Here is a 144,179-nt window from a genome sequence, read left to right as displayed (position 1 = left end):
TAACTACTAGGCCACCATGGAGGTCCACATTTAATTTTCTTTAGTTGGAAAAAATAAAAAAGCATAAGCAGTAATAACTTTATGGAAGAACTGGACTATCATTCTTCCTATTACCCTAATAACAAAAACAAAAACTTACTTATCTCCTAGTTCTAATAAAACAAAAAATTTTCTTGTACTGGAAGCACACAGTTTCTAGAATGGAGTAAAGACAGGCAAGTCACAACCCGCAAAATAACAGAAACCAGAGAGAAATAAGAAATAAATTTAGAAGCCCTTAAAATAGTGATGGGTTGTGAGTCATCAGATATTTCTGGAAACCAATTTGAACGATGCATACATATTCAACAACAGCAAATCATTAAATCGTCGACGGAAAAATACTACGCTAGTATTTAAAACAGACTATGTAGACCATTCATTCACTCCATAAGAGGGTATTAGAGCAATGTTCTATGCCTAGAGAGACTAGGAAGAATTAGACCCAATCTCTGGTCTCAAAGGGCTCACAGTGCAGTGGGAAATGAGACAGGTAAACAGTTAAATTACAATGGGATAAAGGCTTCCCTAGAAATTAGGTGCATATCTCCTGGGAACTACTGTCTGGGGGCCAAGGCTTATCCAGAGCAAGGTGGCTTTTGGAGTTCAGGAGCTACACAGAATTCAGTGAATCACAAGCTGCTTGTAATGGGGGAGCTCAGGTAATGAAAGATGAGGATGAAATTGGAAACATAAGTGTGTTTTTAAGACACTGTGATAAATTATGAAAATAGCACATGTATCATATGTAAGAATCGAGATTTTTACAATTACATGAAAACATGGCTACATAGACTAACAATGATTATATTTTCGAAAATCGTTGATTCAATATCTAAATGAATGATATGAATTAAATTTAATTGATGTAGTATTGTCCACACCATTTCAGTGTAATGTTCATTATATGCCCATTTAGATAATAGGTTATTAAAAATCTCACAGAAAACAAAGACTGTAGATTAATCCCCGACACTTACACATGCATGAATATGAATGAAAGAGAAGTGAGTTGGGCCTCCCTGGTGGCACAGGGGTGAAAGACAGCACTATCAAGCTATAGCCAGCTTCTGCAGCAGGGGTTTTGATTTCCCGGCCAAGGGGATGACCCACATGGCTTAGCAGACCTCTCCTGTCTCACCTGCTGCTCCCCTCAGCAGTGTATTTCAGTCAATCTGCCTATTCTGCTCCCCACTCTGTCTCTAGTGAATCCTCTTACCACCCCCTATCCCCGGCCCCGCACCTTTGGCATGCATCCCAGCTCTTGTATGCATAAATAAATAAATCTTAAAAATAAATAAATAAAATTCTGGAGCTGGCCTAGACAATAACTGTGAAGAATTCACCTTCCAGCGGAGTTACTCTTGACTGCCAAGCATGGGTCACAATAGCACCCTGGGCGGCACAAATACCTTTCCATTGGCATTATGTGCTTTAGCTTAAATGACCACGGAGCTTAGCAAAGAACGAAATACAGGCCTATTACCTCCCTCTAAACATCTTTTATCCTTAGCTCTTATCATGTAGAAAAAAATTCTGGGAAATGAATTTTCAGTAAGGTTGAGCTAGTTCTCTTGGCAACCTCCCCAGTCTTTCTACCCACATCATGGAAATGCGTACAGCAGTCTTGCCAAGAAAAGGAAAAGAGAAACAGCTGGAGGAAATTACAAGCTACAAAAGCTGAAAAGCATTGCCACCCCCTTTTAGAAATGACTATTTCTGCTAAATTTAATGATTTCTCCTCAGCATCTTGCAAGGTAAAGGTGATGGTTATTGAAGGGGAGGGGTTTCTAAAGCAAACCAGGATGCTGGTTCCCATCTGGGAACAGTAGAAAGAATTGCTGAGGCTGGGGGAGCAGGGCTGCTGCCAGGACAGAGAATCCATCTTACAGGTGACTCACGTAAGACTTATCTCAAAACCAATCCTTGCATGCCTGAGACAATTTCCATGATTCACCTGACATGGCACTCTGAAATTTGGTAAGGCCCTTTCCGAGAGGACAAGGGTCAGGACTTTCAGGTGAGCTACTTCCTTCATCAACATCAACTGCTCCGCGCTGGGAGTCTCCTTCCTAACAGGGAACTGCAGGTGTCTCCCGTGGGGGAATTCACAAAGGCGAAGTCTGAACAGCCCTAGTCTGCTAGGTTCCAGCAAGATGAGTTTTCAAAGAATTTTTCTCACCTCGGATGAAACTCCTCTACCTTCTTGCAAGTCTTTTTTTTTTTTTTTTTAAAGATTTATTTATGCAGGCACTGGGTACAGTCAGAAGCTCGGGAGGGTGAGAGAATTCACCAGAGCGGGGAATAGAACAGGCAGACTGATGAAACACACTGCTGAGAGGAGCAGCAGGCACAGCAGGAGAGGTCTGCACGCCATGTGGGACCCTCGCCCACAGCCGGGGATCGAACCAGCGCTGCAGAGGCGGTGGGCAGCTTTGCAGCCCAGTGCTCAACCGCTGAGCCACCGGGGAGGCCCTTCTTGCAAGTCTTTTTAAAAAGCAATTTCAGTCCTTAAAATTGCAACTAATTCTCCCACTTTTAATCTCCCCTTGCTCTGTTTATTAATTACTTTATTGTTTAATGTTCAAATCTTATGTGCACAGGTTAATGAGTTCTTAGATCGGTGTACACTCACAACCACCACCCAGACCAAGATAAAAACTTTAACAGCACTCTAGAAGATTCCCTCAGGGACTTTCCCCCACCTCACACACACTCTCTTTCAGTAATTCCTGTTCTATTTTTTCAATAACATTTGTTACTTTAAAAGAAAAGATTTATTTATTTATGCATACAAGACCTGGGGTGTAGACCAGAGGTGCACAAGAGGATTCACCAGAGACAGAGTAGGGAGCAGAACAGGTAGATTGACTGAATTACACTGCTGAGGGGAGCAGCAGGTGAAACAGGAGCGGTCTGCTGTGCCATGTGGGTCAGCTCCCTGGCCAGGGATGGAACTGGCGCTGTAGTGGCTGCAAAGAGCTTGATAGAATTGTCTTTAACCCCAGTGCCAACAAGGAGGCCCCCAGGCCCGGTTTTTCTCTGTACCTTTGCTCTGTTGTTGGATTCCAGGATATAGAATGAAACATTAGAGATCATCTAGTCTAATTTCATTTTACTTGAGGGCCCAAGAGATTCAGGGACAGACCAGCACCACCTGGTCAAAGATCAAGTGTGGCAAATGAAAAGAAACCCAGACCACCTGGAGTTGAGGGCGAGCAGCTGAATGTTTCATGTACCCAAAGACTAGAAGGGTGGGCCATGCTTCCCAGACTCTGTGCACAACTCCCGTCAGGTGTGGGGCTTTGAATCAGGCCCGGCCTCCTCCATGAAGCCTCTGTAAGCCCCCTGGCTGGAAATGAGCCCTCAGGCCAATGACTTGAGCCTCTCTGGCCTGCAGGTAATTCCATGTTTGTCTACAAGTCCTACCTGCCCGTTACATTTTAAGCAAACTTTTGATCATTTTTGCCTTTCCATCATTCTTAGCGCAGTGGCTTGTCCACTGCAGATGAGCAGCAAGTCTGCGGAAAGAATTCCTAGTGTCAGGAGTGTAACATGGCTGGGGAGGCGTGATTCACGCGTTCAGACACCATCTAACAACCTTGCAAGCGAGTTTAAATTTTCCAGGTGCACCTCGCCATCCACACATCGCACTTGAGCTGCTTTTGAGTCCAAATCCGTAAAGGGGAAGGAGTTTGATCTGGGCATTATGCCTGCTGGCTGCAATTATAGGATAAGTTTCTCGAAGTCGTTTGGCGCCCTCTTTTTCCCCACCCTCAGCGCATTAGGTGATCTGTCCGGGAAAGCGACTTGGCTTTGTGAGAGCAGAGCTCCCCTTACAGAGGAGGGAGTTCGGGTCCCCTGGCGAGCCTCTGCGCCGCCGGCTTTCCGGGCCGACTCGGTCACCGACCCGGAGCGGCGGGAAAGTGACGCGAAGCCGGTGGGGCGGGGTGGCGGGAGCGGTCCCCCGAGATCGCGGGGGGAGCCGAGAGCCATCGCCGCTGCCGGAATCGGGGGGCTGGGCGAGCTGGGGGCCCCGCTCTGGGCACCGCCAGGGTGCCCACCTATACGCGGCACACGCGCAGGGCGCAGGGGCTCCACCTGGGCGGCTTCTGCCCGCCCCGGGGTTCGCGTCCAGCCCCTCTCCGCCCTCGAGAGCCTCGGAGGGGAGGGCAGACGGCCGAGCCCGCCCCCAGCCTCAGCCCCTGCTGCGCGCCGCGGTCCCGGCGGCCGGAGAGAGACGGGAGGCACCTCCTCGAGCGGAGAAACCAGTTCGGCCGGTCCTGGGGAGCGGAGAGAAAAGGGCGGCCGCAGGAAGGGCGCGCGGCGCGGGGCGGGGAGGCTTGGGAGCCATTGGCGAGCCGCGAGAGCTGGAGGAGCCGCCGCCGACTGGACGCGCTGCCCGGGGCCCGGGGCCAGTCCCCGTGCGCCATGAAGCGCTAGCGCGCGGCGGGGCTGGGGCCGGCGGACGGCGGCGGCGGCCAGGTGCGCAGCGAGCGCGCGGAGCGGCGCGCCCCCGGCGGATGCCCCTGCCGGGGCCCTGCGGACGCCAGGTAAGAAGGGGCGCGGCTCAGGGACTGGCGAACCCCGATTGTCCGGCCCCGGAGGTCCCCTGACAGCCCCAGGCTCCGGGGACCTGGGATGCCGGGGCAGCAGCTGTCCGCGTCCCCGAGTTCCTGAGCCCGCACGGATGGGATTTAGGCGGGGGTGCCTCGAGCCTGCCCGGCCTCCGGGAGCGGGAGACACAGCTGGCGGGACTGTGAAGAGGCGTGTGGGGTTTTCACCTGCCGGGAGCAGGGCGCGCTCGTGGCCGGCGTTTGGGGTCTAAGCTGGTTTGCACGCACATGCCCGGGTTAAGTTCCGAGAGTCAAGCCCGGGAAGGTTTGCGGGTCCGGAGTGCCGCTGGCTTCCCTTCAGGGCCTCCCCCTTCCCGGGAGTCCCCCCTGGCCGAGTTCTGCCGAGGCCCCCCTTTGGGAGTCGATGCCAGCGCTTCTGAAAAGTCCTCAGGGTCGAAAGTCCCGCACCTGCGGGAAGGGATGGATGGTCCCGCGACAGGCGCGGGGCCAGGCGCTCTCCAGGGCCGGAGGTGATGGGGAAGAGAAACACTTTTGGAAGCGTGTAGGCTGGTGTCCGCCGGCTCCTATGGCGCTGCCACAGGCCGTGTCCTTCCCTCCTCGATTTGATGCCCAGCGCTGTTAGCGCGCTGTGTGCGTGCCAAGGAGCAACCTGTTGGAATGGTTTCTGCAGAGACTCGCGAACGTTTTACACCCATACACTACTCCGCATCTCCCCAAGGGAAGGAAAAGCCTTAGTTGCGCGCCCTGTTATTAGGGGGTGTTCGCCCCAGGTCCCTGCCAGTGGAGGTTCAGAACCCTTAATCCTGCCAGCCGTGGGGGGCGGGAGAGGTGGAGGGTTTTGAAGGGATGAAGAACAGGGCAAAGGCTTGACTCCTGCAAGTTAGGAAGCTGGGCCATGTTTCCACCTTGTGCACCCCCCTCAACTCTCCATCTCTTTTGGCCTGGCGGCCCCCTCCGGACCTGGGAGATCTTTTCCCTGGGAACTGCCCTCCCTGTTGGCTTGAGAAAAGATTCTTTTCCCATCTTCTGTGCCCTCAAATTTCGAGCCACTGCTTGAGAATTAAATGAGACAGCACAGGTGAAGTGTTTAAAGATCAGTCAGCGCACAGTACGTTGTGATGAAGGGTAACTGTTCTCAGGAACCAACATTAAAAAAGTTGTGTGATAAGGTCTCCAGGGATAGTAAATAGTAGCACAAATAAAGAGGAAACAACACTAAAGGGAAAATACAAATTCTAATTTTTCATGTGTCGGGAATACTTTGGTGTTTGACCTAAAATGTCATTCATTCATTGTGGGCCTGTTGTCAGGCCTTATTAAGACCTGCGAAAAGATGACTAATGGTTATTAGCTGATTAGTTCTGGGGGAGAAGTCTGCCTGCCTGCAATTATCCTTTGAATTCCCTTAATGGTTTTCATTGTGTGTGTAAGTTTCCTTGTTCTAATTTTAGGTAAGAAACTTTAACATTTATTTGCATTTTCTAGTGGCTGAGCTTTGCTGATTTTTAGTTATACTATTTTTTTTTTTAAGATTTATTTATGCATACAAGAACTGGGGTACAGGCCAGAGGCCAGAGGTGTGGGGGGTGAGACAATTCACCAGAGACAGAGTGGGGAACAGAACAGGCAGACTGACTGAAATACACTGCTGAGGGGAGCAGTGGGCTCTACAAGAGAGATCTGCTGGGTCATATGGGTCAGCTCCCTAGAGGGAAATGGGGATGGGGGATTACACTGTTCTGCAGTGACTGTGGATGGCTTCCTTGTGCTGAGACTTAACCCTTTGCGCCACCAGGGAGGCCCTCCTTCCAGTTCTTATGGTGAGCAAGATGCATGTGCCAGGATGCACTTACACTCTTTGTCTTAGAACTAGGAGGTGTTTTTCTTATTAAGCAAGACTTTGAAATACTGGGTCAGTAAAGCCAATCAAAAGAGGTCTGCAGGTGTGTAAGGTGAGTTTAGGGCTGGCTCCATGTTTCATGTGGATTTCAGTATCTCTGGGGTCTTGGAGCACTTTCGGTGCTGGCCCACCTATGAAATGTTTCTTTCCTTGTCTACCTGCTTTCCTGTCTTTCTTTTTTCCCCTTTCTAAAGCAGAGCCATGGACAACGTGGATTTAGAGTTCCATACTTTTCAGTTCTTTTACTACTTTTTGTATTTGTTTTGAATGTGTTTATTATATTTCAAATTGTATAACCTTAGATGTATTCCTCAATTTTCTGAACCTCCGTTTATTCGCATTGTGGGGCATAGGTTACCAACTGCCTTGGGTTGTTGAGAATTAAATGAGAGAACAGGTGAGCGTGCCTTAAATAGGTGCTCAGATGTTTGATTTTTTTTTTAAATTTTGTTTATTAAACTGATTTTAAGTTAGTTTGATGCCAGGTATTTGGTATATTTTTCATCTTTTATTACCTTATTCAAATTCCATTTTAGTTTATCGCAAACAGTCATAGAATACAGGTGATCCTTATAACTAGCTCTACAGATATTTTAATCAACTAGTTACCTTTGCTCTTTGGTTTCAGTCATTGTACGAGAAACTTAGGCTCTTATAAATGCAGAGGAATTTGCTTTTTAGGTACCAGGTAAGTTTAAGGACATCCATTCAGACCCACAGTCTCTAAAGAGAAGTGCTTTTAAAGTGTCTTAAGCACTTGATGTTAGAATTTGTGAGGATGTTTGCTTGTAGATATTTAGTCTCCTGGGAAGGTTTTCTTTGTGATGTCTTTAGAATATCTGAAATTGCAGGTGTTTGTTAGCATCAATCAGTTAGATTAATTGTATTCATGCCTGCAGGTGTTTTGTTACCCATTAAGTAAAAATTAATTTGTTGCCAGAAAAAATTTAATAACACAAAAGAAGTTAGCTTATCCTCTTTTATTCAATTAACCAAGTTATACCTGAATCCCCACCCTGTGCCCAGTTAACAATAAATCCCCATCTAAGATCTTCAGAGGTCCCCTAGCATTTTGGAGAAAGAGTCCAGAAAGCATGAGTGTGCATGCAGGCCTACATATACACATATGAAATGTGAACATGTAATATACATATATAAAGCAGCCTTGTTTCTCATTTTTATTTGCAGAAATCAAAGGACTTTAACCACCTGATCAGTTAGGGACATATTAGTACTTTTCCTATTTCTTCTAAATGCACTGCATTTTAAAGTAAATACTTGCTGAAACCACGCACAATGAGAACTATATTTGATAACTTGTCTCAGTGAGCACTGGGCCCAGAGGCAGCAGTAAAATAGAGGTTTGTAGCACATGTGTCCAGTCTTTGCACAAGCCAGGAATGCAGTCCACCCAACTTCTAGCTGATCACCTCGGGCGAGTTCTGTAATCCCTCGAAGCTTCCGTTTCCTTGTCTGCGAAATGGGATAATAGTACTAGTTCACTCGTTTGTATGATGTGTTCTAAATGAGAATTTAGGTAAAAGGCTTAGCTCGGCACAAAAACAGTCATTAACATCACTGCCGTGTGGTTGTTGGTGCCCCTTGGTAAGTGTTGCTCATTCGGCAGTTGCCTTTCTCCTGGGCTCTGTGGGAAACGAGAGTCCCTCTGGATGTTAGCATTTATTTAGCCAACACAGTGCCTGTTTGTACCAGGCACTGCCATGAAAGGGTCCTTTGGAACAGGGGTGAGGTTCTCAACCTCCAAATCCAGGGGCGGCGCAGATGATCAGGTGCTCTGTGGCCTGGGATGTGTCCTGTCAGTCTGGCAAGGAGGCCGTGAGGGGCCTGACTGCTGCTCACAACTGGGTGCTCCCTCCTCCCACCCAGGGGAGGCCCTTGGGACATACTGTGTCCCCTTTACTCCCACTTCCACTTGACTTTACTCCCCCAGGAGTCTCTGCACTCAAAATTACCAAACCCTCTTTAAAACTCAGGTTCTGAACCTCAAGTCTTCTTTAAAGGTTCGGTGTTCTCTGTGTGGCATTCTTAGTTGTGGGGCCTGGTAAGTGTCACTCCTGATAGAGACCTTGCAGATCGATGCATCCGTGTATTCATTCATTCTTTTATTCATTCTGAAAACAGTGTCTTCTCCAGAAATATGCACTTCCCTGCTTGGGGAAGCCTGGGAGGCTCTCGAGGGCCTAGGTTGTGTTTTCCTTCTTTGGTCAGAAAGTCTGTCTGGTGCTGTCTCTCCTCCCGTCTGGACTTTGTCCCTCTCTACATGGAGAGATGGCTGCTTGAGTCCCTGGAAGATATCCCAGGCCGCTTCCAGCTCTGCGTTCATGGTCAGTGTCCAAGTGCAGTGAACTTGCTTGGATTAGGGGAGCGATGGGCCTGGAAGCTGGGTTGGGTCTATGGTGAAAAGCCCTCTCCCTGTCTGGGAAAGGCAGGACTCCAAAGGTCGGAGGTCACCCTCACTCCCCATGGCCCTTCAGTGTGATGGCCGCCTCCCCCAGCATGAGAGAGGAGCCTGGCGTTCCGGCCTGGAGTGTGTGTGGAGCCTGACCTTTGGCTCGTAGCTTTGGTCTTTATTTACAGGGTTGTTGTTTATGGCTTTGTCTCTTTGCTCATGGCTTTTGTTTCTCTGCCAGAGTTGAGGTGTGTTTGATTTAGAGCAGGTAGTGTTTGCAGTCAGTATTCTAACCTTTATTCAAGTGAATTGGGTTGGGATCACCTCATTGGAAACCCATGCCCCACGATTTATCTCCTCCACACGTCCCTTGGTGCTATCTGGGGACACTCTGGAGCTTAATCCCCATTTATTTTACAAAGTGGAATATGACTGGTACACAAATCCTTACTGTGTTCTTGGGATGCAGTTGCCTAATAAGATGGGCCATTTTGTGAGATGCCTCTATGTAATCTGTGAATCCAAAAGATGTGTTTATTATTCTGCATTTAAAAAAAAAAACAAAACAGAAAAGCATTTGCCTTGGTGGTTTAAAGTCTGACCAACCTGGTGAGGTGGGTCAGGTTTTATAGTTTCACGCTGGAAATATTGACCTTGCTGCCATACTGGAAAATCAGTGTGGGCCCCCTGAGTTCAAGAACAGCAGCTGCTGTAGAAACCCTCAAAATTTTGATAAAGCAAAGAACTGGGTGTGTGGGGTTCCTGAGACTGTTGATAAAGGAGAATGAACTGAATTCCTTACTATTTTTTTTTTTTATAGAGGCATGTTTATTTATTTATTTGTTTTGTTTGTTTGTTCTGTTTACACATACACTGGGTACAGTCAGAAGCGCGGGAGGGTGAGAGAATTCACCAGAGCCAGAGCGGGGAGCAGAGCAGGCAGAAGGACCGAAGTACACTGCTGCGGGGAGCAGCGGGCGGCAGGAGAGGTCTGCGCGCCATGTGGGACCCTCCTCCAGTGGCCGGGGAGCAGCCGGGAATCGAACCGGCGCCGCAGAGGCCGCAGGCAGCTTCTTAAACCAGCGCTCAACCGCTGCGCCACCGGGGAGGCCCACCTTACTATTTTTTTTTTAAAGATTGATTTATTTACGCATAAAAGAGCTGGGGTACATATAGGCCAGAAGTGTGGGGGGGTGAGAGCATTCACCAAGAGACAGAGCTGGGAACAGAACAGGCAGACTGACTGAGATACACTGCTGAGGGGAGCAGCGGGCGGCAGGAGAGGTCTGCGCGCCATGTGGGACCCTCCTCCGGTGGCCGGGGAGCAGCCGGGAATCGAACCGGCGCCGCAGAGGCCGCAGGCAGCTTCTTAAACCAGCGCTCAACCGCTGCGCCACCGGGGAGGCCCACCTTACTATTTTTTTTTTAAAGATTGATTTATTTACGCATAAAAGAGCTGGGGTACATATAGGCCAGAAGTGTGGGGGGGTGAGAGCATTCACCAAGAGACAGAGCTGGGAACAGAACAGGCAGACTGACTGAGATACACTGCTGAGGGGAGCAGCGGGTGAGACAGGAGAGGTCTGCTGCGCCATGTGGGTAGCTCCCTGGCCCGGGATCGAGCTCTTGCTGCAGTGGCTGTGGACAGCTTCATAGGTTGCATCTTAACCCCTTGCGCCACCAGGGAGGCCCCCAGCACCTTTGCTATTATCAGCTCCAGGTGGAATCAGTCTGCCTCATTCTGCCTCATCCGTACCCATCCTGCAGCCCCTGATCTCCCCTCTTGCATGAACTTGGTTATTCCAAGGCACCACATGCAAGTGGAATCACACTGTAAGTATTTGTCCTTTTGTAACTGACTTAAATCGCTTGATACAATGCCCTCCAGGCTCATCCATATTGTCTCAAGTGGCAGAATTTCTCCTTTTTCAGGCTGAATAATCCGTGTTTTGCTGACCATTCATCTGTTGATGGACACTTGGGTTGTGCCCACTTTGGCTATGCTGAATCATGCTGCTGTGAGCATGGGCATGCAAGTGTCTGTCAGTGGAAGTTTTGAGATTTAATTCACCTTGGTGAAATTGATTTTTCCTAGAAAGTGGCTAAGATGGGCAGGAACATGTAGTTCTTAACCCCATGCTTTACTCCGAAATGGCTTGAAGATGAGATAATGCAGGGAGCTGGGTAAGGATGGCTGCATTGAAGACGCATGCTCCTTGTCACCTGCAGCTGCCTGATGAAGCTGGAGGTCCCGTGGCATCTGTCACCCATTTAGCCGGTGCTGACACTGCTCTGTGCCAGGGCAGTGTGGAAACTGGGGACACCTGGTCCCACAATTGGAGGTCTCTGCAGATCACAGGTGCCTTCTAGGGAGTACATTGCTAGTGGAGGAAAAAATGGTAACTGTCCTCCAGGATTGACTTGTATTAAAAAAAAAATTTGCTTTTAGTGGGAGGAGGGTTAGAATGTGAGAAAAACTCTTATTTAAATATTTAAAAAATGGAATGCTAAAAAAAAGTCAGATCGTGTCCACTTTAGCATAAAATGCATGATTTTCCAGGGCCTCCCTGGTGGTGCAAAGGGTTCACTTTTAGCACTATCAAGCTGTCACCAGCCACTGCAGTAGGAGTTTAATCCCCAGCCAGGGAGCTGACCCACATGGCACAGCAGACCTCTCCTGTCTCACCCACTGCTCCCCTCAAGCAGTGTATTTCAGTCAATCCACCTGTTATGTTCTGCACTCTGTCTCTGGTGAATACTCTCAACAACCCCCTACCCCTGCACCTCTGGCCTACACCCCAGCTCTTGTATGCTTAAATAAATAAAATAAATCCTTAAAAAAAAAATGCATGGTTTTCCAAATAAGCTTTGAGTCTTGTTCTGGACAGTAGGGTGGAGGACTTGTCAGTTACATCTTTAGTCATGTGCTTATCTGTGTGGCATAAAAAACAAACCTTTGTGGTAGACACAGAGTCTGCCCTTAAGGAACTCACATTCTAGAGAGGACAGAGATAATAGATAGGTAAATTATATGGTAGATTCAAAGAGCAGTGCTGGGCTGAGCAAGGTAAAGGGAGATGGGGAATAGGAGAAGGGAGCAGGTTGCAGTGGTGATGTGCAGAAGGTGACATCTGAGCAAAAACCTAGTGGGGAGAGAATAAATTGGGGAAAGTGTCTCAGGCAGGGAGTCGGAGACCTTGTTTGATGAAGAGGTGGTCGAATCTGAGTGGGAGGGGTGAGGAAGGGAGAAGGTGAGAGCAGTGAGGAGGGCAGCCAGATCTGGCTGGGCTTCCTAGACCACGTGTCATCTTTGGCTTTGAGTCTGTGTGACATGGAGGGTGGGGGAGGTCAGTGCAAGAAGCTGCCATGGGAATGGGGTGAGCTGTGATCTGAGTCAAGTTTTAAAGAATTTCTGTGTGCAGACCAGGCCAGGAGGGAGGGCTCCATGGTGGAGTCCAGTTAGGAGGCTAAACATGGCTAGTGATGATGGAGGCTTGCCTCAGTGTGGTCGCCGTGGGTGAGATGGCCGAGAGAAGATGTGGGTATATTTATTATTATTTTTTTAATATTTTTATTTTATTTTATTTATTTATTTATTTAGATTTATTTATTTATACAAGCACTGGGTACAGTCAGAAGCATGGGAGGGTGAGAGAATTCACCAGAGCCAGAGCGGGGAGCAGAGCAGGCAGAAGGACCGAAGCACACTGCTGAGGGGAGCAGCGGGCGGCAGGAGAGGTCTGCGCGCCATGTGGGACCCTCCTCCCGTGGCCGGGGAGCAGCCGGGGATCGAACCTGCACTGCAGAGGCTGCAGGCAGCTTTGCAATCCAGTGCTCAGCTGCTGCGCCACGGGGGATGCCCAATGTGGGTACATTTAATGGTCATGCCAACAGGATTTCCAGATAGATGGATATGATGGGGAAGGGGATGGGAGGGGTGAGAGAAAGAGGAGTCAGAGGCAATGTGGGAGAAGCTGAATTGCAAGGGGAATTCTGAGTTTAAGAAGCGGCACATTCAGTGGACTTCAGATCACTCATGACAGGTTATAGAGGGGTCTGCAGACATACGCATGTTTGGATAAGGTTTTGGGTCAGAGAACTTTAGCTGTTTATCATCAGAGCTTGTTTTCCCACTTGGGTCGAGGGAGAAGGGTGGTAGTAGGAAAAGCTGACTGGCACGGAGCAGAGGCCTTAGCTTGTTCTGCGAGGACGGCTTGTGAGCCTCTGGGTGGAGAGGGCGAGGAGGCTGCCACTGCTGCAAGAAAAAACCCACTGCCCCTCCAGGCTTGAGCCCAGGAGCTTGCAAGTCCTTGCTCCTCACTCTGCCCCCAGGCGTGTGATACCCAATGGGGAAGACCCCTCAAATACAGGCAGGCAGCCCCTCAGTTCTGCATACATGTTACTTTTTAGAAATAGCTTTATTGCAATAAAATTCAGGGGCCACACCATCCTTTTAAAGCGGACAGTGGTTTGAGTGTATTTACAGAGTTGCAAAACCATCACCTTCTGTTATGCAGTTGCCTGAACAATCTGTTTCAGAACTTTTCGTCACCCCCAAAAGAAATCCTGTGCCCTTCAGCTGTCACTTGTGTTCCCTCCTCCCTCAGCTGCTGGCCGCCTCCTCGACTGTGTGCTTTTGCCCCTTCTGGACATTCTTTATCAATGGACTCACACAACATACAACGTGTGGTCTTTTGTGACTAAATTAGCATGTTTTTAAGATCCAACCACCTTGTTGCACTAACCAACGCTTATTCTGTCTGTGCTGAATCTGCCCATTGCTTTTGCACCTGGTACAGTCTTCCTAAGAACCCAGGAAATAGTCCTAGTCACAGACTGAATTCCCTGGTATAAAGAGAATTGTTTGTACCCAGAACATGCCTACGTTAGTTTGTTCTCTTTCACAACTGAATACAAAGTCCATGAAATTTTGGGTGGCCTAATGATTTTCTTTCGTTCAATAATTTTTCATGATAACTTATTAAATACCCACTGTACTCCGGGCCCCATGCCAGCATACAGGTGATTTTTTTTTAAAGATTTATTTTATTTATGCATACAAGAGCTGGGGTTCAGGGCAGAGGTGCAGGGAATGAGAGGATCTACCAGAGACAGAGTTGGGAGCAGAACAGGCTGATCCACTGAAATACGTTGCTGCAGGGAGCAGCGGGTGAGACAGGCAAGGTCTGCTACACCATGTGGGTTAGTTCTCTGGTCAGGGATTGAACTCATGTCACAGTAGTTGGTGATAGCTTGATAGCACTAAGACTTTAACCCCTGCACCACTAGGGAGCCCCAACAGGAAAATAATACAGGAATGAACAAAGCAGACATGATCCTCCTCCTTGGGAGCTTTGGGGCTGTTGGCGTGGGAGCAGTAGATAGCAGATTGTAAACAAAATGTTGAGTAGTAACAATATGAAGTAGGCCATTATTAGAGTTACAGTCTATGATAAGTGCTTAATGGAAAATAGGACATTACTAAGAATTATGAGAATTTACTTTAAAATGGCCGAAGAGGAACCAGAATGGCCACTGACAGATGAGCAGATAAACCAAATGTGTAGGAGCCTTAGACTGGAGGGTCACTCAGCCGGACAAAGGGAGGAAATTCTGACACAGGCTACACTTGAATCTGGAAGATGTTATGCAAGTGAAATGAGCCAGGCGCAAAAGAACAACCCAAGGTCCCTAGATGGTGTTGGCAAATTCAGAGACAAGGTAGAACAGTGGTTTCCAGGCGCTGGGGGGAGGATTAGGAAATTTTTGTTTCATGGGTATAGAGCTTTAGTTGGGATGATAAAAAGTTCTGGAGATGGGGGTGATGTTTGCACAGCAATGTGAATGTAGTTAATGTCCTAGACTAGACACTTAAAAGTGGTTAGAATGATCAACTTTGTGTTAGGTATATTTTACTACAAGAAAGTGACCTTGGCCTGGAAGGATGTTTTGGAGGTCATACTTGTGGTGGAGTCTGAAGACGGAGAGGGCCCCATTCAGGGCTTCCTCTGGTCCAGCCATCATCATCATCATGTGCAAAGATCCTGTGGCGAGAGCTGTGCTGTGTTCCATGAATTGAGAACATAAAGGTTGGTGGTCTTTGCAGGAACTAAAGTGCATTTTATTTGCGAGTGAAATTTCGTTTATTACATTGTCTTCAGCATTCTGCAATGATTCCAGTCTAAAATATCCTTAGCATTGAACATTACTAGCACAAAGTCTACTGTGTGGATCCTTCTCATCTATTACACATGTCTATGCTAGCATCTTTCTTGTGTAGTCTTTGTGCTTTTAAGGATTTGTCTGGTGAAGTTCCACATTGCTAGGGGTCATATTTCTGTCCCAGTGTGTTCTCAGTCAGTGGTATCTTCCATATCTGCCTGTATTATATCCCTCTTACTAGACAAAGATAATACCTAGTGTCTCTCCTTTGTATTCAAACAAACCTTGAATGTTTTAAATTCCTTTTCTCTGTTCTGGTTTGGGTTTATGTTCCAGTGAAAGAGACAAAGACTGAGGCGTTTATGAGATCTTGAGTCTTGGTTTGGGTGTGACGTCAATTGTTTCCTGTTAGATACAATCACATCGCCCTTACTACTAGCTCTGGTTCTATTCATTCCATTTTAGGTGCTTGTCCACAGAGCCAGAACATGAGAAAGATGAAATGATTTGTGGTGCTCTTACCTGGGTTGATTCTGAACTTTTGGAGACAGAGGACAGGCATTAGATTTATTAAAAACTTTTCAGGGGTCTCCCCGGTGGTGCAGCGTGTTGAGTGCAGCGCTGTGAAGCTGTCAGCAACCTCTACAGAGCGGGTTCAATTCCAGCTGACCAGGGAGATTCCCTCATGAGGTGGCAGACCTCTCCTGTCTTGCCCGCTGCTCCCTTCAGCAGTGCTTTAGGTCCGTCTGCCTGTTCTGTCCCCCCCTATGTCTATGGTGAATTCTCTCACCCTCCCACGCAATTGACCTGTACCCCAGTTCTTGTATAAATAGATAAATCTTAAAAAAAAACTTTACAAAAACTAATTAACTTTGGCCCCTGGGGGGCATTTTATAGTGTCACAACTCAGCAAGTGCTACTAGCATTGAGCGGTAGAGGCCAGGGATGCTGCAGAATATCCCATAACAGAGTATCCCACCCAAAAGGTCATCCGTGTCGAGGGGGACAAATGTTGCCTTAACCTGTGGATAGGAATCGACTCCACATGCTGGGGTTCCTCAGGACTCATTCCCAGGCAACTTCTCACTCCATGAGGTGATGTCCATTTCTGTGGTTTTAAATACCATTCAGATGCCAAATCCTACTGATTTATGCATACAAGAACTGGGGTGTAGGCTAGAGTGTGGGGGGCTGAGAGGATGCACCAGGGACAGAGTGGGGAGCAGAACAGGTGGATCTATTGAAATACGCTGCTGAGGGGAGCACCAGGCAAGAAGGGAGAGGTCTATGGGCCTCCCCTGGTGGCGCAGCGGTTGAGCACTGGACTGCGAGGCTTCCTGCAGCCTCTGCAGCGCCGGTTGGTTCCCTGGCCACTGGTGAGGGTCCCACAAAAAAAAAACAAACAAAAAAGAAGAAGGGAGAGGTCTGCTGCACCATGTAGGTCAGCTCCTTGGCCAGGGATCAAACTCCTGCAGTGGTTGCCAATTGCTTGATAGTGCTGAGATTTAATTTAACCCCTGAGCCACCAGGGAGCCCTCCCCCACCACCCCCCACTGGCTTTTTACCTTGCAGCCAGCTTTCATCACTGCCAGCCTGTTATTTCCCTTGTGTGTCTCCAGAGCACCCCTAACATCCAACACTGAGCCCCAAACCATGATAGATGGTGTTCCTCCTCTCTACTAGGTGCACTAGCCACTAACCTGGGCTTGAACTGTGACCCCTTTCTGTCTCGGCCTGCACCCCCTCCCACATCATTTCCAACCCATCTCCAAGATCTGTTGCTTCTACCTCAGAAATAGCTTAAATTTACCTGATGGTGTCCCATGCCTGCCTGTTAGTCCAAGCTACTGCCTTCCCAACCCTCTTTTGCCACCCTGCCCCCCTCCCACGTAGGGCAGCCATCAGATCCCGGAGCTTGCCCACACCCAGCTGAGAAACCTCATTGCTCAGCACTGAGGTGTAACACTTACCTTTCCCTGCTCCCCAGGCCCAGTGTGTTCTGACCCCCTGCTTCCTCCCACAGGTCCCACACTTGTCCTACTTTGGCTTCTGAAGTGTGGGGAGCCCCTTCCTGTCCCAGGACCCACACACTTACTGCTTTCTTGCCTTCCTCTGGAAGACTCCTCCCTATCTTTTGCGTTTCCGCTCAAGTGTCATTTCCTCATTCTTCTGGCAGTCCCAGTTAAAGTAGGTCTCTCTGCAAGGATGTCCTCTGCTTTTCTCCTGTACCCATCAGGATGTAACTCTGATTTATTGGCGACATTAGTGGTGTGCTGGCTCTTGATGGCAGCTTCCTGGGGAGGGGCCACATCTGTTCTGCTCACATCATCAGGGGTTGACAGACTGGCTGAAGCTTGTTGTCTGAGTACAGAATATCAGTGGGAGAGGTGGGGGCCTGGGGGGATAAGGGAAGCATGAAATTCACAGCTATGAGAGCCCAGAGAAGGGGAGTGGCTAACTCAGCTTGGGGTACTCAAGAAGCTTCCCAAGAAGTGGTTATACAATTGTGGGCAATTGTGAAGGATGATTTCAAGGTCCCGGGCTTGAGAAATAATGAAGTGTTCCAGCTGGGGAGGGGAAAATACTTGACCTTAAACAGATCCTGAGGAAACACTGGTCTTTGATCATGCCCACACGTGGGTGGGAAGGGACGTTCTAAAAAAATGGCTACTTCCGCAGTGTAGACCAGCGGCTTCTCAAATTGTATTCTGTGTGAATATCCTGACAATCTTAGTAAAATGTGGAGTCTGAGTTTGGTTGATGGTGAAATTCTGCAGCTCTCAAGCTTAGAGGATGCAGGTGCTGTTGGCCTGTGGGTATCACTCCGAGTAGCAAGGACACAGGGCTGGGAAGAGCAGGGATGAGGTTGGAAGGAACAACAGCAGCTCTGCTACCTGGTGCCCTCTGATACATGGGCGAGGAGATGGTTTCCGTGTTTCCTGCAGTACTTCATTTTCTTTCAGACTTTGTGAATCACAGAAAGAAACATTTCATGGCTATGCTTTAGGAGGCATCTACCAGGTCTATTTGATATCTTTAAAGTTTGATTTTGTACCTGCCTTCCTGCATCACTAAAAGAAATAGAAACAAAGAGTTGTTTTGAGCCACATGTGTTCACGCTACTACGATCCTGTCATCAGTTTCAAAGCATCACGGTGTGCACGTTTGTGCTGTTGTTAAATGTAAATCCACCTAACTATCTAATCCTGTCTGTGTGCCTACAATGCCCCAGGTAATCTGCACAATATCCATTTATGGTTTCTCTCTAGAACATTTTTAACCAGATCCGTGTTCTGTCCCATCCATCATACTTCTTTCTGGGTACTCCCCCATCAGCCTGTGTATCTTCAGAAAAGACAGACTGGAATTAATCCAGACCAGTCATCATTTAGAGGACTTAACTGTTTTCCTAAAAGCACCACACTATAGCCCAGACTCAAACACATCTCACATTAGCTACAGCTTTCCCTGAGCTGTGTAAACCGGAGGTGACTGGGGAGCTGCCTGTGTGAGGCTGTGCGGTCCATTCTTGGCTTTGCAGTAGGTAAGGTTCTCAAAAATGACTGCGCCCTTGACTCATCTGGGGAACATCAATGTACTGATGTCCGATGTCACACTCGGAGACCCTGATGACCCAACCAGGCTACCTCTGGGTTGGTCCTGACCCATGCTCAAGGCAGTGACTACTGTTTGGAAGGAGCCTGGCCTCTATGGGATGTCTTTTGGTAAATCAATCCACTTAGGTTTGCAGAAGTGTTTACATATATTAAAAAAAAAAATTTGTATATAGAAGATGTAGGGGGATGTAGGCCAGAGGTGTGGGAGGGGGGCATTGAGAGGATTCACCAGAGACAGTGGGGAGAAGAACAGGCAGATCTATTGAAAAACTCTGCTGAGGGGAGCAGCTGGCAAGACAGGAGAGGTCTTCTGTGCCATGTGGGTTGCTCCCTGGTCAGGGATCCAACTCATGTTGCAGTGGCTGGCGATAGCTTGATAGTGCTGAGACTTTAACCCCTCCGCCACCAGGGAGGCCTGGCATTCACTAACCTTTTGATGATTTCATGAATCCATTTATTTCCACTTTTACAGATGGGGACACTGAGGCACAGGCAGACTAAACACAGGGCCAACACCGGCACCTCTCTCACCTTTCTGGAGCTCTGGATTCCTCTTGTAAAAGTGATGAGTTTGAAAACTTTCTCTAATGACCCTTTTAGCTCTAAAATAGGTGATTCTGTTTCATGATTTTAACTGGTTGGTCATGTTGCAAAAACTCAACAGAACTCTCCAGATGGGTATGAAACCACCTCAAGAATAGAGAGTAAAGCATATGATCAGAGGTGCTCACCTGCTAGCAGGAACGGACACTGGTGTTTACACTGCAGCTGAGACCATAACCCACCAGCCATCTCTTCCCCTGGAGAGTTTGAGAAAATATTAGCTCCGGATCCTGTCCCTTTGAGGTTTTCAAGTTCCCCATGTGATTTTGACGCAGGCCAATTGACAGTCAAAGTTCCTTTCTAGTCTTCTAGAGCTTGCTCAGACCTCACCGTTGCTGGTTCAGTGAGTGGTCTTTAGGTCTGTTTTTGTGACTTTGGAAGAGCTGGTGACAGACCAGGTGCCCCGTGACGCCACCGTGAGGGCTGGCCTCACAGGTCACCCACACATTGCTGAGACAAGAAAGTTGTCTAGTGTCCAGATCATGATAGAATCAGGGACGTGGCTGTTGAGACTGGACTCTTGACCACTTAGAAATCATCTAATCAGTTAGGGTGAGGAGGAGGGGTGGGTGGAAAAAGGAAGAGTAAAGGAAATGAGAAACCACATCTCAGGGTAAAACTTTATAGAAAAAATAAGTTTTTTCACATGGTGGGTGCAGCATTAGCCCTTCAGGCAACCAACCCCTTGGCCTAAAGCCAGTTGAGAGACTTTGAGGGTTAGAGAATGTAAGGAAGAGACAAGCATATCTGAGAGTAAAATAATTTCTCTGACACACTATTGAGAACCTCATTGCCAATGTCATTGTGACACGCCCCTGACACATGTCTTCCGAGAAGTTTTCTTTTTCTTGGTCTCCCCCAACCCAGCCCTGAATTGGAAACTTGCCTACCATAGTTTAGCAATCTGATAAGATCTGGCTCTGCTGATTGTTAAATTCCCGAAGCTGTTAATATATGTAAACATATACAGGATGTTCCTTACAGCTGCACATAATGACTTGGGAGCCCGGCCAGAGGGCCTGTCTCTCCACCACGAGTGAATCCCGAGTGAATCCAGTAAAACCTTCAGTACATCTTTAAAGTGGTTGTAAATTTATTCATTTTTATCTGAAGGGATTTTTAAAAATTTTAAAAAAGATTTTATTCTTGTGCAGTAGAGCTGGGGTACAGGCCAGAGGTGAGGGGGTGAGAGGATTCACCAGAGACAGAGTGGGGAGCAGAACAGGCAGACTGACTGAAATACACTGCCGAGGGGAGCAGCGGGTGAGATGGAAGAGGTCTGCTGCACCATGTTGGTTAGCTCCCTGGCCAGGGATAGAACTCGTGCTGGCATGGTGATAGTGCTGAGACTTAACCCTTAGTCCACCAGAGAGGCCTTGGAAGAACTTTTTGAAGAAACTGGCAAGTTGACTCTTTTTTTTCTTCAAGGATTTTCTTCTCTTCCTTTCTGGATTCTGGTAACTGTAGTTAACTGTGTGGGTGGTGCCAGGCCGCCAGGTCAGGAGAGCATTCCTTCCCTCAAACTGGCCCTAAGACCTTTGCCACACATCTCAACCTGTTTGTGTCTTGGTTTCCTTTCTGAAGGTGATTAAACCAGATGATTAAACCATAACTTTCATGAATGGTGGAAGCCTAATTAACATGGGAGATGGAGACTAATAAATGCCTCAGAAGAAAGGCGCCTTATGAATGCGAGGTGGTGTTATTATTGCAGTCATTACCTTTAAAATTACAGGCGCCATGCCAGACAAGTTGCAGTGGAGGTGAGAGAGTAATTGGACAGAACACAGTTGAACATGGATATTCATTTTGTTTCCTTTGTGTGGCGTCTTGGCTCTGAAATGCATGGAATCATGAAGTGTGTGCACCTGGCTTGTTTTGCCACATGACGTGTTGGCCAACCCTTTGCATTTATGGTTCAGAGCCATGTTAGAAAGCAGCCTACAAAGAATGATGGGAATTGCTTTTCAATGACGTGTGATTCCTTTGATTGGGATCCAGTGTATTGTGTATTCCTTGTCTTGGCATCATTACTAGATATTTATTTTATTTTGACTAAAAGCAATAAACATGAATGGAGATATTTCAAATGAGGCTGAATTATTTCCCTGCTTCCTGACAGAGTCTTTCTTTGTGTCAGACAATCTGTGTGCTCATCTAAGATTCTGGTGATAGGGAGGGAGAATTCATTCATTCATTTTCCACTCCCTTCTCCCTTTTCATTCATTCACTCCCTTACCAAGTGTTGAGCACCTAATTTGTGCCAGGAACTGTTCTAGATATTCTGGATACAGCAGGGAGAAGGAGACAGTTCTCGCCCCCTACCTGCTAAGTGATGTAGTTGGTAATAAATACAATGGAAAAAATAAATAGGAGGAAGGAGTAAAAAGTATATAGGTACATTTTATTTATTTATTTATTTGTTTATTTAAGATTTATTTATGCATAGAAAAACTGGGGTACAGGCCAGAGGTGAGGGGGTGAGAGAATTCACCAGAGACAGAGTGGGGAACAGAACAGGCAGACTGATGAAATACACTGCTGAGGGGAGCAGCGGGCAAGACAGGAGAGGTCTGCCGTGCCATGTGGGTATCTCCTTGGCCGGGGATCGAACTTATGCCGCAGTGGCTGCGGAAAGCTTCATAGGTTGCGTCTTAACCCCTTGTGCCACCAGGGAGGCCCTACATAAGTACATTTTAGAGACTGTTAGAAGGGGGGATGTGACAGGAACAGAAGTGCAAAGGAAGACACAGGGTAGCTTGGGGCTGCACTGTTTAAGGTGGAAATTGGGCAGGTGACTTTAAGCAAAGATGTCATGAGGGGCAGAATCTCATACTTACGTTACAGGGAGGCTCATTCCTGGCCAAAACTGATGCAAAAACAAAGGGTACCCAGGGATCCCAAATAGGAAAGGGGGGAAACTCAGGTTGCCCATTTTAGGGATCCAGGCCAGATGCAAAAAGGCAAAGTCATGAGACTCTGGTGTTCTCAAAGAATTTCAATCGATGAGAAGCTCAAAGGGCAGAGAGAGAAAAGAAAGGATTTCAAAATACAGATTGCTGATCAGATTCCAAAACTACCCACCCACTCAGGGGCCTCAGTTCAGCCAAACAGGCAGGGTCCAGAGCTGAGCGGCCCAGACCCAGAAGCAAAGTCACCAGGACAACAAGTCCATGGCTTGTACTGTCAGGAAGGCTAGGCCAGGCCCCAAAGCTTGGAAGGGAGATGAGAGCTGGAGTTCCAAGTGGATCAGACAGTCTGGATCCACCTGTGTCTCTGTAGGGAGCTGGATCCAAAGCCCTGAAGTCCCAAAGAGCAAAGACCAGTCCTGCCCCTCATTTCTCTCCCTGTTCCAGTCTCAACGGCCACCTCACTCCTTCCTCCTTCCCAGCAGCCCCCTCAGGAGCTCCCATTCACAGTGTGCTGGGATTTGTAGTCAGGTGTCAGAGGCATAAAGACAGGGGGCATGTTTGCAGCATCGCTCGCTGCCTGAGATTGCTAGTGCCGCCTCCCCTATCCGTCAGAGATCCGTCGGAAGATCCAGGCACAGAGCACAAACCCCAGAACCCAGAAGATTCCAGGACCACGATGGACCGGTGTGGCGGCAGCAGAGAGGGAGTGAGTATGGCGGATTTGGTCAAGAGAGTGAATAGACCAGGTTTTGCTTGGAGAGAAATGAGTATCCATCCCAGGGTTTGAGGAGAGAAGTCCCACTATCTGAATACTCTTCCGGAAAGAATTAGTTTGCCTCCTGTGTGTTGATATTGGACTGAAGGGGTGAGCATGAGGGTAGTCTGGGTGAGTGAGTGGAGCATAAGTCTAGCCAAGGTGGGTAGCATGGAAGTGGTGAGAGGTTTTAGATTCTGGAAATATCTGTAGGGCACAGGGTTTACTGGTGGACCAGGAACTGGCCCAGCGTGAGGAAGGAGCAGAGAGGAGCAGGACTCCAGGATCCACGTTTGAGCACCTGGGAGGATGGTGTCTCTTACTGACATGAAGAAGGGGGCAGAGTGGGTTTGAGAAGGAAAGCGAGAGTTTCGACTTTAAGTTTCACTAGAGACCTGAAGTCTTCAATTGGGCTCCCTTTGGTAGCTACAAACTTTCAGGAGAACCACCTGCCTCTTTGAACAAAACGCAAAGTCCATGTAAAATGCCCTTGTCAGTGTCAGTGACAAGGTAAAGCTGATGTCCCCTGGGTAATGGCTGCACTGCTGCAGGGGAGAGCAGAGTTCTCAGAATTGGAGGCCAGCTGCCTTTCCCTGTGCTATTCCTCCCAGACCCCTTCCCCCCCCCCCCCCCCCCCCCGTCAGATGAGCTGTGAAATGAGAAGAAGCTGTTGCTTCTCCCCCTGAAAGATCTTCCGTCAGCCGCCCGCTCTCCCACAGCTCTGCCTTCACCTCTGGCTTCGTCAGCCGCAGACCAGACAGTGGAACCGTCTCAATCCTGTCTTGGCCAGAGATTAACACCATCTTCTCTCCCTGGAGTCCCTGGCCAGAGTTATTTCAAAAATGCAGATCTGATGAGGAGATTCCTCATGAAGAAGCCCCAGGCTTTTGCACAGACAGTTCCTTGAACAGTCCTCCCTCACCTCTGCTCAGGCAGAGACTCCAGAGCTGACCTGCCTTTTCCAGGGATGTCTCCCCTGTCTCTCTTCCATTTCCATGTCCTCGTCTTGTCACTTCTCTGTCACAGGGTAGCTACTTCCGTGGCCCCACTCCCGTCTGTCTCTCACTAGACTTGTGCTTCAGAAGGACAGGACTCACGACCCACCTTCCAGTGGTTGACTTAACGCTTATTTATTACATGTTCAGAGACCTTCATTCAAAGCATGAGAAGCTTTCATGGCCTCCGTTGGCCCAGCCCACAAGTTCCAAATGCCTCTAACAGCAAGTCCTTCACACACTGTCTCTGCCCACCTTTCCAGCCAGCTTTTCCAACTGTCTTCTTTCTGCACCTATACTTTAGTAACTTTACCTATACTTTAGCAACTGAACTTTACCTATACTTCAGTAACTAAACTCACCCTGTGCACTTAAAGCTCTGGAAACTTTGTGCACAGATTTCCTCTCCTCTTACTTCCCATCTCAGCCTGAACATGGACCAACTCGACCTTCAATGACCAACTCAAAGAGCATCTCTCCCTCCTCCTTCTCTCCTACCCTGACATCCCTCCTCAAGTGTGACTGGCTCATCTCGTGGAGTCTCCTAGCGCATTGCATTGTGGTGAGGTGTGGATTTGCTACTGTTGCTGCATAGAATGCAAGTGGATGAGGACAAGGCCCGCATTTATGTTTGTACATATTTTGTATACTTGGATTTATAGACTTCATATCTTTATTATATATTTATTTTTATGTGCTTTATATATAAGTAAAAATCTGGTTTTTGTATTGATTTGTGGGTTAATATAGGAAATGTTAGATTTTTATGTTTTGAAAAGTACTTTATGATTATCGTAGTCCCTCACCTTTATCCTCATTGGAACCTGAAGTCACTTGTAGTACATGCCTTATGTACACCATGTTTGTTCAAAACCTACGATAGTTTAACTTGTAAATTAGCATAGTGAGAGATTAACAACAATCATTAATAATACAATAGAACAATATGCTGTCATAAAAGTTAAGTGATTCTGGTCTCTTTCAAAAATATCTTATTGTGTGTAATATTTTAGGGGCAGTGGTTGACCACGGGGTAATTGACACCACAGAAAGCAAGGGACCCCTGTAATTGTAACACTTCGGTGAAGCACTGAGGTAAGGACCAAAATTACAGGTTTGACCTCAGAGAGCAGGAAGGTTTTGTGGGAACCTGGAACTCTTTTTTTTTTTTTTTTTTTTTTTTTTTTTGGTCTTAAACCTACCGGGGAGAATGAACCTGTTTCCTCCAGGTTCTGTTGTGTTTCCAGGCCTCAGGCCTTGCTCCCTTCTGAATGCGGTTTTTCTGGTCGCTCCAAGAAAAATAATTGAGTACGCAAGTCTCTTGATACTACTAAAAAACTAATCTTGTAGATACTGCTCAAATCTTTGGAAACCGGATGTGTTCTGTTCAGCTCATTGGTCTCTACCGCAGTAACATTTACAGTAACATTTGCACGGCAGGGCCTCCCCCGCCACTCCACTCCCCACCCCCAGCCGTGTCCTGTGTGTGGCCTGAGCGAGTCATTAGGTACCCAACAGCTCCTCACGAATCTAAAAGGAAACTACAGTCAACTTACAAAGCACAGATGCCTCAAAATGGCCATTCAGCCTGAATTCTGGAAGCTGAGGTCAGGGAAACCTGGTCATCCTGATCATTTAGGAATTATAAAGAAGGTAAATTAGAGGGCCAGAAGGGAAATGTTTTAACATACGAAATGCACAAAGCCTGCTGCTGAAGGCTGCATCAGATCCTGCTCGAGGAAACCAACTGAACTTGTGAAGGACAGTCTCATCAATGGAGGTAGTTTGTCTCCAAAAGAAATAGCTCTGTTTTGATTTTATGAGGTAGTTGTGACAAAAGATTTACTGGGCCTCCCCTGGTGGCGCAGTGGTTGAGCACTGGGTTGCGAGGCTGCCCGCAGCCTCTGCAGCACCAGTTTGATCCCGGGCCACCCGCAAGGGTCCCACAAAAACAAAACAAAACAAAAACCCACAAAAGATTTACCACCTTCATTCTCCCAACAGTTATGCCAGCACTAAATCTGAATCTCCTTCTGAGAAATATTAAAAGTCTGTATGCCTCATAGAGGACAGGCTCTGAATACCCATCCAAGTGTCCCTTTTCTGTCCTTCTGTCTCTCTTTAACAGCAGAGCATGTCCAGATGTTCTCAGCTGTAAGTGGCTTTGTACTTGAGATCTGCAGAAGGGAGGCCGGGACATCTGTGCCTTACGCGTGGCTTGTCCTCGTTGGCTTACTGTTAAACTTGAACTTCCCATCCCAGTTTCTCCCATACTCCCATGCCCACCTGTGAAACTTGTCTCCTTGTCCTGGCTCTGGGGATGCCCTGTTCTAACAGTGGGGGCTGGAGATGGGAGCGGAGCAGGTCTGAAATGAGGAAGAGGAGGATTTGAGATGAGGCAGTGTCTGGCGTCTGAGCTGAGTGGAAGGGTGATGGCACTCGGGGACTGAGCTCTGTTACAGCATCTTGCACAAAGCACAGTCTTGTCCAGGCAAAAGAGCTTTTTGTGAACAACTCTGGGAAAGCTCGAATCCCTTGTCCACACAGCAAACCAAAATCTTGGAATGCAATTCCTTTTGGCAGCCGGGGTGGGTGGGGTGACTGGAGAGGCTGCTTGAGAGAAAAAGAAAAGAGTACCAGACTTTCTGAGCAGGATGCTGGAACCAAATGGACAGGATTTGAATCCAGGCTCGACTGCATTCTAGCTGTGGATATCCTGGGCAGGTTTCCTGACCTCAGCGTCTTCATCTGTAAAATGGGGATAATGGCATCTGCCTCACTGGATGCTTATGAACTTTAAGGACATTGGTATGAGTTGAGCGCTTGCCCCAGTACCTGGCATGAAGTATGAGTACAATAAAGTCGGCTAGAGTTGTCATTAATACATGACTAATCAGAAACGTAAGTAACTTGGATGATGCATGTCATTTGCGGTCTTCCTGGATGTCCCGGGTTCTGTGCTTCTGCTGGGTTAGTTTTCTTCTCTCATTTCCATCTTGACTGGGGTCCTCTGAAATCACCCACACACTGACTGCCTCTTGCTTGAGCCTGCACCTCATTTTAACCAAACCATTTCAACTTCAGCCTGAAAAAGGCTAAAGAGAGACAGGTTTGAAGAACTGCTCTAATAATGGAGCTTGGATGGAGGAAGGGATTAGATCTTGATTCCATGTCCCTGCAGGGCAGAAACAGGCAGACATGGAGCACTGTGAAGCAGAGTGGCTGTGCAGGTGACAGAAAGCAGGGCTCGGGATGCTGGTGGCTGCTCACTGGTTTTGAGCGATGCAGGTCTACGACCACGGCCTATTGTTTCTGACCCGCCCCTCCCCTTAACATGCCTGGGTGGGGAGACTGAGCAGAGAGACTACCTTCCAGCCAGTCTTTCTGGCTTCCCAAAGTCATCTGTCCCTTGGTTTCAGGTCCAGAGTGTTGGGACAGATTAGGGGGGAGTCATCTGCTCATGGAGGACTGGCCCACCGGAGTCTTCAGGGGGACCTGGGGGTGAGGGGCCTGGGTGTTGTTGTCTCTACGCAGGCGTGCCAATTTACTTCCTGAGCAGCTGGAAAAAATAAAATCTCTGGATTTTTCTGTGCAGATTTCCTCACCCACCTCTGACTCTGGGCTTTTCACAGGCTAAAAATAAAAGTGATGGCTGTCATGGTCAGCCCAGGGGTTAAACCTTTCTCCTGGGTGTGGGTTTCATTTTACAGCACAACTCATTTCCTCTCTACATCATTTTCCAATTCTGTCCTTGGCTTGGGGTTCGTTCCAGACTTGGCATGCAATCTCCCTTGCTTTTATTTTTAGAACTTTGAGTAAGGATTAAAATGTGATATTATGAATCCTGCTTTTTTCATTAGGTAGGTAATATACAATAGAGAAAAAGCTGTAAAAACTTAGCTTTGAGCACAAAAAGCAGTGAAAATGACCTTTTGTCATTTTAATCTAGCATGCATTACCCTCTCAATTCCCTTAGTCACTTATTTTGAATATTTAGAAATGGTTTTGGGGGGGTGTGATTCTAGGATTCTTCTTAATGCTTAAGAAAATGACTCCTTATATTGCTTTATATAAGTGATATCTATGACTGGGTTGCCAGTTGTGAAGGTTTATATTGTGATTTTTAAAAAATCAATTTAGAGGGGTGTATGTGTTTGTGAATGAAGGTCCAGACTACTTGTGTGCTGGTTTAATGTAAAATCAAGATGCCTGGCAAGCCTTAGATTCAACTCAACTTTTGTTTCCCGAGCCAGGACTGCAATAGAATTTTCTGCAGTGATAAAAATGTCCTCTATTCAGCCACTAGCCACATATTACCATACTGGCACAACTGATAAATTATATTTTAATTAACTAAAGATTTACTTTTAGTTGAACTTAAACAGCCTCATCTGGTGACTTATCTGGACTCTCGCACTGGGCCTGGACTACTGTTACCTGAAAGAGCCTGTACCTCAGGTAGCTATTGGCTTTCTGAGGAACTAAAGCTTTGATTGGTTGAAATGAATCTAGAATCAGAGGGACACATGTCACTGTCCTCACCCCTAAGCCCTCAGACACCTCTGCTTCATGGGGAGGTGATGATCTGGGCTTGGTTCTTAAAGTCTAAATCCTAAAGATTAAAATCTGAAGTCTAGAAAAGAGACTTTGTTCCTTAGGGCTTTTAGTCTTTTTTTTATTTTTTAAGATTTATTTATTTATACAAGCACTGGGTACAGTCAGAAGCTCGGCAGGGTGAGAGAATCCACCAGAGCCAGAGCAGGGAGCAGAGCAGGCAGACTGATGAAATACACTGCTGAGGGGAGCAGCAGGCACAGCAGGAGAGGTCTGTGTGCCATGTGGGACCTTTGCCTGTGGCCGGGGATCGAACCGGGGCTGCAGAGGCTGCAGGCAGCTTCGTAGCCCAGCACTCAACAGCTGCGCCACCGGGGAGGCCCTAGGACTTTTAGTCTTAAGGAATGTACTCCTGGGCCTCCCTGGTGGCTCAAGGGGTTAAGCACCGCACTATGAAGCAGTCTGCAGCCTCTGTGGCATGAGTTTGATCCCCAGCCAGCCAGGGAGAGGCCCACATGGTGCAGCAGACCTCTCCTGTCTTGCCTGCTGCTCCCCTCAGCAGTGTATATCAACCAGTCTGCCTGTTCTGTTCCCCACTCTGTCTCTGGTGAATCTTTTCACCCCCTGCATCTCTGGCCTGTACCCCAGCTCTTGTATGCATAAATAAATTTTTTTTTTTTTTTAAAAAAAGGGATGTATTCCTTAAGGTTCCCTGTCACCCTGAGAATAAACTCTAGGCTCCTTAACCCCCTTGATGATCCGCTCACCTCTCACTTCCTGGCTCATCACTTTCCCTGTCCACCTGCCACTTCCCATCACACGGAAGACTCACCTTCCCAGAACCAGCGTGTGCTTCTCACCTCTAGACCTTTGCTAACATGGTGCCCTCTGCCTGGAATGCGCTCCCTGTCCGTTTCCTGGCTCGCTCCTACTAGTGCAATGGGTCTCTGTTGACGTGTCCGTTCCTGCCACGTTACCTTGGGAAAGCCTTTCTTCACACCTCCCAGGACAGATAGGTGCTCCTGTCGGCTATATGTCCCATCTCAGCACCTGCCACACTCGACTTAATTGCTTATTTACCCTCATGCCATAACCCTCTCTCTCCTCACACCAGAGCTTCTCAAAGTGTGGTCCCTGGAGCGGTAGCATCAGCATCACGTGGGAGCTGGCTAGAAACACAATCTCCTGGGCCCAGCATGTGTGCTAGATGAGCCCTGCAGGGCAGTCTGACGCCTAATAAAGTGGGGGGACCCTCCCTACAACTCTGTCATCTCAGGGACCTTCTGAGAGGCCACTGCATTTTATTTTATTTTTTTAAAAGATTGATTTTTTAATTGTTTGATTTATGCATACAAGAACTGGGGTGTAGGCCAGAGGTGTGGGGGCTGAGAGGATTCACCAGAGACAGCGGGGAACAGGAAAGGCAGACTGACTGAAATACACTGCGGAGGGGAGCAACAGGGGCAAGACAGGAGAGGTCTGCTGCGCCATGTGGGTAGCTCCCTGGCCGGGGCTCGAACTCATGTTGCAGTGGCTGCGGATAGCTTTATAAGTTGTATCTTAACCCCTTACACCACCAGAGAGTCCCCAAGGCCACTGCATTTTAACTTCTTGAGGCACGGATGGCACTATTGCCCCTATTTCTTAAAAAAAAAAAAAAAAAAGGGCTGAGTCAGCCCATTCTTTTGGCTGGCTAGTCAGTCCTCTGTTTTCTTTTGAGAAATTTCTTTTCATCAAGCTTCCCATACGGGAGGTGAAGGAAGATATTTTTTCTAACTTCTTCCATTCTTAGTAATGAAAGTGCTCAGTAATTACTGATTCTAGAACATGTTATTCCAGTTAGACATCCTGATCCTTTTAAATGTTTTCTCTGGAATAGAAGCCAGTTTAGTTGTAGAGGAGAAATTGTGTTAGAATCACTAAATACAGATCCTGAGGTGTGTGAATTTCACCTGTTTCTGTAAGGTGTATTTCCTTTTTTGAGGAACAACTGATGGGGTTTAAATTTTGGTTTTACATGTAGAATTCTTTGCTTTTTGTTTTTAAAAGAGATTACAGTGTGGCCATATTCCTGTCAGACTTTTCCAGAAAAAGGAAAGATGTTGCAAGAGGTTGAGGGTGAAACTGCAGGATGTGTGTTACTCATGGACTGTTACTGGGGAGGCCCTGGCTCCTCCTGCCTCAAGGGAGCGGTGGTCAGTTCTGGGAAAGAGAGAGAGACAGAAGGTGATGGTGGTGGGAGGGCTTCGTGAGAGGGGGCTCTGGCGTCGCTGCGGATACCCCTTCCCTGCAATTCTGCTCCTCAGGGCAAGACTCAGGACAAGACTTTTTACTCAGCCGGACCAAGGCTAGGACTGAGACAGAGGGCTTATCTACGCAGGCTTTACCCCCTCCTCCTGGATGCTGTTTTGAAATAATAATCTTCTAAGACTATGCTGTTATTTAATCTGAATTCATCTGTGGTTTTCTTCCTTTTATGTGTCTGTGTACACAGTAAAAGTCACTCTGGGAGTGTCACATTTAGCTTTTGTTCCTCCAGACCATTGTGTGTTGAAGAGGTTGGTGGAAGCGGAAAAGCCCAGTACCACAGCACAACCCCCTTTCCTGGGGTGGAGCGAGAGTTCTCTCACTGCCTTTGAGTTTGGATGCTGGTGATTGAGTGAGAGAAACCCCTAGCAGCTCTCCCAGGGTGGGGAGGGCCAGAGGGTGGTAGCTGGTCAGAGAAACGAAGCCTGGTACTGGGGCCAGCTTACCACAGGCAGGACTGAGAGAGGGGTTCCCAGTGGCAGGGGCTGGGGTGTGGGGGCTTGTTTTCGGTCATGCCAATACCTTTTCCTCCCCTTGGGTGCTTTTATGGCCACTTGACATGAGTCCCCAGGTACCTGTCAGGGATTAGAGGTTGACAAAGTGGTATTTCTTTTTTATTCCCTGAGAGGATTTATTTAGCTGCTGCCATTGGGATCACACATTGAAATTTTGTCTGGGAAAGTCGCTGGTAAGTCGTGAGTGTCATACCAGGATGTTAATAAATGCCCTGTAGAATTATCCCCACCCCGGTACAGCTGAATTCCTAAAGGCAAGCTAGATGTTAGCGCACTTGAGGGGTAGATGGGGATTTCTGTTTTGAAGGAAAAAAGAAAAAAGGATGGAGGCAAGCATGTGAGGGCTACAGATTTCTTTTTTAAGTTTTCCAAGGAAATTGTTTACATACATTTTTCACTTTCTTATTTTATAAACAGATGCTTGAAAAGTGACCTCTTCTCGTGATTTCCAGGATATATTAGGGCAAAAAAAAAAAACAAAGCGCAAATACATTTTAGTACTCTGCTGGGTTTGATTCCCTAAGTTTATACCATCAGTTTACAAGAAAATATTATTTTAAATGTATTTTCCTTAAGATTTCCTTAATAACATTTTCTTTAACTTTACATACAACACGTGTTCGTTGACAGCTTATGTTATTGGTAAGGCTTCCAGTCAACAGAAGGCTATGTCAATACCCTAATCCCCACTCTATTTAAGGGTCATCGACATATTCCTTAATTGAGGAAAAAAATAATGTCCAGCAAAAGACCAAGAAGCAAAGGCATCCACTAGCAATCAGCACACCTAGTGCTCAGTTTCCAGTTTTTTAATAATGTTCCCCACTAAAAGGAGCAGGGCTAAGGCCAGTCGGCACTATGAACCAGGAACATCTTACTGCCACAAAATATGGAAATCCCTAGAGTACTGGGAACATGTGTGCCAGCTCGCAGGGACTCTCAGTGGCCAAACTTGGTACAATGTGGACCCTAAAATAATAATGGGCAGGGCACTTCCCTGGCCTAGGGATTAAGTCTCAGCTCTATTACAACTGCAGTCCAAGTTTGATTCCTGGCTAGGGAGCTACCCACATGGCACAGCAGACGTCTCCTGTCTTGCCCACTGTTCTCCTTAACAATGTATTTCAGTAAATCTGCTTGTTCTGCTCCCCATTCTGTCTCTGATGAATCTTCTTACCCCCTGCACAACTGGCCTGCACCCCAGTTCTTATACACACAAAAAAAAATTATGGACGAAAAGGAATTCTAAATAATTGGGAAAATAGAATTTATGCACATATATGGGTAACCAGTCTATCTACAGACACCTAATGGGGGAAGGGAGAGTGTGCCTGGTGGATGCTGGGGAGCTTGTCATAGCCATCTAGTGAAGATTGGCTGGGGCAAGAGTCATCTGTGGATCACACATCTGGGAGGAAAGTTTGATCACTAGCATGATGTTTGCCTTGTCTTATTAAAGTGTCTGCCTACAGATTGCAGGTTAAAAATATATACAACCGATAAACCAGACACCACCTTAACAGAGTGATGAAATGAAATCACAGGGACAGTGGAGAACATAGGTACCTCCCGTTGTGATGTCCTGAAGGGCAGAGTCCCCTGCACAGTGCTGCAGCAGGATCAATTTGTGAGAGCTTCAAGACCAAATGAGGAATGTTCTGCTTCTACAAAGGGGGCTGGGGACTGTGTTCTTCAAAACTATCCTTGTCATCTGTCACAAAAAATAGGTTGAGAGGAGTGTATTTCGTTGGTCTGCCTGTTCTGTTTCCTACTCTGGCTCTGGTGAATTCTCTCACTCTCCTGCGTTTCTGACTGTACCCAGTGCTTGTATAAACAAATAAATAAATCTTAAAAAAAATATGTTGAGAGAATGGTCCAGATTCAAAGACAGCCACTTAAAGTAATACATCATATGATTTTAGACTGCATCCTGTCCTGGGGGAAAAAAAACAATATTGTAAAAGACATTATTAGGTCAATGACAAAATAGCAATTAGATAATCTATCAGTGTTATTGCTACATTGTCTACAGTTGACACTGTCTGCATAATTATATTATGGCTTTGTGAGGAAACATGGACTCCTCCTGAGCAAGTACGGGTAAAAGGATATGATGTGTTTATCCTCAAAAGTTCAGAGGCACACACACCAGAAAGAGAATCAGCGAGAATGTTAACAAGTGAATCTGGGTAAACAATACTTTAAAAAGATTTCCTAATGTGGAAATGGTCCGAGATTAGACAGATCTTTCTTTTACCTTTCTGAGAAGCTTCTGGCAAGTTTGTGGCTATTGTACATTCTAATTTAGAACAGCCTGTATTGGTTCACTTTATTTTTTTATTTTATTATTTTTTTAAGATTTATTTTCATTTATACAAGAACCAGGCCACATGTGTGAGAGGGTGAGAGGATTCACCAGAGACAGAGTGGGGAACAGAAAAGGCAGACCGACTGAAATACACTGCTGAGGGGAGCAGCGGGTGAAACAGAAGAGGCCTGCTGCACCATGTGGGTATCTCCCCAGCTGGCTGGGATCAAACCCACGCTGCAGAGACTGCAGACTGCTTCTCAGCACGGCGTTCAACCGCCTGCGCCAACAGGGAGGCCCTATATTGGGTCACTTTAGACTGGGCTTTCTCCAGATGTGGCTATCCTGCCCATTGACTTGATAATTCCTTGCTAAAAAGGGACAAATGAGCAGCAGTGTGGTAGTTAAAAACACCAATTTGGTGATGAAACAAACCCCAGTTGCAATTTCAGCTGGCCGTATTCTCATTACGTGACATTGAGGAAATCACAACTTTCTCAAAGCCTGTTTTCTTATCTATAAAATAAGCATAGTAATAATATTTGGCCTAGAAGTCTCAAATTCATGGTTCCACAAGGGCTGAGGACATGAGGCAGCCCAGAAAGAGTGCAGCCTCATGGGGTGGGGAGGGGGGATTGCCATCCCATGACGATTGTCTTGCCAATTTCAGAAAATGGGGAAAGCTAGATTTTATGTGAAGATCAACTGACATTTCAATGCATTTAATTAAATAAGACCCCCCCTCAGTGAGCCAGACAGCTCCCACTTATGGCATCATCCAGCAGCCAGGTCAGGGTTTCTGCGCTATGTCCTTTGGGCTGGTGATGCCGGGAACCCAGAGCTGGGGCCTCTGGGGCGTGACAACCACAATAGTCTGTTCCCACAGAGCTGAGGAAGTCAGGAGGATTAGATCATTCTAGAGAGAAGGTAAGAAAATATAGGAAGATTCTGCTTTTAAAGCCTGGAAGTGATTGAGATATGGTCCATTTCTGCTCACTCTTTAGACAGTTGAAGGTTAAAAGCTCCCTTTGGAAACTCACTTAGCTGTATAACTAGGTGAGGCCGAGCAGCTGATCAGAGGGGGATCCCTGACTTGGGATCCACAGATAGTGAAGAAATCAATCATTAAACACGCTGATAATCCAGGATTAACGTGATTAAGTAGTCGGTGTGAAATTGGCCAAGGCCAAAACCATAGGAATTATTTTTATGAGGGTAGGAAAAAACAGAGACGGTTTCGTCTGTTGTAATGCTTCCTTTCCACGCCGTTGAGGTGGTTATAAGATGCTTGCATCTCACTATTTCCATGGGATGCTAGCACAGGAACAGTTCAATAAAGCAAGTCCAGGGGAGAGTGCAATACACGCGTATGGGAATACATCCTGCCCGGGGTTCTCCCATGTACAATTACACATTGTTGATAAACAACCCGAGACTAAATTGGGCTGGCAGGTGTAGCATGTCTGCTGTTGGCGAGATTAACCCCATATATTGTGGTGGAGGTGTCGGATGTAAAGACAGTTTCTGCTTCTGAAAAATAACACTTTCTCATTCTGAAAAATCCCACTTTTACCCATCATGCAAAGAGACAGATAGTGTAAGATATTCTGTTTGTATTTTATTTTAAAATTCACAGTTGGGGATTTGGACGGGTTTCCCCGGACTCCAGGGACCCACCTGCACAGGAGGTAATGGATACACCCCAGGCTTTGTGTCAGCACCTGGGAGAGTGAAATATTTAATGTCCCTCGCACTACTAGAGTGACATTTTCCTGCAGCCTGAGCACAGCAGGGTACAGGTTAGGTATTCCCCTCGCTATCAATGATTCAACACATGAAGGTGAATTTGAGCCTCCGACCTAGGCCGTAGTAACTTCTCCGCTGTTCCTGAAGTGTCACTTGGCCACACGTTTCTTCTGGTTTCATCCTCTCACATAGGAATAACAAGGACTGATGTTCATTGTGTCCTCTCTCTGGTACTCCAATTCCAGAAATTTCTCTATCTCAGCTCATTTCGCCCTCACAGCAACCGTAAGTGGCAATCACTATTATTTTACCCATTTTGCAGGTGAGCAGATAGAGGTGCAGCCACGTCACCTAAGGTTATGTAGCCTGAGGTTATGTAGCCCACAGGACATGTGGCCCACTGTGCCAGGGTGACCTCTGGGCACCAAGATGCTGCATTGGGGTACAGTGATGTGACCTTGACAACCCGGGAGTTTCCATTGCAATCCCTTGACAACCAGCTGTGAGACCTTGACCTCAGCCTCAGTTTGCTTAACATGGGCATCAAAACAATGTTTTCCTTCCACGTTGGGAGAAGAAATGATTAAAAAATGGGAAGATCATTAAAGTAAAAATAATTCTTAAAGAGAAAAAAAATGTATAGGAACAGGGAAATGCTATTGAATAGAAGCTCCTGATCAGCCAAGGAGCAGATGCCCCTACACGGCACCCTACAAAGGGGGCCTACCTACCTGACTTTTAAAATGGTGCCGTTTTCTGTGATTTTTCACACTGTAAGATATTGAAGTTGAATTTGTTCACTTTTGTAAGATACTGAAGTTGACTTTGTTCACTTTATGAAACATGAAACATTCAGTTTTATGAAAAATAGTCTTCTTTAAACTGTAGAAAGTCTTTTGATTTCATATCTAGTTTTCAAGATGGGCACTTATATGTGCCTTATGGTGTGCCCTCGAGTTGATCCATCAGTTTAAGACAGGATTTTTGTTTCTTTGTTTTATTTGAGGAACATTTCAAACATACATAAAAATGGGAACAATAGTATAATGAGCCCTGCTGTTTACGCCCATAATCGGTGCCCTCTCGCCCAACTTCCTTTTACTTCTCCTTCCTCCATATTGTTTTAGAGCAACTCAGCCAAGACATTACCAGAGGTTTGGGGGGTCTGGGTACTCGCTGCTCGTAAGCTGAAGGAAATCAGGCTTACTCAGGTGCTGGTAAACCTGAGGATAAGGCAGACTTAGAGCATCCCCTGAACGGAGGGGGAAGCAGGGACCTCTATGGGGGAGGACTAAGCAAGGGAAGAGACTAAAGGGTCTGTCAGGGGGCCTCCAGAGAACAGGTGGGATTTTTCTAGGCCCTGCCTCATGCCCCTTTTCTTCCAAGTTGGGTTGTGACAGGATCTGTCTTAGCACCGATGGGCATGCCTTTTATCAAGGTAATGAGTTTGTGGCTTAACCCTTGTCTTTTATCTCCATCTTGGTTGCAGCTGTTTTTGCTGGTTTTCAGGATTTGTTAGCAAGAAAAGATAAACAAGAGCTAGGTGAGGACAAGGAACTTACGGTCACCGGGCAGATGACAACTCCCTCCTCTGTCTATATCCTGTTCCTTATTCTTTTTTTTTTTTTTTTTAAAGATTTTATTTATGCATACAAGAATTGGGATACAGGCCAGAGATGTGGGGGGTGAGAGGATCCACCAGAGACATTCTTTTTTTTAAAGGGCAGGTTTATTACAGAAGGGGGAAACAGTCAAAGACACTTGCATAGACACAAGTGGGCAGGAAGAGCTGCCCAGAAGGGACAGGTTTTCTAAGAGAGGCCTGCATGGTTGCAGGCAGGAGACCTCAACAGGACACAGGCAGGCAGGAAGGCCGCCTGCCCTGCAGAGAGAGAGAGTTGGTGAAAAGAGGCACCTGCAGAGTCACAGGTGGGCAGTGGGAGTGCTGCCCTGTTCCTCATTCTTGAGGGGCACTGGGCAGGAATCTGCCTTCTGGAACTATTTCCTGCTCAGTAGGGTAGGGGTTTTTATGGGCCTATAGAAGAGCAGAATCTTTTTTTTTTAAGATATATTTATTCATGCATACAAGAGCTGGGGTTTAGACCAGAGATGAGGGGGTGAGAAGATTCATCAGAGACAGAGCAGGGAACAGAACAGGCAGACTGACTGAAACACACTGCTAAGGGAAGCAGTGGGCGAGTCAGGAGAGGTCTGCTGTGCCATGTGCGTTGATCCCCTGGCCGGCTGGGGATAGAACTCATGCTGCAGAGGTTGCAGATTGCTTCATAGTGTGGTGCTTAACTCCTTGCGCCACCAGGGAGGCCCGAAGAGCAGAATCTTTCCCTAGCTAATGTGACATATGGCTGTCACAGGATAATAATAATACCAGTTGTTTATACCCTTGAGTTACAAATATTAGCAAATCTTAATGTCTCTAGTCTCTTGGCAACAAAGGGAACTAAGTAATTCAAGAGACGAGGGCTGAAGATCAAAAGAAGTAAGCACATCATAGTGACAGTTACCCAGGATCAAGTGAGGGTCCCCTCCATCCACATTAATTAGAAAAAACTGTTTATATTAGGAGTCCAGGGCCAGAATGCAATTTTTTACAAGGTGCCCTGCCTCTGGGTGATCAGTCCTTTGCCTGCATTTTCTGTTTCCAGCTGGCCCTGGAGCTTAGCTCAAGGTTGTGGCTGTTACTCAGCTGTAAATGCAGCCTCCAGAAAATCAGATTCATGTTTCCTTTTGTGCCCTTCAGGGTCTGAGAGCTATGTAGGCTTTTAGCCTTGGTTCCATTAAACCTGTTTTTGGTTTTTTTTTTTAAGATTTCTTTATTTATGCATACAAGAGCTGGGCACAGGCCAGAGATGCTGGGGTGTGAGAGGATTCACCAGAGACAGAGTGGGGAACAGAACATGCAGATTGACTGAAATACACTGCTGAGGGGAGCAGCGGGCAAGACAGGAGAGGTCTGCCTCACCATGTGGTTTGCTCCCTGTCCAGCCAGGCATCGAACTCGTGCTGCAGAGGCTGAGGATTGCTTCATAGTGCAGTGCTTAACCCCTTATGCCACCAGGAAGGCCCTAAACCTGGTTGTAAAATTTAAGTTCGTTTCACTTGTTTATGATAAAGAATAAAGTTGAGTTTGTTTTAACTTTTTTATACCTTAATAAAGATCGAAATTTTTTTATTTTATGTATTTATTTTTTTAAAAGTATTTTGAAATTCCATCTTTATTTATACATACATACATACATACATACATACATACATACAAGCACTGGGTACAGTCAGAAGCGCGGGAGGGTGAGAGAATTCACCAGAGCCAGAGCGGGGAGCAGAGCAGGCAGAAGGACCGAAGTACACTGCTGAGGGGAGCAGCGGGCGGCAGGAGAGGTCTGCGCGCCAATAAAGATCGAAATTTAAGTTCATTCCACTTGTTCATACCTTGATAAAGATTAAAAAATAAGTTTGGTTTGTTTCTTCCTACTACAATAAGGGTTATTTGCTTTGCAGGCTTTGAGGAAAGCAAAAGTCTGCATTTAAGTGGTTAGATAGCTGGCTATGACTCTTCTTCAGATGACACAGGAGTGAGAGTCGTATTTTTGTAATTGCGTGCACTTTTAGGTGCTCTTGGAAAAAAACATGGGACCTTAACTGAGCCTCAGTCTCTGAATGTTTCTCCTGGGGCTGCAAGTCACAAGGACAGAGGGTTTGGACACAGGGTTTGCACTCACATAAGACCTGGTGCTGGCCTTTTGCCTGTCGTGAGCCAGGAGAACCTGGCCGTGTTGTTGACTCTAAGCTGGGATCTTTATTTATGAAGCACATTCCTTTGTAGCTCTTTATTAAAGGCCCACTGTGTGTCAGTCATTGTTCTGGATGATTGAGATATCACCAGGAATAAAATCAAACTGTCTACTTTTCAGTGATGCTGTATAGATCAAGCACATCGATGGTATGTGGAAACCTTGTGCAAACTCTGGTGTAAAATATGAAGGTTACTATTATTTTTTTAAACTCTGCTTTTCACTTGAAAACTTAAGTTCCTAAGTATTCCAAGATTAAAAGTTTATTTAATACATAATTTAAATTTTATTGAGGGGAACAAAAACACACATACACACACACTTCATTCTGTCACATTTCTGCTGGTTTTTTTTTTTTAAAGATTTATTTATGCATACAAGAGCTGGGGTACAGGCCAGAGGTGCAGGGGGTGAGAGGATTCACTAGAGACCAAGTGGGGAACAGAACAGGCAGATTGACTGAAATACACTGCTGAAGGGAGCAGCGGGGGAGACAGGAGAGGTCTGCTGAACCATGTGGGTAACCCCCTGGCTGGCCAGGGATCGAACTCATGCTGCAGATGCTGTGGGTTGCTTCATAGTGCTGTGTTTAATCCCTTGTGCCACCTGGGAGGCCCTGCTGTCTTTCTGATGAAATGGCTCAGTGAAGTTGCTCCATTAGTCTCCCTTAATGGATACTTGAGACCCAGGAGCTGCTCCCTGCTAAGAGTTTCACATCAAGGCTTTGTCTTCATTTTATAAATAAGGATGCTTACTTAGTCCCTGAGTGGTAAGGGGTAGAGTTGGGACTTTAGCTCCTGTCTGTCTTGTCTTCACATTGGAATTCTTTGTTGTTTCTTGCTTCTGCCTCACTTGGAAAATAAAAGAGCTTAATCCAAAGCCATTGGGACCTAAGGCTCTGGAAGAGGAACAGGAGTGTCTGTTTGCCTTTCTGAGTATGCTCCTGTGTGCAGGCAGAGAACTGGGTGGGCAGGCTCAGGGAAGAGCCAGCAATGGGTGGGGCCAGAGCAGATGGACTCAGTCACTCCAATTTGTCATGCAGATGGGAAGTTCTAATAATTTCCATTAAGGAACACAGCAAAAGCCATCAGCAATAGCTTTTGAAGACAACCTGAAGAATCTCACAGGTTCTCTGTCTGTCCTACCAGAGCCTTTTCTTTGAATCATTGATTCAGAATTTAGAATATGCTGAGCACTCATTGTATTTTGCATTTGGTCTTGACAGCAAAATTTAAATCTCATTGAAATGATCCCTTTGCATGGATAGCCTGTGTTGAATCTGTGATACATGCTTCTTCTGGAGACCCTTGTGTGGTGTGTGCAGGCACACATGAGGTAGCTGCATCAGCTCAGGACAGTGTTGCTCTCTGGGCCTGGGGTTTTGACTTCCAGAAAGCCACAATTCAAATTCATTAGAGCCAGTTCTGTAAGGTGAAGGAGGAAAAGAGGGTGAGGCCTCTGAGAAAGGGTGGGGTGGTAACCAGCCATGAACCCAGGGACCAACCTGCTAGGCAGGTCTGCCAAGGAGTGCTCAGGGATTTGTGCCTGAAATGCTGTGACTTTGGGTCTAGCGTGTAGCTTCCCTTGTCATTGACTATGATGACAGTGCATGCCACAACTATGAAATGTTGAAGGATGCCGTTGAGTGTCTTTAGCGTGCTCTTAAACTGTGCTTTGGAAAGATAACTACTAGTTACAGATACCTCAGTTCAAATCCATGTGACATTTAAAGTCTTTTAAGTTGTTTTCTCTTGGAGTCACACACATACTTATGGATTCAATCCCTCGTTTATTCTTGATCCTTTCCTCTTTATTTTCACACTATTTCCCCCCCTTTTTTAAAAAAGCCTCAGAAACCAAGAGGATCAATGTATTGACATATCTAGTTCAGGACAGATTGGCTCTCAACTGGGAATTTACCCTGGGCGTTAAGGTATGACGGGTGCTTGACAGGGTTTGCTCTTGAGAACAGAGGGTGAGAGGGAGGCAGACAGGTTGTGGGTGGGGGAAGTCCTCTGGACCATTCACACAGAGCTTGCTTCTTCCAAAGTATAGTTGATCCCCAACTATACTATAGTATGATTCACCTAAATCAGGTGAAGTCACGTGGTAGATACTGCAGAAGTTTACTAGCATTAGCAATGGTGTGATAAATGTTATAAATAGCATTATGACAACAGTGGAACTGAAGAAGTAATTCTCTTTTTTTTTAAGATTTATTTTTATTTATTTATGCATTCAAGAACTGGGATGTAGGCCAGAGATACAGGGGGTGAGAGGATTCACCAGAGACAGAGTAGTGGGAGCAGAACAGGTGAATCCACCAAAATACACTGCTGAGGGGAGCAGCAGCCGCAGTTGAGACAGGAGAGGTCTTTTGCACCTTGTGGGTCAGCTCCCTGGCCTAATCAAACACTGGCTGCAGTGGCTGCAGTGGCCAGTGATAGCTTGATAGAGCTGAGACTTTAACCCTTGCACCACCAGACTCCACTGAAGAAGACGAATTCTTGTTTGTCATTAGCGTTTGTGTTCAGGAAGATTGTTTTCACTTTGCAGGTGATGAGGGTTGAAGTCTAGAACTATAAACAAAAGGGAATGTGGAAGAGCCAAAACTATACCCATGAATTTTGGTTGGCTGATTTACACTTTCTTTCACTTCAGAGTTTAAAAAAGATGTTCTCTCTATATCACATGCCATTGTGTAAGGGGAGTGGAGTGGAATGGGAATAGTTGTTCTTAAATCAAACCCAAGCCCACATCACCCTGTTCTCTGCTCCCAAAAAGACACACAGAGATTTTTAAGGGGAAGAAAATATTGACTGAGAAGAGAAAGTATAACTACAGAAGAAAGTTCTGGAATGAGTTGGCATTTTTCCTGGGGCCGTGTTTAAAAGATTTTTTTTTTTTTAAATTTAAGCTTAGTTAGTTAAGAAAGCATGTTTTTAAAGAAAGTTTAGTTAACTGGCATTTATTTAAAACCTCAAAGCATTTTGAGGATGTTTTAATACATGTCAGACTTCTATGGGTTTATGTTTTCTCTTAAAATGCAAATCAGAATAGATGTTTGCACAAGGCTGCATTAGTCATCCTTATTTGAGCAGCCTGTCCTTATTTGCATTAAATACTAGTTGTTTCTTCCGGTTAGTCCTTGCAAATAACTCTTATAATCAAGTTACATGGCAACAAAATAACATGTTTTATGTTCGGGTAATTAGAAGAAAGGAAAGAAAACATGTTCATTTACCTCTTAATTAGATGATTTGTTATAAAAACTAGCCACAGCTTTCACTTTTAATAAAAAGTCCAGCCTGGGATGTGGATGCTGAATTTGGAGAGAGTGACAAATTTGCAGTGATTGTAACAACCTTTTGGAGGAATTAAGGAATTTGAAAGACCCCTCACATTTTAAAGCTACACATTGAGACAGCATTTTGGTTTGCTGGGAGTGCTGTAACAAAGAATACCCCACACCCAACAACTCAAACAACAAAAATATCTTATCACAGTTCTGGAGCCTAGGAGTCCAAGAGCAAGGTCATATTCTCCCTGAAGGTTCTAGGGAGGGAGCTGGCTATTCCAGGCCCTCTCCCAGCTTCTGCTGCTTTGCTTGGCTGTCTTTGCTTGGTGTTCTGCCTCTGTGTGTGTGTGTGTGTGTGTGTGTCTCCATCCAAATATCCACATTTTATAAGGACACAGTCACATTGGATTCAGGCTCATCCTAATGACCTCATGTTGCCTAAATTACATCTGCAATAGCTCCATTTCCATATAAGGACACACTCTGAGGTTCTAGGGAGATAGAACTTCAACATTTGAATTGGGAGGGGAACAGCAGGCAGGATAATAGGGGGAACAGATCTAAAAGTCTGGGAGTTGGAGACCCAGTGGCAGTGGCTCACCCCAAATACTTGACACCCAGGGAAGATCCTCTGATGGACACCCCCTCCGCTATAGTACAAAATTATTCTCAGTTAACAACCCTGAAATGAAGTGAATAATAAAGGCTGGGAAGGAAACCTAGGCTGTGATCTTTCTTTTATTGAAATTGAATTCATTTTGAATTCTTGGGGATGAGTTAGATAGAAGTCCCTGTTTCAAATTTTGAAGACAAAAACGTCCAGTGGTCATGGACGGTGACAGAATTAAAGGAAAGTTTCTGGGTTTTGGGTTTAAATTATGTTTTACTCTAATCATTTGTCTTTATAATTGTTTATTTTAAATCTGCTGTGTAAGCTCGGGGAAAGGTAATACCAGGGGTGGGAGAGAGCTAACTGCGAGAAGCAAGCACCAGCCCCACACACACCTCCCGAGCAGCGGGTGGTCCGCGTGCCTGGTGGGTTGTGTGGCCAAATCTCAGAATTCACTTCCGCAGAATCCAGTGTTTACTATAGGATATGAGTTTGTTTTTTTTTTAAAGTGCTTACTTGAAGCTGACTTGTATATTATTAAAACTGTGCAGCACCTACCACATAAAGGTTTGAGAGGAATCATATTTTATCACTAACAGCCATGAGCAGTGATGATACAGTAATAAAAATGAAGGTTTTTTAAAAAGATTTATTTATGCGTAGAAGAACTGGGGTGTAGGCCAGAGGTGCAGGGGGTGGGGGTGAGATGATTTACTAGAGACAGAGTGGGGAACAGGCCAGGCAGACTGACTGAAATACACTGCTGAGGGGGAGCATTGGGGGACACAGGAGAGGTCTGCTGCACCATGTGAATCAGCTCCTTGGCTGGGGATCGAACTCATGCCATGATCAAACACGTGCTGCAGTGGCTGGTGAGAGTTTGGTAGTGCTGAGACTTAACCGCTACACCACTAGGGAGGCCCAGCAGCCCAGTCCTTTGTAACCACTGACAAGTCCTATGTCTCCATTTCCTGCTGGGCTTGAGTTTTCATTTCAATAGCTGGCTTAGGATGATGGTAATCATTTCTACCTCCACTTCCAGTTTCTGGTCTTGTGATGTCTCCATCCCAAATTTTCTCCTCTGATCCTCCATCAGTGGGCATGGTTGATGGAAGGGGCATCTGTTCACTAGAAAGTGAACAGAAAGAACCAGGAAACTCAAAGGAATGCTTCCCCCCTAGTATGCAGAGGGGGGAAAAAGGTACTTGGAATAAAGTCAGAGGTCTGGATTCTAGTTGCTAGAGGAGAAAGCTCTTTTTTTTTAAAAAAAAAAAAAAAAAGATTTATTTATTTATTTATACAAGCACTGGGTACAGTTAGAAGCGCGGGAGGGTGAGAGAATTCACCAGAGCCAGAGCAGGGAGCAGAGCAGGCAGAAGGACCGAAGTACACTGCTGAGGGGAGCAGCGGGTGGCAGGAGAGGTCTGCGCGCCTTGTGGGACCCTCCTCCGGTGGCCGGGAAGCAGCCGGGGATCGAACCAGCGCTGCAGAGGCTGCGGGCAGCTTCGCAACCCAGCGCTCAACCGCTGCACCACCCGGGAGGCCCAAGAGGAGAAAGCTCTTGAAGGGTGAACACATGCTTTCTAGTAGTGACCTCCCTGCTATGGCCACCCCCCTTTCTCCATTGCCAAGTGGTCAAGCCCTGTGTGGAGAGAACAGAGGCTGGTCAGGCACCGACTCATTCTGGCTCCAATGTAGATGTAACTGTATGTCTCTTAGTTGTTTGTCTCCTCAGATGTAAATTGGGTTAATTATCTCTCTTCCAGCTTACCCCACAATGATATTATTAAATGCAATTAAAGCTCTGAATGTTATGACAAAGAGCATAGACTTTGACAAGGAATTTTATTCCAGCTACCTGCATGTCCTTTGGCAAAGAACCTATCCTCTCAGTGCCAGTTTCCTCATCTGAAAAATGAGGATAATAATTTGACTTCAATGAATGAAATAAGATACTGCATGTCAAGCTCTTAGCTCAGTGCCTGATACACAGAATGTGTCTGAAGCCTTCAGGTAAATGCACACTGCATCCTTCCGGGAAAATGGTGGGAGCTCCAGAAGCTTGTATTTTCAGTATTAGCATAAGTCCTTACATGTATTTGATATCGACTCAGGAAAAAAGAAATATATTTGATATGTAGACTCAGACCTTTCCAAAATCTGAAAGCCAGAACAGATGGTGAGAATTGCCGACAGTCTGTATGAAATTCTGGAGATCATTCCAGCCCAATGCAAATGTTTCCAAGAAACATATAAAATATTAACCACGGGTTTGCAGTGTGATCTTGGTCCAAAACTTCGGGTGTGAAGTCAGCTGTCTGGGAAGAGTTTGTAATCTGTCCGCTAGCAGACCTTAAATACAACAGAGGAGACGGTGATTAAATATCAGATGTGGCACTCGTCCCTTAGACTTCTGGAACTTGTGACACCTAGAATTTGCAAAGGTGTTCACTTTTTTTTTTTTAAGATTTTTTTATTTATTTATACAAGCACTGGGTACAGTTAGAAGCACGGGAGGGTGAGAGAATTCACCAGAACCAGAGCAGGGAGCAGAACAGGCAGATGGACGAAGCACACTGCTGAGGGGAGCAGCGGGCGGCAGGAGAGGTCTGCGCGCCATGTGGGACCCTCGCCTAGAGGCGGGGGATCGAACTGGCGCTGCAGAGGCTGCAGGTAGCTTTGCAACCCAGCACTCATCCGCTGTGCCACCAGGGAGGCCCCAAAGGTGTTCACTTTCAAATGGAACAGCAAGGATGGCTCCTTTGACCAGTCCTAGACATGAAGCCATGGCAGTGTCTAGAAAAGTATCAAGAAAGCATCTAATAATGCTTGATACATCCATCATGCACTGTATCCATTTAAGCCTTGAAAGCTTTACATAGGAATATTTGGAAAACTTAAAACTTTCACAGATAAAAAAGGAACCATAGGAGAGTTTTAAGAGATGTTGATCGTATTTTCAGTTAAAATTACAGACCCTGAGAATTAACATGGGATGAAGTGCGACTTTCCAAATCTTTGTCACTGGGCCCCTGCTGAATGTCTTGTACTCAGTGTACACAGCACGGAAGTTTAGGGGAGCTCGGTGGTTTGGGGGTCTCCCTAGGCACATTGTGTAGGTCACATATCAGCAAGAGCTCTTCGAGAAAAAGGTGGACACAAAATAGTTCGTGATATCTCCTGATTGTTAGGAAAGAGCTGGAATCTGAGGTTTGCTAATGACCTGGGAGGGTCTGATGATACCAAGGATGAAAAGCTGGAGGTTTCAGTGCTCCTGCCCTGACATGCAGAACGTCCCTTTCTGCTCTGAGGCTGCTTTTGAATGACACCAATCTGCTTTCACACTACCCATTTGGGTTTTGTAGTCATTGCAAAGAGATAAAATTATAATTGAGCAAGTGTGGGTGGCTAATCATAATGCCCCAATGTAACTTTTCTGCCTCTTTGAGTAGCACCGTGACAAATCTTAACACATGTGGGTCAAACATGTGGTTTGAAACCTTACCTGACCATTCTAAAGCCTAGAAAATGAGGATTATGCCTTCCTTTGGGGAGTGTTGTGAGATTTTGTGAAATGTATGTCTAGCATGTAAATAACTGGATGCCAAGAAAGAGCCAAAATCCAAGCTATCCCTAAGCCAGATGGGTAGGTATTGTCAATTGTTCATGATTCTGGAAAGAGCAAACACACGGTGGGTCTCTTCTCTCTGAACAGAAATTCTTTTCAAATACCTGTGTATGTGTTACTAAAAATGTTGGGGGGAAAGGATACCCTGAAAAAACTCCACAAACACAGGTTTTATGGACTCCACCCCCCACTGCAGACCAAAGAGATTTAAGACACCAAGGGCTACAAATCCCATAATGTCATCACCACCCAAGGGAGGATTGCTGGGGACTGAGGGTGGAGTTAAGCAGCCAGGTCTGGTGTATAACCAGTTATGTGGGCCTCGCGGGGGGTGGGGGATTCTCTTGGCTCTCGACTTTAAGCCAGCTCTCAGTGTGCCATTGGGATTCCAGATCAAGGAACTGGTAGGACGTATTCAACAATTTATCTCCCTCCCTTTCCCCCTGAGTTACTCATTTCTTCATTTCCCCTTTTGTAAATAAGCCCTTTAGTAACCTTTTTGTGTGTACCTGCAGTTGAGTCTCATTATAAGTGCCTTTTAAGTACACAGGTGAGGACCCACAGTCGGTCAACTCATTTTATATCGGGATTGCCCTGTAACAGTTTGGCACCCAACATGGTCAACCACTTTACACACCTGTGATTGACCAGCCCAAAGTAACTTTCCTTGTGTTGGCCACTGTAAGTACATTAGGTCTGTAGGACACGTGGCAAATCTTTCTGTCTCAAGTTGGGCAACCCATTTTATATTGGTGTACCCCAATAACAAAAGTAGCAGTAATAAGACCCAGTTCTGATTTGTCTTTCCCCTTTTAAAATATTATATTTAAAACATTTCCTATGTTTCCATGTCATTTTTAATGACTACACAAGAATCATAATTAATAAAACCATTGTCCTGGACTTTCAAGTAGTGTCAATCAGAAATTTTATGTAAATAGTTACTTTACTTGATTATTCCTACTAAAGAAGTTGCTATCAATGAGATCATTGAGTCAAGTGTTTTGAATATCTTTAGTGTTTTGGTATATAAGTGTTACTCTATTGTTTCCTTTAAGAAATGTGCCAATTGCTGGAAGCTTCCATAGAGAGAAGGGTGGGTTGAAGGAGAAGGGAGGGACTCATTCAGCTTTACACAGTGAGCATTACATGGAGGCATTGAATATTGTTAAGTTAGTAGGCATAAAATGGTCTTATATTTTCATCATTTGCCTCTCTTTGATTGCTAATAAGAGTAATCTTTCCCTTGTGTTTATTGTTCTCATTTCCTTATCGTATCTACACTTTCTACTAACCTTTTATTCCAACAAGCAGGCCTGATTGAATCTGAATGGGGAATTTAAGTCATCTCTTTGTAAATGGAAAATGTTAAGATTTATGTTTACCTCTGAGAAGCTCTGCTGATTCTTTGGTCTTTCTATGTAGTGTTATCTTTTTGTTAAACATATCCATTCAGGGCCTCCCTGGTGGCCTAGGGGTTAAGTCTCAGGGCTAGGACTGATGGCCTGAGTTGGATCCCCAGCCAGGCAGCTGACCCACATGGCACAGCAGACCTGTCCTGTCTCTCCCACTGCTCCCATCAGCAGTGTATTTCAGTAGATCTGCCTGTTCTGCTTCTCACTTTGTCCTTGGTGAATCCTCTCACCCCTCTGTCCCCTGGCCCTCTGGCCTACACACCAGTTCTCTCCCTCTCTCTCTCTCTCTCTCTCTTTCTTCGTTCATCACCAGATGAATGGGGCTCTTCGAACATTAAATTTAATGCAATTCGGCCTCCCCAGTGGCACAGCGGTTGAGTGCTGGGTTGAGAAGCTGCCTGCAGCCTCTGCAGCGCCAGTTCAATCCCCAGCCACCGGGCGAGGGTCCCACATGGCGCGCAGACCTCTCCTGCCTCTCCTGCTGCCCGCTACTCCCCTCAGCAGTGTACTTCGTCAGTCTGCCTGTTCTTCTCTCCACTCTGGCTCTGGTGAATTCTCTCACCCTCTCGAGCTTCTGACTGTACCTGTTAGGGGGAAAAGGATGTCCCAAAGCTAATTCCATATAGGCTTTGTGGACTCCACCCCCACCCCAGGTCAAAGCCAAAGACACTGGGAACTCCAAATTTCATCACCACCAAAGGGAAGGTGGCTGGGACCTGAGGGTGGGGTTAAGCAGCCAGGTGGATATAAAAGGCAGACACGTGGGCTTTGGGGATCCCCCATTTTTGGCTCTCCGCCAGCTCGCAGCTCTGAGAGTGACTTTGGGTTTCCAGGTCGTTGGATCGGGTAGGACGCATTAAAAACTTTATTTCCCTATTTTCCCCCTGAGTTGTACATTTTCCTTATTTCCTTTTCTCTTGTAAATAAACCTTTTATTAACCTTTTGTGTGTGTCTGTAGTAAAGTATTCATAAGTCCCTTTAAAGCTTGCGGGTGAGGACCCACAGCCAGGAACTCATTTAATATCGGGGTTGCTCTATAACACTATCTACAGATGTACCTCCTCGGCCTGGCTTCACCTGGTCTAGAGATTGGCATACCCAGTGCTTATCTAAATAAATAAATAAAATCTTTAAAAAAAAGTTAATGCAACTCAACAGACTTATTTTACCTTGGAGGTTTTGTTTTCAGGCAGCTGTCATTTGTCAAGCCCCTACAGCTATCTGTTATTTAAGCACAAATACAATTTAAAAACCTAATCACAGAGGCTATGGTAATGAAGTAAAAACAGCACCATTGTCCCTAACAAGTAAGGATGAAACATAAAAGTAAAAGCCACAATGCTTTTTTTCCCTTCTGGTAGCTTTCAGTATTTATTATAAAAATACATGGTGGATTGAGGTTGAGTCTCCAAAACAAATATTTGGGGAATTCTGGCATTACTAAATCCTATGGGAACCAGTTCTAGTATTTTGTTTCTTTTTTTTCCTTAGTTTTACACACAAAAGGATGGCAGCCCCACCCTGTCTTAATTTTAAAAACATTTTCTAGCTGCCACCACCCTAATTCAGGCCTATATTCCTTCTGGCTTTGGCTATGTTAACACTGAGCGTTGTTGTTACAGGGATAATGTGACTGAGCTGCTGGGGTTTGCAGATGACAACAGTGTCCCTGGGAGGTGCTGTGTCTTCTGTGGCCTCTGGCCACTCTCCTTGCCTGGTTCAGACCTTCTGGGTACCCAGCCTCCCTCCTCTGTCAGGTTCTCCTGTCCGAGGCTCCATGCAGATCATATTCCTGTCCAGCTCCTGCACGGCTTCCTCCCACTCCCTGGAATGAAGCCTTATCAGGGCCTCGAGGCCAGAGAAGATGACTCCAGCCCCCTTTCCACCAGCTGCTGCCTGTCCTGCCTGCCTGCCTCTGAGTCTTCATTCCAGCTGTTCTGCCTGAAAATCTTTCACCTTCCACCCCCAAGTCCTTGCTCACCTCCTGGTCTCTTGTCTTGCCCACCTCAAAACATCTGGGGTGACACTGATGTGGTATAAATTGGGAAGTGGCCACATTATACCACTCAGCACAGGAGGGACACGTATGTGTAGGCCACAGCACTTGCTTGATTTTGCTGGTCAATTTCTCCATTTCCATTGCTTAGCTTTTCCTTGTGATTATTAGTGAGGCTCTTGGTTGATGGGGAGGAAAGTGGTTAACACTTGCAGGAGGGGCAGGCTCTGACGCTCCCTGGACAGAAACTGAATTCCAATCTGATTCACGATGTGCTCTGGCACCTCTTTCAGCACAGACCCCCGCTGTGCGGCCTGAGGCCTGAACCCATCCTGTCCTCACCCCTATGGTCTGAATAAGCCTGGGCAATGTCCTCAGACACCTCAGGGTTTTCATCAGTGAAATGGCGATGACAATGTCCAGCAGCATCCAAATAATTCCATGACTATTGTGTGAGCCAATGAGTGTGTGGAAAATACTTCACTGTAGGGGCCGCTTGGCAGGAGCAAGGCATCAGCATCTTGGCTATGTTGGGCGCATATGACGGAGTGGGACTATGTCACTGGGAAATGCTTCAAGTAGGATCCAGGAAAATGAAGGAAAAAATACCGCCCTTCCCTGAAAGCTCAAAGTTTCTAATTTCCCTGCACATTTTCTTTCTTTCTTTCTTTTTATTTTTTAAAAGATTGATTTATTTATGCTTACAAGAACTGGGGTATAGGCCAGAGGCACAGGGGGCAGGGGGTGGGGTGCTAAGACATTCACCAGAGACAGAGCGGGGAACAGAACAGGCAGACTGACTGAAATACACTGCTGAGGGGAGCAGCAGGCGAGACAGGAGAGGTCTGCTGCATCATGTGGGTTGCTCCCTGGCCGGCCAGGGATCGAACTCTTGCTGCAGAGGCTGCAGATAGCTTCACACTGCTGTGCTCAACCCCTTGTGCCACCAGGGAGGCCCACCCTGCACCTTTTCTTGTTGGTAGCCACTGTTGTGCAGTATGAAGTATGCGTCAAGTCTGCCTTTTGGGCAGACTTTCTGAAACTCAATTGATGACCAAGAGAAGCCTTTCACTCTTGAGTTGAAGTCCTGAGCGAATGTCCCCTCCAGGGTGCTGCTGATAGTACCTTAGCTTCACCTTTGTTAACCCTGACTCCTCAGGTTTCTAGGCTTCCTCTTCTTGGAAAGAAATAAAAATATATAACTCTGTCTCTAGAAGGAACAGTAACTATGTTGTTTTTCTAACAGTATAAAGTTTAAATTTAATCTAGATTTAGATATGCTTTATTACTGTTGCTCCATGAGATTCATGTATAATTATAGCTGTCATCAGGCTTGTCAGATTTTACTCTCTGGAGTCCTGGGCTCCTTCCAAACAGGGCGTGGCTTGTGCCTGCAAACTAGGATAAGAGAAGATTTCTGCGGCCCCTCCCATGGGGCTCTCCTTCAGGAGAGCTTGGAGTGACAGCGGCCATATTAGGATGACTGTTGTTTCTAACTGATGATACATGTATGTGTTATCAATAGATGACAATTCCAAAATGTAGCAAGTTGAAAACACCTATTTGTTGAGTCACAGTTTCTATAGATCAGGAATTTGAGTTCCCTGCAGGGAATTTGACTCTGGTCCTCCACTCTAGAGTCTTTTGGAGGTGGGGAGGGGTGGACCAGACCAGGGTCTCATCTGAAGGCTGGACCAAGGAAGGCCCAACTTCCAGGTTCATGTGATTATGGGTAAAACTCATATCCTTGACTGTTACTCAGCTGAAGGCCCAGTACTTTGTTTGCCAGCTCTTGGACAGATGCCCACACCATTTCTTGCTGTGTGCGCCTCTCCATAGGTAGTTGCTTTATCAAAGCCAGGAAGGCAGTCGAGAGAGCTGGCTGGCAAGAAGGAAGGCAGAATCCCTGTGGCCCACCCATGAGTGGGGTCACACTGTTAGCTGTGCCATGTTCTCTTGGTTAGGGGCAAGATGCTGTCCAGCATCTCAAGGGCGTGAATGCCACATGGTGGCGTCACCTTAGATTCTACCTATGAGAGTCATGATTTACTATATTTAGTATGGAATATATGCTAAAACATACATCATACAGAACACCTAGAATTACCCATTTATTGCATCAGGATATAAAGCCAACATTTTACATTCTCTTTAGTAACAATAAAAAGCCAATGAATTAAGGACAAGAGACATTTTAAATGCCCTTTCCTATTTGAGAACTTTAAAAGCTCTAAAGATAAGAAAGAATGAGCAAAAATGAATAGTATGAATCTTACTCCCTGGCTAATCTTGGGTCACCCTGGCCCTGAATCAAATCCTATAACAAAGATATCATTGATCCAGGACTCTGGGCCTTTCCCAGCATTTGAGTTCCTGTTGTGTGTGCAGATCATGCCCCAGCAGTGGCAAAGCTCAACATTTTTTGTTTACTACTTTACTTTCATTTGTATCTAGAAACCTCAGTACAAGTTTGGGCTTTCGTAACTTCAGGATTTAATTGCACAGGTAGAAAAGTAATTCTCTCCTGCCTGGGTTCCAGCTCACTCTCTCCTTCCCTCTCTACTCCCCCCCCACCCCCCTTCACTTCACAGGTAGTTAGTAGCCAAGTATTCAGAGGTAACTATAATGGGTGTTAGGAGCTCACGCTTAGGAATCCTGCCATGGAACCCCCCACCCCCCACCCCACCTCCGCTCCTGAGGTTTATGATCAAAGGATGGAATAGAGTAGGAAGAGGGTGGTAAGTGAAGCACCACTTTGTTAAAAGCTGGGCAAGCCCTCAATGGAGCTCTGTGACGGAGTCCCCTGGTTCCTGCTCTTCTCCCAACCCTAGACTCTTATCTTCTTTTTTTTGGCATAGAACTGGGGTACAGGCCAGAGGAGCAGGGACGTGAGAGGATCCACCAGAGACAGAGCGGGGAGCAGAACAGGCAGATTGACTGAAATACACTGCTGAGGGGAGCAGCGGGCAAGACAGGAGAGGTCTGCTGTGCCATGTGGGTAGCTCCCTGACCGGGGATTGAACTCAGGCCTTAGCTGTGATAGTGCTGAGAGTTAACCTCTAGGCCACCAGGGAGGCCCCAGCCTTGGACTCTTGAGGTAGACTGGAGGAAAGGTCTAGAGTCCACTGAACAGCTGACTGGCAGGGGATGTGATAGTAATTGATGCTGGGCCTGCTGCTAGAAGGCAGATCCCATCCTGGTCTTGACCACATGGAGATGGGAAGGGAGGGAGTCACTCAGGCCTTGGGTAGTGTAATAACTTGTCTCCTCAGTGTTGCAGGCTCTGACCCTACATTTATCAAGGCCCCTCTCTTGGGGAGAATCTAATAAAGGGTGGAAGGGAGGGGGCAGAGGTATTGTCTTCTTCCATGAAGGGTATTGTCCTTCAGTTTTTGTCTTGATTATGTTTTTCTTTTAAGAACGTGCGCTGTAGTTACTGTCAGTTGGTTATGGCCGGGGGCTTTCACACCTATTAATTAGCTAAACCAATCCTCACCATATTTGAAAGATCAATACCAAACCCCCTCCTCCCCTTTTTTTAACATCTGGGAAAAATAGACTTTCAAAATGTTACATGAGATAATTCTCAGTCCATATGACTTTGCTGAGTCTTTATTTGCTCTGCCCCCCAATTGCCAGCTGCATGGCAATTCATAGACAGGGCTCTGTTCTTGCAGAGCTTGTGGTTCAGAAGGAAAAGCAGATGATAAGTAAGAGCAAATGTGCATCTACAAAGCATGGTCAGTGCCAGGAAAGAAACAGAAATGTAAGCATTCGGTCGTAGCAGGGAGAGGAGGGCAGGTTCCTGCTCAACACCATCAGTCAAAGAGGATATTGAAGTTGACATCAAAAGAGTGAGAAATAGCAGCCTTGCAAGGAGCTGGGAGTAGAGCATTTTGGACAGTAATAGCAGGTGCAAAGGCCCTGAGGACAGGATAGGCTTTCCTTGCCATAAGGGACTGAAATCAGGGTCTTAGGGATGAAGAACATTGAGCAAGAAGAAGGTTGTAGGAATGTGTAGAACTCTCAGAGTGGGGAAATGGTTGGATTTACCTTAACGGATAGTGGGAAACCATAGTCTGCTTAGGCTGCCATAGCAAAATACCAGACTTTGGTGGTTGTGGATGGGTTAGACCGCAGTCATTTATTTTGTCACAGTCCAGGAGGCTGAAGTCCAAGGTTGAGGTGCTAGCAGGGCTGGTTTCTAGTGAGCCTCTCCTCTTGACTTGTAGATGGCTGCCATCTTTCTGTGTTCTTATGTGGCCTTGCCTTTGTGCTGGCACAGAAGAAGAGAGAGCTCCTGTCTTTTCATTTTCTTATAAGGAACCTCCTTGAGACCCTGTCTCTAAATACAGTCATATCAGTGGGTAGGATTTCATACTCTGAATTTAAGGAGGACGCATCTCAGTTTATAACACAGAGGAAGGGTCAAAGTAGGAGAATGGCGTGACTGTGATGGCCATGTGAACTTGATGGAGGAAGCCCAGTGAATTCATTTGCAGCATTTTTGGGGAGAGATGATGGTGGCCTGATTGGGGGGGTGGGTAGCCATGGAGATGATGAAGTTGGAATGGACTGGTGGTGATGGTGGTGGGGGAGGGAGCAGAATGACTGGCCTTGCCATGTCTCATGGCTCTCATGCACAGTTTGCCTATTTGTCTCAATAACCCAAAGTTCTTAAGTGGTTCCGTCTCTGGTGTGTGTCTGGTGTGGTCATGGCACTGGATGTGGACTACGTGCACACACGTGCTGCATATGCTGGGATGGTGGGATTTCCAGCTCATATTCTGTGTTGTGTCTGCCTTAATTGGCAACCATTACTTAGGGCTTCAAAGGAATTATTTCTTCCTAATTTTGCTTTGGTAGTTCCAAAGTGACAGAGCTAATCTAGTGCCATGTGTGTTTGCATTATATGCACAGATACACAGCAGAAAACTTGCCTCTCAACTTAGTGATCCCTACCCTGGCTTTCCAAGTCAGCTGGCATAGACCTGGTACATGGTGGGTGTTCAGGTGATGCATTGGTGGCTTATGCAGTGCTTGCTTACTTTGGATCACATACATGTGGCTACTGAACATATTTCTTTTTCTGTTTGTATCTTTCCTCTACACTGAAGCAATGGATATAGTCTTGACACAGAAAATAAGCAAGTTGACACTTGATGTACTGAAGATACATAAAACTTGGACTGTTCTGGATATGTGGAATGTTAACTCACCTTTCCATTGAATGTGAGTGGACTTCCCCAGTCATTAAAAGCTCTTCTGGTCTAAGTCATCTGCCTGGTCTCCTAGTGTTAGGATGCTACATTTCATTTACAGAGTTGCCAGTCATTGGATATCCAGGTTGCTTCTGGATTTTCCAGCTTAAATAATATAGGACAATATCCTCGGGTAAATGTATGAACATTTTTTGGATGTATTCTCCTGTCTATAAAAATTGAGGTGTCCAGGACACTAGGTTGATACAAAGCTTACAATCAGCTCAATGTTGAACTCAAGGCAACTTAGACTCGATTGAAATAACAAACTGTAACACAAGAGTAGATCTTCTATATAAAGATCACTCCTGGGAAAGCAGTTGTTTTTGATGCAAAATCTTAATTAATGTGCAAATTTTTCAGTTTGCCAGAGTTTAGTTTTTCTCCTCTGTTAAATAGGAATAGCAGTAATACCCTCTCTGTGATGGAGTTTCAAAGCACCAATTTTGTATAAGGCATTTCCTGCAGGACCTGGCGCACCATTAACACTAAATAAATGTGAACTGCAGCTATTAACAGTATTGAGTATATTGGCTGTGTGATGCTTATGTACATAATTTCAAGGTCTGTCCTCACTTAACCTGAGGTGTTTGTGTAAATATTTTCTTAATATAACTCAGGCTGTGCTTGTCATCCATGCAGAGTCACTTCATATAGTGGGGGGCCTACACAGAGTGTGTGGTAGCAGTTAGGAAAATAGAAGTTTAGGGGGTACACCCTACCCAAGAAAAAAGTAAAGTTTGAGGAGGAAAGCTTGTAATTTGAAATTTCGCAGAAGGCTCAGAATATTAGCATTCGTAGAAACCAGATATGTTAGGGCAGTGGTTTTTAAACTTTGCTAGCAGTCCATAATAAGAAACTCAATCCTGGGCTCCATGGTGGCACAAAGGGTTAAGCACAGCACTGTGAAGCTATCTGCAACCTCTGCAGCAAAAGTTTGATCCCTGGCCAGGGAGCTACCCACATGGCACAGCAGACCTCTCCTGTCTCTCCCGCTGCTCCCCTCAGCAGTGCATTTCAGTCAGTCTGCCTGTTCTGCTCATCACTCTGTCTCTGGTAAATCCTCTCACACACACCCCCCACCTCTGGCCTCTACCCCAGTTCTTGTATGTATAAATAAATCTTTTAAAAAAAAATTCAGTCCCACTAAGACCCACAATACAAATAAGCATGTGTCTGTTTCAATTTTGTGAAACTGCTGCACCAAATAGTACCTACTATGATGCCATACTTTGATAATTTATGGTTTTCCTTTTGCTTTAATGTTAATAATGACCCACTGCATTGACATTGTTGGGTAGAGGCCCACAATCTGATAGACTGCTCAATAGTGTGTACACTTTTCTGTAATAAAGGGAAAGAAATTGTACCTACCTTTTTTACTATAAATTCTCACCCAGCATTTAATCGATAATGAATGGTTTTGCTCTTCCTTGCAGGATAACTTGAACTTTGGGGTTATTGTTCAGACATACTCACATATGCATAAGATAATGTTCTCTTGAAAGGGCTTTGTAACTGGATACAACCCACAAATGGCAAGAGTCAGTACTTGCTCTGATGTCCTTTTTTTTTTTTTTTTTTTAAACCAGGTAGTTCCTATTTGTCAGCAGAATGAGTACAGAAAGAGACTCCGAAACAACATTTGAGGAGGATTCTCAACCTAACGATGAAGTGGTTCCCTACAGTGACGATGAAACAGAAGATGAACTTGACGACCACGAGCCTCCGGTTGAGCCGGAACAGAACCGGGTCAACAGAGAAGCAGAGGAAAACCAGGAACCGGTCAGAAAAGGTACCGGGTGGGACCTCTAAATCACATGTGGAGGATGCAGGGGCAGCGCTGAGCCAGCCAGGTTCCATAGTCCAGAACACAGCTTCCTTCTCTTATCTAGGGATGCATCAGGGAGAAAGGTTGACAGGCTCGGCCAAGGACATGCTGTTATCAGTGTGCTGGGCTTGTCGACCTTTTCTGACAAATTCTGAAAAAGTAAAAGCTCTCGGTTAGTATCTCTAGTTTTAAGATGGCTTTGCATGTGGAGGGATTGCTTATTACTGCACCCAGAAACTGAGAGTATCCACATCAACCACATAACTTTGGATATAAATTATTTTTTGTGTTCATTTGTTGATATGAGTTATATAAACAACCACCTACACATATATATTGACTGATCTGAAGCCATCATTTTATTACATGTGTGCCTGTCCACAAATGGATCAGAGTAATAGACTAAGATAATTCCTAAGTCACGCTCAAAGAAATAAATGGATTTGAGCAAATCAAGCCATCACTAAGTGCTACTTTTCTCTGTCAGTTCTCTTTGACCACCGGAAACTTGGGCTAGCCTTTCCCAAGGTCAGCTTCCCAAAGGGACCTCAGGGGCACAGGCCCTTGGGGGAAGCAATGCTGGACTAGCCCCATTAGGAACTGTATGTGTTCTGTGATCTGGGCACAGTTTTTTTGTTTTTTTTTAAAGATTTGTTTATTTATGCATACAAGAGCTGGGGTACAGGCTAGAGATGCAGGGGGGCAAGAGGATTCACCAGAGACAGAGGGGGAAACAGAACAGGCAGACTGACTGAAATACACTGCTGAGGGGAGCAGTGGGTGAGACAGGAGAGGTCTGCTGCTCCATGTGAGTTAGCTCACTGCCCGGGGATCGACTCAGGCCATTGAGGTAGTAGCACTGAGACTTAACCCTAAGGCCACTAGGGAGGCCCCTTGGGCACAGTTTGGAGCCTCTGAGGCTCTCTCCTTGTTCTTCCAGTGCTTTCTGCCCCTTTAGAGTAACCTTGGCATTGCCATACCTTTTGTTCAGTCACTTGTGAATCTAACGTGGTTTCGGCTTTCCAGTAAGAAATTGGTCGTGGGTCTCTCTGCTTGCCATGCGGGCATGTTACCTAGCAGGCTGCCGTCTGATCAGATTGAGGGCAGCTTTTCAAGGCCTGGTCTAGACCAGGACTCGGCAAACTTGTATTAAGGGCCAGACAATAAATATTTTCAGTTCTGTATGCCCACAGTCTCTGTCACAGTTACTCAACTTTCCTGATGGTTCTAGAAAATAGCCATACACTTCTGACATTTAGGAGAATGGATGGTAGCTTCCCTTCATGATTATGCTTGCCATCTTGGCCTTTGTATTTCATTTCTTTTATTTAATAAATTTGTATTGATGACAATACGATATAATTTGGGGGTACATTTTCACAGCTGTGTGCGAATGAGCCTCACTTCATCCACCACAGAAGACCTAGTGCCCCTCCCATTAGTGGGCCAACCCCCACCCCACTGGTGACCACTCCTTTTTCCCCAGTGGTTTTTTATATTCCATACACAAGAGACTTGATTTCTTTCTTTCTTTCTTTTTCTTTTTTTTTAAAAGATTTATTTATTTATGCATACAAGCGTTGAGGTACAGGCCAGAGATGCAGGGGGTGAGAGGATGCACCAGAGACAGAGTGGGGAACAGAACAGGCAGACTGACTGAAATACACTCTGAGGGGAGCAGTGGGCAAGACAGGAGAGGTCTGCTGTGCCATGTGGGTTGCTCCCTGGCCGGCTGGGGATTGAACTCTTGCTGCAGAGGCTGCAGATTGCTTCATAGTGCTATGCTTAACCCTTTGTGCCACCAGGGAAGCCCAAGACTTGATTTCTTTCTGACTTGTTTAGCGAGTTATTATTACCAGTTCCATCCATATTGCCCCAAAAGGCAAAATTTTGTCTTTTTCATAATCTGTTTTAATTCTTATCAGTCTTCCTGCCCTGGCTAACAGGTGTCTTTTCCTGGTAACTCTTCTGCTCCAGAAGAAAGAAGCATGGTGTTTATTTGGACCCTAGATTTGTTCCAGATTTCAGAAACTCAAAAATGCTTCCTCCATGGTCCCTATTATTCTAGTTAAGTAAGTTCAGTTTCCCATTTACAGAAGTTCTCTGTAATTGATCTGTTTCCCACCCTCCAGATGTGCCTCTCTATAGTCTCAGAATAACATCTGGTTTCCCAAAGTCTCCATCACTGCTGGTCTCTCCTCCCTCTCCAGTCTTACATGCGTCCTCTCTGCTCACATCTCTCACTTACTGGCCCAATCTCTCCTTTTGGGTTCTGCTGCTGGGTCAGCTGAGGGGTTTCAAACAGTTTTCACAAGCCATGAAATCCCTTATGTACTGCCGCCTCCTCCTGTCACATGGGGCCTCTTTAGCTACTCTGTGTGGGGAGATGCTCACTGGGGAGTGTCATACAACCATACAAGCCCCCTCCCACCACTGAAACTTGGGGAGGTCACCAGTTCCTGTCTATATCATCTGCCTTTTCACTCAGCTTTCTGCATCAGACATTTAGATTTACTCGACCTTTCTGTGGGTTTCTGCCTATAATTTTTTTAAGATTTATTTATTGATGCATGAAAGAATAGGGGTACAGGCCAGAGGTGTGGGGGGTAAGAGGATTCACCAGAGACAGAGTGGGGAGCAGAACAGGTGGATCTACTGAAACACACTGCTGAGGGGAGCAGCGGGCGAGACAGGAGAGGTCTGCTGCACCATGTGGGTTGCTTAAGTGCTTTTTACCTTTAACTAGAAGGTACTAAAATCACAATTAAGCTAAATTAAAATGGAATCACTGCCAGTCTCAGCAGAAATGTGATCTGTGTCGTGCAGGTCCAGACTGGATAGTGTTCAAATGGGGGAAAAGTCGAAGTTGCCTGGCACAGTCGAGAGGGAGTTCTAGCTCATTGCCCAAATGGCAGATAACGTGCTTCTTCCTCGTTCCTGCCCTCACCGTACTTCTGGGTTTCATATCATGATCTGGGGTCTCGACCATGTCTGGATATCTGAGGAGCTGGCAGAGAATGGCTCTGTGGGTGGAGGTGACTTTGCTGCTGTTGTGGTGCCCCGCTCGCAGATGTGCGCTGAGGTCACAGCAAAGGGACTGGGGCTGGGTGCCTGCGGAAATGCCAGAGAAGCACGTAGTGGGTAGAAACTCTCACCTCTGTTTTTTTCCAATGCCGTCTTCACATCCTGGTGCTCCTGACCCTTCCCTCTGCAGGTCCCTTCTTGTCCATTGCAGTCCTTAGAATTCAGGCACTGAGGGAGCTCAGACTTCATCTTGGCTCTGTGTAGTCCTTTCTGAAGGTGGCTGGTCTTCCCAGGGGTTCAGGTGATCCTCATTTCTCAAAACCCCTGTCAAGGGACCTCAGCTATGACTCAAAAAAAAAATTTTTTTTTAAATAGATCAAACTAGCAGGCAACTGTAAATCAGAGACATACAGCAGGGGAGGGGGAGGGGCAAGGGTTAAAACAGGGGCAGGAAGAGCACAAGGGACTATGGTGATGGTTCATGGGTGACTTGGTGGCAGGAATTTTATGGGGACTACAATACCTGCGAGGACAAAGCAAACTGTACAAATATGAACAATGATATAAAAATTATATCTATATACACACACAAATTTTTTTTCTAGCACATCTCTCCCTCCCAAGCACACAGAGGACGTGCACTAAGTACTAACCGCTCCCCCTTCATTGCTGCTTTACCCTGCATCCCCCACAGCCAATCTGCTTCCTCTTTTCCCTCCCCCCTGCTTCCCTCCCCCCCAATTGTTTTCCATATTCTAACTTGGACATTTTCCTAATGAAGATTGGTGTTACTCTGACTTCCTTTTAAACCACGGCAGTCTTGCCATGTGCCATCAAGGATCATTTCCTTCAAAGAATTCCATTTGTTTTCAAGCACTCTGGGGTTCAGTGACTCCAGTTCCCCTCACAGCAGAGCCATAAATCACATCATTTCTTAGTGGATCATCTTAGTGTAGAAAGTTGCTTTTCTTCTTCTTCTTCTTCTTCTTTTTTTTTTTTTTTTGAGATGCCCTCACCCCAATGAGCTTTGGAGCTAAGTGAGTATTTTTGAGAGACTCACTGCAAGGGCTTTTCAGTTGAAGGACTTTCATTGTGTGAGAATCAAGAACAAGTGTCAACATGCTGCTAGAATGTGCCAGGGAAAAATGATAAGGCCACAGATTTTACTCAAGTGATTTTACCCTTGGTTTCCCCGGAGCAAGGACTGACCCAAACAGTGCATGTTTCCCAGGTGATGGGGTGAACTTCCTTCCCAATGAACATACTAGAGCAGTATTCCCCATGTGTGTTCTCGGAACCCCAATTCTGCAGATCCTTCAGGATTCACGTTGCTTTGCCCCATCTCAAGGATATCCAGAAAAGGATCGAAGAAGCTTGGACTTTAAAGAAATAAGTTGAATTGCATTCAGCCTGCATTTAGGCTCCTTAAATTCCTTGGCTTTGAAATGCTGGATTGGTTGGTGTGTGCTGTGTTGTTCATGTGTTTTAGCTTGCCCTTCCAGTCTCCTCGTAGTTCAACTCCTTGGGTAAGTCTGCATCATTCAGGAACCTGCTTGGGGTAAAGGATTTAGTGTTCTGAAAAGGGTCCCCAGATTGGTGCAAACTGGGTTGCTCTTCTGAGCCGCAAGATGAAGTGAGGAAACTGTCTCCTGTCTCCTTGGTGACATTGCTCTATGGATGAACTCAGGCTGCCAGGCAAACACATGGCTTCCTTGTCTGACAGCCGAATCCCACTTAACTACCTTGGGCCAGTGTCTGAGCTCTTGCTCTTATGACCAAGGTTCTGGAAACAGTTCCTCTTTCCACCCGGTCCTCTTGTCCCACTGGGTTTCCCCTCCCTGGGCGCTCCTACCCCCTGGGAATCCCGATGCTTTTGTAAAGGTCACCAAGAAGCCTGGTGCCAAATCCAGGGAGCTTTTTCTCAACCATCTTCCTCCCTTTTTTCTCTGAAGTGCTTGACCTTTTTTTTTCTTTTTAAGATTTATTTATTTATGCATTCAAGAACTGGGGTACAGGCCAGAGGTGTGGGGAGTGAGAGAATTCACCAGAGACAGAGTGCGGAACAGAACAGGTAGATCTACTGAAGTACACTGCTGAGGGGAGCAGCGGGCGAGTCAGGAGAGGTCTGCTGTGCCATGTGGGTATCTCCCTGGCTGGCTGGGGATCGAATTCGTGCTGCAGAGTGCGGACAGCTTCAGAGGTTGTGTCTTAACCCCGTGCGCCACCAGGGAGGCCCTGCTTGACCTTTTTAACCACTTCAGGAAATGCTGGCCTCTCCGTCCCAGCTCCTGCTTCTCCTTACTCCTGGCTTCTTTTCCTTCCACAATTTAAATGTTCACATTCCCATCAGCACCACACAGGCCGCTGTTGGCAAGCATATCCCCTTTAATCTGCTTCCCGAACCTCATCTCTGGGTGACTCAGGCAGAGCGTGGTGGTGGAAAGGGAGAAGGATGGGTATTGACCTGTGGTTTTCAGCCCTGGTGCCTCCATTTCTAGCTGTGTGATGTTAAGGGACTTCCTGATTCTGCCTCAATATCCCCACTTGTAAAATGGGCTTAATGTTAGTACCTACTTCACTGGGTGCTTGTGAGGGTTAATCAGGCCACCTTCACCCTCACCTGAGAGCAGTTTCAGGCGGGCAATAAATGCCCCATAAATATTCAAGGTCATTACCTGCTCCCCATAGTTCTTCCCTTAATAGCTTCCACATCAAATGTACCTTCATCCCTACTCGCATCACTCCATCATCAGATCTTCTTCACCCCTCCACTTCTCTCTGGAGTATTCAGATTCTCCTGGTCTCCAAAGCTGAGGCTGCAGTGTCACCGCCTCTTCTACCCCAAAGCCAGCGACCACAGCTGGGTAGAGAGATGAATGGGTAAAGCACAGTTGGTTTTCCCAGCAATGCATTTGTCCACATACTGAGGAGGTTTTTGGTGACTCAGTGTCATCCCTACCTCTGCCTCCTTGTCAGTCTTTCCTACTCACGCAGTCTTTTCCCGTCTTCTCTTTTTTTGCATACCTGTGAACACTTGTGCTTTCCTGTGCCTCAGTGGTTTCTCAGGTAGAACCTTACACTGGGTCTCAGATAGTTCTGCACACCTACAGGAAGTCAAGCCATAAGTCCTTTCTGATACAGAAGTTAGAAAATTGTATTATGAGGGCCTCCCTGGTGGCGCAAGGGGTTAAGAACAGCACTATGGGGCAGTCTGCAGCCTCTGCTGCATGAGTTCGATCCCTGGCCGGCCAGGGAGTAGCCCACATGGCGCAGCAGATCTCTCCTGACTCGCCCACTGCTCCCCTCAGCAGTGAACTTCAGTAGATATGCCTATTCTGTTCCCCATTCTGTCTTTGGTGGATCCTCTCACCCCCCCCCCACATCTCTGGCCTGTACCTCAGCTCTTGTATGCATAAATAAATAGATATTTAAAAAAAAGAAAAGAAAACTGTATTATGAAAAAGTTCCCCCATGCACCGATAAAACCCAGGGAAAAAGCAGAGCTGTCCCCAAACAGCTTGGTCTTTTACTGGATGGTCTGTAGTTTTGGTCCAAGAGCCCTGAAGGAGTCTGCCCAGGACAGGGCCTGGGAAGGCTTCCCGTGAGCTGCCAATGACAGGTGAGGAGGAGGAAATCTGGAGAGAGGAGAAGCAGGAGGGTCCGAGGAGGGGCCCCACACTCAGGTTCTGTGGCCGGAGGGCAGGTGGCATTCCTCATGAGATTAAGCCTGGAGGATGAAGATGTGAGAAGGTAGGATTAGTGTGTGCTCTGCTTACCTCCTTCCAACCTCTCACAGTATAATTTAAAAACTGAGCAATTAACATATCTTGTCATCTTCCAGCTAATCTGTAGTTCCTCAAGGTCCCCGGGGTCCAATCTGCCTTATTCCAGCTGGTGTTGGGTACCAGGTTCTGTCCCTGGCCTGTTGTGGAGGCTCGGTGGGCATTTGTGACTGAACACATGGGAGTGCTTCAACAGATCGGTCAGTGGGGGGGCAGGGAGAGTGACTCAGTGACCTGCCCAGGTCAAGGAAGGCTTCCTGGAGGGAATGACACTTGAGCTGAGTCATGAGTAAGGATGAGAGGTAACTTAACCCAGGTGGTTTCGGGAGCCCACATTGCAGGTGACACGGAATGGAGGAAAACTCCAAGAAGCTGAGGGTTCAGGTAACTGCAGGTCCTTCTTGGAGATGAGGAGGTGGAGGCTTTGGCCACTCTGGCAAGCATGGATGCTCTCCTGAAGGCTTCTGGGAGAAATGAAAGCATTTAGGTTGACGACAACCTGGCCAGGTGTGTAGCGGGCTCCTCCCACTTCAGCCTCTGTGGCCAGGCGTGCACCTTTCATCCTGTTGTCGTTGTAAGCTGTCCTGCACGGGGGTCTGATTCCAGCTTCTCTGGGCTCTCAGGCCCAGGTGGTCAGAACTTTCCCTCCTCTCCTGGTTGGCTGCTGTGGCTCGAAGCCTTTCCTTGCACCATCGACCCTGTCCTGCTGTTGCTCCTAGTCCCGAAAGCCTTTCCCTCCCCCACAGCTTTTCAGCTATTCCCACTCCCTGGAGCAGCCAGCCCCTTCCCTGTGGCTGGCTCCTTTCTACCCTCCTTAGAGAAGCCTCTTCTGCTCCTGGCTTATGAGTATAGGTGGAGATTGGGTCTAATCTAGGAAAACTGGAATCCACGACACCAGCAGATGATGATATGGTTGCTAAATCTTGCCTAGTGTCCAACTCCTTATAAGGTTGTTGAATTTCTGGGCCCAGGTTAGAGCAGGAGGGCCCTGGACACATGACTTAGTGACCAATATGTACCGATATGTGCAGACTCCTCCTAACAGCAGGGGTGACAGCCATAAGGCACTTCTGCTCGTTGTATACCTGCTGCTCCCACTGACTCCCTTCCAGGCCACTTCCAACCAGAGCCCCAAAGAAGAACTTGGCTTGGAAGATCTCTGCTTCTCATTCACTTAAGCAGAATTTTTCTGTGGTCATTAGCATCCTGAACTATTAACCTTTTATTACTACTTTTTTTTTTGAAGATTCACCCATTTATGCATACAAGAGTTGGGGTACAGGTCAGAGATGCGTGTGTGTGTGTGTGTGAGAGAGAGAGAGAGAGAGAGAGAGAGAAAGAGGATTCACCAGAGACAGAGTGGGGAACAGAATAGGCAGACCGACTGAAATACACTGCTGAGGGGAGCAGCAGGTGAGATAGGAGAGGTCTGCTGCGCCATGTGGGCTGCTTCCTGGCCAGGGATGGAACTCATGCTGCAGAGGCTGCAGATTGCTTCATAGTGCGGTGCTCAACCCCTTGCGTCATCAGGGAGGCCCTATTACTACATTATTAAAAAAAATTCTTGCTCCTTTTTGATTTACTAATATTGCTGTATTTAAAAATGCAAAAGTGCATGGTGCCAAGTACATAACTCAACACAGAGTTGTCACGTGAACACACATGGAGCTCCTCCCCACCCCCAGGCCAGCCAGTGTCCCAGCTCATCCCTCCATAGTCATTATCCACCTTTTTTCTCTCCCTCCTCCAAGGTAACCTCATCCTCATTTTTATGATAATGACACCCTTGACTTATTTTTTTATAGTTTTAGCACCTAAATATATATTCCTAAATACTGTAGTTTAGTTTTACATGTTTTCAAACAATGTGTATAAATGGAGTTGTGCATTTGGAATAATTTGGATTGGAATGAACTGGTGTTTGACTTTATTCAAAGGCATTTTTTTTAAAGATTTATTTATGCATACAAGAGCTGGGGTGCAGGCCAGAGATGCGGGGGGTGAGAGGATTCACCAGAGACAGTAGGGAACAGAACAGGCAGACTGATTGAAACCACTGCTGAGGGGAGCAGCAGGCGAGACAGGAGAGTTCTGCTGTGCCATGTGGGTAGCTCCCTGGCCAGCCGGGGATGGAACTTGTGCTGCAGAGTCTTTCTATCACTTCATGGTGCACTGCTTAACCCCTTGCGCCACCAGGGAGGCCTTCAAAGGCATTTTTAAAACTTACTCATATTGGTGCAGGCAGGTGTGCTTCCCTGCTATGCTTTGTAGATTAACATCTTTACCTGTCTTCTCTGTCTTCCCCTGCTTTAGAATAATTATTTTTTAGAATAATATTTTTAAAAATACTAAATATAATGGTACAATGATGAGAAGAAAATCAATCAACATATCTATTTTATGTATAAACTTGTAAAGGGGAGGAATTGAATTGCAAGTATTTTTTAAATAACATGCAAATAGATCTAATTATTAAAGACTATAGAGGAAAATGAAGTCTTTCCCTGCCTCTTCTGCCCCTCAGATCTGTTGCTGCTTGTTTCTCAAAAATATCCGTGCACTCCTGTGTGTAAAGAACACTTGCAAACTGTTGACTTATGTGCCTTAGATACACAAACACACGCGCAAGTGCGTGCACACCGAGGTGCGCTCACTCTGTCTCTCCCAGCTGACAGCCCCGCAAGGGAGACACCCTCTGCTTTTGCTCCTTGGTGGAGCTAGGAGATCTCCTCATTCTTCTGGTGGCCTGTGTGGCTTTCTTTGTGTGGATATTTAACCAGCTGCTCAGGGGCATTTAGGTGTTTTCTAATCTTTCTGATAAACAGGGCTGCATTGAATAACCCTGAGGAAGGTCATTTCTTCTGTGAGTGACTATACACAAGGGGTAGGTAAGTTCCTAGACGTAGGTAGGATTGCCCCTTCTGTGTGTCCGTTTGACAAAAGTAATCCAATTGCTCTCTGCAGAGACCACAAAAGAAGGCCTGTTCCTCTTCCAACCTGGCCTGTCATCAAATTCTTTACTTCCTGCCCATATGTCACAATCAGGATAAAATCAGCACCTCACTGAAGAATTGAACTTCTTTGTGTATGAACTTGAATATCCGTACACATATTTAAGTGACATTTGAATTCCCTCAGCTTGCTTCCTGTTCTTTACTCATCTCTCTCTGGTTGTTTTTTCTGTTGGATGTTATGCTTTTGATCTTTTTACTCCAGTGGTTTGCAGCAGTTTGTACCAAACCAGTGCAGCTTGAGGGTGTCTGGGGTGTCAGTAAGGAAGAGCTCAGATCCAGCCACCAGGGGATGAGGGACTTGCGAAACTGACCTTTCCCAGATGGTGCTGGTGATGGGAACCCTGGGAGATATATTAAAAAAAAAAAAAAAAAGGTTTTATTTATGCATACAAGAACTGGGGTACAGGCCAGAGGTGCAGGGGGTGAGAGGTTTAACCAGAGACAGAATGGGAAAGAGAACAGGCAGATGGACTGAAATACACTGCTGAGGGGAGCAGCGGGTGAGACAGGAGAGATCTGCTTACACCATATGGGTAGCTCCCTGGCTGGGGATTGAACTCGTGCTGCAGAGGTTGTTGATGTTGTGCCTAACGTCAACCAACTGGCCCATAATAAACTCCTTTTTGTTCTTGCATCGGCTGTCTGTGTGTCCTTGGGGGCTGCACTGGTCGAGGTTGGGCACAACAGTTGATAGCTTCACAGTGCTGTGCTTAACCCCTTGCACCACCAGGGAGGCCCAACCCTGGGAGATTTAGATGCAGTAGATACAGTTTAGCAGGCTTGGTCGATTTTTTGAGCTGGCTGGTGGTAAACACATCTCAGGGATTGCCCGCTATACTAAGCCCAATCCTGTTCTTTGCTATTTTTCTGGAAAACTTTTAATCAAAGGTCCATAGAGCAAAGGTACATTTGCTGCTCATATATTATTTTTCCTCTCTGTGAATATTTCCATTCTAGAAAATGGTGCAAGTTTCCTACTTTGTCTGTAAATTAACCTTGTGGTTCAAGTATCTAGTAAAGTTCTCTACTCCAAGTGGGTACTTTAAAAATATTTGATCAAAAAGATAAATCTCTCTGTGTGCTATTTTGCTGCCTTTCTGAAAGGTAGGTGCTAAATTTAGCACAGTGTTTTATTTATTTTTTTTTTTACACGTCAGAAGGGTAATGTGTCGACGTCATAACAAGGTTTAAGGGAGGCACATCTCACACAGCCGCGTGAACACCCAATCATCACACTTATGAACTAGAAAAGGATCTAGCACAGCATTTTAAAATGTACTAATAGGTGTCTGTGATTTTCAAACGTGCAAGTCATTGGGGAAACTAGAGCTGAAGAGGTGCTGTCTCACCCTCTTTCCAAATGTATGACACCCTCACCCGGGCTTTGTAGCAGCTGAGTGGGTGTGCCTTCCTGCTTGGGAGACCCAGCGCAGCCCAAGACTGGGGTCACGTGAAAGGCTGACCATGTACTTGTGAGTGACCCTCCCAGGTCGGCTCACTGGCAAGCACTTCTGGGAGGGTCTGGAACACAAGTCATATGGGATTAAGGTTCCTGCCAATGATCTCCTTTTACTTGATTATATGTACGATCACTCTCTTTCCTAATTAGGTCACATTTGGGGGTACAGAGTAGAGTCATACCTTTATCAGATGAATCTTAGGGCACATAATTCAACCCACAGCAGCATGCTTATTTTCTGCCCAATTTTTTCTTTTTTCTTTTTCTTTGTTCTTATCCAGGTGTATGGCCTTATAAACGAACACCTGCATACACGACCTTAAGACTAGTTCTCACCCCTCACCAGCCTCTAATCCCTTTTACCCAATTATCCAGCCCCTCTTCCCCTTCTTTTCTGGCAACCGCTGTTATCACTCTGGCCTAAATATTTTATTTTTGCTCTGTTATCTCTTTGTCTACCACATGTGAGTGAAATCACAGGGTGCTTGCCTTTACCATCTGACATATTTCACTTAGCATAATACCCTTCAGCTCTATACCTGTTGTTGCAGGTGGCAGGATGTCATCTGTTGTAACAGCTGAGTGATCTCCCATTGTGTCTAGACCCTGTGTCTTCTTTATCCACTCATCTGTTGATGGGCATTGAGGTTGTTTCCCGCTCCTGGTATTCTGAGTGGTCTTGTGAATGTGGGGGTTGCATATATCTCTGCAAATCAAAATTTTTGAGCTCTTGGAATAATTATCCAGAAGATATAACTGCATCGTAAGGTAGTTCTATTTTTAAGTTTTTGAGGCACCTCCATGCTGTTTTCCACAGTGGTTGCACCAATTTACTTTCCCACCAACAATAGATGAGGGTTCCCCCTTTTTCCACATCCCCCACAACCCTTATTGTTTCTTGCCCTTTTTTTTTTTAAAGATTCATTCATTCATTCATTCATTTATACAAGCACTGGGTACAGTCAGAGGCACGGGAGGGTGAGAGAATTCACCAGAGGCAGAGCAGAGAGTAGAACAGGCAGAGTGATGAAGCACACTGCTAAGGCAGCGGGCGGCAGGAGAGGTCTGCGTGCCATGTGGGACTCTCGTTCAGGGGCTGGGGATCGAACTGGTGCTGCAGAGGCTGCGGGCAGCTTCGCAACCCAGCGTTCAACCACTGCGCCACCAGGGAGGCCCCTGTTTCTTGTCCTTTTGATAACAGACATTCTCGTGGGTGTGATACCTCATTGGGGTTTTGATTTGTATTTCCTTCTCTTCTTTTTAAAGATTGTACATGGCAAGTCAAAGCAAATGATCGAAGCTTCCATGAACAACCTGATTTTATGAACACAAAGTTTTTGTGTCTTAAGGAGAGCAAATATGCGGTAAGTTGAGTTTAACTTCTTAAGTTTCGTTTTGTTAGAAGCCAGTTAAGACCCAGTAGCCATCATGCTTTCTCGCTTCATGCTACTCCCGCTGTCTAGGTAACTCCTGCCTCAGGCCCAGTGATAACCGTTGATAAGTCTCTGGAATATCATTTTTATTCATCACATAAATTTATGCTGAGAATGTGTAGGAATGATTGGAACAAAAATATGTAGACTGAAAATTTCCCTATGTATGTGATGTGCAAAATTCGCTTTAAAAATGTTTTGTGAAAGAATATAGAATAATGTGATAGAGCTTTCTATTTAGTAACTTACCTCCCCTACTCTCCTGTGATGGATTTAGAGACTTTGAAGATATTTCCACCTTTAAAATTCTTTAACCTTTGAAATATGATAAAGAGCACCTGAGAAGTGTGGGCTCCAGTGTCAGTGTCTACTAGTTTCTTCATACCACCAGCCTGGTGGTTTTGACAATAGAAATTTATTCTTTTACAGTTTAGGGGACAGAAATCCCAGTGCTCCAGGTATCAGAGGCCTGGTTCCTTTAAGAGGATCTGCGGGAGGATCTTTTCCAAGTCTCCCTCCACTTCTGGTGATGGCCGCAATCCTTGGTGTCCTCAGCTAGTGGACCCCCCTCTCCGGCCACTGCCCCATCTTCACATGGCATTTCTGTGTCTCTATCTGTACATCAGCTTTCCTCTTCTAGCACAACTTTCCATTTCTAAAATGAAGTCTGTAGTACGACTTCACTCTAACTTTTACCTCTGGATGCTGATTGCATCTGCAAAGACCCTGTTTCCAAATGAGATGACACCCCAGATGGGTTAGGGCCGCAGCATGTCCTCCGAGGCGCACAGCTCAGCCATACAATGGCACACAGCTCAGCCATACTCTTCCTTACACAGTAACCTCCATCCTCCTTAACTGGGAGTCTTCCTTTTCCTGCTCTGCCTGCCCATGCTGCCTGCACCTTTGCCCCATTTTCTAAGAGACTTTGCAGAGTCAGGAAATCATGACACAGGATCCAGGTGGTCACAGTGGGATTTGCCACCAGGCCCTGTCCGGCAAAGTGTGAAGTGTCTGCGTCTTGTTATGCTCTTTGACATAAGCCTCTCAGGAGTCATTTTGAGGTCTGGTTAGAATTAAGCGCTTAAAGGAAGTCTCACTGTCCCTCTGAATGACAAATTATCTCCCTGTGGTGCTGAGGGCCATAGGTTTGTGATTTTTGCAGCTGGGCAGACACTGTGATGAATGTGTAGCAGCGTTAGAAATGACTTTCTTACTTTTTTCCCAACAGAATAATGCAATTAAAACATACAAGTACAATGCGTTTACCTTTCTACCAATGAATTTGTTTGAGCAGTTCAAGAGAGCAGCCAATTTCTATTTCCTGGTTCTTCTTATCTTGCAGGTAAATGCCCTTTGTTATCTTAAAGCTATTTTGAAGTATGGTGACTCAGTAACATTTAAATTCCAAATGCATGTAATGTGAGTGATCTTGAACATCAGGTTTCTTCTCATAAGGGAACAGACACAAAACTGAGCTTTGTCAAATGGACAAGGGAGGGAGCGAGGAAATATTACTTTAATTCTATATTTTTAATTCCATTTCATACTGATGTAAAAGGTAAAACTGCTTTCTCCAAAGTGAATCAATGTAAGGTCTTCCACTTTTTAAAATTATTTTTACCGTAAAATATATGTTTAGATTTTTCCTTTTTTATTTAGATGCCTCATCTCACCAAGAGTAGTATTGATTTTTATTGACATCTTTGTCATATATCTCAAATTATTTTTGTGAACTGGTTAACTGGAAAAGGTCTCTTTTTCTGAAATTTTTTTCTGAATTGTAGCAAAGGATGCACTTACCTGGAGGGCATTAATTTTATCTGTTTAGGAACTATTGTTAAAATCAGGGGAACTATATGCTCTCTAGTTAGCACTTAGAGTAGCACCCAATGTGTAGCCCACAAAATTACCCTGAATGGGGTTATTTTTTTTAATTATAAAATTTTTTTTGAAGCCTGCATTTTTTTTTTTAAGATTTATTTATTTATACAAGCACTGGGTACAGTCAGAAGCGCGGGAGGGTGAGAGAATTCACCAGAGCCAGAGCGGGGAGCAGAGCAGGCAGACCGACGAAATACACTGCTGAGGGGAGCAGCGGGTGGCAGGAGAGGTCTGCGTGCCATGCGGGACCCTCCTCCGGTGGCCGGGGAGCAGCCGGGGATTGAACTGGCGCCGCAGAGGCTGGGGAAGCTTTGCAACCCAGTGCTTAACCTCTGCGCCACTGGGGAGGCCCTTATTTACCCAGATGGTTTTATCAGATTCTTTATATCAAACTGCTGAGATTCACCCAGAAAGGGTTTATGAAAATGGAAGCCTATGTGTCTTCTTGGGATGAGGCTTCATAAAGTAGAGAGAAGACACAAGAGAGAAGTGGGCCCTCAACAGAGTTAGTAGAAGCTAAGACCTGCTAACTTGATAGACAAGATGCTCCTGCTATCAAGAGGGACCTTTGAGACAGGTTTGTGTAGAGATAAATTCTACAGATACAAGGTGACAGGTGGGTAATTTTCCCTTCCTTCTAGTGGGGAGGAGAGGAATTCCATCTATTGACCGTATGTGGGAAATGATCTTTCTACCACCACCCACCTCCTTTTGTCTTCTCCTAAGGTACAGCAATCCAAGTTATGTAATAGAAGTAGCTTTAGACAGCCCTTTACTTGTATTGTTATTCAAAATCCTGTCACTTCAATCATTATGTTCTATGACCCAGTGGGCAATAGGATGGTTACAAGGGATCATTATTAAATTGGCTTTCCAAATATTTTTTGTTCCAACTTGGAGAACATATTGATGGAGTTAGGGCTTTTTGCAAGGCAAGTCCCTTTCTTGGTTGGACCAGATGTGAAGACCATGAAGAAAGCACTTTCTTTTAGAGCCCCCACCCAGTAACTAGCTTTCAGAAGCAACCTCTCTCTACTGCTATCTTTGCCTCCCTCATGGGATCCTCAGAAGCCACTGGCTGAACAACAAAGTGTAGGGAGTCTGCCATATGCATTCCCTGAGTGGAAGGACTACTTCACTCACACTAGTTCCCCCCTATTAATTACTATTTTCATAAAAAGTTTTAGGTGTCATGTTACAGAGTACCCTTGTGTCCATTTGAGGTAACAGTGAGTCCATTTCAGACATTACTCTTCCAAGAGACTGGAAGCTCGAGACAGCCCCCAGAATGGGTTGGCTGGATGCTTGAGACACCTTTTCCTCAGTGCTCTGCAGGATGTGGGGTTAGATGATGGTAGAGATTAAGTCTCATGTCCATCAGCAAACTTAGAATTAGCTTTTACCTGTAGGTGAGCTCTGCCTTCCTGGCACACATGTATCCCTTTTTCTTTCTTTCAGACGATCCCTCAAATCACAACCCTGGCATGGTATACCACCCTGCTGCCCTTTCTTTTAGTGCTGGGCATCACAGCCATCAAAGACCTGGTAGATGATGTGGTAAGGATTTCTCATGCACCTTTCTCCTGCCTTCGCTGAGCTTGTTTTACTTTGCCATTATTACTTTACATTTTTAGGTGATTAAAATAACCTTTTCTCATTTTCTTTTAAAGTCTCGCCATAAAATGGATAATGAAGTCAACAACAGGATGTGTGAAGTCATTAAGGATGGCAGGTACTGTGCTTCCTTAACTGGTAACTTAGCTACAGGACACCATATGTCATGTGGTCTGGAAACTTATTCAGAGATAACCATTGGAACCGAGAAGTCTATTGGTGCTTGAACCTTTCCATGGTAATATTCTCTCTCCAGCGAAGACGTAGCGTCCCTTTTGTGTCCTGAAGCTGGACACATATTGGTTGCTGTTGGGGCTCTTGGTCATCAGATGCGTTAGCCCCACAGCTCCCTCAGCCTTCAAGTGCTGCTCCCATCCCTGCTGTTCCCAGGCTTACACTGCTCAGGGCTTTGCTTCAAGGTCTGGATGCCTTTCCCAATTCTCCAGCCAAAGTGATGGCTTCTTCCTCTACCCGTTGAGAGCATTTTGTATCCTTCTTTCTTCTTATGATCTGAATTTTATTAGAATTATTGGTGGAGATGTCTCCTCTGGTATTCTGTGGTAGAGATTTCTCAGGGAGACGATCCTCAGGGTCTTTTTCTTGTGTCCACCAGATCCTCCAACATAAAAAGTGCTCGATGCATGTTTGTTAAATGTAGTCATCCGTGACTAAAATGCCTCCTCATGGATCAGTAATAGGTTGTTTTTTGAGCAAGAGCCTTCAGGGAGAACTGCAAAGTCAAATGCTAAAAATAGTGATGGGGCCCATTCACAGACTTTCCACTGAGGGAAACCACCTTGCTGACAGCCACGCTCCACCTGGCTCGTGTGGGCAGAGACCAGGCCAAACCAGCAATGTGTTCATATTTTAAAAATTTATTTTCCCTCACAAATAAATGACTTCGATTTCAAAGCCTACCTTTTTTTTTACTTTTAATTTTACTTAATTATTTTTCTTATTAATTTATTCACTTTCTTACATCATTATTCAAAATTACTTTGAGCAGTAATTGGTTTCTCCCCTCAGGTGTAGTCCCCATAATTCCCCCACCACCTCAGCATCTGTGACCCATCCCCCTAGTCACTTGTGCTCTTCCCTCCCCTGTTTTGACCTTTCTCCCTTCCCCTCCCTGCTGTTTGCCTCAAATCTATGGTCTGTCTTTTTCCTGACCCTCTGAAGGTAACCTTTAAGGTCATGGAGAGTCACTTCTTGGTGAGATGTGGACGGGGTGAGATTCAGAGTTGGCCCACATCACCCTAACTGCACTTGTCAAGTGTGGCTCTGAGTTGCCTTGGATTTGGGGGTTGGGGCCACACGCCAGGCATCGCTGTGGCAATCCCTGGCATACATGGGCAGGGCAGCAGGGGCCTCTCAAAGGGGAAGCCAGAATATCCCAGTGGCAGATTCCAATGGAATTGCGGCCAGTACCCCCAAAGTGCTGTGACCACAAGGTGCTACCTTGCTCATTTATAATTTGCCACCCACACTCAAATTATTAATTCATAATTTTAGAGCTATTGAAATGTGAACTAGCTACTCTTTCATTTGTTGAAAGATAATCCTAGTTTTAAAGTCCTGGAATGAAGAATGGATATTAGACTCTTGTAAAATTGGGGAAACAGGGCAGCAGCATATCTTTAAAAAGTATTTTATTTGTTTTAAAAGTTGATTTATTTATGCATACAAGAGCTGGGGTACAGGCCAGAGATGCAGGGAGTGAGAGGATTCACCAGAGACAGAGTGGGGAACAGAACATGCAGATTGACTGAAATACACTGCTGAGGGGAGCAGTGGGCAAGACAGGAGAGGTCTGCTGTGCCATGTGGATCAGCTCCCTGGCCAGGGATCGAACTCATGCTTCAGAGGCTGCGGATTGCTTCATAGTGTGGTGCTTAACCCCTTGTGCCACCAGGGAGGCCCTAAAATGTATTTTAAATCTTTGCTTTTTTATCCATAGAAGGACAGATATAGTCCTTAGTTTTCTGCCTGAAAAAAAAACTCAGTTTATTAACAGTGGTAGATTCATATTACCTGTTAGAAAGATGTATTTTCAATGTATGAAAAAAAAGCTTTAAAGCAGATTTAGTGTTTTAAGACTTTAAAATTTTGATTTGTCTGAAATGTAAATGGATACTTCTTGTAAAATGTAACTGATGATGGTAACCTGGCTTTTTTACATTTTATCAGTATCCTTACTAGACTTATAAGAATGAAACCCACTCATTAAGACGATGATTGGAATAGCAGAGAAGGCAGCAAACTCTGTATTTCCATGAGAAGCCCAGGGCCCCACATGGAGCTGTGATGTGTCCCTGTCCTGAGAACAGGACACTGCCAATGACAGGATGCTGAGAGGAGAGACACCAGGAGAGGTGGTAGCATAGGACATGAGCACATGATAGGGGAGGCCTGTCCCTCCTGTCCTGGAATTAAGTAGCCCCCCGTAGACCCTTCAGTACATGGCTTAGGACAGAAAGAGCTTAGGGAAGTCACCACTGCCACTTCCTTTGCAAGCTAGTAGGACCCTGGTGTCCACCTTGTGGCGTCCATCAGTCCATGGCTGACCTTTCAGCAAATCTTTTCCTTGCAATTTACATGTTTTTCCAGAATCTTTGGCTTCCAGAAGGCAAAAAATTCTAAATGAATAAACTATCTTTGTTTAGATAACAAAAGGAAAATAATAAGCTATCTCTATTTTTAATATTTAGATTCAAAACTGCCAAGTGGAAAGAGGTTCAAGTTGGAGATGTCATACGTCTGAAGAAAAATGATTTTATTCCTGTAAGTGAATGCATTGCATCTCTCTCACACTGGGTGCTCCCGTCTGAGCTGGCGTGAATTCCTCTGGGGTCTTTGTGTGATTGCTGTGTTTTGTTTTGTGCAGGCTGACATCCTGCTGCTTTCCAGCTCTGAGCCGAACAGCCTGTGCTATGTGGAAACCACTGAACTGGATGGGTAAGCACGTCGTGGGTGGGCCTGTTTTCGAGCTGACCTTGAAGGTGCACTCAGTGCATGAAAGTCGTGCCCCCTGGACAGGGTGCCCCAAGATCTGGTCCTGCCTTTGCCCTTTGCTGTCCAGCTGTGTCCACAGTAGCCACACCTCTTTTTTTTTTTTTAATTCCATCTGCAAAGCAGAGCTCTCAAGCCTGCTTTCGCCACCTTTCAGGGAAGATAAAAGAATCCACGGAGAATAAATTCCTGAACCCTTTGCAAACTGCTGAGTAGTATTCACTCTGCGAATATAACCTTGTGGGACACAGAACAGACTTTTAAAGTCTTTGGCCAGTGGGCAATTGTGAATTCCCCCTTTGTTGATTTTGCTTATCACATGCCCACTCAAAGGAGAATAAAATGCTGGTGGTTTTGACTTGTTTTCAATACATTTATCGAGAGCTACTAGGCTGCACTAGCTTTCCCTGTTAGTTCATTTATTCTTCTCAGTAATCCTCTGAGAGGAGTATTACTATCACCTCAACATGGCCAATGAGGAAACTGAGGCACAGGAGGTGAAGGAGGCTGCCCAAGGTCACACAGTAAGTGACTCTCAAGGCCAGAGCCCATGTTTGCCACTTTTTTCACTTTCTAGATGTGCAGAAATATCCTCTCAGAGCTAAAAACATCTGAATAAAACAGGGTGGGTCTTTGCTCAATTAAGTATTCAGTTGGCAGCTCCATCTTAGCTACAAAGCAGTTATTGTTTGCATGAGTGTGAGATTCTAATTTTTTGCAAAGATGTAAAATCCTAATATGCTCTATCAGAGCAAAATGCATGGCTGCTCAAGACCCACTGGTCAACTTGTTAATATTTGGAACCCCCACTTGGTATTTGCAAAGCCTAGGAAAGGGCACCCTCAGAAGATTAAGCATTGGCATCACTCTTGAGAGCACCAGCCTGCTCCCGGGTGTCCCTGAACCTGCCCTGTGGGTGGGACATGTCCAGATAAGGGATGAGTTTACCACCTTCTTTTCTAGATAGAATTACCTTCCAAGACATGGGATACAGTTACTCACTCTGGAAAAGAATAAGTCGAAAATGTCTAAACATGTTTTGCAGCAGATATATTTTATAGTCATTTTATCATGATTAATAGTAGAAGCACATTTTAAGCAGCATTTGGTAGTTTAAACTGGTGACAAGTTAAGTTAGTTGGAAGGAGGAAGATGCCTCCTTGACCCACAATTACAGTCAGGGGACCAACATTTCCCAGGTCAGAAGGTTTTCCCAAACCTGAAATTCCAAGGTGATAATAGAGTTTGAAAATAGAAAAAGCTGATTACTTCGCTTGCACTGCTAGGTATGCTTAATGATATTTTGTAGTTTTCTTTATGTTCCTTCTAGAGCTCCAAATATTGTTCATTGAATTCTTTTTCCTCTTCCTTCAGAGAAACCAATTTGAAGTTCAAAATGGCTCTTGAAATCACACACCAGTATCTCCAAATAGAAAATTCATTGGCCAAATTTGATGGTTTGTACAAACACGTCTTTGTTTTAAATTTTAGCTCCTCAATTCAGCTCCTATTAATTAAAACCAGAAAATCATTCATATGTGAGAACTTAATGTGATTCATATCTTTTTTAAAAAGGTTTAGTTGAATGTGAAGAACCCAATAACCGACTGGATAAGTTTACAGGAACGCTATTTTGGAGAAACACAAATTTTCCTTTGGATGTGCATAACATTTTGTTGCGTGGCTGTGTGATTAGGAACACAGATTTCTGCCATGGACTGGTTATTTTTGCAGGTACTTTGAGAGTTTCTTGGGAAATTGATCTAATGGTCTTTACATATTTAAAGGGGAGGGGAATGCTTTTGTGTCCTTTCTCCATTGAAACTAAAGGAGGGTAATTTTTTTTTTAAGATTTTATTTATTTTTGTATAGAAGAACTGGGGTATAGGCCAGAGGTTTAGGGGGTGAGAGGATTCACCAGAGACAAAGCAGGAGCAGAGCAGGTGGATTTACTGAAATACACTGCTAAGTGGGGCAGCGGACAAGACAGGAGAGGTCTGCTGTTCCATGTGGGTCAGCTCCCTGGCCTGAGATCAAACTCAGGCCGAAGTGGTGATTGCACTGAGACTTAACCCGTAGGCCACCAAGGAGGTCTAATTTTATTGATGTGCCAGTGAAGTGATTTTCCAACCATTGATTGCTTTGAATTTTCCATTTTTAGGTGCTGACACTAAAATAATGAAGAACAGTGGGAAAACCAAATTTAAAAGAACTAAAATTGATTACTTGATGAACTATGTGGTTTATACGGTATTTATTTTCTGTTTCAGTACCTAGGAGATCACACTGCAGGTTTTGCTCTAATTGTGTTATATGTTTTCCTGATGTAAAGAAATCCCATGTAGAAAACTGCCAAAAGTTATCCAAGGTTGGATGAGGGGGAGCGGAAGGGGGAGAATTCTCATTTTTTTTCTCGGAAATGCTATCTTTGTAGTAGGAGAATCCCCTGGGGAATAGAAACGAGTGGTAGGCGCTCTGAGTAGTTGACTATCTGTGACTTGAGTGACCATTTGGAAAATCAGAGTCCTCGGTAGGTTAATGGGACTGGGCTGCTGAAGTCAAGGGAGGGCTGATTGTGCTGCTCTTCGTTTCCCAAAGGAGCGGTTCTCTTCAAAATCAAAGCTTTCCTCCCCAACATATGCTACGTCCAGTTGTATTTAACAAGGCTAAATGTGTTTGGGGTCACATTGACTGTCCCCAAGTTTAACGATCCTCTAGAGAGACTCACAAAATTCAGCATAGACAACTATGACTTATTACAAAGCAAGATCAGCAACAGCAGTGGTTTGATGGGGCAAAGTCCAGAGGAAATCAGGGATAAGGAAGTGTCCTTCCCATGGGGTCAGATGCACAAGACGCTTATCTTCCCAGCAACGATCTGTGACAGCCCATGTGACATGGTGTCTGTACCAGGAGGATCACTGGAGACTTGGTGCTTGGAATTTTACTGGGATCTGGTGGTGCAGGAGCTGTGTCCTTAGCATGTACCAAGTTCCAGACTCTTCGAAGGAACCTGGGTGGTCAGCATAAACCATAGTGAGAATAAGAGATAAGAAATCAGGAGGACCCCCAAAATAAAAGTTCAGACCAAGAGTCTAGCCAATGCCAGTCTTGCCAACAGGCGACCTTAGGATTGCAATCTCAAGCCTGCTGTGCATTAGCCCTTCTGCAAGTAGGGGGACCCCTAAATAGTACACAGCTCTCCAGTTTCCCAAGGAGAATCAATCTTTTGCAAGTATTTAGTTTAATTTGACTATGTAAACATTTAGAAACTTATAATACATTACTTTAATTGCCTATACCTACTTAAAATCATATATATGAAATAGATTAATACAAGAAGCAATTATTTTTCTCCCTGCTCTTACATTGTATGAAAATATTTGAATGTTCTTGACCTCCTCCAGGTCACTGCAGGTCTTGGCCGGAGCGCTCTCAACCAGTGCACTCATTATGGTCTTGTCTTCTCCACCTGCCAAGGTGTTTTGAGATAGAGCACTTCAGGCCTCTGTGTTCAGAAACTTCAACCTGGACCTGGACATTTCTTTCCTACCCACCAATACCACTAGAACGGTGGACATTTGTCTTTTTATTCATCCTCCATGTGGATGTGCGTAGTGTCCACGACATAACACTTCCTGTGCTGCTTAAGTGATCTTGATTACATGGCGCACGAATGTACCACCGACACTTAGGAATAATTACTCATATCTGGAGAAATTTCTGTGCCTTCTTTTTAAAATAATTGTTGCTGTCAATTGGTGCTTTTCCAGTAAGCACCCCAACTGAGTAGTGTTTGAAATGTAAGGTCAGTTGCTCTCCCCAGCTACTGTCAAAGCAAAGCCATCGAGAAAGTGCCTGGCAATGTGAGAGAGAGAATTCTTTCTCTTCTGAAAGATAATTTGAGGAACAAAACCTCACCTTATATGTGGTTTGTAGGATCAGTCAGTCAACTATAGATGTCAAATGAACTTTCAAAGCACTGTTTTTCTGTTAAGTGTATTGTTTTTACTGACTGTCAATTGTGGGGGAAAGGTGGGGTGAGGCTGGAGTTGTGGGGGTGACAGAATTCACTAGAGAGAGTGGAGAAACAGAAAAGGGGGATTTATTGAAATACACTGCTAGAGAAGCGTGGGCAATACAGGAGTGGTCTGCCCCCGAAAAAGAATTTGGGGATCCCTCTTCTAACCTGTTTTCATGGGCTTTTCATGACTGGGGAGTCAGTGTGGGCCAGCTAGTGCTGGGATGTCTGGTCTTGGGCATTGAGCTTTAACACAGAATGTGTCCTGGCCCTGCTTCTTGACCCATTCAGGGTCAAGGTGATCAGCCTTATGGCTTTGTTTCCATAGCAACCTTATCAATTCTCTTTATTCAAGCCTTCCAGACCTTCCTGCTGGGGAAGAGGTGGGGGCTTATATTTTAACCTTATTAAATGATACCCCAACACCAGTGATTGTAGACATGTGAAGTGTTGAGTAAAGTAATTAGTTTCTATGAAATGTAGGGAAACCTACCCTTCAGAATACACTTAAATGTGTCATGTCTTCTAGATCTTCGTTGTTCTCATCCTCCTCTCTGCTGGTCTTGCCATTGGCCATGCTTACTGGGAAGCGCAGGTGGGCAATTATTCTTGGTACCTCTATGATGGAGAAGATGCTACACCCTCCTACCGTGGATTCCTAAATTTCTGGGGCTACATCATTGTTATGAACACCATGGTGCCCATCTCTCTCTATGTCAGGTAAGTCTGTCTTCCGGTGTTTTGCTTTAAGGGAAGAGCATGGTGCATTATCAACATTTCCAACCTTGCACCTTCATTTCTAGCGATCATTGTTTCAAAGGTCATAGAGTACAAGTAAGAAAATCACTTTCACTGAAGAATAGGAGGTCACAGAGGAAAGGAATTTAGCCTACCCTGTGCCAGGTACAGAACCTTGTATCTCTACCTTGAGATAAGACTGGAGTTCAGAGATCAAATGTCAATCCTGTTTCGCTCATTTGATGAGTTTCCTCCGTGGCCGTAGGGCCAACCTTCAGAAACAGCCTGGGAGAAGGTGAAGACTTAAATTGTCATGAAAAATATGCATTTTCCTTTTCAGGAGATTTCCAGACATTTTTTTTTTTTTCGATATTTATTTTATACAAGAACTGGGGTACAGGCCAAATGCATGGGAGGGTGAGAGGATTCACCAGAGACAGAGCAGGGAACAGAACAGGCAGACTTATGAAATACACTGCTGAGGGGAGCAGCAGGTGAGACAGGAGAGGTCTGCCATGCCATGTGGCCAGCCGGGATCAAACTGGCACTGCAGAGGCTGTGGACAGCTTCTCAGCGTGGCACTCAACCACCTGCGCCATCAGGGGAGGCCAGACTTTTAATCTGCCTCTTCCTTATTACCACCTGCCACACCCATGGTTTCTAAAACTCCCTGGGTTTCCTAGCCACAGACCCTAAGGGGTACGCCACCTCCCTGCCCCGCTCTAGCTTCTCAAAATGTTTTTCTTATCTGTTTCCACCTCAGTGGAAGATTTAGGGTCATATCCAGGGATAGTGCCTTGTTTGGTGATATTTCCTCCTTTTTTATGACATCATTAGTATCAGAGATCACTGTCACTGGTTAATTCAATTTTAGACCTTCTGGTAAGGGGCTGTGCCTTGAAATATACTCAGCAGCCAGCATCTGCTCTTAGTTCTAGTAGATGGTTGCCCAGAGGCATACAAGATCACACGCACACTTGTGATTAGGAGCTTTTGTTTTATTTTAATTTTATTACACATGTGTTTATTTCATCTTAATTTTATTATCTATGCATGTGTTTCATTTTTTTATTTTATTACACATAGTAACTGTTGTTTTTTTTAACATAAAGAAAAAGCCTGGGGGAGTTATCTGTTCACAGCTATTTACTTCTATTTTTTTTTAAACCAAGATGAGTTTTCCTTGTCCAGGACACTGTTGCAAAGATTATTTTGTATAAAACTATACACAAGTTTTTTTTCAAAGTGCGTATGTATTTTTTGGGTTTTAAAAAGGTCATTTCATGTAACTAATTGATTTCTTTCTTTCTCTTGGGACATAAAGATCCTTTAAAGATAGATCCAGGGCCTCCTCTGGTGGCACAGGCACTTGAGCACCGTACTGTGAAGCTGTCTGCAGCCTCTGCAGTGCCAGTTTGATCCTGGCCGGCCAGCGAGGGTCCCACATGGCACGGCAGATCTCTCCTGTCTCGCCCGCTGCTCCCCTCAGGAGTGTATTTCAGTCAGACTGCCAGTTTTGTTCCCCGCTCTGTCCCTGGTGAATCCTCTCACCCTCCTGCATGTCTGGCCTATACCCTGATTCTTGTATAAATAAATAAATAAATAATTTTTTTTTTAAAAAAAGATCAGATCGTTCCAGAAAGTATCTAAGCTTTGTTTTCCACTCTAGGGTAGCTTTTTATCTCATTTCCAGAATAATCTCTTGAAGGCACAGTGTATCCCACCCTGTACCCCCACCAATGTGGCTGGAGCTCTGCCATCTGTCCTTCACCTTAACCTGCACTCCGCCCACCTCCCAGGGCTTTCACTTCAGCGGCCTCCTTGACCTGTCAGTGCCTGCCACAGGGCCTTTGTACCAGCTCTTATCTCTGCCTGGAATATTCTTCCCCTCCATAGCAATGGTTGCTTTTTCGTTTCCTTCAGCTCAAGCATCATCTTATCACTGTGACCTCTCCTGCCCCACTGTGCATTCCTGTCAACTTCTGTCTCCTTCTACCCTCTTTTGTTTTCAGCAGAGAATTCTCACCACCCATGTAGGATGTAGTTCTTGTTTCTTTGTCTATTTCCATTTGAAGGTCACCTTGAAGGCAGGGATTCTGTCTGTTTTGTGTAGTACCCAGGATGGTGTCCGGACATAGTAGGCACTCAGGAAATATAGATGACAACAGGGAAGGAAGGAGTTATTTTTCCATCCGTTTAGTTTGTTATAAAGACATTTTGCCCATTTAACAGTTGCTGAACAGATGAATAGCTTCCTTATAATTGAACTAGATTTAATCCCTTAAAGTTTTATAATGGAAATGATCCTTTCAGAATATCTTATTTTACATGTTCTCTAATTTTTTTAAGAATGGAGTGGGGGGGAAGAAATTGTTTTTCCAGAGTGCAATTTAGGGGTTACTTACCAAAAGCCCTTTGCCCTGTTTGAGAGCACACAGGGCAATATAACCTAATGGGCCCTCATCCTCTTTGACCCACAACCTTTGTAGCTGGCCCTGGGTGCAGCAGACAATCACAGAAGAGTAGCCACATCCTGTGGTGCTATTAGCGGGGTCCCCTTGCCTGCTGTCCCTCATCCCCTGACACCTATCCCACTGGGCTTTGTGTTCTGAACATGCCCCTGTGGCCAGATGTGCTCCAGGGAGAGTGGGAAATCACGCCATGCAAGGCACTTGGAGGGAAAACAACTAGTCTAAAATCAACTTGACCCCAAAGCTGAGAACGATGATTGGATCAGAAGAACCAGAGGCTGGGAACGTGGGCACCACACGGCTTGTCTCTAAAGATAAGTGCAGGTCGTGAGAATAAAATCCACCCCCCACTTGTACCTGAGGACTCTCGTGAAAGTGATCAACTTTTCTTCCTAGCGTGGAAGTGATTCGTCTTGGGCAGAGCTACTTCATAAACTGGGACCTGCAGATGTACTACCCCGAGAAGGACACGCCCGCAAAGGCGAGGATCACCACGCTGAACGAGCAGCTCGGGCAGATCCACTATATCTTTTCTGATAAGACGGGCACACTCACGCAGAACATCATGACCTTTAAAAAGTGCTGCATCAACGGGCACATATACGGTGAGTGCAAGCCCCACATTCCCTGGGCACTGTGATTTGCCTGCCAGTGCCCTCTCAATGCAGTTCCCAGGCTGAGGACTAGAGCAGCTTGCTAGGGGCCTGGGGGGGACCTGTGCATGGGAGAGGTCAGCCGTCAGAAATTGGTGCCCATTCCTCAAAGATATAAACGGAATTACCATGTGGTCCAGGTGTTCTATATCTGGGTTTATACCCCAAAGAAACTAAGGGGGCACTTGAAGAGACAGTTGCACACCCATGTTCTAGTTGCATTATTCATAATAGCTAAAAAGTAGAAGCAAGCCTAGTGTCCAACACCCAGTGACTGGATAAGGAAAATGTAGTGTATTCGTACGATGGAATATTACTTAGCCTTTAAAAGGAAGGACATACATACCGGCTTGTTGCAACATTGATGAACCTTGGGAATATTAGGCTAACAAAATAAGTGACTCACAGAAGGACAAATATAGGGTGGTTCCACTTATATGAGGTACCTAAAACTCGAATTCATAGAGATGGGAAGTGGCATAATGGCTCTCAGGCTGGTTTGGGAGGGAGGGGGGAGATATTATTTAATGAGTACAGAATTTCAGTATTACCAGTGGAAAGGGCTCCAGAGATGGGATGCAGGTGATGGTTCTTAATGCTGTAGACTTAAAAATGGTTAAGATGGTTGATTTTAAGTTACATGTATTTCACCATAATTATTTTTTTAAAGTTGATTTCCATTCTAATATTCTGAAATGCACTGTTTTATTTTTTTAAAAGATTTTATTTATCCATGCATACAATAGCAGGGGTACAGGCCAGAGATGTGGGGGTGAGAGGACTCACCAGAGACAGAGTGGGGAACAGAACACGCAGACTGACTGAACTACACTGCTGAGTGGAGCAGCGGGCGAGACAGGGCGAGACAGCAATGTGCGTTGCTCCCTGGCCAGGGATCGAACTCGTGCTGCTGAGGCTGCGGACTGCTTCATAGTGTGGTGCTTCCTTGTGCCACCAGGGAGGCCCAAAATGCACTATATTTTTATAAAAATATTAAGGTTACTACTGTATTCAATCAGAGTTTTCTGACTTTTAAATAAAGACTTAATAGTACAGTATTTCCAAAAAGCCCTAGGGATGCAATATGCTTTCCACTTGGAGAAAACTGTACTGTGAATGTTTTCATGTGATGAGCATCTACAGAGACTGGGGAGCACTTAGGGGTGTGGGAGAGGGTCTTGTGTGCAGTGGATGTCCCTGCGGGGCTGAGAGAGGTATCCCACCTCAGGGATATGATTCTGGTCCAGAATCACAGACACCGGAACTTGAACATCTAGATCAGGAATCTGCAAATTTTTTTGGTAAATATCTGGCTAGATAGGAAATATTTTAACCACTGTCGTTTATGGCCTTGAGATAGTCTCCTTTGTATGTTAGGTGGTGTTTTTTTTTTAATATCTCTTAAAATATGTAAATGCCATTCTTAAAATTTCAGGTTATTTAGAGATATGCTATAAGACTGCTAGAACTGTTGCCTCCCCCGCCGCCCCCCCCCCCCCCCGCCCACACACACACACATAAACCCAAAGCCAGGCGAGGCGGACTCTGGACACAGGTAAAGGCTCAATTTGTTTTGTCCTTTCTTTTTCTTAGGAGACCCTCGGGATGCCTCTCAACACAGTCATAGCAAGATAGAGGTGAGTCCACTAACTTACGGAGTTGTTAGAGGTGGATTAGTTTCCAAACTCCACAAAATGGATAGCTTAAAAGAACAGAAATTTATTCTGTAATTCTGGAGACAAAATGTCTGAAATGGAAGTTCAGTAGAGCCATGCTCCCTCCAATGTTCTGGGGAAGAATCTTCCTAACTTCTTATGGTTGCCTGCAATCCTTGGTATCCTTGTGTTGTAAATATAACACTCAGATGTCTGCCTCTGTCATCACCTGGTCATCTTTTATATGTCTGTATCCATATTTCCCTTCTTTTATAAAGATACCAGTCACTGCATGAGAGCCCACCCTAATCTGGTATGATCTCATCTTGGCGTGACTACATCTGCCAAGACCCAATTTTCAAATAAGGTCACAATCACACATTCCAGGGGTCTGGACTTCAACCTATCTTTTGGGGGCATACAATTCAACCTGAGATAGAGTGTCTTGTTTTCAAGCAAGTGAAGCTCTTGACACTTCAAAAGGTGGTTTTGGATGAAGGATGGGCTTCCGTGGAAAGTTCCTATCATTTGTTGTAAAGTTCAAGTTGTTTTTTGCATCAAGTTTTCTTTTCCTTCTCCATGTCTTTCAGGAAGTTGATTTTAGCTGGAATACATATGCTGATGGGAAGCTTGCATTTTATGACCATTATCTCATTGAGCAAATCCAGACAGGGAAAGAGCCGGAAATTCGACAATTCTTCTTCCTGCTTGCGATTTGCCACACGGTCATGGTGGAAAGAATTGATGGTGAGTGTTTCTCTTGAATCTTGGACACTAGAGATCAGATTTTTCAGTGTACAGGTAATTCATGCTTGGGACGCAAAGGCATATAAAGTAGAATGCATGGCAAGCTTATCTCACTCAAGCACTCATCACATATGAGTACCTATCCCTAGATCATATATGGGATTGCAAATATGAAACAGTTCCTGGTGTCTGAAAATATATATCTTAATTCACATATATAATTTCAGATGTGTTTATCACTTTGTAAATAAAATCTTAACACTAATAGAAATAATTGATTCTTGAATTATCATAGGAGAATCAAAATATTCCCTCTGTGATTTCTTAACATTATTTGACAATCTTTCCTACAAAATAAATTCAGAGATAAACTTTTATTTTCTAGATTCAGATGTGTTTTGTGTTTGAAATAATAGCAAAGTCTAGGCTTCCCTTAAAGCTATTTTGTCACTGAGGGAGAATAATTTTGGGCCTTTACATAGAAATTAGCGAAAATGACTTGTAGTTTCCATTACAGAAGTCTTTTTTTTTAAGACTTATTTTATTTGTTTATGCATACAAGAGCTGGGGTGTAGGCTAGAGGTGTGTGGGGGCAGTGAGTGGATTTACCAGAGACAGTGGGGAGCAGAACAGGTGGACTGACTGAAATACACTGCTGAGGGGAGCAGCGGGTAAGACAGGAGAAGTCTGCTGTGCCATGTGGGTCAGCTCCCTGACCTGGGATTGAACTTATGCTTTAGTGGCTGCTGATAGCTTCACAGTGTTGAGACTTAACCCCTTGCACCACTAGGGAGGAACCCCACCTTTGTAGAATTCTTAAATGTGTTTTTTTTTTTTTTAAGATTTATTTTTATTTATTTATACAAGCACTGGGTACAGTCAGAAGCACGGGAGGGTGAGAGAATTCACCAGAGCCAGAGCGGGGAGCAGAGCAGGCAGAAGGACCGAAGTACACTGCTGAGGGGAGCAGTGGGCAGCAGGAGAGGTCTGCGTGCCATGTGGGACCCTCCTCCGGTGGCCGGGGAGCAGCCGGGGATCGAACCGGTGCTGCATAGGTCGCGGGCAGCTTCACAACCCAGCGCTCAACCGCTGCGCCACCGGGGAGGCCCCTTAAATGTGTTTTGTGCCAGCTTTGTTATAAGTTTGTACAGTCTCACTGGAAGCTGGTCTTTTAATCATATAGGAATATAATGACCAATTGTATAGATATTCATGTGCATTAGCAGAAGAGAAAAAGCAAACCTTTTGGCATGAAACACTGTCCATTCTCTATTCAGTCATTGCACCAGATGAAGACCCCTCTCTGTTTTCTGACCCTGAGGTTTCATATGTAGCCACTGTAAAATCTCCAGAGGAGGATTATGCCTACAGACTTAGAGTGTAGAAGCTGAATATGATATCTTTCAGCACGTTTCAAAGAAACTGAATCTCCAGAGATAAATCTAGTAGTGCAATAAAGATAACAGCAGACTTCAAATTGGGGTAGATCCAGGGAAGGGGCTACTGGCAGACAACGTAGGGTAAACTGAAAGAGATGACACCAGATGTGAGTAACTGAAACAGAGTTCAAAGTCTGTTTGACTAGCCAAGCGCATGTTACTCGTTTAATAAGGATCAGGTATGATATTGTAAAGCAACTTGGCCCTCTTAGGTTTTGACTCATTAGTAAAATTACTTTGTTTTGAGTATGTGGTAGCATTATTTTGGCAATTTGCAGCCCAACGTTGTGCAAAAAGTTGTGCTTGCTCACACCATATGTGACAGGCAGTTTCTTTAGCACTGAGAATGATAGAAGGAAGTACAAGAAAAACTCATTTTGGCTTTAATCCATAAAGTACATTGAAACGGTTCCTTGGAGGGGCCATTCCTCAAAATCCTATAGATAAGGAAATTCAGACCCTGAAAACATGAGGACCCTGCCTGAGCTTATGATCCAAGTAAAACTCATTTTGGCTGAGTCCTCGCGCTCCACCATGCTTTGCTCTTGCAGTCTTGTGATCTCCCTTTATTGGAATGATTGCAATTGATTAGTTTCTTATTACATATAACATCAACAAGAGAGGGGAGGGAAGAAGTCACCACACACACACACACACACACACACACACACACACACACACAAGTCATGCAGCACGTGGTTGGTGCAGCCCAAGTGTGCAGTATGTGTCATGGTCCATGGGGCTACGTGTGGAGAGGCTGCATTGGTTTTCTGTTTCTCTGTCGTGAATGCTCACAACTCAGTAACATCCATCACCCTTTCAGTAGCTCACAGCCCCTGAGGTTACAAGTCTGGGCACGGCATGACTGAATTCTCTGCAAAGGATCTCCCCCAAATCAGGGTCGAGCCATCTTCTCATTGGAACTCAGGATCCTTTTCCACACCCCTGTGGTTCCATGTTCTGGTGGAGGGAAACCAGCAGGAAATGAAGGCTTCAGTTTTCTGTACTTGGAGGACTAAGGTCTCCATTGCCTGCTGGGTGCTTTCCACTGCTTGAGGCTCCCTCCCTGGCCCCAGGTTGTTCCCTCTAACTTAAATACCAGCAATGGAGTGTCTTCCTTCCAGGAAACCCCTTTTATGCTTTGAATCTCTCTCCCATGGAAGAGCCTCTTTAAGGACTGACTTAATTAGGTTGGGAATAGCCTCATAATAATAATCTCCCTATCTTAAGTCAACTGACTTGGACCATAATTACATCTGCCAAATCTCTTTCCTGGGGCTGTATCTAGACTACCATAGATTGAATACCTGGGGGAAGGCATGTATCTACCCGTGGGGTCAGAATGTTGGTGCCATCTTACACTGTGACCTCCCAGAGGCCGTGGGTGAGCAGAGTTCACAAGTCTTGGAGGCCTTTCCTTCCTCTGAAGGTCTTTGAGTTGGGAATTGCCATGATTGGAGGCTTTGTTTAGAGCAGGAAGGCACAGGGGATCGGGCTGGAAGCTGAGGGCCTGGGCAGGGCGTTGAGGGATCTTTGGGAATGAGGAGAAAGCCATGGGTATGGGAGGTAGTCTAAAGTGATTGGAGGTGGAGAAGGGTTGTCTCAAGGGTAACTAACCCCTTTCCAGCTGGTGACTAGAAGACTGAGCCAGCTGGTAGCCACTGTGGAAACGCATCAGCATCAGGAGAAATGGGACCTGTGGTTTGAGCCTCATTTTTATTTGTATCCATTTTACAATCCACAAATTAGCCTGTAGAAGTGAAGAAAGTCTCTCTGGTTGCCTCCACGTGTGTGGTAAATAAAGAGTTTCCTCCAGCAATGTTTTCAGAGCATTCTTTTTGAGTCCTCCCTGCACACATTAAGTTGGCGTTGGTCCAAATCTCTGAAATTTCTCCCGCCTTTATTAATCTGCAGTTCTGCGATTCCATTATGGAAATGAAATAGAAGGAATTTTCTTTTAATGATTAAAAATATCAGTGTTTGCTTCAGATAGGATTGTCTCGTGGGAACTTTACCACCTTTTATCATTTTGTTCCTTTTTACTGTTGGAAATGTTTGCCAATATGATGCAATATTTATCACCATCCCAGCTAATCTTGCCAAAAGGAGGGGCATGTGTTTGCACTCCTGCTTTGGTTAGCGCTGGTTAGGGATTTTGTGTGTGTGTGTGTGTGTGTGTGTTTTCAATCCTTTTGTCACTTCCAGCATATGACTCTCAGTGAACAAATACAAGAGAAAGAGAACCTAGCGTCATCCTCAATCACAAATTGTGCAGTAGTTAATTCTGACTTAGAGTAACCCATGTGACCAGCTGTGTGAAAAAGGGGTAGTTGGCTCTTCCAACACCCATCATCCTCCCAGGTAGACTGATGGCATTAAAGCTGCCCATCTATCCATAGCCTGCATCCTGGGTAACCCATAGTGGAAATGAATTTTTTGCGAAAATTCATCTGACCGTAGAAATACTTTTCTTTCTACATTCAACAGAAGAGCTAGAACAGAAAAAAATAGAAAGCTTTGAATAGGCAGAATTTTGTTTTAATTGAAGTAACATTGCATTATGATAGATATAAGTTTCAGTTGTGCATCCTTAAGAATTAACATGTGCGTGTACTACAGTGAAATCACCACTAAATGTGCAATTCTATTCTTTGCCTACCAGTGTTGCCGTTTATCATGATTTACACATTCCCTGCCTCCTCCCCTTTAGGTAATGGTTAACTAGTCTTATAGTGTAATCGCTTGCTTTTGTTTTATTTATTTCATCACTTGGTTTCTCTGTAAAGCCACATACCAGTGAAATCACGCAGTGTTTGTCTTCTGCATCAGGTTTATTTTACTAAGCATAATCCCCTCCAGTTTCATCCATCCTGTTATAAATGGCAGGATTTCATCTTCTTTAATATTCAATAGTATCCCATAGTGTATCTATACCATTTATTTATCCATTCAGCAGTTGATGGGAACTTAGGTTGTTTCCAGTTCTTAGCAATTTAAATAACATATTGTTTTAACTTCTTTTTTTAAAGATTTATTTATGCATACAAGAATTGGGATACAGGGCAGAGGTGCAGGGGGAGGGGTGGTAAGAGGATTCACCAGAGACAGAGTGGGGAACAGAACAGGCAGACTGACTGAAATACACTGCTGAGGGGGAGCAGCGGGCGAGACAGGAGAGGTCTGCTGCGCCATGTGGGTAGCTCCCTGGCCAGGGATCAAACTCATGCTGCAGTGGCTGTGGATAGCTTCATAGGTTGTGTCTTAACCCCTTGCACCACCAGGGAGGTCCTATTTTAACTTCTTACTGAAGTACGACATGTACAGATCAATGCAGAATATAATCAATCCCCTAAGAGTCCCCTTTGTGCCCTCCAGTTACCGCCCCTCCAAGAGTAACTCTTGTCCTGACTTCATGTGCACAAGCCAGCGCTGGCGGCATGTGGTCTGTGCAGTTGGCATCGCCCCGTGTTTTCTTGTGTGTCTGCCTTGGCCGAATACAGTGTGATTTATTCCTGTTGTTGACGTTGAATAGACTTCTGTATAGAAGGCAGTTTTCCATCATTTAGCTTTTAAACATCAGGCTATTAAACAGATTGATGAATTTGGAGAAAGATTTTAAAATATAAGGATTTATATTTACTGTGATTGAAATAGGTATATGAAAGAGGATTAGAAGGAACTGTAACACAATGACAATAGTGGTGTTCTGGGTGATGTGGCTGCGGAATTTCCTCCTCATTCTTGGCCAGTGTTTAAACTTACAGCTTATAGACCTGTTTATTATGAGAAATAAAACGAGTTTAAAAAGCGTTAATGCTGGCAGACTCCTTAAGCATTTAGTGACCTGTTTTCCTGGGGATGTTTGGACAGTGGAAATGCCCTCACCCCCTCATGTGGACCTAAGCAGTGAAGCCTTAGTGCTGAGCTCTCAGTTCTCTCTGCCTTTGTTAGGTCAAATCAACTACCAAGCGGCTTCCCCTGATGAAGGTGCTCTGGTAAATGCTGCCAGGAACTTTGGCTTTGCCTTCCTGGCCAGGACCCAGAACACGATCACCATCAGCGAGATGGGCACCGAGCGGACATACAACGTTCTTGCCCTTTTGGATTTCAACAGTGACCGGAAGCGGATGTCCATCATTGGTAAGTCTCCCCCCAGCCCTGTCTGTGAATCACTCATTTAGAAGCTGCCTTTCATACATTTTATTTAACAACTTGAAGATAAAGAAAGCAGGTGATGAGAAAACCTGCTGGCTCCTAGTTTCCACAGGTTTGTCAAAACTAGTGTTTTCTTCCTTCATTCTGCATGATGCCCATTACTCAAAGGGACAACTGTCCAGTGTGGAATCTGGGGTGGTAGCAAGATGTTTTACCCAAAGCATGTGTTTTCCAGGGGCTTCTGCTCAGCACCAGCCTTCAGAGAAGAGAGAATGAGCAGGAAAGGAGTTCTGAGAAAAGCAAAGCTCTGTTTCTGAATAGAAAGCAAACCTTCAGTCTGGGCACATTATAACAGGTCACCAAGCAGAGATGAGGGACACTCCTTAATGGGAATTCTTCTCTCTGGTCATCATTTGAAACAATTTCAACCATAGCAGAAAAATTGCATGAATTATTCAAAGAACTCCTGTATTTCCCATCCATATCCACCAACTATTACCACTGGTTGTGTATTCTTCGTCATTTTCATTATATATCAATTCTTCTTTTTCTGATTCATGAGAATAAATTGCAGATTTAATGTCCTTTTCCTCTGAATACTTACATATTTCCAATGAACAGGAACATTCAATTATATCTATATTATATACAGTAAAATGATCTGAATCAGAACATTTAATGTGCTATAATATTATCTTAGCTATAGAACATTTATAGATTTTACTGGGAATTTTCTTTCTTTTCTGGCTTAGGATCCAACCCACGATCAAACATTGTGTGGGTAATCCTTACTGGTCTTCTTTAATCTAGGAAATTAAAGTTCCTCGATCTTTTTGTGATCTTTCACTCACTGACCTTCTTGAAAAGCACAGGCCTGCTATTTCTTGCAAAGACTCTCAAAATGAGTTTGTCCTACATTTCTTCATGATTAATTCAGCTGACACACTGTCAGCAGGAGGAGTATACAGATTGAAGCTGTGTCTTTCCCAGCATATCACTTCAGAAGGCACATTCTTTTGTTTATATCAATAGAATTATTGGTGAATATTGTGGTGATCACTTGGCTAGTTGGTATTCACAAGATTCCTCCACTATCAGACTGGATTTATGACCAATAAAAATATATAGGTTTGTGCTCACTTCGGCAGCACATATACTAAAATTGGAACGATACAGAGAAGATTAGCATGGCCCCTGCGCAAGGATGACACGCAAATTCGTGAAGCATTCCATATTTAAAAAAATAAATAAATAGGTTTGTCTAGTCAACCCGGATTAAGCACTTTAGTGCTTATTATATGAGTGCTTATTATATGATTTAGGTCAATTATCAGGCCTCCCATCCACCTTAAAAACTTTAAATCTTGCTAGCTGTGAGGCTTATACTGCAATTAAATTACTGGATAGATCAAAAAATCCAAGAAAATAGTCACAAGGAGTAATATTATGATCTGGATATTAGAGGCAGTAAATGTTATGAATTTATAAGTAAGAAAGGGTCTTGCAGTTGGTATGGCAAATGAAAGAAATTTATGAGCACAGGGCATAACAGGCATAACACATAGTAGGAAGTCAGGGAATATTTGCTGAAAGAGTTATCAGAGGCTGTGTTATCTTTCAAGTCAGCAATGGAGAATCCCTTCCAACAAAGCTCCTTTCATGTCCCAAAGAACAACACTCCCCAGCCCCTTTTAAAGACTGACCTAATTAGAGTGGGACCATCCAGATAATCTTGCTATCTTAATTCAACTGACTTGGAACACTGAGGTGAATCTTTTCACTGCAGAAAGTGGCTTTGTTTCCAAGTGTTGAGAGCAACATTTTTTCTAGGTGCACCAATGATTTAATAGTGAATATCAATACAGCAGTACTTCAAATTAACTGTATAAATGTAGTTTTCTGCTAAGAAATCAAATCTAACTTACTTGCTTTTCCTTCCCTTGCTACTAGTAAGAACCCCAGAAGGCAATATCAGGCTTTATTGTAAAGGTGCTGACACTGTCATTTATGAACGGTTACATCCAATGAATCCTACAAAGCAGGAGACACAGGATGCCCTGGATGTAAGTCTTGCCTCTAATCTTTATGTCACAAATTCCAAACTTAATTTCAGGTATACTATTTCTATATGGTAAATGTTGACCTTCCCTGGTATTGGTTTAGTTGGTTGGAGAGAGCAGCAAAGTGGGAGTATGATGAGCTCATTCTGATTCTGCCCCCACCAGTGACTTCATAGAAAGTGGCCCTGGTGCCCTTGATAGCATCCAAGTTGGCAGGATCTACAGGACTGGTTCAGTGAACTTGAGCAAGCACCATGACCATGTGGAGCTGTAATCTCAATATCTGTGTGGCCCCCAAGAATTCCACCAACCTTCTAGTGTACAACAGGAAAGAAGGCATTCATTCCTAGCAAAGCAATGCATGGATAATTGAGTCCTGGTGCTTTCTGTTATGGAATCAGTTTGATTTTCCTCCATTCAAACTTGTTATCTTAGGCCACTGTGTCCTTGATCCAATAATACTGCAATGATTCTAGGAATTTCTCTTTTGCCATTGCCTACCAGTCCCCATATTGATTTGGCTCTGTAGAGTGTGGTGGACACCCATCAGACCTGGTGTCCCAATTCTACCTCTTGTTTTGTGCCCTTCGGGGAAATGGTTAACGTCTCACATGAATCCTTGTCCATGTTATCTTATACATTTCCCACACATAGTAGCATCTTATACATTTCCCACACATAGTAGGTGCTAATAAAGGGTTGTTTCTTCTCTTTGATTTTGATTGCATTTGGGGGTTGGTTAGAGGTCCTCAGGAAGAGCCTGATAAATATGTTGCTTACTAAGTGAGGTCACACTTAAGGTTATATGTGTCACTGAAGCAGTCACGTGTTGATGATTTCTCATGAAGATACAAAAAACAGCTGTCTAATAAAATCATGCAGAACCTTCCAAAGGTTCTTTGAAAGCAAATTCTCAGTTGGGTGAACAAGGTCTTCCATCTTGGCAAGACAAGATGTGATTATGAAGTAACAAAAAATTTTTACTGGATCATATTTTTTTTTAAAGATTTCTTTATTTATACAAGCACTGGGTACAGTCAGAAGCATGGGAGGGTGAGAGAATTCACCAGAGCGGGGAACAGAATAGGCAGAACAACGGAACACACTGCTGAGGGGAGCAGCGGGTGGCAGGAGAGGTCTTCGGACCATGTGGGACCCTCGCCGGCGGCTGGGGATCGAACCAGCGCTGCAGAGGATGCCGGCAGCTTCACAGCCCAGCACTCAACTGCTGTGCCACCAGGGAGGCCCTGGTTCATATTCAAGCTGGTAAATGGCTTAAATCTGCTCACCATGATTAAATTTTCCACATATTCTTTTTCATTAAAATGTTTTATCCAATCTTTAACGTGGTATATGAATTTCAGAACTGGTTTGAGAGAATAATGCTTGACTGAGAATTCCTAGTTGATGGGGGCTTGCAGTAGTTTGTGGGGAACAAATTATAAAGTTGTCAGGTCTACACTTATAACATTACTGCACCAAGGCAACTCCCTTCATCTCTTACTTAGTCATTAAAAGAAAAGGACTTTCGGGTCTTCCCGGTGTGCAGTGGTTGAGCGCTGGGTTGCGAAGCTGCCCACAGCCTCTGCAGCGCTGGTTTGATCCCCGGCTGCCCGGCGAGGGTCCCACTTGGCGCGCAGACCTCTCCTGCCACCCGCTGCTCCTCTCAGCAGTGTATTTCGTCAGTCTGCCTGTTCTGTTCCCCACTCTGTCTCTGGTGAATTCTCTTACCCTTCTGCACCTCTGGCTGTACCCAGTGCTTGTATAAATAAACAAACAAATATATAAATAGAAAAAAAGAAAAGGACTTTCTTGGTTCTAATGACTTGATTTAGCAGAAAAGTATGCCTTTCCCTCCAAATAATTTGAGAACGACAAATACAGTCCTAGGAGACTACTGAGAAAAATAAAATGATTATATTTATACAGAAGTAATCTTTCATAATCTCTTTTTAAATTCACTTATTTCAAAGTAAATTTGCAAACTTGATCTTGAATTACATAAAATTAACTATTGTTTGGATGAATGGATTATCTTTCAAATCAGATCTTTGCAAATGAGACTCTCAGAACCCTGTGCCTTTGCTACAAAGAAATTGAAGAAAAAGAATTTGCAGCATGGAATAAAAAGTTTATGGCAGCCAGTGTGGCCTCAACTAACCGAGATGAAGCACTGGATAAAGTGTACGAAGAGATTGAAAAAGACTTAATTGTGAGTTTTAACCTTCATAACATTTTGCTTCCTATTTTAAACAGACTTGGAAATTGTATTAAGTTTTATTACATTTTGAATCTCTTGCTAGAAAGATAATTCTAACTCTAGACTTTGAAATTGGCACAATATAACTAGGTCATTTGAATTTCTTTTGTTCAGCAAGCAAAGTGAAGCTGCCATTATGAGAAACCAAAAGACAGAAAACATGATGAGAGATTATAACCTAATTCTATTATTTTTTTTATTTCACTTATTAAAATTCTTTATGATTTTTATACCATACAAACTAGCATATCCTTACTGTGAGAAGTATGGAAATGATTTATATTTTATAAAATATTCAAATAAGAAAAAAATGTCATTTGTAAATAAAATTTTTCAAAGTTTTAAATTTATTGCTTTCAGAGTTTAGATTAATCTGAAATATTCAGTAGATAACAGATATTGAGCTTTAACAATATTGGCTTATATCTGTATGAAGTGCCATAGCCACAATGAAAGCGTATTTTCTTGCATTACTGTATTGGTAAATTACTTTAAGCAAAGGTTGTTGTTTGGATGAATGGATTATCTTTCCATTGGTTTGCAGGGAATTTGTGAAATGCAGTAGCTCTCCGTATTGGTGATCATCATCAACCCCCAAAAAGCACCAACTGAGGTGTATTATTTTTACATGAATTGTACTTAGAGGCCATTTTGGGCTAATTTGCTAATTCCTTTCTTTTTTATGTACATTCCAGCTCTTGGGAGCAACAGCTATTGAAGACAAGCTACAGGATGGAGTCCCAGAAACCATTTCAAAACTTGGAAAAGCTGACATTAAGATTTGGGTGCTTACTGGAGACAAAAAGGGTAATCTATTGTGTAGAGAAGTATATCTGCTAACTTACAAATATTCATAGCTCCTGTTCCCTTGAACAACACGACTCCCTCAGACTTTGCATATAAACACCATCCATTTTCTTTGGGACAGAGACATTTTCCCTAAGAAATCCTTTGTATTATTCTAACCTACCCCGTTCCTTCCAGCTGAGATCCCGGTTGTGTCTTTTTGTTTGTTTGTTTTATTTTTAAATTTTTTTTAAATTTTATTTTTATATTCCCCCATACAATTGCAACCCCTTATTTTTTTTTTTTAAAGATTTATTTATTTATACAAGCACTGGGTACAGTCAGAAGTGCGGGAGGGTGAGAGAATTCACCAGAGCCAGAGCGGGGAGCAGAACAGGCAGATCGATGAAATACACTGCTGAGGGGAGCAGCGAGCCCAGCAGGAGAGGGCTGTCGCGCTATGTGGGACCTTCATCGGCAGCCAGGGATCGAACCAGCCCTGCAGATGCTGCAGGCAGCTTCGCAGCCCAGCGTTCAACCGCTGAGCGGAGCCCCTGCAACCCCCTTATTTTGACCTCAATCCCTCCTTTCCCTGCTTCCCCCCCTAATAGTGTGTGTCTCGTTCATAGTTGTTTGTTGATTTTGATTTTTTCTTTCTTATAGTTATTCTTTTTCCTGGTCCCTTATTTAGGTTTTCTAGACTCCTGCTATGAGTGAGACCATCTGGTATTTTTCTTTTTCTTTCTGGCTTATTTCGCTGCGCATGATCCCTTCCAGCTCCATCCATGTTGCTGCAAATTGCATGAGTTTATCTTTCTTGATTGCTGGGTAATACTCCATTGTGTATATGTACCACATCTTGATCCAGTCATCTATTTTTGGGCATTTGGGTTGTTTCCAAAGCTTAGCTATTGTAAATAGTGCTGCTATAAACATAGGGGTGCAGGTGCTCTTTGGAATTAACAGTTGTGTCTTAACTGTGATTAGTCTTTTCTCTCCAGCTAGAAGTGAGGCCCTACCTTACAGGCCTTTCTTGTCTCTTCCGTCCTTCCGAGCACTTAATCATTTGTTGGTCATAGGTTAGAATACTACAAAATGCTGGGTTTTTGTTTTCTTGCCCATTATATTTCTTGAAAACTATTAAACTTTTATAGCTAAGGGAAGATTTTCATTTTCAAATTTGGACTCAAAAAGGGATTGATGAGCATTGATACTTTACCCCACAAGCCTCCCACAGAAACCAGATAATTTCTCTTACTCTGACATCATCAATAGTTTACACATTCTGATAAGCTAAGGGAAGCACAAGTTAAAACTGTGACTTTTAACAAACAGCAAAGGAAGGTGATGGAAAAAGAGGGATTAAAAAAACCTCTCCAGTAGGAGCCTCATGGCAGGATTGATGGACATGGTCCCCCCACCACCCCCATAACAGGATGATTAAACCATGTGAAATGAGAGCACTTAGTATTTCAATGAACATTAGTTACATATAACCAGCTCCTGTATTTGATATTATTTCATATTAGTGAAAACATCATAAGCCTATACTTATTACAGAGAAAGAGCTTTTTCTTTGGGATTTCTATACACTGCCACAGAAAAACAGCTATTTGATTGAATCTAACTTTCGTCAATTGAAAAAAAAAGCCATCCTTACCAGCTAATTTCCATGATTAAATTCATCAGTAGAGACGGCACTTGACATAATCTTTTTCTGTTGTAGAAACTGCTGAAAACATTGGATTTGCCTGTGAACTTCTCACCGAAGAGACCACTATCTACTATGGGGAAGATATAAAGTAAGTAAGGACCTGTGGTTTGGAAACATGAAATGTCTCATTTTCAAAAGCTTGTGGGGTAAAGATGCAGGAGACGTAACAGATAAGGAGAAGTCGGGCAAGACTGTCATCTGGGACAGTTTCTTCGCTTTTAAATGAAATGAGAGACCGACAGGCAGCTCCGAGTTAACATAGTCCGACCCCAGTTGCAAGAAAACATGGGGTCTTTACTTGCCTTTCAAGGGGGTGTTATCCCTTAGAAGTCTCTGGTGCTTTCTGCTGAATGGGAGTGGGCCTGAGATGTTATGAACAAATTAATATGAACTGTAATCATGTACTGCCTTTTTTAGGAATTTTATGGAAAAAAAAATAGAAAGCAAAACCCACAGTACTTCCTGGAAGGAAATATGTGGGAGGGTTGCAGCTGTCATCTTGTCCAGATGGGGCAGATCTGATGTTTGGAAGCTCAGCTTATGCTGAAACACTCAGCCCCAAGTCAGAGTCACAGCGGACCTGGCAATGTCCCTGGGAAGGCCCTGTCTTATGTGGCTACGTGTGCACCAAACCACAGCCAGGATGTTTGCAGATGGCTCATGCCATGTATTCCTCTAATTTTTTCCCTTAGAACCTCCCTGGGACTGTCACAAGGGCAAATTAAGCTCTTACCCAACACACTTGCCTCCTCTGCTAAGATGATGAGGGAGTTGGGTGGAACCAGCCTTCATTCTAATGTAGATAATAGAGTTCCCTTCCCCCCCCCCACCTTTTTTTTATTGCCATTATTTCAATAATAGCTTTTGCAAGCCCTTCCAGTCTACCAGGCACTCTGCTAAATTAAACAAAGTTAAGTAGGCTTATAATCTAAGTAGATCAGTTTTGTTTGAATAGAGGTACACTAACCAGGTCTCTGCTTTTAGGTTTTTAAAAGATATCAATAGACAGGGACCTCCCCTGTGGCGTAGACATTGTCTCAGCACTGTCACCACTACTCCCCAGCCAGGGAGCTGACCCACATGGCACAGCAGACCACTCCTGTCTTGCCCACTGCTCCCCTCAGCAGTCTATTTCAATAAATCCGCCGGTTCTGCTCCCCATTCTGTCTCTGGTGAATCCTCTCAACCCCCAAACCTCTGGCCTATACCCCAGTTCTTCTACACATAAATAAAATCTTTTAAAAAAAAGAGCAATAGACAAATACTAATATGTTCACCTACTAAGTAGTTTCGTGGTTTCAAATAATTTGGTTAATTTAGCCTATGGTCTTGTTTATTTCTTATAAATGGAGGTATTACGTTTCTGGTTTCTCTTTTGAAAGCATGCAAAAATTGGGCCCCAAGCTAAATTAGAAGATAAAATCTATGCAGCTTGCAAATTTTATGATCATGCTCTTAGTTAATTCTACCATTCTAGAGAGCTGAATCATCCTTTCTAGACAGTTCCTGAAATGATTCTTGTGGAATGGTTTGCATACAAAGCTTATATTTTTCTTTTCCAACATCCACCGATGGATGAATAGATGAACAAAATGTGGTCTAGCCATACAATGGACTATTCCTTTACCCTTAAAATGAAGGGAATTCTGACATAAATTACAGTATGGATCAACCTTGAGGACAATGAAATAAGTCAATTTATAAAAGACAAGTACTGTATGATTCCCTTATCTGAGTTTCCTGGAGTGATGAAGTTCATGGAAACAAAAAGTAGAGCCAACAGCTGAGGGGAGGGGAGTGGATGTTGGTATTCAAGGGTACAGGGTTTTTTGTTTGAAAGATGATGACGAAGTTCTGGAGGTTGGTTATATACAATGTGAATATACTTATTACTAGTGAACGTTGACATTTAAAAATATTTAAGATACATTTTGTGTTAGATGTTGGTTTTGGGGTTTTTTTTGTTTTGTAACCACAATTTAAAAAAGATTCTAGGGCCTCCCTGGTGGCACAGCGGGTTGAACACAGCGTTGTGAAGCTGTCCACAGCCTCTGCCACAGGGGTTCAATTCCCGGCTGGCCAAGGAGAAACCCACATGGCGCGGCAGACCTCTCTGTCTCACCTGCTACTCCCCTCAGCAGTGGATTTCGGTCCTTCTGCCTGTTCTGCTCCCTGTTCTATCTTTGGTGAATTCTCTCTCCCTCCCTCGCCTCTGGCCTGTACCCCAGTGCTTGTATAAAATAAATAATAAATCTTTAAAAAAAAAAAAAGATTCTATGTCAAAATTATGTCACGGTCAAGTGCCTGTTTATGGTCTTTTAATTGAAACTCTTCAATTCCCTTTCCCCCAGTGCTCTTCTTCACTCAAGGATGGAGAACCAGAGGAACAGAGGTGGGGTCCACACAAAGTTTATGCCTCCAGTGGATGAACCGTTTTTTCCATCTGCTGGAAAACGTGCCTTAATAATCACTGGTTCGTGGCTGGTATGTATAGAGTTCATTAGAGACTAACTTTGGAGGGTTTCCCATATGAACTGCCAACTTACACATCCCTTAGTTTGAGACTTAATTATATGAAAAATTATAACATCTTTGGCTCATTGCTTCATGGATTTTCTTTTTTCCCTGCACATTTTTTGTATTTGCTTAAATTTTTAATGTAAATATGTTTTCTAATCAAAGTATTATCATAGGGCCTCCCTGGTGGCACAAGGGATTAAGCACCACACTATGAAGCAATCTGCAGCCTCTGCAGCACGAGTTCGATCCCCCGCCAGCCAGGGAGCAACCCACATGGTGCAGCAGACCTCTCCTGTCTCGCCCGCTGCTCCCCTCAGCAGTGTATTTCAGTCATCTGCCTGTTCTGTTCCCCACTCTGTCTCTGGTGAATCCTCTCACCTCCCCACATCTTTGGCCTGTACCCCAGCTCTTGTATGCATAAATAAATCTTTAAAAAAAAATCTTTAAAAAAAAAATTATCATCAATGATGTCAACTAAGAACTGGTGAATGAGGTTCTTGATATAAAAATGGGTGTAATTGTTCCTCTCCCTGATTTCACAGAATGAAATTCTCCTAGAGAAAAAGACCAAGAAAAATAAGATCCTGAAGCTCAAGTTCCCAAGGACAGAAGAAGAAAGACGCTTTCGGACGCAGAGTAAAAGGCGGATGGAAGTTAAGAAAGAGCAGCGCCAGAAGAACTTTGTGGACCTGGCCTGTGAGTGCAGCGCCGTCATCTGCTGCAGGGTCACCCCCAAGCAGAAGGCCATGGTGGTGGACCTGGTGAAGAGGTACAAGAAAGCCATCACGCTGGCGATCGGAGACGGTGCCAATGATGTCAACATGATCAAAAGTGAGTCAGTGAGACCTGGATCGCTGATGAGAACAAACTGCAGGAGCACCTGGGGGGGGGGGGGGTAGCTGGTTTTTTGGTTTTTTTTTTTAACCCATATTTCATTGCTTAGATTTTCATCAAGTAGCTATTTAATCCAGGCATTTACCCATGCTGACCACACCTATGGTGCCGCCCTCAGGGCACCTGGGGTGTCCCCACAGGAGAGAACAGGTCCTCCCAGAGTGGGAGAAAGTGCCAAAGAGCGACCAAGTTCATATGGATGAGTCTATCCTTAGTTATTTCCTTCTTTTGCATGTTTGGGGCTCTCTGTCTGTTTCTCCTTTCACACTAAGCTAGGACTCATTAAAAATCCTGCTATTTTGTACATTTTGAAAAATTTCTGCTGAGTTTGGCATAAATTGTTGAATTCTCTTTGGCATCTAGTTTGCGAATACTCTGTCCTGAAGCATCTGTTTCCAGGGCTCTCTTCTTGCCTTTGGTAAATGTGTTGGAACTTCATCCCTGGGTGGTGGTGTAGACTCAGGAGTGCACACCTGGGTCCTCTCGCCAGCCTCCCAGCCTCCCTGGAATTCTGCCAAAGGTCGTTTTGCTGGTTGGGGCACCTTAGGTGCCCATAAATTTTAAGGATTGCACCCTCAGGCAGAAATACAGTTGTGCTGGTGGTAAAGTATGTGGAGCCAAACTCATATCTACATGTCTGAATCCTGGCCCTTTCTCTCCAGCCCCCACTGCTGTAAGGAATTATAATGCAAACGCCCAAACTAGTGAGACGGGAATATTTATCCTCATCCCACTCCTCAAACAGGCTGTGTCACGTGGGGCTTGTGCTCAGGCCTGTTTTCTGAAAACAAAAAAAATGGTTTCTGCTGTCACCTCCAGCTTTGTGAGAAGGACACTGTTAAATGAGCTACTATAAGCATGTCCTGTTGTGCTGCACTTTAAAGCCTCATGTATAACTAGACTTTTAATTCAGCTATTTTGTAACTCATGTGTCTGTCTCTTTCTTTTCTTAGAGTCTCTTCCTCCTCCTCCTTGATATATATACTAAGAATCTTCCGACTTTATCTTCCTCAACAGGAGTCAGCTGTGTGACGTATGTCTTGCTCCTTATTATGTGTCTGTCACCACTGCCAGTGTAATTCCTCACCACTGTGTTTTGTGAGTCCTTTGCTGCCATAGAGGTGCCTCTGAATTAGACCTATTTTTCCTTTGTTGCCAGCTCTTGTTTTTTTTTTTTTCCATGGTGTTCCTTTAGCTGTGCCAAAAGAGCAAGGAACTCAAACATTTTTATTCTGTTATAATGTAGATGTCTAGACCTTGGGGAGAGGAAGGTTCCTTTGCAGATTTATCATCTGATTATGTGACAATTTGTGTTGCTAGTTCCCCAGTTGTGAAAGGGATCTCAAAAAAGTCAGGCACAGATGAACTGATAGACTGATATTTCTTAAATCACTTAAACAGCTTTATTAAGCTCTATCATGTGGCAGGTGCTTCCGAGCATGACTTAGGAAGTATCTGTTTGGGGCAGAAAGCAAGGAAACACCAAAATCTCCTTGGAAGTCAGTGACATTATCCAAGTAAATGTTAGTACTTTTTTGTGCTTTGAAAAGTCTCAACTCTTTCAACTGCATGAAACAATACACATAAATTGTTATTTGTAAAGTCCTCAAAAATGGCCACTAGGTAACATGTTTCATCCTCGGTGGTCTAGTGGATGAGGGGGGCACTGCTGCCACCACATGCTTATCTGGCAAGGCTCCGATGACACCCATGGGCAGCCCTTCTGTGTCTGAGGGTGTCTACTGGCTGGTGGGTGTTGTTATCCCTTGGCCTAAGTCCCTTGAAATGAACCAGCACATGAGACAGAGTTGAGGGGCTGGAGGAGATGATCAGTGTGTTGAGGAATTATGAAGATCACAGTTGGAACTTAAAAAAGTCAAGGTGCCTATTTTGGAGTTTGGGAGGCAGCAGGCCTTTGCAGTGCCTCTGTTCGGTTGCCTTGGGCTACCTGGGGAGTGACAGCCGAGTCCATTCTGCCTAGTGTCCCAGGTCTGCTGGGCAGGAAGGCTGGGTTGGATGCAGGGCCCAGGACCTGGGGGCTCCTTCCTTGGCTCCAGAAGAATCTTCGCCCTTCCCTCTGTTGCTGGTTCAGGAAAGAAGGCAGCTGTGGTTTCTTTTCTTTTCTTTTCTTTTCTCTTTTCTTTTCTTTTCTTTTCTCTTTTCTTTTCTTTTCTTTTCCTCCCCTCCCCTCCCCTCCCTTCTTCTTTCTCTTCTCTTCTCTTCTCTTCTCTTCTCTTCTCTTCTCTTCTCTTCTCTTCTCTTCTCTTCTCTTCTCTTCTCTTCTCTTCTCTTCTCTTCTCTTCTCTTCTCTTCTCTTCTCTTCTCTTTCTTTCTTTCCCTTCCTTCCTTCCTTCCTTCCTTCCTTCCTTCCTTCCTTCCTTCCTTCCTTCCTTCCTTCCTTCCTTCCTTCCTTCCTTCCTTCCTCTTTCTTTCTCTTTCTCTCTCTCTCTCTCTCTCTCTCTCTCTCTCTCTCTCTCTCTCTCTCTCTTTCTTTCTATCTTTCTTCATACAAGAACTGGGGCACAGGTCAGAGGTGCAGGGGGTGAGAGGATTCACCAGAGACAAAGTGGGGAACAGAACAGGCAGATTGACTGAAGTACACTACTGAGGGGAGCAGCAGCAGGCGAACCAGGAGAGGTCTGCTGCGCCATGAGGGCAGCTCCCTGGGGGATTGAACTCGTGCTGCATTGGCTGCGGATAGCTTCACAGGTTGCATCCCAAACCCCTGTGCCACCAGGGAGGTCCAGCTGTGGTTTCTTTCTTTTTCTTTTTTTTTAAAGATTTATTTATTTATTTATACAAGCACTGGGAACAGTCAGAAGCGCAGGAGGGTGAGAGAATTCACCAGAGCCAGAGCGGGGAACAGAACAGGCAGACTGACGAAATACACTGCTGAGGGGAGCAGCAGGCGCGGCAGGAGAGGTCTGTGCGCCATGTGGGACCCTCGCCCAGCAGCCAGGGATTGAACCGGCGCTGCAGAGGCTGCAGGCAGCTTCGCAACCCAATGCTCAACTGCTGCGCCATTGGGGAGGCCCCAGCTGTGGTTTCTTAAGAAAGAATAATTGAGCAACCACAACTGGTCATAGAGCTATTAGTGTGTTTTGACAGGGGATCATAAATTCTGAATAAGGCACAATTGATTCTATTTTGTTAGAACTGCAAAATGTTATTGGGTTTTGGACAAGTCACTACATTAGGTTTTGAACTTGTCAGACATCAGGGTCTGCCATTGGGGCAGGGCTTTGGAGCTTGTGAGATGGGCAACTGTGCCGAGCTGGGGGCCAGGGTCAGAGTGACGATAGGTTGTGTCCTCCAACACATGCTCCCTAAATGAGCTCACTTCGTAACACTGAAGAGCGCGACCTTATTTGTAATTCTCGAAGTTGAAAATGTGATATAACATCTCTTGGAAGGATGGATAAAATGGTGGTTTTCATTTTGATCCATTCTGGAGCCTCGGCCCACCCCACCCTCCCACACTGCATGTGTTAAGGTCACATTGGGCCATAATAAGCTTTTGAATGTTTAGTATCTTGGTTAAAACTGCCTTGATTACATGTGGTGGAGAACAACTAAAGCTACCTTAAGATAAAAAATGAAATTATTTTAAAAGATACGAAGATATCTCATGTCCAAGAGGCCAGACATCAGGAAGATGCTGGAACAAGGACCTGGATCTTCACCAGCAACCCAGTATCTGTCTGTCTCTCCTTCATTCTACTTTATTTCTCTGCCCTTTAAAACTATATCTCACAACTATATCTATCTTACATGTTAAAATTCCAGTCCAACATTCTAAGTCCTCACTGCAGCCAGCTGGGTCCTCCATCAGTCAGGTGTTGTAAAGAAACACTCCTGGGTACTTTAAGTGGGAAGTGACTAATCCAGGCAACTGGGCGCTCTGGACAGACTCGAGAATGGGGTTCTGAGCAGAGTCTAAAGTCTGGGTCACTCCCCTGCCAGATGCGCTCTCTCTCTGAGGGTCCTCTGAAGAGCCTTCAGCTGAAAAGCCTCTGCCCTCTTCGGTCCACTTGAGGGCAGTTAGAAAATGGAGATGGGCTTTGTCCCAGAAATGTCAAACAGGGCAGGGAAGCTGGGCTCCCATTCACCTCTGCTTCCAAGCTGGGTCAAGGAGTGAAACCTAATTCAGAGAGCCGAGCTACAACGTCTGGGCACCGTAGGGTTTCTATTTGCTTTCCCTTTAGAACAAGGGTGGATTGAAGGTTGAGAGCCAATTTGTAACATCTACCACACATCACCTATCTGTCTGTGACTGACTCAGCTTTGGTCAGGGAGGCACAGCACACACAGGTGCCTGAGGCTCACCTGTGGGTGGGAGGGGTGGCGTACGAGCTGTGCAGATAATGCCAATGGAATTCACCACCCACCTGAGCTCCTTTCACAAACATTTATGGAGGCCCAACCATGTGCTGTAATTAGCAACTTACACCTCTCACTTTGAGTTCAGAGGGCGGGGAGCAAGATTTTTCATATGTATTGTTCCATGAATGTCTTTGTTCCTTGTTTTTGCCGTGGAAACATTTTTATCTTCCCTCTGTTTTGCCTTGCGATTCAGTTTTTTTTCCCTGTGCCCTCTAGCTGCCCACATAGGCGTTGGGATAAGCGGACAAGAAGGCATGCAAGCCGTGATGTCGAGCGACTATTCCTTTGCCCAGTTCAGATACTTGCAGAGGCTGCTGCTGGTTCACGGCCGCTGGTCTTACATCCGGATGTGCAAGTTCCTACGATACTTCTTCTATAAGAACTTCGCTTTTACCCTGGCTCACTTCTGGTACTCCTTCTTCAACGGGTACTCGGCACAGGTAACACAAAGGTGCCACGATCCTAGTGTTACTTGAAGAGCAGATTGTTTCTCTAAAACCAAACAGCCCCTAGACAAACGCTTCTGCCCTCCTCACTTGTTTCGGTGCTCAGGGATTACTTTTCTCAACTGTTTTCTGGTGCAAATATTACAAAAGGTAGAATTTTTTGCTGGTCTACTGGCTTGTGCCTTCACCTTAGATTAGAATACTGATATCAAGTTGTTGGACTCTGGAACTATGAAGTTGCATTGTGACCCGGGCTCCAGTGACTCTATCAATTTGGGGTGATGGCTGAGGTACTGTCATGTCTCCACTTGTTGCTTTGTTTTGCTAAAATGGGGGTGGGGGCATATGGAGCATGTTTACATGATGATACAGAACCTCATTAGTAAAAGGTAAACGTAAGTCAGTGTCTGGATGCAAACAAGTCACTCTGACCTATGCCACAAAGGAGCCAGGAGCGACCTGGCACCTGGGGGGCCTTCTGTGCAGGACTGTGACAGTGGGTGCTGGGTGAGCCCCTGTCTTCTATCCCACCCTGAGGTGAGGGTGTGCACAGACCTACCTTTGAGAGCATAATTTCTTATATCCAGTCAAATCCTGTTTTACAAAACATAAATGGGACTGCTGGGCTTGTAAGTTAAAGAAAATATGAATGCTACTTGTGTGCTTTTGGACCAGTTTTATTTTTCCAGCATAATTCACGTACAATAGACTCCTTTTCCAAAAACTTACTGGAGGCTATGTTCCCTCCTATTTAAGAAGAAATTCATGTCTATGGGAAGGTCTTTGATTCTGCCCATTCCATAGAAACAAACATGTTATTTACAGCTGTAGATGAGGGCTGTTGATGCTGGCAGGATAAGACCCCACTCAGTCTGGGGACATACCCACTTTGAGAGGGAATGGGCAGGCTGGCAATACTTCCCAATTGTGACTCTGTGATCTCCTCGCAGACTGCGTATGAGGACTGGTTCATCACCCTGTACAACGTGCTCTATTCCAGCCTGCCTGTGCTGCTCACGGGGCTGCTTGATCAGGTAGGAGCCTCATGATGCTTGGGGCAGTTCCAACAGCCCCAGCACCCCTGAGAGAGGGTAACAGCATTTCTTTGGTTTTCACTTCATTCTTAGCAAACTCTTATACTTCTGTTGTCAGGCAACAAAGTACCTGCCACGTTGCTTGTGTGTATAGTAAGGAGAGTGCACTGAACTCCTGGCCAAGGTTCTTCCCTCCTCTTAGACACTAACACTTTCTTATTAAGACACCTGACAGCATAATAACAATCATTTGAAATGATAATTTTTTTAAAGATTTATTTATGCATATAAGAACTGGGGTACAGGCCAGAGGTGTGGGGGTGAGAGGATTTACCAGAGACAGAGTAGGGAGCAGAACAGGTGGATCTACTGAAATATGCTGCTGAGGGGAGCAGCGGGCAAGACAGGAGAGGTCTGCTGCGCCATGTGGGTAGCTCCTTGGCCAACCAGGGATCGAACTCATGCCGTAGAGGCTGCGGACAGACCCACAGTGCTGTGTTCAACTCCTTGCACCACCAGGGTGGCCCTTAAATGATAATTTTAATACTTTTCAAAACGTGTTTAGTTCCTAAATTGTCCTAAACTTTCCACCTTCTAGAATATCTAGTAACAGTTGTTAGAGAAAGCGCTTTAATGAATAAAAACAATTTAGAATCCACTTTGGACAACTTGGAATAAAGTGATCAACATAGCAAAAAAAAGTCTGGGAAAGAGTGTGAAAACAATCACCCCTAACCCCCCTCACTAAAAACAGCCTCCTTAGGTGTTTTTTTGAATTACCAACTTGTGTTCTTTCCATACGCAACAAGATAATGAATGTCTCCCTAGCCCCTCTCTGAAATGACTAGCAAGTATGGTGGACTAAAGTATTATGGTCATGTCTACACATTAAAACTATCCAGTCGTTGCCCTACTAGTAAGCTGAAACACTTGATGAGAGATTCAAGTTGTAACATCTCTGAGTCTTGAGTCTTGGATCCTAAAAGAGGGTATGATGCTCTAATTGTGTTTTCCCTTCAAGGATGTGAGTGACAAACTAAGCATTCGCTTCCCTGGGCTCTATGTGGTGGGCCAGAAAGACTCACTATTCAACTATAAGAAATTCTTCGCAAGCTTGTTGCATGGGGTTTTGACGTCGATGTCCCTCTTCTTCATACCTCTTGGAGCTTATCTGCAGACCGTGGGCCAGGATGGAGAGGCTCCTTCAGACTACCAATCTTTTGCTATCACGATTGCCTCTGCTCTTGTAATAACCGTCAATTTCCAGGTATGTGACTGTTTTCAGTTTGTTGGCACTTGTATTTCTGTACACAGCCCAGTGTGCACATCCACCTGGCTTCCGTGCTCCCTCTGACCTGAGCTGCTGCCACTTTACAAAATGTGAAAGTTCTGTTCACACACACACACACACACACACCCCTGTACCAAGCACATGTTCTATTTCTGGCCTGAGCCAAGGAGAGTCTGTTCAGTGTTCAGGCCTAGTTGCTGCACTCTATTTTCAGAGTTTCTTCGATCACTTATTTCTCGCTAACTCCCCAAAGTGAGTGCTCTGTTTTTCTCTACTTCCCCAACAGATTGGCTTGGATACTTCTTACTGGACTTTTGTGAATGCTTTTTCAATTTTTGGAAGCATCGCGCTTTATTTCGGCATCATGTTTGACATTCATAGTGCCGGGATGCATGTCCTCTTTCCATCTGCATTTCAGTTTACAGGTGGGTATTTCCTAAATTCCAAAGATGTGCAGGAACATGTTATCAGTCTAGATGGTGAAATATCTGAAAAATACAAATGTAAATCTTTACTACTAAAAATTGCTTTCCTCTTATCACCACTCTTCTTACCACCAGTCAAATTAAAATAACCTGAAGATATAACTATGCATCTGTTAAGTTAGAAAAAAATTTTCTTCACTCCCACCTACCCCCCCATTAAAATCTAACATGGGTAGGTTATTAGGAAATTGAGTATACATGGGTTACTGGTGGTACTGTAAGTTTAATTTTTTCAAACCACTATCTGGAAATACATAGTAAACTATAAAACTTTGTATATTTTGACCCCATATTTCCACTTGGGTAAAATACCCTTAGATAAATGAAACACGCCAAACTTTAGAAAGGTAATTTGCATAAAGATTGTACCACCACACCTGGCTTTTCTAGTTGTTCATGAATGGAAACCATCCAAAGATCTATCTAATCAAACTATGAAATACCCGTATGATAGAATTCTAGAACTCAAACATAAACTACATCATTGGAAATATGCATGCAGAGCACTAAGTAAACTTAGAAAGCACAGCATTTTACAACTTTATAAAATGATGTATTGGCAATACCAGAACCAATAAATAGGTATTATAAAATAGAAATATGAATTAGAATGTATGAATTTTGAATACAGTAGCTTGGATTCACTGAATTCAATGAAAAAAAAAAATTCTCATAGTCTATGGTAACCCTTTGTTGCTTGGGATTGGCCTCCTTTTTTCTGGTTGTTTGTCTTATTTGTGTTTAAAAAAAAATTTAGTACATTGTGACTTAGAATATTCCGAGGGGAAGTACTTTTTAAACTCATATTTAGCAATGTAAAAAACACATTAAAAAAATAAAGACCCTGGTGGTGCAGGGGTTAAAGACTCAGCACTATCAAGCTGTTGCCAGCCACTCTAACATGACTCAATCCCCAGCCAGGGAGGTGACCTACAGTGTGCAGAAGACCTCTCCTGTCTTGCCTGCTGCTCCCCTGAGCAGTGTATTTGGTGGATCTGCCTGTCCTGCTCCCCACTCTTTCTTTGGTAAATCCTCTCACCACTCCCACACCTCTGGTCTGTACCCCAGTTCTTGTATATATAATTTTTTTTAAAGATTAATTTACACATACAAGATACAAAATAAATCTTTTAAAAAAAAATATTTATGCATACAAGAACTGGGTACAGGCCAGAGACACGGGGGTGGTGAGAGGACTCACCAGAGTCAGAGTGGGGAGCAGGACAGGCAGACTGACTGAAATACACTGTTTGGGGGAGCAGTAGACGAGACAGGAGAGGTCTGCTGTGCCATGTGGGTTGCTCCCTGGCCAGCCAGGGATCAAACGCGTGCTGCAGAGGTTGCAGAGAGCCTCACAGTGCTGTGCTTAACCCTCACTTGTGCCACCAGGGAGGCCCTATAAATAAATAAATCATTAAAAAAAAATAAAGGCTATTATTTTTATAAACTTAAGAGTATAAGTACAGAAAACATTGTGATAAATTTGGCTCTAGAAGATTAGTTGTGTATAAATATATAATTTACTTGATTGCATTATAGAATTATTTCCTGACATAAACTGGAAGCCCAGATGCAGCAAGAAAAGCCTGACTGATTGGGTGGATATGGTTTTTAATTCAGGAGTTGCCAGAACAGCTACTTCTATTACCGTGAACAGATTTCATTACTTTTCCATGATTCAGTTTCTTTACGTGGCAAAGGGGATAATGATCCTCGGAGCTGCTGAAACGGAGTGGTCTATATAAAGGCGTGTCTCACAATTGGTAGTGTTACCTGTTACTGGCATTTTGACTTTTGCAATTTTAAGCAATGCAACATCAACACATACACCCCGCTCCCCCCCCTTATTTACTTAATATACATTTGCCTTCCTAGTCTTGGTTTACTTAGTCTGATTTTAAAATGTTCAGTGACGGGAGTGTTTGAGGTGATCTCTTGGTTGCAAAACTTTGATTCTGGGATATTATCTATAACATGCAAGGCTCACCGTCCTTCGTCGACTGTTACTCACAGGCACAGCTTCCAATGCGCTGAGACAGCCATACATCTGGTTGACCATCATCCTGACCGTGGCCGTGTGCTTACTGCCTGTCGTGGCCATTCGATTCCTGTACATGACCATCTGGCCATCAGAAAGTGATAAGGTAAAGAAATAGACAGGGCTCTCCAAACTGAGTGTCCCTCACAGATACCAAAGCATTTCCCGTAAGCAGCTTTTCTGTAAACATCTAGGCTTATGAAAAGTTTGGTGTAAACAGTTTTTATGGCCACTCCTTTATTTAACTCCAGTCTTGCAGATGGGACTGTCCTGCTTTGCCATGCAAATAGGGGGGTTTTCTTAAACATGTCACCTTTTATAGAAGGATTCCTTTAGCTGCAAGTAACAGAAAGCTGTGGCTCAAAATGCTTCAGTAGTTAGCCTAGCACCTCCACATGCGTAATAATTAGCAGGCTCAGTAGGTTGAGCAACCTGAGGTGGAGAAAGGGGCTGGTGTTTTCCCATCTCTGCCATCTTCAGGTGGATGGTGACACAGCAGTTGGGCCCAGCCTCCTGACATGTCAGTACCAGGGGGAAGAAAAAGGGATTATTCTGTAGCTTTCCCTTCACTGTAGAGCTTTCCACCCAGGGGCCCAGCTGGCTTCTCTCAGTTCTCAGGCAGAATTAGGTCACACGCCCATGCCTGGGGGAATCCAGTACCACCCTTAGGAGGGGCTGTACGAAGGGGCAGGGCCCTATATAAACTCAGTTACTAGCAGCAAGTCCAGAGGCTGGCAGGCAACCTTCAGTGCCCCCCCCGATCTCCCTTTCCATAAACAGCAACAAGGGAAACAGGCCTAGAGAATTTTCTCTGGCCAGTTAGCAGTGAGGTGGGGCAAGCTGAAAGGACCAGTTTTGGTGAGTGGGAGCCTTGGCAACCCAGGGTAACCCCTCTCCACATCCTGCCCACCACCACCAGGATGTGATGCCCCATCAAGATGAGGGGGGTGGGCTTGGGGAGTCGGGGCTCCGCATCAGTGTGACCCTTGTCCCAATGCATGGGCCAGGCTCTGACCTTGCTTGTCCCCGCTCCCCATCCTGCAGATCCTGAAGCAGCGCAAGCGCTTGAAAGCCGAGGAACAGTGGCAGCGCCAGCAGAGCGTCTTCCGCAGGGGGGTGTCCGCCAGGCGCTCGGGCTACGCCTTCTCCCACCAGCGGGGCTACGCCGACCTCATCTCCTCGGGGCGCAGCATCCGCAAGAAGCGCGCCCCGCTGGACGCCATCATCGCCGAGGGCACCGCCGAGTACAGGAGGACCGTGGAGAGCTGAGGCCTCCGCTCCGAGGGGGCCTGCAGCGAGACAGCCACACAGGAAAGGTCTATTTTTTTATGAAAGACTCACCGGACTTTTTATAAAATGGAATTTGTCACAAGGATGACAAAGAGATGATCACCTTTATGACAACCTGCCTGGCTTGGACTATGGAGCAACAGCAAGGCCAAGAATACCTGCTTGCCTGACCTATTGCGCAACTGCTGGCATCACCGCGGACAGGTGTGCAGCCTCCATCCAAGGCGCCAGGAGCAGAAAGCGCCACCTGTCGTCCTCACACGGCATTGCATCCTAAAGTCACAATCAGATTTTTCCTGTATTTTGCCTTATTAACAGAGATCTTTTACTTACAATGGTAAGGACAAGATTCAGTGTTCATCGCCTGGAAGTGATAATGTTTCATGTTCTCTATTGGCTTAATAATTCAGTTCAATGAAGGAAAATGACTTAAACTTTTCTAAGCACAGGTTTCATTTCTCTTTCGGTTTACTGTGGATTAAAGTAGCATATTGCTTATGTTTACTCTTTCTATCCCACAGGGTTTAGTCCCTGTTTTCATTTAAAATGATACATTTAAATATCCATGGACTTTTGAAAAAGTTTTTAGAAACTGAGGATATCAGTGATAAATTGCAGAATATTTTGCAAAGCTTTCTTTTGAAAAGCAACCTTTGTGCCTGCCTGTATGTAGTTTATAAGGGACTTGAACCAGAGACCTCACTCTTTTTTTCAATTGTCATGTCTAGAGAGAAAAGGCTGTTTGGAAGTCACATTTTTCAAATCAGACTAACAGCACATCCTTTTAAAATTGTAAACTTCAGGTAATTATGTAAACTACAGAGAGTCCTCAACTTCTAATGGGGTTGTCCCAATAAGCCCATCACAAATGAAAAGTTGAAAACAATTAAGTTTAATTCTTCCACCTTTGCCTACTTTACCTTAAACATTCTCAGAACACTCACATTAGCCTACAGTTGGACAAAAGCATCTAACACAAAGCCTGTTTTATAGTAAGAGTTGAATAGCTCATGTAATTTGTTAAATTCTACATTGACAGTGAAAACCAAAAATGCCCCAATTCAAAATTTGAAGTACAGTTTATATTAAATGCATACAGCGTTTGCCTCTTCATAAAGTCTAACAATTATGTTCAACTATTGCAAGTGGGACCATCCGTATATACTCAGAGGTGAAAGTTCTTTTCCTAAGCTTTTTCCCATTTTGTGTCTTTCACATACCAGTTTTCCTATTCTAGCGAAGATAGAAGTGCTTTCAGTAATCCTGTTAATTTATCATTAGTCCCTTTGAATTTCTATGAGAAAATCACATGTATATAGTTCATTTTTCTAGGTATGATAAAGGAATGAATGGCTCTTTATGGAAGCAAATTTCTGAACGTTTACAACTCTTCCTTGTAAATAAAAAGAATTGTGTGTGTGTTTTTTAAAGACGTTAGCTTGTGTAATTGTCAGTTTCAGATTTCTCTCCTGTTTTTGCAATTGTGGGAAAGGTGGACAATGCAAATGTGTCAAACACTACACTGTTGGGTGCAATATAAACAATTTGAAAATGCAAATTGCTTTGGATAAATTATTTCTATGTTCTGTAAATCTAAGATTAATGTATATTTTGTTTATAAAATAAATGCTTTAGTAAAATCTTTCGATAATCTTTTAAAATATCTCAAGTTATTATAGAGTAGGGTATATGAAAGAAGACTCTAGGCCTTCAAGGTTTCTAAAGGAACTTAGGGGTCCTTTGTGGTGAGAAAGTTAGGAAAAACATGAGGGAGAGAAGACAGGCGGAGGGCATGCACTGATAGTGGGTAAGAGCAATTTTGCCCAGGGAGGTGTATCTCAGGATACTTGACAGAGATGGGGGATTTCTTTGACAGGCATAATTCCCAACCAGCAATAAGAAAGCTATTAGTCTAGGGGTGCTTTTTAAGGTATAAATCAGTACCTCCTCCCCTCTTTTTTTTCAGGATTGTTTATTTATACATACATACATACATACATACAAGCACTGGGTACAGTCAGAGGCGCGGGAGGGTGAGAGAATTCATCAGAGCCAGAGCGGAGAGTAGAACAGGTAGACGACTGAAAGGCTCAGCTGAGGGGAGCAGCGGGCGGCAGGAGAGGTCTGCACACCATGTGGGACCCTCACTGGGGGCCGGGGAGCAGCCGGGGATCGAACCGGCGCTGCAGAGGCTGCCGGCAGCTTCGCAACCCAGCGCTCAACCACTGCGCTACCGACCTCCTCCCCTCCTTTGCTATCACCCAGTGAACTGCTTGTTTCTAGAGCTGAATTTCAAGTCTGTATCAGGGCAACCCTTTGGAAATGGGAAGGGGGGGGGGCAGATTATTAGCCTCTGCAACAGAAAAGGTGTAAGAAGATGTTTAAAGTAGACCTGGGAGGTAGTCCCACGGAGAAAATTAAAGGCCAGTTTTTTACAGGAATCTACTACTGGGTTGTCAGAAAAGTCATGACGTATTTTCCAAGCAAAAAATGCGTCATGACTTTTTCCGACAAGCCAACCCAACACTATAAATTGAAGAATAAATGTTTATAACCAAAGAGCACCACCTAAAGGTTCTTACTGATGTTCAGTACCAGAAATTGTTCAGCAGTGACATCCGATGGGAATAAAACAGTTTTTAAGAAATGTCAATGTGATAGCAAAAGGTACCCTACGGAAGGAAGCTCAATCTATGTTAACAGTTGCTGCCTTCACACTGAATGTGAGTGGAGTGCAAGGAAACTGCAAGGCAGCTCCTAAGTCCTGTCAGAACCTGCTTGAACCTTATGGGTACAATAATGCTTCTGGTGCGTTTATAAACACAAGAGGTCCGTCAAAACACAAAAACGCCTCACGAAGGAGTGGAGACTAGGATCCTAAAAACACTGTACAAAAATGATCTTCTTGACTTAAATGGATGTTTCTCTAAAGAACATATATAAATGGCCAATAAGCATTTAAAAACATGTTCAACGCACTGATGCTAGGGACATGCACATCCAAACCACAATATGATAGCACTTCACGCCCACTAGGCTGACTATAAACAAAAATTAAAAAGCAGAAAATAACAGGGGTGGGTGAGGCTGTGGAGAATCAGAACCCTCAGACATAACTGGCAGGAATGGAAAAAGGCTGAGGCCACCGTGGAAAGCAGTTTGGTAGCAGCCCAATGAGATAAAAAGAATCACCCTAGGACCCTGTAGGATAAATGGAATTAATCAGGCTTTTTACACGACTAGTCTCTGTGGCTATCACCTGCGGCCTTGATTGTGTGTATGCAGAAGGTGCTTGGGGCATGGGCATGGGGCACACTTGCATGCTGGACACCTGGAGCATGAGTGTGGGCCTGTATAAGTGCACACTTGAGCCTAGAGGCCAGGGATAGAAGGGTGGCGTCACTTGGAGACAGGAAGGTGTAGGGGAAGTAAAAGCATCAGGCTTTTCTGCCCTCCCGCCGTTAGGATTGATGATGGATCCCTGTGGTCCCGAATGCATGCCTGATGGCGGGCACCTGGAGTAGGGTGTGGGCATGCGTAAGTGGGTACACCTGTGCTGAGAGACTGGGCTTATAAAGGCAGCGTCACGGAGGCGCCAGGAGGAGAGCAGAGAAGCATAAAGAACTACGAGCAGAACTAATGGAAGAGCAGGACCATGAGAGAAGCAGAGAACACCGGAGAGCCCAGAAAGAGTGAAGAATTGCTGGCAGGCCTCCCAGCCCCGTACCTGGTAAATCCCAATAAAAGCCTGAAAAGCCACTGAGGGCTCCAGGACTCTCTCCTCTACCCCGTCTGCTAGGGTCATAGAGGAACCTGCCCTGTGTCATCCTGCCCCTACAGACAGCTACAGGAGGATGTGTGACTACAGAAGAGGCGAGACCACGAGAGAACGCCAGTGAGAACCCAGAGAAAGAGTAAAGATTTGTGGGGGGCTCAAGGTGCTGTCTCCCCGCTGGCTTGTTCCCCTGATTACTATTAACACCTGTGATGATGACCCCAGGGGCTCCAAAATTCTCTTTTAAACTGTTAGAACCGATGAGGAACCTACCCAGCCTGGGATGGCGGCCCAACAGACCCACAGTCTTTCTCCCACGTGTTCCTGTATACCCCACGAAACTGAAAACAGGCATTCTGACACGTTTATACATGAACGTTCACAGAAAATTCACAATAGGGCCTTCCTGGTGGCGCAAGGGGTTAAGACGCAACCTATGAAGCTGTCCACAGCCTCTGCAGCACGAGTTCAAGTCCACATGGCACGGCAGGCCTCTCCTGACTCTCCCGCTGCTCCCCTCAGCAGCATATCTCAGTCAGTCTGCCTGTTCTGTTCCCCACTCTGTCTCTGGTGAATCCTGTCACCCCCCTGCACCTCTGGCCTGTACCCCACCAGCTCTTGTATGCATAAATAAATATTAAAAAAAAAAAAAGAAAATTCACAATATCCAAAGGGTTAAAAACCACCCAATGTCGATGGACAGATGAATGCATAAACAAAATATATGTACATATCATGGAATACAGTCTTAAAAAGGAATGAGGCAATATAGGAAGTTCCAAGAGCTCACCTCCTCTTGCAGACACATCGAATCAACCACCTCATATACACCTTCCCCTGAAAAACAAAAACAAAGACAAGGTGAGTGACTCCAATACATCAGGTGATCAAGAGAAAAATCCACATTGAAAAATCCACACGGAAGTGGGTGGGACAGGCGAGGACACCACCTTTCACCTGCGAATCCTACCGCCCAGTGGGCAACAGCTAACCCACAACACGGAGGAAAATAAAAATCCAGCGCTTCCCCATAAGGATTGAAGGGCTCGAAACCCACATTAGGCATCAGACCTGCACCTGAGACAAGCCCAAGACAAGGTCTGCACCACACGGCCATCTAGCAAACTGAGACAACTGGTAAAGGGCTCGCCTACTAGGACTCGCCTGCCCAGTACCTAATGCAGGCAACTGCAAGGCAACAGGCTTTCTGCAAGAGGCTTATTTTACAGCAGTGGCAGCCTTATAGGCACTAACACCTCCAGGGGGCTGCAGTGTTCTGTGGACAGAGCCGGTGGGAGCCAACCTGTGCTCTCTCTCCCCTGCTGCAGCTGTTGGCACCACCTTTTTTTCTTTTTCAAAGTCAGTCCCCTCCCAGCAGTCACCACCTTTACATCCTCTCTCTGCCTTGCGCTAGCAGCTGCTGAGCACCATCTTTGCACACTCCCTCTGCCAGGCTTCAGAGGGTCTCCTGAAGGAGCTTGTGTTCATGTCTGCTGTCCCAGTTTTTAGATCTGGGGCCTCAGTTTTTACGTTTGCCATGCAGGGGATGCCCTTCAATCACCTGGCATTGGAAGCCAACGGTGTTGTGTTCCTGGGTTCCATGGGATGCTAACAAATGGAGAGGGAGTTCTTGATTGCTACCCCCTTAGGGCACAGCAGAGACTAAAGGCAGAAATACACCCCCAGTCTTTTTGTGAACAGACCTACTGGCTTATCCTATTGTGTTGGCCTGATGGCCAGAGCTCTGGCTTAGCACACATCTAGAGACCTACCCAAGTATGCTCCTAGGACTGAGGTCAGTGAATACCATATCTGTGCTCTCCTTTTCTGCATCACTCCAAGCTGCCAGTGTCTCCCCAAAAAGCTTACACACTCATCTGGTATCCCAACCTTTGCAACCACCACTCAGGAAAGAGTTTTGTCTGTTCTGGTGGCTGGCGGAACTTATGCTTATAGTTATACAGAACTGCATATATTTGCATCATACTTTAAAAGTTGCTGCTTCAGGATCTGGCTTCCAATCTGCCTGCATCTAGGTTTTGGCTGAGAGCCTCCTCCTGGGGACAATAACGTTGGTATATCCTCAACTACTAGGTGCCTCTAAAAATATGCTTACTTATCTATAATGTCTGCGAATTCCTTTTTAAGGCTTCACGGGGCAAGAATATGTGGTAGTTCAAGGGCTAAGTTAACAGCACACACTGGCGTCAATTACATTAAATAAGCAGTCTATGGAAATCCTACAGGTTTCTAGTTACCACCCACTTTGAAATGCCCACCCACCTTCCTTACTTAAATGTTGTGTGACCCACATGAAAAATGTATGCTTATAGAAGAGTTTCATAAAGGATTAATTTTGGTTCAAATTTCTGAAAAACTTGCATCAAATTTCACCATTGCAAACATCTTAAGAAAGGCCTTTAAATTTAGTGGATTTGTCCAAGACTGTAATATTTCCTAGGACTTTGTGGCTTGGGATCAAAATACTTTCATGATCTTCACCAATACCAAGAATCCCACTAAACTATGATATCAGCTGGACATGTGAAATTCCCCCCTACCTCAAGGCCCTTAGGTGCCTCAATTCCTGCTAAACTGATACAATGATTGTTTTTCAAACTCACCTGCAAGACTGCCTTCCTCACTGCCTTCCCTGGACACAAATAAGTCTCTTTTGAAAAGCTTCCCAGTTTCTTCTGCATTTGTCTTCACCTTTCTAACACGCTATCCCAAAGCCCACATTGTACCCAGGGCAATTCAGTGAGGAAATCAGCCCAGGCTGATATCAATTGTGCTTTTGGAAAGCAGTACAGGCCAGAGCACAGCCGGGGCGCTGGGGTGGAGCCTGAGGGCTATCCCGGTCAGGGCAGGTTGCAGGCAGAAGAATGAAATGATGGGGTTCACGCTGGTTCTTACTTGTTTGCCCTCACTGGAATGTAGAGATTACAAATGGAGAGTAGCAGAGGATGGAAGCCAGTGAGGGGCTAGCAGGAGGAAAGCATGGGTGCTGAAGCAGGAAAGTGTAATTTTTAAGGGCTGTCAGCGAACTCCCATTTGTTGGCTAAAAGCAAGAGAGGTCATTTGTTGAGTTGGGTCATTGAAAATGATCTGCAGAGTCTGAGACATCCTGAATTCTGGCCACAGCCCATGCATGGGGGTGGTGAGAAAGAAGAAGGTGTGGAGTTGGGCCTCCCCGGTGGCGCAGCGGTTGAGCGCTGGGTTGCGAAGCTGCCTGCAGCCTCTGCAGCGCCGGTTCGATCCCTGGCTGCTCCTGGCCACCGGAGGAGGGTCCCACATGGCGCACAGATCTCTCCTGCCGCCCGCTGCTCCCCCCAGCAGTGTACTTCGGTCCTTCTGCCTGCTCTGCTCCCCACTCTGGCTCTGGTGAATTCTCTCACCCTCCCACGCTTCTGACTGTACCCAGTGCTTGTATAAATAAATAAATAAATAAATAAATCTTTAAAAAAAGAAAAAAAAAAGAAGGTGTGGGGAAGGGAGGTATGGGTAAAACCAGCAGCTGTTCTTAGTTTTAGTGAAGTCTTGAAGGTTTGGTTCATGCAAGATATGGAACAATAACCACCAAACACATGAACAACGATTATATCCTCATGCAGAAGGCTCACTGGACAAGCACATAGTAGGCACTTGTGTATACTTGCTCTCATAACAGCCTTTCCAGAGAAGGATTATTATCCCTTCGCAACGGAAAAACCTTTTGCTTGAAGAGGTTAAGGCCACCTGATCAGGGTCATTGAGCAAAAACTAAGAAACCCGCGTCCAAGCGCCAGGCCCTGACCCCAGCTGCACCGAGTTACAGCACCAGCCACCCTCCCTGATGGGTCAGCACCCAGCAGGGCCATCAAAGGTCTCCCCTCGCTTTTATTTTCTAAGGGGAAATTATAAAGTGTTTACAAGCAAACAGTTCACAAACATGAAGACGCCTGGGAGTCGCTGAAATAAATTAACAAGCAAACCTAAGTGCTTAAATTAACTCCACAACGAAAACTAAAGTTACGCTTTCACGTTCTTAAACTAGTAATTTCATCGTCATGAGAATCCCCATATTTGTTTGTAGTTCCAAGCCGGTTTGAAGTATTTCTGAGATATTTCTTCAATTGCTTGGCCGATCCGTCAATAAAGCGAGCCCTGGACCTCCCCAGCGTACCCCCAATTCCCCCCACGTCCCCCTGTTCCTGGGATGGGAAGAGATCAAAGGCGCTCAGTGATTTTTGCGTCTTGTCTCTCCGAAGACTGTACTGAGTACATACCGAGTGCACGAGCAAGTTGTCAGCAGACATCCGCGAGCCTGCAGGAAGACAGCGCTGGCCGAGCTGCCTGCACCGCACCAGCCAGCCCAGGATCCCTCCACGTGGGGAGGTGCAGCAGCGGCGCAGGCGCAGGAGCGGCGGACCAAAAAAGGACAACTCGGAAGTGCCCAGAGACAACATGGTGTCAACGGCATCGCGTGCCCTGAGCGCAGACCTGTGGCCGGCTACGGTAGCCCATAAGGACTACCCATGAGACTTTTAGGAGCGGCAACTCGCTAGCCCATGAGACTTTTAGGAGCGGCAACTCGCACCTGGTGCCTAGTGAAGCAAAGGGATGGCCAATCAAACCCCGGACAGCGTTGCAAGGGCGCAGAAGAAGACCGGGCGAGGAGGGCACTCCCTGTAGGCCGGAGTGGGATCAGGACACAGAAAAGCAATGTCATTCATTCATTTATTCATTCAATCATGAGCACCAATAAACTTGTTTATTCTTGAAAGTGACACTTTGAGCGATGCTGCAAGGAAAGTTCTGCTTCCAAAGGGAGATTGGATGGAAAGGCATTGTCCGGGGCCTCCCTGGTGGTGCAACGAGTTAAGACGCAAACTATGAAGCTGTCCGTAACCTCTGCAGAACGAGTTCAATTCCTGGCCGCCAGGGAGCAACCCACATGACTCACCAGACCTCTCCTGTCTCGCATGCTGCCCCGCCTCAGCAGTGTGTTTCAGTCAATCTCCCTGTTCTGCTCCCCACTCTGTCTCTGGTGAATCTTCTCACCCACCCCCCACCTCTGGCCTGTACTCCAGCTCTTGTATGCATAAATAAATAAGTCTTAAAAATAAAATAAAATAAAAGGCATTGTCTGGGGCCTCCCTGGTGGCGCAAGGGGTTAAGACACAACCTATGAAGCTGTCCGCAGCCTCTGCAGCACAAGTTCGATCCCCGGCCAGGCAGCTACCCACATGGCGCAGCAGACCTCTCCCTTCTTGCCTGCTGCTCCCCTCGGCAGTGTATTTCAGTCAGTCCGCCTGTTTTGCTCTCCACTCTTTCTCTGGTGAATCCTCTCACCTCCCTACACTTCTGGCCTGTACCCCAGTTCTTGCATGCAAAAATAAATATTAAAAAAAAAAAAGACATTGTGGATCTAAGAGAGAGTTACCAAGTGCTGAGTACAAAACTCTGTGCTAAGTGTCCTGGAAGGAGGCCAACAGACTGCTCGACTGCAGTATTGTGGAGACACGTAGGACCATTTGGCAGACACAGTGAACACAGGAGGTACAATGCTGGCTATGGCAGATGAAGAGAGGGGAACATGATTTTTATTACTGAGGACAGAGACTGAGCAGGGAGGGGGTGGATTGCAGTGGCCCTGCAGCTACAGTTCCCTTTTCCTCTTCCCGTTTCCTGTGATCTTCACTGGTGTTAGGTGAGGTTGTCCTTCCTTTGGGAGAGGAACAGTAAAGATTGCTGCACACTGTGGGCTGTTCTATCGCAATTATTTCATGGAAATGAAAATACCTGGAGAATTATTTAAAACAAACACTGCAGTTGAGAGGGTTGTGCTGCCCGCAGGGGTCCAATGCAATCCACCCATCACCAGGTGGCCAGCTAGACCCTCAAAGGTGAGTGCCCCGTCAGGTCCTTCTGACCCCAGCTGCACGGAGTTACAGCACTAGCCACCCTCCTTAAAGGGTCAGCTTCCAGCAGGGCTATCAAAGGTCTTCACTGGCTTTTATTTTCTAAGGGGAAATTATAAAGGGTTTACAAGCAAACAGTTCACAAACACGAGGACGCCTGGTTGGTGTGGTTAGTGTGGCAGGAGCCAGCGAATCAACCTGATGTAGGTCCATCCGTGAGGCTGGAGACACCGGCATAGCCTCTATCCTGGTAGTGTAGCCACTTTGCATGTGGTTTCTTGGAGCAGGACTGGGGTGCTGGTGGGAAGGGCCAACACCCACAGAGTACGGAGACCTCCACGCCGAATGCCTGGTAAGGGATACTGACAAGAAGCAAGAAATCTTCATATTCTGTCCCATTCCGAAAGGTCCATTAACACACAGTCGGGGGACGGAAATGGAAGATTCAGGAGAGAAAGCTGGGGAGATGGTGCCCCAAGCGGAAGGAACCGCAGCTCCGACAGGACGCGGCGCCGGGTCCCGGGTCCGGGGTCCGCCCAGCGCCGAACTGGACTCCCGACCCGGAAGTTGCCTCTGCCCGGCCCAAAGATGGCGGCCGCGGCGCCGCTCGCCCACCACCCGTAACCAATAGCGAGCGCCGGGGCACTCCGTGACTCACGACGGCGACGGACGTGCGCCGTTCTGATGATGCAACCTTCGAGTCAGGGAAGCTCCCTCGCGTTGGAGTGAAAAGGCGGCGGCGTGTTGGAGACGATGTCCTTGGAAGTGACCAGGGCGACCGCAGGGATGGTGCTAGGTGAATGTGGCTCGGGGTCTCGGGGTGCGCAGGTGGCGCGGCGCTCCTGCCTGGGACGGGAACCTTTGCCCGGCAGAATCCCAGCACTTACCTCAGTCCTGGCACGGAGGGGGCAGTCCTGACACCATCATTATATCTGAATGATTGCAGGGGGGAAGGGCCCGGACCCCAGTGGGCCCTGGTCCTCGGTGGGCCCAGGGGCCTGGCCGGGCTCCCCTCGATCCCGGGGTGCCCCAGGACTGGGATGGCGTCCCCTGCCGGCCCTGCCCCTCTGCGAAAAATCCCGTGATTCATTCGAGACTTAGGCACTGCAAGGCCCTGCCAGACATGGGGGTAGCTTCCAGGTCTATAAATCCCGAAGTGATCGCGGGGAAGGAATTGAGAATTCTAATTCATCTTAGATTTCCAGGGAGACCATATCGTGCGGTCGAAAAATGAACAGCTTTGGGAGACCTGAATTGATTTTACTGTTCGAACTTAGTAGTTGTGAGGCCTTCTGCAATCTGTTTAACCTTAGGCCTTCGCATTATTCAAGGCCAGAGGGAACTGGTACACATTTGACATGCATGCACTGGCACTAGGATAGCTGATTTGTATGTGTAATTTTACTCCCTTTCAAGACGGGTAGTGTTTTCCTTATTTTATAGAAACAGACATAAGCTCAGAAAAGTGAATGAATTCCCCAGGGTTACCTTGGCTTTTAAGGAACAACATCCAAGATTCCAGTCTGGCCTGGCCAAGTTCCTAGCACGTTTTATTGTTAGGGACTCAAACAGATGAAAGCAGTGTCACAAATTAAAATAACCAGAGTTTGCTTTGAAAAGCTAAATTTGTAAGTAACATGTTTTTCTGAGATGGCTGTCGTTGAAAGAGGGCGGTGGGAAAGTAAAATTTCATTTGGGCTGTGGTAACTTTTATTAATAGTTCTCTTCACCAAGGTAAACAATGGATAAAGTAGTTGCAGAATGAAGTAGCTGGTAGTTACTGGCTAAGTTATTGACTGATATTTATTCTCATTTTGTAAAACAGCAGAGCTATATGTTTCGGATCGAGAGGGAAATGATGCCACAGGTGATGGAACCAAGGAGAAACCTTTTAAAACAGGCCTGAAGGTAGCGTGTCTTTAAGAAAATGACTTTGCATTTGTTAATAACTTATGTCAATTGTTATTTTTTTAAAGATTTATTTATGCATACAAGAACTGGGGTACAGGCCAGAGGTGCTGGGGGGGGGGTGAGAGGATTCACCAGAGACAGAGTGGGGAACAGAAAAGGCAGACTGACTGAAATATAGTGCTGAGGGGAGCAGTGGGCGAGACAGGAGAGGTCTGGTGTGCCATATGGGTCAGCTCTCTGGCCGGGGATTGAACTCGTGCTGCAGTGGCTGACAATAGACAGCTTCATAGCACCGAGACTTTAACCCCAGGGAGGCCCTTTGTTGACTATCTTGTGATATCTGTTGTTAGGAAGCCCTCTTGTCCTGGGTGCGTCCTCTCCTATTTTAGTTCATATTACGTGGTTTTGCTTAGGTGTGTCATGTGGGTCTCCCTTTTTAGCTCTTAGAGGAAAATCAATCTTTCTTGTATGGAGAGTAATTTGTTGCATTTCTCAGTTGATCATAACTAGGGGGAAACTCTGAAGGAACATTTCAAGCAATTAAATAAAATCCATCTTTTACACATTTCCAACTATTTTTTTTTAAAGTACAAACTGTAAAATAAGCAATGATTTAGTGAGATCTAATGTGTCCTAGTATTGCTAAAAAAGAGGTATCCTACATAAGGGAAATTTTCAAATGAAATGAAATTTAGCCTTTTGTATATTTAACTATTATTTTGTTGAATTTCAGAAATGACTTCTTTGTTTCTTAAGGAGGGTTAGATGTGTTCGGCAGTTGACTTTTGCTGTTAACTCTCTTCTTGTCAACTTAAAATCTGTTGCATCTAGTCTGCTTGTACTGGGAAGCATTGTCTCATGAATTTCCTAAAATTGGTTGGGAAAGGATCCGAGGCACTTTTACTTTAAGTTGGATATTCTTAGTATTTCAACCAGTCATTCTATCAACATTGTCTTTCGGAGTCTTATGCTTTCTTCTCAGCTCATAACTATGTTCTAGATGCTTGAAGTTGCCTCATAATTTAGGTGTTATTTTTATTTCAACATTGTACAATGTTAAAGATAAATTTTCTCTTTTTTTCCTCCCCACCCAAGGCTTTGATGACAGTAGGAAAAGAACCATTTCCTACCATTTATGTAGATTCACAAAAAGAAAGTGAGGTAAGGTGGAACAAAAATTGTACAAAATTATAGTTTGCAATGAATTTTCATTAGCAGAGGTCTTGTGAACAATTAAATTTTTTGTTTTTTTCTCTAGAGGTGGGATGTTATTTCTAAGTCACAGATGAAGAACATCAAGAAAATGTGGCACAGGGAACAAATGAAGAGCGAATCCCGGGAAAAGAAAGAGGTGAGCAGTGAATTTGCCGCCAAATGTTTTAGAAGCTGAAACACAAGACTCAATGTTAACAAATTGCTTATCTTTAAAATTAGGCGGAAGACAATTTGCGAAGAGAAAAGAACCTGGAGGAAGCAAAGAAGATTACCATTAAAAATGACCCAAGTCTCCCAGAGCCGAGCTGTGTGAGTGACCCATGTAGCTTGAAATAACATGGATTTGCCACATCAGACCATCATTTCCGTGTCTGAGAGGCATACACCATGGTTTATTCTATTGCATTGTCTGTTTTGTTCTTCAGAAGGGATAGAAGCAAATGTTTTCGGGTAATGAGGTTGATTTTTCTGGGGCTCCTTTTATTGTAAAGTTTAATGATTGTGTTTTGAACCAGTTACGTCCTACCTAAAATCCGTGTGAACCAGTTACATCCACCTCAAATCCATGTGACTGCTGCGTATTGTTCCTCAAGTGACTTTCCTCACAATCAGGTGCTTCACCATAAAGTGAGGAGATCAAAAGCCACAATGTCATGATTTTTAAAACAGAAAAAAACTTTTTATGATTTTATGAAATGAAGTCATTATGTATTCTTTCTAGAAGGAGTATTGGACTGTGAATGGACAGAGGGTGCTTATTGCCAGTGTTATTTTTTTCCGGCTCTTTCAGGGAAACCGTTTTCTTGACTACACTCTACAACCCTTCATTTGCTCATCTCCTCTCTCCATCCCCCAGACAAAACCTGCCTGTGTTGCCTTCCACCTCCCAGAGTGTGGGGAGGGACCAGGAGGTGAGGGAGTCTGTGTGGAGTTGGGTTATTCTAGAGTGAATTCAATTCTTCATTGATTTTATAAGGCAATATCTGAAATTCTGGGTTTTTCTCACTGCTATTGTTGAACCAAGAGAAAGAATATTTGGATATTTTGATTATTTTTGGTTCTCACTGTTGTAGTATGATGAAACTTGGGTTCTCATCTGCAATAGAATGAATGGCTGCATTTTTTTTTTTTTGCACTATTTGTGAAGTTTTAGCACATTTCTGCCCTCCAGCTAATATTAATGAAAAGTTTTTTATGTCATAAATGATAGGATTGATCAAATGTTATTTATTTTAACTGGACAGGTGAAGATTAATGCATTGGAGGGATATAGAGGCCAGAGAGTAAAGGTGTTTGGCTGGGTCCACAGGCTGCGGAGACAAGGTAAATGGTACAACTTTTCTTCCATCTTCTTTTAATTTTAAATATTCCTGGTCATCGGTGAAGAGTACATAAAATCATTTACTTGGCGGTATTTGTTTTTTGGATGCTGACTTTTTAAAGGAGATCGTGATTATATCTTAAATTTGCAGTTAATATAACTATGAAAGTTTAATAATAATTTGAATGCAGTTTAATTGGAAGCAGCCACAGTGAGAAGGAGGTATCCAGTAAACACTGTATAATTGATTTTAACTAGTTATGAAAGGCAGAGGGTGTGTTATAGGAAGTACACCGTCAAATCTGAAACTTATAGCAGGAATTTTGATTTTTATAATTAGTATGTTTGCATTCTGCTTTTCCCTCCAATCTGACATTTTGCTTTCTCGTTTAAAATTTGGATTCTTTTATTACATCTGTTTTGTTCTAAGTGGTTATCAAGTCCTTTGTTAGTAAGTGTGGAGGGGGGGTTGGAGGCACAAATAAGAGTAATTCTGTGCAGCAATATTATGCATTGGGAACACTCAAAAATTTTTCAATAGAAATCAGTAGTATTTGTATTCCCAGACCCAAAAGATAACCTACCACATGATATCAAACAGGAATGTTCTAGGTTAAAATAATGGGGAGTTGGGGCAGGGGAACAGGACCTGTACCATGCTGGCCATTGCAGAAGCTACAATAGTGCTAAGATGCCGTCCTCAACTCGCATTGCTTGCCTTCTCGCTTTCCCCAAATCATGTGGATCATGAGGACCCCACACAATTGAAAAATACGATGAAGAAGGTAGAATGCTGTACAGACTCTGAGCAGTGATACTCAGTGGGCACTTCACAGGAAGGGCACCGTGTGGGAGGCTTGAACTTCGTTTAATTTTGGAGTCTCCATGAAATAATATTAAATTTTGCGAAAATCCTTATAAGTGCTTGAGAACAGTTTGGCTGAATTTTCTTTCTCATTTTTAGGAAAGAATTTGATGTTTCTGGTGTTGCGGGATGGGACAGGTTATCTTCAGTGTGTCTTGTCGGATGAGTTGGTAAATATTTTCTTTATGACTTATTTATAATTTTACAACGAGGATTTTTTTCAGTAGGTTCTTTTATCATCAGACTTGGAATTTTAGGATCTATGTACATATTGTACACTAGTTTTGTGAAGGAGGGCCAGCACATAAAAATAAGAGTGCCAGCAACCCTCATGTGCTCACCACCCAGCTTTCATGTGTCAGTCAGCGTGGGCAACACTCACAAAGCAACACAGGTTGGAGGGCTGCAAAGTGACAGAAACTTTACTTCTCAACATTCTAGAGACTGGATGTCTAAGATGAGAGTGCCAGCATTGCCAAGTTCTGGTGAACTCTCTCTCCTGTTCTGTCCTCACGAAGTAGAGAGCAGAGTAGGAGAGCAGGCTATTACAGGGCCCTCATCCCATTCCTGTGAGGGCTCTACCCTCGTCTCCCCCATCTAGTCCTAACTACCTCCCGGTGTCCCCACCTCCTAATGCCATCACAAAATGGCAGTAGGGTTTCAACACATGAATTTGGGGGTCAGGGGACACAGACATTACGAGTAACCACTAATATGTGGCCAATTCTGGTTTATAGTTCCCCTGTTTGCCCTCCAGACATTATCCCGTTTCTTTAGGAATACTTGCTCGTTCATCTGCAAAAAGTCTTTTGACTTGGTTTTTTTTGTTGTTGTTGTTGTTTTTTGACATAACTGTTTCATGGACGTGGCTGTGCTCTGTCTAGAAGCACATGGTATCTGGGGTCCCTTTTCATGATTAATAGGCTCAAATATTGATATCCTGATCCCTCCAGTATAAAGTTCCCTATCACTTTTCTCCTAATGAATTGGGCAACTCTCGATGATCAGAGTCTAGATGGAATCTCTATTATTTTAAATACAAAGAAAAATGAACTGTCCAGATATTTTTTAAAGCATTGTTAGCTGGTGCCATTTATGTGTGTATGTATATACAGTATGTATTTACTCATATATATGTATCTGTGTAGAGATAAATCTTCCACAAAAATAGCTGTTCTTTATTAATAGTAAAAATTGATGCATTGCCTTATTTTACAGTATTGGAGTAGATAACATGTTTGTAAATGATCCCCTGGCTTTCTGTTCATTAGGATATTTTAACGTAAAGGTAACTAACTTTGAACTTGGATCTTTTTGTAGTGTCAGTGTTACAACGGGGTCCTCTTGTCCACCGAGAGCAGTGTTGCGGTGTACGGCATGCTGAATCTTACTCCAAAGGGCAAGCAGGTGAGTGGCTTGAGTTCCTCACTGGATAAGGAGGTATGTGTTTTCCAGGGCTTTTATTCATACTTTTGGCATTTGGCATATAAATACACAAAAGTGACGAACTTGCTACATTTAGTATGCCTCTTCCTTGTTCAGTGAAATACATGTACTATTGTACTCCCAAACTTAAATGTTTTTGTAAGTGAATGACAAATCAATAAAATTTTGAAGAACTAAAAAATCAAACAGGAATGTACACTGTACAGTGTGTATGATGTAACCAGCTCGGGAATGCCAATCTTACAGAATTTCCCACTAGCCTCGTGGACCATGGTATAATCTCTTTGCTGTGAGTGTGTGAATTATTGTTCAAATAGATGGAAATAAAAACAATTTACCCCAACAACTTCCAGAAAGAACAATCTAAATCTGAAACTCTTGGAACTGAATTTAAAAGCCTCTTAAAATATAACTCTATTTTCAGATTTGCTTATGCTCCAGCCATCAGGCACATAATCTATGCCTGTTATCATTACTTGTTGCTGATGGTTGGTGACATAGCTTCCTGTTTATATTTGTTAGCTGGACAAGAAAAACAAATGTGACGTGTTAACCACCAGAGGGAGCCCCTAGAGTTTGCCTAAACTGCCAATAGGATAGTCTCTCACACTTCCTGTAAAAGAACCTGTATTAGAATGGATATCTGACTAGGGTTCATTGGGGTTTTCTTGGAAGTAATGTGACTGCAAAATGGAGCAGGTGTTGTGCTGTTACTCGCTGTGCAGTGCTTGCCCCCCACCCCCTGTAACTATTCCATGATAGGTAGCTTCTAAAATGCTTTTGGGGCCTCCCTGGTGGCACAAGGGCTTGGGACGCAACCTGTGAAGCGGTCTGCAGCCACTGCAACATGAGTTTGATCTCTGGCCAGCCAGGAGTTACCCACATGGTGAAACAGACCTCTCCTGTCTTGCCCGCTGCTCCCCTCAGCAGTGCGTTTCAGTCAGTCTGCCTGTTCTGTTCTCCTCTCTGTCTCTGGTGAATCCTCTCACCCTCGCATGTCTGGCCTATACCCCAGCTCTTGTGTGCATAAATAAATAAATCTAAAAAAATAAAATAAAAAATAAAATGAATTGCTTTTAATGGAATTATTAGAAGGAATTTGAATTTTTACTAAAATTGTTTTCCCAAAAAGAGACAGCTTTTAGTGAAACCTTTGCACTAAAGGGGTATTATATTTTCTTTTAATTTACTGGACAAAGGGTAGGAACATAACAGCAAAAAAAAAATCGTATTTAGTAGTGACGCCAGGTTATAGGATGTTTGTTTGTTTTATTCTCTAGTTTGTGCTTTTCTGCTTTCAAAAAAAAGAGTGTGTATGTTTGTGTTTCCTCTGAAATGTTAATATAAAAATATCAATATAAACTTGAATTCTTTTTAGAGGGGCATGCTAACAGTGGTGAAGTTCTTAGAAATGCTAGCTTACCAAAGATTTTGGCATGAATGAAAATCTTGAGTAACATTCATTTTCTGTTTCCTTCTCCCCATCCCCTTTCTAATGATGTAGGCTCCAGGGGGCCATGAGCTCAGTTGTGACTTCTGGGAACTGATGGGGTTGGCCCCTGCTGGAGGGGCAGATAACCTGATTAACGAAGAGTCTGACGTGGATGTCCAGCTCAACAACAGGCACATGATGATCCGAGGAGAAAACATGTCCAAGATCCTAAAAGCACGCTCCATGGTCACCAGGTGCTTTCGAGATCACTTCTTCGATCGGGGGTACTGCGAAGTAAGTGCGTGTTTGTCACCTTTGCAAAGCACCTTCGCCATTTTCTCCCCCGAGTGGAGGTGCCCACGCTAGGCCTTTACTTACTCCTCTCTGTTTGGACAGGTCACTCCTCCAACATTAGTGCAGACACAAGTGGAAGGTGGTGCTACTCTTTTCAAGCTGGACTATTTCGGGGAAGAGGCATTTTTGACTCAGTCCTCTCAATTGTACCTGGAGACGTGCCTCCCAGCTTTGGGAGATGTTTTCTGTATTGCACAGTCCTACCGGGCAGAACAGTCCAGAACACGAAGGCACCTGGCTGAGTATGGAATTGTCTTTTTACTTTTATCTTAAAAGTTTCTTTCAATTAAATAGGTTTAGAGAAGCAATCTTTATGTAGGCAGATGATGTCGATGTAAAAAATTATGATATATTTAGATACATGAAGAGCAATTGAATAAATGACTGGAAACCATGAGTAGTTTTGTCTCAGGCCAAAGCTAACCAAGGTCTGTTCCTTGTCTTTGCCTTGATTCTGTTCGTGTTAAGGGATAAATAAGAAATCACTATTCAAGGTGGAAAGGTAGACGATTGTCTAAAGCTAATTTGCATAGTCAGGTCTTGGCTAGCAGGGTTGGAATTTTACGTTTCTGGACACTTTCTCAGTGTTTTAATCCTTGCTCGTGATCAGCTTAGTGGAAATGAAGAGCAGCTCTGACTGATGTCTCTTGCTTCAGATACACTCACGTGGAAGCTGAGTGCCCTTTCCTGACCTTTGAGGACCTCCTGAATCGACTGGAGGACTTGGTTTGCGACGTGGTAGATCGAGTCTTGAAGTCACCCGTAGCAAGCATCGTGTATGACCTCAACCCGGTAGGTGCAGTGTTCTTTTTTTTTTTAAAGATTTATTTATTTCTACAAGAACTGGGGTACATGCCAGAGGTACAGGAGGGTGAGAGGATTCACCAGAGACAGAGCGGGGAGCAGACCAGGCAGACAGAACGAAGACACTGCTGAGGGGAGCAGTGGGCGAGACAGGAGAGGTCTGCCACACCATGTGGGTTTCTCCGTGGCCTGCTGGGAATTGAACCCACGCAGCAGAGGCTGTGGACAGCTTCACAGCGTTGCACTCAACCCCCTGCGCCACCAGGGGGGCCCAGGTGCAGTGCTCTAATGAGGCACTGTGGATTCGGGGAGAACACATGGCTCTTGTGTGGAGAGCAATGAAGTCTTAGCCCTCAGTTTTTGTAGGTTTAAAGGTTCAGTGAGCTTTGCTTCATTTTGAAGACTAAAATTTAGGATATTAGTGCCAGTAAATTTATATTTTAACTTAAATAGCATGAGGTTCATCCGTTTTCCATTTGGGGATTGTCTGCATTGTTTTCTGGTCTGAAACAGTAATTTATAACAAAATAGTTTTTTTTTTTTTTAATGGAAAATTTAATGTTAGTGTTTCTTTTATACACTGTTTTTCTGTTTCATTATAGAACTTCAAACCCCCCAAACGGCCCTTCAAACGAATGAACTATTCAGATGCTATTGTGTGGCTCAAAGAACACAATATTAAGAAAGAAGATGGAACTTTCTATGAATTCGGAGAGGTATGCATGCCTTTCCAGTCATTTCCTCAGCGGGGGCACTGTGCACACGGATTGCCACTCCTGCTTAAATAACCAGTCCCTTGGGAGGCATTTGCTTGTCATCAGGTAAAGGATAATGACAGCACCTTCTTGGGGTTGTCTGAAGTCACTGAGTTAATTGCTGCTGAGCAAGCCTTGACTAGCGTCTTGTCTGTGCTGGTCAGTAAATACCAGCAAGTTTTTACGTTTCCTTCACATCTCATCCTTTGCCACTTGTTTTTTCCGTGTTCAGCCCAGGGTCTTGACTTAGAAAACTTGTCCTTCCCTGTGCTGGAGGATGCTTCACATAGTTGTGAACTCAAATTACATGGTGATATGGTTATATATTTGTTTTGTTTTTCTGGAGAAAGTATCTGGCACTTTCAGAAAGGCTTCCTTCATGTGGAAGAGATTCTAAGAGGAAAATGGCCATTGGCAAGAGTAAAAAGGCCATGCTGGGTTGGGGGGGGGGTGCCCTGGTGCCCCCGAGGAACTAAGCATGTCTGTTTTGCTTTGACCACCTCCTAGCATGCCCTGGGGTACAGGTTGTCCATACTGTCCCAGGCTCTCTTCCCTGTGCATCTGACCATTCCTTACATAAAATTCCCAAATCTGTGATACTGTGAAATGGAACTACTGCTAACTTGAGTTTTATTTTTAGAAGGAATGTACAGAAAGGGCAGTGTATGAGGTCTTTATAAATTATTCTTAAGGTTTTATGAATTCAATTTAAGATGTGTGATAATTAAATTTTGTGCTGCAAACTTGAGTACAGTTATTCTCTAGTAATTACCAGAGCAGTATGACTGAGCAGGAAGAACACAAGCTTTGGAGCACGAAGGCCCAGCTCTCCCCTCTGCACTTCCTGCTCTGTAGCCGTGATCCCCACTCCGGTGCCTAATCTCTCCGCGGAGGCACCGTCCACCTTGCAAGGTTGTGAGGACGAGATGAGCTAAGCGCCCAACAGGGCCGGGGTTTTTGGTTCAGTAAGACCTTCTTTTCCCTAGTTAAAACCTCAGGCAGGACTCCAGCATTAAAGCAGGTAAAAGTTGAGAGACTAGAGTTCCCCACTCACCTCCCATTTCCTCTCTGTGCCTAGAGATTGAAAATGGCGGTGCCAGGTGATTGCTCCATTTCAGTTCTCACTTTAAGCAAATCAGCGAGTCTTGTCCAGTTCTTCCCATCCATTTTTTTTTTTTTACCGGGGCAGGAGTTTTCAGTTTTAACTAGGATTTATGTGTGTTTTACTGAAGCCTGGTTTGGGACAGAAATGGACTAACTTGACACATCATCATCATCATCTAACATATCTTGGCTACCCCAGGTGTGGTTACACTGTAAATTTGACATTGGTTACTTAGCTTCTGGCTGTGTCCTCCTACCCTGGAAACATACTGGTACTTGTTTATTGTAACAGGAAGGAAGTGCAGCTAACAGTTGGGGTACAGGCCAGAGGTATGGGGAGGTGAGAGGATTCACCAGAGACAGAGTGGGGAGCAGAACAGGCAGATTGACTGAAATACACTGCTGAGGGGAGCAGCGGGCGAGTCAGGAGAGGTTTGCTGCCCCGTGTAGGCTGCTCCCTGGCTGGAGATCACAGGTTGTGTCTTAACCCCTTGCGCCACCAGGGAGGCCCTAAAGATTAGTGTTATTAGTAACATACTTGGTGTGTACATCAGTGATGTTCTGGAGCTTTCACTGATTATCTTATGCCTTGTGGGACTAAAGAGGACCACGTTTACTTCAGAGTGAGATAAAACTGGCCACTGAGAAAGAGAACAGTGTCTAATCACGGTGATAGTGACTAGGGTTTTGTTTTGTTTCTTTTTCATCAAGCAGCACCGTGCTCACAATACACTGTAGAGAGAAAGGCAGATCTTTTTACAGTTCCTCCTATAATTGGTGACTTTTTAAATCTGTTTATTTTTTAAAGAAATTGCCTGTGTGTCTGGATTCTGGGTGTGGGAACGTGAACTCTACTATATGTTCCTTTTATAAGAGGAAAGGCTGCAAGAGCTGCTTCTGTCTCATTGCATTTCAAGTTGTAAATGTTAATGAAGTCTTGTTTAACCTCAGGATATCCCAGAAGCTCCTGAGAGACAGATGACAGACACCATTAATGAGCCAATCTTGCTGTGTCGATTTCCTGTGGAGATCAAGTCCTTCTATATGCAGCGATGTCCCGAGGATTCCCGTCTGACTGAATCTGTCAGTTTGTGATTCCAATCGTATTCATGATTCCGCATTTTAAGGGGGTGGGGACTGTCACTGGCATAAGAGACAGCTCATTGCAAACACTTCATTATAAATCAGAATGACATTATTTAAACAAGTATTTTTTTCTCCTCCTGATTGGGTTAATCATACTTAGTTAAATCAAAGAATTTGAATATTTGAATCTTACAAGATTGTAGTGCTTCTTTATATTTGGGGATTTTCATTTAAAATTGAGAGCAGTGCCAGGTCTGATGGCCTGGTGGTGATTGTATTTTATTTTCTGCTTGTTTTTGAAGGTCGATGTGTTGATGCCCAACGTTGGTGAGATTGTAGGGGGCTCAATGCGTATCTGGGATAGTGAAGAAATATTGGCCGGTTATAAAAGGGAAGGAATTGACCCCACTCCATATTACTGGTATACGGATCAGGTAAAAACAGATTTTTTTTAAATGCTCTGAATTTTTTTCATTGTCATATTTCTACATAAACTGAACTTTTTTTAAGAAGCGATTTTCAAGATGATGCTTTGGTGTTTGAATGAGCTGTATTCATTTTCTTGGTTATAACACTGGCGTGTGACTATGGCTAGTTTTGTCTTTGTCCAGGTTCTATGTTAACTGTGTTTGAAAATCTATTTAATTGCTGTCCTTATTCATTGCTCTTGGATATTTAAAAATGTCTAGGACCATCTTTTGTTTTCCTCTGATAAAGAGATACTTATTTAGTTTAAAAGTTTGAAATCTCTTCTTTCCAGGGTGGCACTTGATCCCTGACTTATTGGCATTTTTCATGCCAAAGTATTTCTTGGCACATGGTCTATGAAAGCATACAGATTAAGGGTTGAATTCTTAACCACAATAAGCTAACTTATTTTACTATACAAAAATTTAACTGCTTTAGATGGATTTTTTTAAACTAAGTATTTATTTCTCTCTCTTTTTTAACAGAGAAAATATGGCACATGTCCTCATGGAGGATATGGCTTGGGCTTGGAACGATTTTTGACTTGGATTCTGAATAGGTATCACATCCGCGATGTGTGCCTGTACCCTCGATTTGTGCAGCGCTGCAAGCCATAACCAGTTCCTCCTTAAGCGATAATGGAAAATGTATTCAAGAAGGAGACAGACTGCCTCTTTATAAAGAACAAAAGACCATAATCTTCCTGTTTTTATTCCATCGCGGTATATGTGTTTTTTGCTTTCTATTCCTATTACCACAGAAAGTTATCAAAATGACTTGGAATAGCAAGTGACATTGATGGTAATCATTTTTAGAAAAAATATCCACTACAAAGTTTGGGGGTACCTTACACTGATAAATACATGTCAGCCTTTTATCCAGACACTGGTTTAATTTTTGTGCTATGTATATGCCATATATAATTAAACAGTTTTGAATTATGGCCTAAGACATTCCGGTAACTTCATCTTCCCTCCTTACATGTATAACTGGAAATCTTTAATTTATAACATTTTATTGTATCAGTGAGTTAACGCAAACCTCTTAGGGGGAAAGTGACAATATCATGTAAAAATCTGCTAGGGTTAGAACAGGTATAACTCAACAGATATAAATTACATGAATACAGTCTTTTGCGTAAGTTATTAATCTTTTCTAAGTCTTCATAGCTGCTTACAATTCTTGGGCATAAAAATTGATATGAAAGAATCATTAAAATTGGAATGGCCTTAATTTGAAATGAGAGCTTTTGGTGGGTGGGTACTTTGATGAACAGCATCTTCCCAGGCATTAGTTTAAGCTAAAGAGGCAGACTGATCTTCCCTCTTTCCTTGTAGCTTCTGAGTAATTAAGAATAAATAAGTTCCAGAAGATTTGCTGCTGGAATCTTAATGGCAACTGTAAGTGACTGTTGCAGTCATCCACACTGTGTCCTCAGATCTAATCTCTGCTACCTTATTAACTCGCAGCGGCTTATTGAATGACTTCATTTAAGATTTGGTTAATTTCTCCCCCAAAATGCATGTCATGTATTCTCAATAGGCTGTATTCCCAGCAATCAATAAATGGACACACACAAAATTCCTTGCTGGCTTAATTTTTTTTAAAGCTGAACAACTCTGTCTCGTGTTAGTTCATGTCTCTTGCTTTTTTTCATTTTTCATGATGTGTATATATGTAATATTAGGTATTATTGAAATTACATGGTAAGAAAAAGGAGTTTTGTTTTTTAATTACATGTGGGTCCTACTTACATCTCTTTTTTTGTATTTTTGGGACACATTTGATTATATCCTATTTTGCAGTTAAGGGAAATGATAGGTAAAAATGGGGCATATACAGTATATTTGGCTTGTATCTTTAAAAAATACCTGGAAGAATGTGAATCAGTTCTTATTGGATTCAGCTAGGCAATTTATTTGATCAGAAGTTAGGTGGAAGGGTTAGAGTCATTTAGCCTAAATTTTAATTGTGTGAATGGCTTGAGAGTTTTAAATGATGAGGGAGAGCCATGGGATGAGGTTGGGATAAGGTGACACCAGGTCAAAATACTGAGCATCTGAGCAGCAGACGGCACTTTGTAGTCGCTGTGATTCAGGCGTCAGCCCCACCCTGCGTCCCGCCTGGCACCTGCTGGCAGACAGCTGAGCCTGCAAGCCTGTTCCTGAGGGACACACCTGAAGTCTCGTCTCTCCTCCCTGAAACCTGTTCTGCTGTGGCCCTTGGAGTTCATTCTCATACCAACAACTCTCCTCACATTTGGCACTCGTGTAGCAGACCTGCTCAAAGTTCTGGAGACAGATGGGAGGCTTCTACTATAGGGATTCAGATACTGTATATTTACCTTACCTTAAATGTCCTGCAGCCATTTCTGGCAACCCTCTCCAGGAACCAAACCCCCAAGGTCACTGGGTGGGTGGGGACAGTCTGTACCCCCAACACTCCCCCCTGCAAAGGGGGATCTAGGCAGTCTGACTACTGCTTTAACATACTTTGAATCCATCTCATTCTAGCCTCTGTCATCCCCACTGTGGGAGGCACCTGCGCTGCACATCCTCAACCACCTGTCTTGAAAATCTGGATGGTTCTCAACGTAGGGTGGCTAGCTTAGGATTCAGTCTTCCTGGGTCTTTCAAATCATTAACCATTTATCCATCTGCCTTCCCTCTTTCAAAATGATGTTGCTGTGTTTCCTCCCCTCCCCCCACCCTTTCTTCCCCTCATCTCTTTAGGTTTGTTCTTGAAGAAAAAAAACACCACAACCTGTAAACTTTGTTGATGTTTCAGTGGGATTTAGGGAAGGGAGTGAAATTACATCCATGTGTTCAAACTCCCATTTTTACCTAGAGGTCTTTATTCTATTTGAAGACAAAAGGGACTGCGACTAAGCAAAAGGAAATAGAAATGTTCAGTTACCAGCTCTTAGGATAGACAAATGAGCAAGAAGAATGGGGAATTCTTTGTAAATTGTAACCAAAAAAAGTGAATGAACAGTCAGTTTCAACCTGGCTTCTACTTAGATCACCACCAGAACTGCCTCTCATGGCTACACCTGTTTGTCCTTCCTGCAAAAGTACAAATAAAACATTTCACATAACTTCAGGTGAAAACAAAATAGCTCCCATAGGACAAACTACCTGTCTGTCCTTCTTGCAATGTAAAACCCGCAGGTGAAAGCAAAACAATATGAAAACAATAAAAAAGCACAGTCCTCTGTCTCGTGCCAGCTGTCCTGATAACTAATTTGTTTCTCTTTCTGATGACACTAAGGCTACAAGCCTCGGGGTCCTGCGTCCCTCTGCTCTGCAGTGCCAGTGACTTACCGTTGCTGTCCCCTTCCCATTGCCGCACCCCTCAACTCTCAGATAATTGTGACCTTTGTCTCCTACTTGCCCTTCCCGCCTCTCTTACTTGAACTGCTTGCTCAGCCATTTTGCTCAGCGCACCGCCTCAGAGGCTCCGCTTCTCAGTGACCACCCTGTGCGGTGGCCAAGCGCACACCCAGCCCTTGGTGACCTTGTGCTCTTCTGCACAGTTCCCCCACATTCAGTTTATTCCAATCCTGCTTGAAAGTGCTGACACCAGCTTGCTGAAAAAGCCCTCCGTTATCATCCCAGCCTGAAATTGTCACGTTTGTATTTTTAATTTTTTGAGGAGTGTCCACTGTGGCTGCCCCAATTTACATTCCCATCAACGGTGTATTAGGTTCCCCTCTCTCCAGCACTTGTGGTTTCTTATATTTTGGAAAAATAGCCATTCTCACAAGTGTGAGGTGCTAACATTTCATTTTCATTCCTCTAATAAGAGACGAACGTTTTCATCAGCCTGCTGGCCGTCTGAACCTCTCTCAGACAAGTGTCTTCAGATCCTTTGCCCACTTTTGATCTAATGTTTATTATTAAGTTTTATGAATTCTTTTCTTATTTTCAATTAGCTCCTTGTTAGCTATAAGATGTGCAGTAGGAGGTCTTTTCATTTTGATGCAAGTTTCTTTGGCTGTGCAGAAGCTTTTAAGTTTGATGTGATCTCATTTTTATTTACGTGTCCCTTGCTGTTGGAGTAGTCACCGAGCTCATATTCCTGCTCTCCACATGCACTACTCACACAGCACAGCCCTCTTGCTGTTGCTCAGAAGCCCGGTGATGGGCTGAATTGTGTCTCTCAAAAAGATGTGTTGAAATCTTAACTTCAGTGTAGGGTAAGGTAAACGGTATCAGGCTTTTCTGCCCTCTCGCCATTAGGATAGATGATGGAAGCCTGCGGTCCTGAATGCATGCCTGATGCGGGGCACCTGGAGTAGGGTGTGCGCATATGTAGAGGGGATTCCCCTGGGCTGAGAGACTGGCTTTTAAGGGCGGAGTCACTGGGACGTGGAGCAGGGGAGAGACTGCACTGTGGCCCTTCCTACCCACTACACTCAGTATCTATAAATATGACCTTATATTTGGAAATTGGGTCTTTGCAGATGTAATTGAGATAAGACGAGGTCAACGGGGGGGGGGGGGGGGGGGAACCCTCAATCCAATAAGACTGGTGTCCTTATGCGAGGGGAACAGGGGCACGTGGAGAAAGACAGCCAGGGAGAATGCCAGGTGACAGAGATGGAAGTGGTGCAGCTGCAAGCCAAGGACTGCAGGGATTGCTGGCCATTCGCAGAAGCTAGGAAGACGGAGGGATTCTCCCCCGCAGATACCAGAGGGAGTGAGACCCTATTTCCTCCTTGATTTGGGCCTTCTAGCCTCCGAACTGGAAGGCTATAAATTTCTGTTGTTTTTGGTCACTTACTTGGTGCTATCTTGTTTCAGCAGCCCTAGGAAAGGAACGCAAGCCTGAGGCACTTGCCTCCCTCCTCCCAGCCCCCGTGCAGATGTCTCCTGTATCTGGGCCCCATCTGACTGCCCCCCAGAAGCTAGCACCTCCTGCCCCCGCATTCCTTGGCCTCTTATTTTCCTTCGGTCCTAACCATACCTGATATTACATCGCATATCTTTTGTTTGTTGTCTGCCTTGCCTTCCGGGATGTAAGTTCCATGAAAGCAGAGACCATACAATCCATTATTGTGTGCACAGTGCCTCCTGTGTACTTGACTCTCCATACGTGTTTCATGCATGAACGAGCTACTTGAGCGTAGAGTTTGCTTTTAACATTTGCATCCTTGACATTGCTTTGACATCCTTGACACAATGCTTTGCTCATCGTAGGTACCCAGTAATAAACACACACAAAAGAATGAACTTTTGTCCATGTACAAAAGTAACATGTACAATAGTCCATCACCATTAGCTGACTTGATTAAGAGGGGAAGTCAAAATGCACATCACATTGTTCTTAATTTGGTGGCTTCTTTGTTATAAAACAATTGTGGGGACAATCGATCCCATTTCTCTGGGTAATCATTGTAACTTACCATTTGTCTGCTTCACACGGCCACTGTTTCTCTTGCACTCAACACCACTCTCCTGCATGTCCTGTTGTTTTTTCTGATTAAGGAGACAGAATTGAGTAATCGAAGTTTAGTTTGTGTAGCTCAGAGGTGCCAATCATGGCAAATAATGAATTAGGGCATCCCTACCCCCACCCCCTTTCTCTGAAGCATTGAACTGAAACCAACAAATTCATCTTATGGAGGACCACAGGCTGAACTCAGCACTGCCTGTGACAGGAGAGGACTTTCTTCACTAATTAAGTCACCCAGGCTCAGAGGAGGCCTCTCCAGCATAGTGGGGAGCCACATCTGAGACCATCCAGAAACTCTGCCTTTGATCTTATGCTTGCTAAGGGAGTTTGTGTAAAACTTTCTTACAAATATATAAGCCAGGGAAAAAAATGCATTTGTCTATACATTGTAGGTCTATATATCATATTGTTTTGCAAATTTCTTTAACTTTCCAATAGCCTATTTGTCTTAGTAAATCTTAGTTCAGAGTTCACCATTTCTGGGTTAAGGACTGATTTCAAAAAAAAAAAAAAAGAATAAAACAAATCAAAAAGGACTGCTTTCTATTAGTTTTGAAAAGGACCCATATAAAATGCATTTTATTGGGTTTCATTTATAAGAACATATACTATCTACTTTTATGTCTGATGTTTGTAAGAAATAGCCATAGATGGGCCTCCCCGGTGGCGCAGCGGTTGAGCGCTGGGTTGCGAAGCTGCCCGCGGCCTCTGCAGCGCCGGTTCGATCCCCGGCTGCTCCCCGGCTGCTCCCCGGCTGCTCCCCGGCTGCTCCCCGGCCACCGGAGGAGGGTCCCACATGGCGCGCAGACCTCTCCTGCCGCCCGCTGCTCCCCTCAGCAGTGTACTTCGGTCCTTCTGCCTGCTCTGCTCCCCGCTCTGGCTCTGGTGAATTCTCTCACCCTCCCGCACTTCTGACTGTACCCAGTGCTTGTACAAATAAATAAATAAACAAACAAACAAACAAACAAATAAATAAATAAAATAAATCTTAAAAAAAAAAAAAAAGAAATAGCCATAGATTAGAAATAGTAACGGTTAGTACTCTATTGGGGAAAAATCATGGTTTTGTTTTCATTAATAACCTTTGAATCTTACTATGCACACAGGAGGTTTTACACATGAGGAATTTTGAATGAATTTTTAAAAAGTAAAAGTGAAATTACAAGTGAATAAAATGAATGAAATGGTACTAATTCATTTTTAAGGGCTATTATATTGTTATACTTAATAAAGCAGGTTTACTAGTTTCTTCCTCTCTTTGGTAGGGCACAAATTTAACCTACCCACTCTTAATTGAGATTTGGCATCTTAAATGCCTCATCACTAATCATCAGTGTTTCCCTGGGAGGGGCCCAAAGTCCCCTCTTATCTCCACTGAGCAGAGGGGCGTGGCACCCAGGATGGAGGGGTGTCTTATCTGGACCCTCCCAGAAGAAACTGAGAAGAGCCCCATGTTGAAAAACCCTTGGCCTTTTCTATTCTCTGGCCTTGCCGACAATTCTCCCCAGCACAGCATCGCAAAACAGGAGACTTTTTTTTTTTTTTTGGTAGTTTATTTAAAAGAAATGGGTTTAGGCTTTAGGTAAAGAAGTAGATTATAAAGATCGGTTCTTTAAAGGGCAACTTAAAACTAGTAGAAGGAGAGTAGAAAGTTAGCAAAATATATGAGAAAGCTGTCTGACACTTGGAGCAAGTTCACTGTCCATTTCTCAGGGAATATTTCCTGCTTGGACTTGAAGATCACGTAGGTAACATGAAAGGAAATCCATTTAATCTGATATTTTACCTTGGGCTGGTAGTCATCAGGATTAAAAAATAAACAAATTCAATCAAGAACATACATTTTAGTACAGAAAGCTGGTTTTCAATTCCACCTGGACTCCCAGAATGTTCCACAGGGTCTGTCCCCTTTCAGGCCTATGTCAAATGCCAGTTTGACATTACATTGCTTCATTCGTTTTTTTGGATCTCATCATCACCCAAAGTACTACATTTTTCTGTCCTTTCCAACCTCCATTTAAGTCCCTTGTCTGCTGTGTTCATTGCTGTTTTTCCTGCAGGTTTTCAATCCTTGTTCAATGAATTAACGCCTTCGAGACCTTTCTGTTCCCAGGTGTTTGGGGGGAGAAGCAGGAAGGCAGAAAAGGAGAGAAATGCAGGAGGCACTTGTCAGGTGCGTGCTTGGTACTGGTGGCCAGGCGGCCGTCCCGCCCAGGTGCGCAGATGCACTCTGCCAGACCTCATCCCCTCCAAAAACCGCATCTGCCAGCCGGGTCTTCACTGATTTTTTTTAAAAAGATTTATTTATTTATGCATACAAGAACGGGGGTAGGCCAGAGGTGCTGGCAATACACAGCTGAGGGGAGCAGCGGGCAAGACAGGAGAGGTCCGCCGCGCCATGTGGGTATCTCCCTGGCCAGGGCTCAAACTCGTGCTGCGGTGGCTGTGGTTAGCCTCATAGGTTGCGTCTCAACCCCTTGAGCCACCAGGGAGGCCCCTCTTCATTCGTTCTTATGTAAGCACAATAACGTTTGCTTTCTGGCCCCACCTGTCAAACTCTGTTCCAGAAAGATGCCACAGAGCGACTGAACAATTCTGTCGGAGTGTCCAATATAAAATAATTCCTTTTCCTCTTCTGGAAACAAGAGCAACAAAACAGGGTGGGCACAGCTGCGCTGTCACTGGGCAAGCAGCCTGCAGAGCTGAGCCTAGAGGGGCCCCTAACTACAGAAACGG

General features: G+C 44.7%; 2 protein-coding genes across 2 annotated transcripts; both read left to right on the top strand.

Annotated features, from left to right (window-relative positions):
- Positions 1–57,023: 57,023 nt before the first annotated feature.
- Positions 57,024–113,526, top strand: ATP8B1 (ATPase phospholipid transporting 8B1; the record flags this gene model as incomplete). The annotated part of the gene is made up of 27 exons (XM_084252901.1): positions 57,024–57,212; positions 69,794–69,891; positions 71,192–71,305; positions 73,303–73,401; positions 73,515–73,576; positions 76,167–76,239; positions 76,343–76,413; positions 77,842–77,924; positions 78,043–78,201; positions 78,629–78,717; positions 81,018–81,208; positions 84,094–84,302; positions 85,944–85,987; positions 86,596–86,752; positions 92,143–92,331; positions 94,297–94,409; positions 96,454–96,618; positions 97,362–97,473; positions 99,179–99,254; positions 101,518–101,650; positions 102,229–102,517; positions 107,180–107,403; positions 108,360–108,443; positions 109,465–109,710; positions 110,021–110,159; positions 112,233–112,363; positions 113,302–113,526. Exons 1-27 carry the CDS (start codon positions 57,032–57,034, stop codon positions 113,524–113,526), a joined length of 3,756 nt encoding a protein of 1,251 aa, XP_084109027.1. The 5' UTR covers positions 57,024–57,031.
- A 10,452-nt stretch (positions 113,527–123,978) lies between these two features.
- NARS1 (asparaginyl-tRNA synthetase 1) lies at positions 123,979–136,603 on the top strand (the record flags this gene model as incomplete). The annotated part of the gene is made up of 15 exons (XM_084252900.1): positions 123,979–124,021; positions 125,051–125,133; positions 126,232–126,297; positions 126,395–126,487; positions 126,571–126,660; positions 127,596–127,674; positions 128,637–128,707; positions 129,858–129,944; positions 131,488–131,709; positions 131,812–132,011; positions 132,426–132,561; positions 133,176–133,289; positions 135,384–135,515; positions 135,821–135,952; positions 136,472–136,603. The coding sequence occupies 15 exons, from the start codon at positions 123,979–123,981 to the stop codon at positions 136,601–136,603; spliced, it is 1,680 nt and encodes a 559-aa protein (XP_084109026.1).
- Positions 136,604–144,179: the final 7,576 nt, after the last annotated feature.

The sequence above is a fragment of the Talpa europaea genome, assembly GCF_964194135.1.
Source record: "Talpa europaea genome assembly, chromosome: 13".
In the NCBI taxonomy this organism is placed as follows: Eukaryota; Metazoa; Chordata; class Mammalia; order Eulipotyphla; family Talpidae; genus Talpa; species Talpa europaea.
Note: the sequence above shows the minus strand (reverse complement) of the source record. Positions and strands in the feature narration are given on the sequence as shown.